General features: G+C 46.3%; 2 long non-coding RNA genes across 2 annotated transcripts; both read right to left on the reverse strand.

The window, feature by feature from the left end:
- Positions 1 to 12,290: 12,290 nt before the first annotated feature.
- Positions 12,291 to 16,377, reverse strand: LOC122234196. Its single transcript, XR_006211972.1, has 3 exons — positions 16,144 to 16,377; positions 14,178 to 15,213; positions 12,291 to 14,080 (listed from the first exon to the last, which is right to left on the reverse strand). It is a non-coding gene; the product is annotated as an uncharacterized LOC122234196 (long non-coding RNA).
- Positions 16,378 to 21,483: 5,106 nt separating this feature from the next.
- LOC122234123 lies at positions 21,484 to 75,718 on the reverse strand. The gene is made up of 5 exons (XR_006211869.1): positions 75,615 to 75,718; positions 40,146 to 40,390; positions 39,926 to 40,020; positions 22,299 to 22,373; positions 21,484 to 21,604 (listed from the first exon to the last, which is right to left on the reverse strand). It is a non-coding gene; the product is annotated as an uncharacterized LOC122234123 (long non-coding RNA).
- Positions 75,719 to 144,179: the final 68,461 nt, after the last annotated feature.

A 144,179-nucleotide genomic window follows, 5' to 3' on the forward strand; every position in this document is an offset into this window, starting at 1 on the left:
TAAATTAACCAACAATCGATACTTACGCCCTTTTATTTTATTTCTTCCTGTCCTACACTCACCATGTCTTCTCCAACTAGACTATAAACCCCTCAAATGCAGAGGCTAGACTCGTACTTTTGTTTTGTTTAATTTTTCACATTTATTTTTGAGAGACAGGGAGAGACAGAGTGGGAGTGGGGGAAGGGCCGAGGGAGAGGGCGACAGAATCCGAAACAGGCTCCCAGGCTCTGAGCTGTCAGCACAGAGCCCGATGCGGGGCTCAACGTCATGAAACGTGAGATCATGACCTGAGCCGAAGTCAGGTGCTCAACCAACTGAGCCACTCAGGTGCCCCCAGACTCGTCCTTCTTAATACTCCTATCTAAGAACACACAACTATGGGGCCCGTAATCGTCATTCAATCAACGCTCATCACCCTAATCAAAGGTTTGGAACCCTTAGCAAGCAGGGCTGATGTTTTTCTGAAACTTCTAGAGTACTCTCTTGTTAAGATTCTCTAGATGACAGGGAATCAAATTGTCAGAAATTATCGACTTCTCTCTGAAACTCACAGAGGAGAGACTTTTGGAGGTCATACATCCTTGCTGCCAAGTTCCCCATGCACCCAGGCTGTTTTCTCTATATTGCCCTTGAGGACTTCAGTGAGACCGATCAGCCCTGCAATCAGCTCACCAGACATGATCTGACGATGCAATTTTTGTTTCCTCCCGTGATGAAATTGATCCATAATACGGCGCTCACACACATGACAATTACCGGGATCTGGAATTAGATCTTAAGGTCAGTTTTCTTTTCCATGAGTATTTTATGGCGCGATCGGGTTTCAGAGGAGAAGTGCACAAAGGCTCGTGAGTAATTTTGTCTCATTAACAGCCCTGGGGAGTCCTAAACCTCTCTTCACTGACCTGCCTCGTTTGTTTAGTGGAGGGATTGTGGGTGGCCGGGTGGGGGTGGGGGACAGAAAAATTGGTAATGAGAATTACACTTGAGAGCATAAATCCTTTTTGAGAAGTTAGCGGACAGAGTGCTGATTTGCCACAAAAGTAGGTTCCTAGCCATCTTGGACTAGGAATCTAGTTTATGCTTTTGTTTTTGTTTTAAATTAGTCCGATATTTAACATTTAAGGACAGCATCATATATTGCTGTAGTTAAGGCCTGAGTAGAATCTCAATGAACCCTCCAACAGGAGTGATTTGTTAGCAGGCACTTGAGATCACCAGCGACAATTCATTTCTGTAGAGTAATGTAAACTAATTATCTACAACGCGGACGTGAGGACTGTGTCTGCATGGTAAATTGCCGAATATTGCATTAGAAGAAGAAATATTAATTCACATAACATAACATTAAAATTGATGACGAACTTTTTTCTTTTTTAATTGTTTAATTTTTTAATGGCTATTGTCTTACAGCAGCAGACGTCACGTACCTCAAGAGGCACACAAATGTATTTGCCTGAAAGCACGTTCTTGGCAAGAAAAAGAAACGGTTATTCAGAAAATGACTATTCGTTCTTTCGCTCGTTTCATGGAAATTTATTTTCTCTCCTGGGAAATAAATTTTAATATTGGGGGGGGGGGAGGATTTTTTCTGAATGTATGAGTATAGTTTCAGTCAGAGAAAGTCATAAACTTTTAATAAAATAAAGGAAGCAGGGCCATCGAGACAAACACAAAATCCTAAGAATTAACATTCTGACTGGAGGGTTGCACTTTATACTTTCTCTCAACCACAAATTGTTATTTGCCACCATTTTCGGTCCCTGAGTGCTTAAGATAAAACTGACAACTTGATGGAGAGATTCCTATCACTTAGTTCTCTCCATAGGTACAGCAGAAAAATGCCTAATTGAATTATTTATTTCTTTGCTGTTCCAAATGAAATTAACAGTGCGGGCCCTGAATGAGTGGATCTTGCCAAGAATGTCAATCAAGCAAGTGGCTCTCAGGTCATTACACTTAGATTGGATTGGGGTGGTGAGGAGGGGGAGGAGGAGACGGGCTTTTCCAGGGCACCATATTGTCAGCCTAGGGCTGGTTCTCCACTCATTCCTGGATTTCTCTACAGCTTACAGTTTCGTGGCGCCCTGGAATTTTTTGGGGTCTGGGCATGAAGACCCATGGGTGCACATGAGGTGGCATGGATTCTGTGACCTTGTTCCCCTCCCTCCCAGCCAGAGCTGACTGAACCAGAGGTTCTGACCCAAAGACGATACGTCTCTAGAGAGTTCTATGGCACACCAACTCTTGGCATTACCAAGAGTTCCGCCTAATTCGAGGTGAGGGGTGTCAGTCAGATTCTCCTCCTGGGCAGATGGGCAGAGGTGCTAAATTCGTTACGGTTATGCAGACAGGTTATGTGACGTTGTGGCTGGCGGCCATGTTGGGTCAGTGGAAGTCGAGGAGGAGGGGGAGAGACGGAAATAGATAGGGCAAGTAAAAGCAGAGATAGGAAATTACGCTCACGACAGAGAGAGATGAAGAGTATTGACTGGCCCTTGATAGTCAACAAATCCCCTGAAATCTGGCTGCATTGTCCTTGGATGGCAGGACACCTTGGTGCCCTTACAATAACCGCGTATTTTCTACTAGTTTGACTGGCTTTCTGTGCCGTGCTACCTAAATCGCACGGGTGGCTCATCTTTGGCAGATGTTTCTCGACTGTTTCTTGACAGTCATGCCCTCTGACCTCTGAATGTTTGCACACGCGACTGTCTGCCTGCAGCACCTTTCCCCTGTTTTTTTTGCCGAATCAACAACCATCCTTCTCTTATGTCTCAGTCAGGGACCCCCTTTTCCAGAAGCCCGTCCAACGCGCCATGAGTTAGGTGCCTTCTCTGTTCCATGGTCCCCCTGCCGTGGCCTTCACCACACCATTCAGCAATCAGCAACCTGCACGGCTGACCGTGAGCCCCGTGAAAGCAAGGCTGTAACACCCATCTCTTGATTTTAAGAGACGGGACGCTGAAAAGGCTCTACTCCTTCTCGTTGAAAGATTCAACGTCGAAAAAGCACCTCAGAATCTTGCATCGACATTCTTTGGCTTGGCCTTCAAAACGCTTTATAATCTGACCCCATCTGCAAACCCATCACATCCGCAAACCCACCTCTCCCCACCGAGCCCCACATTCTGGCCTGTTCGGTACACGAAGACGTCAAGAGCCTGCTTCGGTGTGCCAAATACGTGTTTGCCAAACTAGCTGTTTGCTGGCGTTGAATCTTAAGGCTTGAATCTGGGAAGTAGAGTTTGTTATTCATTATTATTATCAAAAGTTTGCTGATTATTTAGAAGCGAATCCTTTGTGCCTCATGTCCACCAGTTTCACAGCAGGTCAGAATCATCGGACCCGGCTCTTGCCTCTTGCTTCTCCACTTAAAGCACAATCTCCTCAAGAGCACACATAGCCCAATTAATGGAAGGGTTTTTAGCACGGCGTTGTTGGGCTTGTTTCTTTATTTTTGAGAGAGAGAGAGACAGAGCGAGAGCAGGGGAGGAGCAGAGAGAGAGAGAGAGAGGGAGGGAGAGAATCCAAAGCAGGCTCTACGCTGTCAGCTCAGAGCCCGACTCGAGGCTCGATCCCATGAACCATGAGATCATGACCTGAGTCGAAATCAAGAGTCGGATGCCAAACCAACTGAGCCACCCGGGCCCCTGCAACGACCTTCTTGATTTTGCCTCACCTGAGGACTACTTATAGGAGCATTTACCTAGTATTGTTCTTAAAATCGATTCGTTTATTTTATATTTATTTTCTTTTTAAAGCATATATTCAATCCCTATCCTCTAGATGAAAAAAACGTGTTCACTGCCTCTAAATCAAATATAAACATTTAAAAAAAAAAGCAGAACGAGCAGAAAATTTAGTATCATTAACTCTAGGCGGTCGCCATTGCCTGCGAAGTCCCTGAGCCTGAGTCCTTCCTGCTCTTTGGTAAAAATGATGACGGAGAAGTGTTTAAAAGGTGTTAAGGACGCCTTACTAGCAAACTGAGACCTCCAGGTTGCTACAACCAGAAGGATCTTGAGAGGACTGTTCAGGTAGTAACTTTCTCACCGTGCAAATCTGTGTCATTTAATACCCCACCCAAAAGGCAATTAGCATCCCAACCTTTGGAGAGAACACCGCTCCACAGCAACCAGTAGCAACTTGCTACTGACTCAGTTTACAGCCTCGAATTCTGTTCTTTGAGATGCAGCTAGAAGACACGAGAAGGTACGAGATGCTCCTCGAAGATCCTAGAAGACGACACGAGCTTGAGGAAGCATAATACCCGCCCACACAGTTGCATGAAATAATTAGCCTGCTCTCAACGCCAACAGCAGCATCCCTGACAGCCATAACAAAGACACCTGCTTTTCGCCTCCAAGAGACATTGGTCTTTCTCTGCTAATACCCTTCGCAACGCAACCTGGACAAACAGGAACAAGTGGGTAGGTCAAGTGTCCATGTCAACACGCACGTGTGCATAGGTGTGTGTTCCTGTGAAGTTAAACGTTACCAAAGCAAACAGTCCGAGGCATGCACACGGTTGCCACTCGTTATTGGCCGGCGTGAAGGACACAGAGACATCCGCGTGCTTCTCTTCAACAGTCTGATGGCCAGGAACTGTTCTTTCCACGGTCCCGCCGTCAGCCATACATACATTCCTAGGCGGGGTCCCAACTGGGTTGAACACACTGGTTTCAAGCATGTCCGAGGGCTTTCTTTTGTTACATTCACCCAACCCTGTTGCTCCTGCTGTGTTTTATTAGGCAAATATAAAATTAACAACACGGCAATAATTATTTCCTAAACTGGTTCCAACACAAATTTCCAATTTGAGGTCAGATGTATTGCCTAATAAAATTTTTACAGCTGCAGTCAAATTGTGGTAGTTAATTCCTGGAAAATACAATTCTTGATTCGCCAGAATTAGTTTTTAAGTCTTGATTCATCCTATAAAGACGAATGTGTGTTACTGCAATTTATACAAAACGTTCCAACAGTGATATCCAATATAATAGCTTGCATAATTTCAGCTAATTCTGTTAGAGGTATTTGACCTACTGATGATTTCACTGAACCATACATCACGGCTTTAAGATCACTGGGTCTGATCTTTCTAAGTTGCCCTTTCTCAAACTGTGTTAAGTATTGCTTAATGTTATGCAGCTAAACACGGAGTCGTGTCAAAAAGGAAAAGAATAATTAGAATACCCATGAAGGAGGATTCTATTTATACTCCTGCTGCTACAAGTGATTTGTTACTTTGAGACCTGTGCCTTCATCACCCACTTTGAGCCACTGTTCTGAACTGGAAAATTCACCCACGTGTACTTGCAGAATTCAAACCATTTCATTTGCTCAGGTTCCCCAGGACCTGGAAATTAAGGAGTTAATTAAAAATTTTCAGTAGGAAGTTCAGGAAGACTATCGATGGCAAACTCAGCACCTACTACGTGCCAGACCCTGTTCTAAGTGTCTTACTCAACTTTTTAATCCTAACAATCCCGAGAAACATGAGGCTTTATGATGCTACCCATTCTACAGATGAGAAAACAGAGGCACAGTGATAGTAATACGTCAGATGCAACCAAATTGCAAGACAAAAAGGAGACGTGGGATTCAAGCCCAGGAAATCTGGCTCTAGGGCCCCTGTTTTTGACCACTTGGCGATATTGCGTAAGATAAAGAATCATACCTTAAACAAGCAAATGATCAATATTCCCCACAGATGGTAAGTCCCTCTTCTCTTTTTAGCTACGTAATGACAGCAGCAGAAGAGGATAGTCACGCGTCTTCTTTTATGACGCGTCTCATCTACACGTTGTTTTCTAAGCGTCTAAGACCGGCCACGGCATCAACAAAAATCGGGAAAATTCTACAGACTTCTGGAAGTGGCCATCTTCTGCAAAACTAATGCAGACCGACTTCTGGCAAGAACCAAGCAAGTTCAGTCATGCTTTCTTTGGCCTCTAGAAATAATTTGTTCCTTGGCACCTGGCTGCAGAGTGGCGGAAAAAGAAAAACTTTTGTACCCTGACAGGCCTGAGTTAATTCCTGTTGGGCCACTCCCCGGCTATGTGGCCTGAAGCAAAGCACTTAATGGGTCTGTGCCTTCATTTTCTTCGTTTGTAAATGGCGTGTATCTGTCTCTTCCCGCCCCACCCAGATTTCTGGGTCTGTTAGGGTTCGTGAGTTGCAAGCAACAGCGACGAGCACCCCGGTGCTGGCTAACCTAAGCAGAAAAAATTTATTGGAGAGACAAAGAATGTAGAAGGCAAAGACTCAGCTGGGGAAGGAACGAGAAGGAGCTTCTCAGAATTACAGCCACAACTAAAGAGATAAAGCATGCCAAGTTCATGGTACGTTGAAAGCACTCAATGAAGTTGCATTCTTTCCCCTTCTGTCCCGGGCTTCTTTTCACCAAATTCTCCATCCGTTTCGACACATACGGTGCGTCTACGCTGCGCAAAGCACAGTGATCAGTGTAAAGAATGTGAAAAGGAGTAACTCAGCCCCTGCCAAAAAGTCAGCCATGCCCTCACCCAGAGTATTATTTTATGTTGTTGAGAAATACCCAAATGAATCATTCATCTCCGAAATAAATGGCTAATGTCAAAACATTTACTAATGCAGACAAAGCTGACTGAAATAAATGGTTGAATAACCCATTGTTTGGAAATCTACAAGAGTAATATATATTACAATCAGATAAATCAAAATTACAAAGGATTTTCTGCTGCTTTTCAAAATGCTTGCCAGAAGTTGGTCAAATGACAGCAAGAAGGATAATCAGTTTAACAAGTGGTTGCCAGTTACCTCCAGGGAATGAACAGGGAGGTGGGGGGGGGGAGGGTTTCTGAGGCACAGGAAGGAGTGGGGGACAGAGAGGAAGACCACTTTTCATCTATGATCTCCTGGAGAGTCTGACTTTTTCAGCGAAATGTGTTTATTTTAGAGCAATGAAATAACGAGTTTATAAAAAAGATACTTATCAGGCCACTTTGGGTTGATTAAACACACACACATAGACAGCGTGAGCTAGCCTAGGCAGAAAGGGGGGATTTAGTGGCTCAGGACTGTAGGTGAGGGAGGGAGGGAGAGTGGTACCAGAAGGTCTCTACCATAGCTTCTCGTCTCTGCATCTCTTCCTGTGGCCGTGGCCATGAAGTTCGTGCTTCCGTTAATGGTGGTTCCTGGCCTCCCGTCTTCACAGCTTTGTGTCTGGACATTAACAGGTTTCGTCTCTAGTTCCTGGTGGAAAATCCTGAGGGGAGCGCCCAGCTGGACTGGCTACAGGCTCCCAGCCACCCTTGGCCTGGAGTTGAAAGAGTGTAATTGGCTCAGCTTGGGTGAGGCGCTGACTCATTGACCAACCAGCGAGGCAGAGAGGAGGTCGTTTTCAACTGCTTTACGAAGAGGGAGGATGGAGTGAGGCCGGGTGATGTCAGTCTTGTCACCAGAGGTGTGTGGTCCTCTCGATGTGTCCGCCCCTGAAGTCTCTTAACCTCCCAGCTCAAAGAAGACCTTAGAAACCAGATCCCCAATTTTGGACGAGTCTTATGAAAAAGAACTTGAGGTGTCTGAGTCTTTCGTACTAAGTCACAAAGTAAACAGTGCGTTTTCCAATTCTTGCTTCCCTTCTAAGCTGAATCCCATCAGATGAAGAACAGGACTGTAAGCCCCTTGATTTCTTCTCATCTTTGGATCCTCGGGGCTACGCATTCACCCCACAAATATTTATTGAGCACCTACTATGGGCTGGGTACTATGGGCATACGGCCATAGGCAAAATGCACCTACTGGAACATGTGCTGTAGCGGAGGAGACAGGCAATGAACCCACACGCGCGCGCACACACACACACACACACACACACACACACTCTTACACACTCTTACACAGATCTTTGACAATTTCGGGTTATGATGGGGGCTAAGAAGAAGCTGAAAGCCAGGTAAGAGGGGAGAGTATCAGGTGTCGGGGTGGGGGGGTTGGCTTACAGAGTGTGGTCAAGGACAACGTCTTTCAGGAAATGATCATCGAATGGGAGGGGCAAGTGGATGAAGGAGAGTTTTCTGGGCAGATTGGGCAGCATTTGAGAAGGCCGAAGGTGAAAATGCAGTTGACCTGTTCTACGAGCAGCAGGGAAGGCATCCTGGTCGGGGTGGGGGGGGGGGGGGGTGGGGGCAGAAGGGGAAAGGGGGCGGTGGAGGGAAATGAAGAGGGAAAGGCCCTAGGCCCTGGTCCCAGGCAGCCTTGCCAACCGGGAGATGCTGAATGTTGTGATAAGCAGCTGTGGAGTGTTTTAAGTAGGGCAGTGACAGGATCTGATTCATGCGTTTACAGTGCCTGGCCAGTGGTAAGCTCTCGATAAATATTAGTTAACAATTACAAAAATACGCAGACGCCTCCAGAAATGTAATAGTCTCCTTGGCAGGAGGGAGACGGTGCTCCTGGCTACGAATGAAAACAGACTGACATTTATCCAGGGCTGTATGGTTTACAGAACTCTTTCGCCCCGATGATCTCATGTGACCTCTCATCTGGACACCGATCTACGACCACAGACACCAAGGCAAGGCCCGCGCTCTCGTGGCACAGACCGGCCTGCCGCATTTCACACAGGTGTCTCCAACAGCTGGCGGCCACCAGCAGGTCCTTAGAGCCCCATGCCCCCTCCCCCCAGCATGCTCTGCCACACCCAAGCAGGGAGATTCTCACACTCATCTTCCAGGAACCCTCCTGAAGGCTTAGCTTTGCAAACCAGGGGCCCAAGAGACCAGAGCAAGAGGAGATTATGTATGCTCTGGGAGATTTCTTGTTTTCCTTTTTTCTTTCTTTCTTTCTTTCTTTCTTTCTTTCTTTCTTTCTTTCTTTCTTTCCTTCTCCCCCTCCCTTCTACTCAAACATGAGGGTTTCTTTGGTGGCTAAAAAAAGAAAAATGATTTAGCTTGCCCCTCAGGCCTGGGATTAAGGCCATTAGAAACCACGGCGGTGGGGAGTCCCTAGAGAAGCCCCTGATTTAAAGAGCTGGTGTCACGGCCCTCAGTTACATCATGGGGCCACTCTTTGGAGCCAGGCTGGATAGTCGCCACCCCCAGACTCACGGCGCCTCATGCCAGGGCCTCGGAAATCACAATGTCCACTGGGCGTCTCGGCCTCCGTGAAAGGATCTTTCCTGTGCTGTTCCCCCTCAATCCGTACGGGAAAGGTGGACCCTTACCCTTTCTTCTGGGGAGTCCTGGAACGCAGGGAGGGAGGGCGAAGGGAGGGAGGGAGACATCTGGAGGGGATCGGTCCCCCAGGCGCCTCCCATAATCCCAGGTCGGTCAGGGTGCTGGCTCCAATCAGTGCCCTCACTCACAGTCTTTGTGACCTTGGGCAGCGGGCAGAATGGCTGCCCAGCCAGGTATTGGCAAATCTGAACCCGGAAGGGCTCCCGGTTCAAAGGCAGTGATAAAAGATGAAGGCGTGTCAAGCTCAAGCCCCTTAAGATGCGGCCCAGTGATGGGAGCCTCAGAGCCCCGGAGGTGGCTCTTTCCGGGGGCCCCCGGCGTGGGCGGCTGGCCTTTCCCATCGAAATGCCATTTCTGCCCTGGCACACACAGTGCTTAAAACGTCCTTAAGTCTCGGTGTATTTTTGAACGTGTCTTCGTGCCGCTTTCCAGCTACTCCTTCCGAGAGTCTCGGAAGATAGGGCCTTCAGGATTTGTGGAACGAACGCAATTGTTAACTGGCGGCCACAAGCAGCAGCAGCAAGAGGCATGCGCGCGTTCTGCGCTCAAAACTACAGTCGTAAGGAAAGAAAGCAAACCTACATGTTCTGTTGTCAATCACGTTTATTAAATTAAAAAAAAAAAAAAAAGTCCTCTCCCAGGCAGTAGGAAAAGTTGGGGCGGGGTAGGGGTGGGGGGAGAAGCGAATGCATTGTATGTTGGAGAGCTAAGCTAACAATGTCATTAACAGACGCAATTATGCATTCTGATGCAAAGTGCTTCAAGCTGCCAGTCTGGGGTGGGGGGGACTTACAGTGGGGCTCCCAGACCACAGGCTGCAAAATCTCTAACAACTTTATTCATCTCCCCTGGCCTGCAGTTCAATCCCGCTTCCTTTGAGTATCTCCTGCAAATAAAAGGCCCCATTCTTTGGCTTCCCCGGGCTTTATTCGGAGTGAAAACATCACTTTGTGCCCACGTTGTGTTAAAATAACAGATTTGTGTTCGTTCCTGTAGGTTTCGGGTGAGGGGACGAGGCCGGCGATCCTCACTGCGGATGGTGAGGCGCCTTTTTGGGGAGGAGGCTGGAGAGAAAGGGTCTCCAACAGGGAACCTTTGTTCTGAAATGCAAATGAGCCTCTGCGACCCGGCGCAGACAATGCCAGCCTGGTCCCAGCCACGAACCCCATCCGTCCGCGGCTATTTTGTTAACCTGATGTTTCGTACATTCTTTCTCTCACACCGAACACTTGATGTTGACAGCTGTGAATTTTAAACAACCATTCTGTGTATGCTTTTCGAATTTGTGTATTCAGATGGCTCCTCCATATTGGGGTGGGGGGGGGAGGTGCCCTTCGGAAGCCAAGTGTCTGAGGTTCCTTCCTTCGTCTAGAGATCTCATGCTTTTCCTAAAGTCGGGGCCACTCGGAGTGGGAAACGTGGCAGAAAATAGAGCTTGCTCATCGGCGGCATTGGAGATGACCAGGGAGTACAGAAGCACTTGTGATGACAAGCCACAGTGGCCCGGAGGCAGGACTCTGGAGTGACGAGCCACTCAGGCGTACTCTGGTGGCCCCTAGGAGCTGGGTCCTCCTTCACGTCTGCCCTTGCTTGTCTGTAAAATGGGCCACAGCCACCTTCACAAAGGGCCGAAAAAAAAGACCTCCTGTATCCAGGCCATCAAGCCGATTTTATTTCCTCTCTCCAATTATATGTCCAATTACATTGTCCTGGCAGCCAATTTTTCTTCCTAGAGTGCAAAGGCATGGGCGTTAAGTTTTTAAGCGGAAGGAAAACAGAAAGAGCTCTCAGACTGGGGGCTTGGATTTAGAAGACACTAGATTGGCTGCGTGAGTTTTTCATTTGGGTGTTTGTTTATTTCTTCCTCTGCCTCTTTGGTAGGACACGGTTCACAACGAAACACACACGTGCTGGCACCAACTCTGACCAAGAAAAAAGAAGGTTGCAAATGGGGCAATTATAAGGCCCATTGTATTTGCTATCGCTGAACTTCCAGATCTCAGACTCAGAGCCTCCCGGCAGCAAGAGTGAAAGGGGAATGATGGCCAACGACACCGCCTCACTTCCCTGGAACACGCAGTTCTCCAGAGGGGAGAAACATTTTCCAGATGCTTCATCTGAAAATAAGCTTTATGCTCAGGGCCCTTCGAAAGGGGGCAACGAGAACCGAGAAGTTCAAGGTTCACACGAGAGCAAGCACAGTTGCAAAATTCCCAGAGCCAGAGTAAAAAAGTGGGGCCGGCGGGTGCCTGCCTAGTGCCCGCTCGGGTAGTTCGGTGGCGAGTTTGCAGAACCTCGTCGTGAGAAGAATTCAAGGCCGCACGGAGGCTGGACAAAGAAGGCAGATGATTGACCGGGCATGCTATGTCGCTCCTTACCGTGGGCTAAATAAACACAGCACAAATGAGCCGCTTTCTGGTGTCTGCGTGGTCCAAAGACAGAGCTCTGGGGCTAGACAGGGTATGGCTAGCATTCTCCTTAGATGTCCCTGAATGACCTTGTTCGCCATTGGGTCTTCCAGAAGAACTGGAAGGCTGGGTGGCATTTCTATCGATGCTTGAAGTCAGAGGAAGCGGGTGGCAGGTTGAACTAAGAGGCCTACGCTGCAGAAGCCTGCCCAGTAATCACATCTTGATTCAGAGCCACACCACCCTCCACGTGGGCCTGAGCCACATGCTTTTTTTTTTTTTTTTAATGGTAAAATATTTATTTCTGCAAGACTTTTGAGGGGCTTCCACTTTCTTTTACTTTTCTGTATTGGTTAAACTTACTATATAGCACATATTACTTTGATGATCAAAATTTGGTAGCTAGATCATTTTTTTTTTTTAAGTTTATTTATTTTTGGGAGAGAGAGAGAGACAGAGCAGGTGAGCAGGGGAGGGGCAGAGAAAGAGAGAGGGAGACAGCGAATCCCTAGCAGGCTCCAACGGTCAGCACAGAGCCCGACGTGGGGATCGAACCTACGAAAGGCGAGATCATGGCCTGAGCTGAAACCACGAGTTAGATGCTTAACCGGCTGAGCCACCCAGGCGCCCTAGATCATTTTAAATTAGTCATTTTTCTTTCTTCCTTTCCTGGTTTTCTTTCTTTTTTTTTCTTTTGGCTTCGAGTCATATCAACGTTCTGTAAGGGCTAGTCTCCCAGTGCCCTAAGACACAGAACTGATGAAGAACCTTATCTAACTCAATTCCAAATATCTGGAACTGTTTCACTCAGGCCACCCTTGGAGAGGAACCGAAGATAAGAAACCAGTTTGGAGAATCTGTGATGTCTGCCGAAGACCCATGGTTCTGAGACAGTCACCTGCACACGTCCGTGGCCCAGGAACCCCACAGCCACAGGCCAATGGCCAATGTGGGGTCCTGGAGGCCATGATCAAGGAAAAAAAAAAAAACATTCACTAAATATCAAGGCAGGAAACACAAGGAGGAAACACCTAAAGAACAATTTTGAAAAACCGTTCAAAACTGGAAGGGGTTGCTGTGCAAGATGTCAATTCTGGAGAGCGCGGCCGGATCCGTCGACACCGCCTTCCACCGACTAAGGATGTGTGCACACCGATGCCCACTCCTCTCTTACTTCTGAGATTCTCCTTCTCCGAAAGCCTCTGGCCACGTTTGCAGAAGACTCTGCAGCAGGGGTGAATTTCCAAAGCAGTTTTTTTTTTCTGGTTAGCCTTCAATTAACCAGAAAATCAAATTAATTGTGCATGAAGTTCTATTTCCAGGACACAGGCTGACCCGTGGAATATGCAAATCTGGGTAAAAATAAGTCATGTTCAAGTGGGGGCTCTCTTGTGTTTGTTTTAGAGCAGGGAAGAATGGAAAAACAAGACAGTGAGGGCCCAGGGCCAAAGAAAATGCTATATTTAGACGTGAAGGGCTTTGTTTGGCCCCGATACCGGTGTAGACACAGCCAGTCAGGAACAAGGGGGCCATTCAATCAATCCACCTGACACGCTACTGTCGCCGGCCTGCGAGTTCCACGGGCACCGAGCTCAGAACCATCCTGAAAGGGGCTGTCGGCTGGGAGGCGGTAACAGCTGGTCCGTGGCAATTAACCGGCAGTTTCTGTTGCTGAAGGAGATTATTTTGGATGGCGTAAAGAGATTCAAATAAAAATGTCAACGTGCCCATTATGGATGAAAGTTAGAAAAACTTAAGTGGCCCCGAATTAATCACTATGTGACAGCGAGGCACGTAAATGAGTACCGAAAATCCTCCGCAGATCTATTTTCCTGCCTTTTTGGTAATCGTAAAGCAGCTTGCTGGGGGGTGTGGGGAGGGCATTTCTCGGCTACAACCTTAATTCATCTCGGAGTGAAGATTTAACGACAAAGTTACAAGCCCTTAAAGTAGCATTTATTGAGGGGCTAATGAGCGTCCCTAAGAACTCTGTGGAAAAAAGAAAAAAAATAGAGGCAGCCACCAAACATAAGAGGCCTTTGAAAATACCGAAGAGAGGGGAGTTCATTAGGCTTTTTTTTTTTTCTTCCCCTTTCTCAACAATGAAGATTTCTGCTGCCAAACCTTCAGGAGTAGGGTTGGTTTCCTTTCAAGTAATTGATGCGGATTTTGCTTCTGCACGGAGTCCAGACAAGCTCTCCAACGAGAAGCAGGAAATCACACCGTCAAAGGGAAACTGTGCATTCCTTCCTCCCTGGCTGGGTCGGCCCTCACAAACACTGGATTTATGCTGCCTTGCCAAACCGCCTCCGATTTCCATGCCCTCCCACGGCTAAGATAACGGATGCTGCCTTCGGCCTCTGCGAGCGGCACTTAGTTAAAACTCCAGCTACGCGGTAACAAAACCGGCTGCTGTCACCCCAAATCGAGCAAATGAGCTCCTGTCCTACAGCATAAAAGGTAAGAGAGTTATTGAATGTTCCCCGCGGGGAAGGCCCCATTCGTCCTTGCCCTCTCCTGGCACCCCGCCCCCCGCCCCGCACCTCCTGGAATCTTCTAGGCCCTCTCGCCTCCACTCCTCCTTCTGTCTCCGGGAGCACAGGAAGGAGTAGCTGGAGCCAGTCTGTTCTAAACAGATCAAGTTTTCTTAAGTCAGGGCTTTTCTTCTTTTTTTCAGTCAAAGTAGAAGTGGGAAGGAATGCTGTGAAGAAAATAGAAACTGGCAAAACGCTTTAACTTCAAATATCTTCTGGTCAGTGCTGATGCACAGAACTATTGCTGTTCCCGGCAAGTAAATACAACTGAACAGTTCTGGGAAGTCGGGAAGAAACGGGGTGGGGGGGTGGGGAAGGGAGAGACCGGCCGCAAACCCCCAAATGTGAAACAGGTATCGTGACTTCTGCTCGCTCAAGTCGAAGAGAATCATGTTTTTTTGGAGCTATTATCCCCAAGGAGTCTCGAAAATGATCTGCAACATGCAGTGAAACTGACACGCCGAAAACATGCGTATTTAGGAAGTATTCCCGGCGTGGTTTGTACGTAGCCAAAACATTCTGTTTCTCTCAAGGGTAGAAAAGAAAGTCTGCGCTCCAACTGCCTCCATTTGGAGAACACATTTATTAAAATGCCATTTTCCGTGGCTGTGTTAATGCGCGATCCGGGAGACGTTTCCTATTTGTACGCTACACCCCTGCTTGCGAAGGTCTACACCCTGTGGCACAACACCGGCGCTTGAGGAGGCCAGATGGCTAATTCTGAAAGAACTGTCTGCTTGATATCACCCAGGAAGGACTCAGACTAATTCACCCCTCATTGGGGCATATGTCTGTAGGTTGGAGAACATCTCTTTAAACACAGTCACATCCTGAAGGCTGCGCGTCGTCCTTGTTTCTTCCGAAGTTGACAAAATTCGATTGGCCTCGTTTAAATGGATTTTTTTTTTTCAGTAGCATATGAGCAGTCCTCAGTTTCAAAAGGGAAGCTCGACTGGGGACTGCCGGCTAAGGTCACAAGGGAGAAAACACTCTCGCCGTCTGTCTTCGGGGCAACCGCGGCTGAGGCGGACAGTGTCTGGGGTCCCTAGTAAGGAGAATATTCATAGTGATTATATACAATCCGTTAGGATCGTAGCAGCTTTCACTTGTGTGCCAAACTGTAGAGTAACATTTGGCATCCACTTTTTCAGTGAAACCAAACAACACGATTTCAAGACGGCTGATAGGCACTGATCTACACTGACGACACTCCAAGAGCTCAGAGAGGTGAATGAACGGGCCAAGTTCACACGACTGGTCTATGGAAGAGGCAGAACTCAAACCGGAAGGGACCTGCACGCAAAGCTTTGTTCTTAAAAACGGTGCTGGTCTGCGCCTTGCTCGGCTACCTGCATTCACACTTGGCTGACTTTGCGGTCACCCTTTCTTCTGTCCACTCGGGCCTGCCCAACACATAACCCTGTGCTCCAGAAGGGAGGCAGTGTACCCCTGGTCATTAAGAGTTGACGGGCTGGGGTTAGAATGCCTGGGTTTGAAACCTGGCTCTGTCATTTACCTACGGGGCGACCCTGGGTGTGCTTCCCGGCCTGTGAATGGGAATATGGGAGATTTCCACCTAATACGGTTGCTGTAAAAATAAAATGGGCGACAATATTTCAGTGTAGGATCGTTTTGGGTCCCTAGTGCCACCACGCAGTTAATGTGAGGGAGGGAAGGCAGGCAGGGAAAGAGGGAGTGGGAGGAAAAGAAGAAAAAAGAAACGAGAAGAGAGGAGGAAAGGACAGAGGAGAGGAGAGAGAAGGAAGAGAAAAGAAAAGAAAGGGAGGAAAAGGGAGACAGGTTGGAAGACAGAAAAGAAAGAACAGGGGAAAGAGAGCTAGGAAGGAAAGAGGAAAGAAAAAGAAAGCGAGGTGAGGCCGAAAGGAAAGAAAGAAGGAAAGAGAAAAAGGGAGGGAGAGAGAGAGAGAAAGGGAAAAGAAAAGAACGTCAAAGGAAGGGGACGTGTTTTACTCACTGGGTCACCACAGAAGGAGGGCCATTACCCACAGGCCATGGTGGAGCGAAGGAACGAGCATCTCAAGGCCTCAGACAAGCCTAGTGGGCAGCCTCTCCCACTGTTCACCGACTCAACACCCTTAGCGGTAACCCTCTTCCTGCACAGCCTCGTCCCCCGCAAGCTCCGGAGGCGGTGCCAACGGCTTCCCAGCCTCGCCGTCCTGCGGGGGTGAAACCGTCCTGGCCCAGCCTTCTCCGCGCGGGTCGGGTCACGTGACCACCCCCGAGCCAATCACCAAGACCCAAGGCACACCGCCTGCCGATCGGCTTTCTGGCCTCACGCGCTTCACCCTTGCTCAGGAACCGAGTCCCACGGACTGCAAGGTAGAAGAGGGAACGATTCCGTGGAGGGACTTGGGGTGCAGTTGCCCAGAGCAGAATGCACGTGGCAGCGGCAGGTTGCTGTCTACCGCGGGCGAAACTTGCCTGCTGAGAGCGCACCCCCGCCTCCACCCCCCCCCCCCCCCCCCCCCCCCCCCCCGCCCCATCCTTGACGATCCCTTGTTTCGGTGTCGTTGGTGTGGTTCCGGGACTTGAGCGCTTGGGTTTGACTCTTGGCTTCATCGCTGACTAGCTGTGCGACCCTGGACGGGCTAATCCATCTGTCTCTGCCTCAGTTTCCCTAGTGAATGGGGTCAGCAATCTATCTTTCTCACCGATGGGCAAGTACTACCGTGTTCGGCCTAATGTGAACGCGTACTCGGCACCCAACACATTTTCGCCGTTGGATATTCAAAGATGCTTTGGTGAGCACCTGGGAGGCACCAGACCGGCTTGGGTGGGTGGGACACACTGGCGAACAAGACGGAACGACGGCAGAACCTTCGACCTCCTAGACCTAACATTCTCGGGCGGAAAGAGGCCGTGCCGGAAAGAATGAGACAGTCCCACGGAAGTTAGGGAGAAGCGGTATGGAGAAAAGAAAGCAGGTCAGGGCGGAGGGGATTTCAAGAGCAGCGGTAGTGGGGGGCACGTAAGCCCAGATTTGGAGGGTGCGGTGAGTTAAGCCAATAGGATATGGTGGAGTGGGGGGTATTCCAAGAAGGGGGGGCAGGCAGCGCGGAGCCCCCAAGGTAGGAGCGTGCCTGGAGTTTCCGCAGCAAGGGGACCAAGGTGGCTGGACAAGAATGGCTGGCTGGACAAGGTGGCTGGACAAGAGAGGACAAGAATTGGGAGATGTGAGGGGCGAGGCAAGAGAGGAGATCAGGAAGGGCCCCGGGGGCACCCGGGGAAGACTCGGGATTTGCCTCTGAGGGAAGTGGGAGAGCGGATGTGACTTTCTTTGTGCAGGGCTTGTGGTGGCCGCTGTGTTGAATGCCCAGCAGCTCTGGCTGTTATTGACTGACGATGTCTACATTTCAGTTCCGCAGTTGAGAAAGCAAGGGCGTTGTAAACTCGTTGTAAGGATCGCGGGGGGATCCTCCCAGAGCCAACCCGCCAAGGGGGGGCTGCCCGGCTCTTATCTGAAAAATCGGATGCTCCTCCAATGCAGTATGGGTGCCTTTTCTCTGCCGAGCCTTCCAAAGAAACAGGACCGAGGGCCGGGCAGGTTCTGGATGTGTTAGCCTCATTCGATATTGTAAATGACTCCGCCTGATTTCGTTACCTCACTCTGTGCTGGGTCAGGTTTGGACTTTCTTTGCAGAGACGAGAAGAGAAGGTCCCCTAGTTAGAAGTGTAGGACAAAGGGACTGTAACACCCGTTAGCCTTGCAGACAGTCCGGCCCGCTGCACGTTTGGGACGGAAATCCGGTGGAGACGGCTCAGAGGAGAAAGATGCCCACTGAAATGCTTAGGCTCCTCGTCTCCCAGAAACCATTAAGGCGTCTCATTTGCAGTTTGTCTGCAATCTTTTGGGCTCCATTGAAGCTTCCAGGTAGTGTCATCTGTTAAGGCTAATATGTTTTCCTACCTTTTGGTCTTTTTGAAACTTTGTGTTGTAAAGTATGCTATTTATACAGAAACGTGCACAGATCATATCGTACGGTTAGGTGAATTTTCCCCGAAGTGAACAGCCCGATGTAACCAACACCTGCGGCCCATAGAACATTGCCGGGACCTCCGAGACCCTTCCAGTAGAAACCATTATTCTGACTTCTAATACGATAGAATAGGTTGGGCTTGTTTTTGTTTTTTTTTTTTAACTTTATTTAAATGAAACCCTATATGAATTTTTGGATAGCTGTATGAAATCCTCTATTCACTTTATACAAATGAAATTCTACAGAACATCTGTTGTATTAACTTCTTTTGCTTCTGTCGTTTGTGAGATTCGTCCGTATTGCGGGGGGTAACGATAATTCATTGATTTTTATCGCTATGTTCCATTTTATGACTATAGTACCATTTCTATAGCCAACTAACTGACAGAATTTGGAGTTGTTTCTAATTTCTTACTATCATAAATAAAGCTGCTCCCTGTATCTTTTGGTGAACATCATTCATGCATTTCTCTTGGGTACATAAGGCCTAGGATGGAAACGTCTGGGCCATAGGGGGTACATATGCTTGGGGTGAGTACATTGTGCTGAGCCGTTTTTTCTAAGTGGTTCCAGCAACTGGACCTCTCTCCACAGTGCGTGAGAGTCCCCACTTCTCCACATTCTGGACAACGCTGGCCTTTTCTGATTAGCCATTCTGATATAAAGGGGTAGCTCACCTTTCGAGTTTGCAAACGATTATCTTGTCTTTCAACTATCAGACACTTTTTGGACTCCTCCTCTGTGCCGGGTTACTTCGGCAGACATCCGCACACACATCACTTCGCACAGCGACCTTACCAGGCTCAAAGGCTTTATCGGACTTCCCAGGATCACGCACGTACGGTCTCGGTTCGGCCAGGACATGGGACTTTCAAACGCCAAACCCGGGAGAGCCCCCGAACACGAGGCTGGTTGACAATCCTACAGCTAAAAGACGCCAGAGCAAACATTCGGAGATTTCCTCACGTCAAGTTTTCTTCTCTACACATTACGCTCTCGCTGGTCCCTGGACCAGTGACATCAGCCTCGCTCGGGAGCCAGTAAGAAAGGCAGTAGCTGAGGCGCCGGCACAGACTGTCTGAATTCGAACTGGCCTTCCAGCAAGCTCCCCACGGGCTGTGTTTGTGCCCTCACAGTTTGCCAAGCACTGCTCTGTGCCAATAGCTCTCAAGCTTGGTTGCACTTAGGAGTCGCCTGGGGAGCTTTGCTGCTAACTGTGGCCCGGATCCCATCTCTGGAGGTTCTGATTTAGTTGGTCAGGGATGCGGCCCGGACAACGGGATTCTTCAAAGCCTCCTGGGCTGTCGCCAAGTTCGAGAACCGACACCGTCGTCTATGCTACGCAACCTTGGATGGTATCCCTTTGTTGTAGTCTTTTCCGGATGTTATAAGCAAGTTTGCCATCACTTTTAGCGGCACAGTGGAAAGAATTTAAAGACTTAGGTCATCGTCTCGTTAGACAACACCCTCCCAGGGTGAGGCGCCCAGCACGGGTCTTTGCTTTTTCCGCCCATCCTTCTGCCCTTGAATGAAAACCCTACAGCTCCCTTACAGTTCGGCGTGTAACTCACCCTGAGTGGATCTGATGGCCCGAGGAAGAAGAAAAAGGGCTCAGGCCTGTATAACAGGTCAGAACTCAGTCACACAGACACCCTCCAACACCCACGTGCTTGACAACACAGGCAAAACAGCCAGGTCACTGACCATTTCTTCTTTTCATCCCAGTGGCCTGAGCTCACGTAGCTGCGACCCACTTAAAGGCTGGTCCAGGCTCACAGCCCGCGGGCCACAGCGGCTCGGGGAAACGCTAGGCCCGAGATCCCGCCAGCCTTTGCTCGACAGACCCTGATGATTCCTTCATGGGGTAGTTTCCCGGACATGCCCTGGTTTTCGTGTAAGATGATAAGGCCTCTGTGGTCTTTCACGTGCGGACCAAAGACTTCTGGATACTCGGATGAAGAAATCCGGTCCCAGTGAGGGCAAAATATTTACATGTTGATTTAAGCTTGTCCGTGAAGTTGGGGGTAAGGAACCCTTCCATCGAGAGAAGGGAGAAACAAAGAGTTCGGCGCTGCAGTGGCCTTTCGATGGTACCTATTGAGGTAGAAGAGCCTCTTCCAGCACCTCCCCCCTTTCCCTTGGATGATTTTGGGGAATCCTCAAGTTCCTAGCACAAAAACAATTGATAGTGTGTTACCCTGTTGGGGTGTGTGTGTGTGTGTGTGTGTGTGTGTTTGGAGGGAGAGGGTCAGATACTACAACAGCTGTCTAAAAAGTAGAATCACATAGCTCATCTCAAAACACTTCCCTCTACCTACAAATGTTTCAGTCTGTTACGTTGTAACATTACACAAAGGGATTTCCAATTTGACTTGTTATTTGCTCATATCTGCAAAGGTTAGTGCGTTCTGTTTCCAAATATTGCTTTGGAACAAAAGCTGTACTGTGGTAAGTTTTGTAAGATGCAGTATTTTGAAAAGGCTTATAAATGCTGAGAAAAAATATTCACAGAAGCATCTTCTGGGCTCTGGTAGGAGACGTTCTGGTGAGGCATCATTGTAATAATTAATAGATAGTTTTGTACACGTATATACCCAGTGTGTATACTATGATCTTGGATAGTCCTAAGTGCTTTATACGTATTAGCATATTGATTTCCAAAGCCCGTTGGAACAAGTGTGTTGTTATTTGCCTTTCGCAAATTAAAAACGGGGTCCTGTAGTTGATAAGTGATGGAACCGGGATTCGACTCTAGGATGTCGTCTCGTGTCCCAGCGTGTGACTCCGTAGTTTTGGTCCTGGAAGTCCTGTGCCCTGGGCACCGCCTCAGTCCCAGGCATACCCGGACCATTCGTTTTCTCACCTGTAACACTAACCTCCTCCTGTATACAACTTCTTAGACTTGGGACGTATTCATCTTCTTGCAGTTCCAACACCACTGTCCGATCCAGTAAGCATCTTCAGCTATCCGCTGTGATCAAACAGCTCTTGGCCAGGTGCGGCGGAGACCCAGAAATAAATAAAGACATAAACCCTACTTTTTAAGTCACTCGTAAGTACCCTAAAGGGAAGGAAATGTACGTTATTTCATCAAGAAGTCATGCAGTATCTTCAGCATGGTACCTGTACAGACCCCAGATTTCGGTGTCAATGTGTGTGTAACACAGATATTGATTTGCAGGTGGCAGCACAATTAGTTACTATGACAGTACAACATCTTTGTGAGAACAGTGTGGGGCTGGGGTGCTTGGACCTGCTCATCCATGCAGAGACTTCTTGTCAAATATTTTAATGAGAAGAAAAGCATGGCAGTCGTGATGAAAATCCAAGGTGACCTTGGGCTGGGCAACACATCGCCGATCACCTAGTGGTTTTTCAAGGTCTTTTTTGGTGACGACGACGGCGGCGACGGCAATGGCTTGTTTGCAGAGTTACTCTCTAGAGGAGGGAGAGGAGGAGAAACGGAGAGACCCGCTTACAGAGAAGCATCTTTGCCTCAACATTAGACATTCGTTCTAGCGAACACTAGATACCAGCATCTAAAGCCTGTTTGTCCTTGGTTAGGTTAAAGACCTTCCGCTCCTTCAGTGGGGGGCCCACAGCCCCAAGCTTCTCAGTTGCATCTCCGGGCCGCCTTGGAGTCTGCTCACGGGTCCCCATCGCCCAGAAACCTAAGGGTCAACTCTCAGAACAGCAGGGGGCCACCAGGGACTCCCTTCTGACTGGACAGGGGTCTGTCCTGTGAGTTACCATTTTGAATATCAATTCTATGCACTCTGGTAAACTCCGAATACATTCCCCTTCCTACTTCAGCGGATAGTGTCCCCTTCTGTGTTTGCAGTCCAAAGCCCTGGCCCATACGTGCACTTGTATACATTTAATTTTACGCAGGCTGTGTTTAAGGAAAGATCGTTCCCTGTTTCCGTTGTATTTTGCTGCTTTTCCAGGTGGGGGTTTCACCATGTTGAAAAATACAGAAGTCCCCTGCCTGCCAATATCAGAAATCCTATTACTTCTCTTCTCTCTTTGGGTTAAGGTATAGACTCTAAAACATATTTTCAAGCTATGTTTAAGCCACATTAATCCACAGTACTTTATCAGAGATTACCTTTAAAAATTGGCTAGTGCTTACCTGGGAAAGCAGAGCATGGAGGGAATGGGAGCCTCCGAGGGGCCACAGGACCTTGGTACTTGCTATTTCCTCTGCCTGGAAAACAGAAATTGTTCATATGCTCTGATCATGGTCAATGTAATCTTGTTCTGATTTTTCTTTCTCCACCTCCCACATCAGTAACACTGGCTCCCTAAATTGGTAGAAGGTAATGGAATAAGGATGAGGAGGAATTGTCAGAGAGAGAGAGAGAGAGAGAGAGAGAGAGAGAGAATAGGCTGAAAAGTCTCCCCTAGTGATTTGGATATCAAACCCTTTCCTTCCTTTCCGACTGAGAAACTCTTGAGTCAACAGAACATTATTGCAAAATTTTTGATCAATGCCTAGGAGTTAGTTTCCTGGGATGGACCAAACTGTAGCATAATTATAGAAATTAACTTCATTTAATCAAGGTAGAGTGGGTGGGAGATTGGTGGGGGGAGCAAATCACCTACCTTGAAACAAACCGGACGGAGACCTTTAGAGTTTCCTAAACCTTGAAAATATTATGGTGCTCCCCTGACCTACCATAGAGAGTTCAAAAACTTATAAAATCGTAAAATACAAAACTTATATGCTGATCGACAAATGGCTCATTGGAAAAATTTTTTAATGCAAATTTCCGGCTAAGCTCATCAAAACTTAAATTTCTGTGGTGTCTCCGTTTTCCTGGTGCCGTAAGCCACATGCTTTGCTGGTTCTTTGAGCCATCTTGCACTCACCAGTAGTCAGAACCCTGTGTCCTAGACATTTATGAACAGTGTGGTTCTGAGTTAGCCTCAGCTTCCTCGGATACAGGATTCGTGGTGTCTACTTGTCTGCCACCGTGAGATATGACCACGAAAACACTTGATAAATCGTAAGGGGCTGTACAAGGTACGTCGTTGTTAATTCTGAGTGGATAGTGAGAAATAGATTGTGAAGGCATACTCCGTGCTCCCGAGAATCTGAAAAAGTTAGTGACTCCAAAAACATGCTTCTCCCTGTTATGCATATGGACATACCCTGGAGCAACAAGGTAGGGGAAACCACAAGAGATTTTTATGATGTTCTGGAAAGGGCTCGCTCGCAGCCTTAACATTTGATGGTGAGATTAGGAAAAAGGCATTTTCAGATTCAAGGAATAGGCATCTCATGAATCCATAGTCAGAAGTTACTAGATGACACCCCCAAAAGATAGGCACAGAGCTCCAGGAAACAGACATCCAACCTAACAAAAGAGTAAATGGATTCCTGGGATGATGTTGAAGAAAGATACCAAGAAGTCAATCTAGTGGACTCGGTCCAGACCGAGTAGGAGAATGGGGTGCTAGAGTCCAAAAGAAGAATCTAAGAATCCCTAGATTCTAGAAGAATCCCAGACTGGTCAAAGAGCAGACATATTTTTAAATGCTGAGAGAAGAGTCACAGTTGTGATAGAGAGGCTGCAGGTGAATTACTTGAAAGGTGGCTAGAAAACAAGGCTCTTAGCAACTCCAGGGAAAACAAAAAGCTCTGTAAGAGGGAGATGTAATTATAATCAATGGCTCAGCTGAGGGTAATACTGACATGATCATAACAAGGTAAAAGGCTGAATATTGAACTAAATCAAATTGTGACCTAACTCTATTGGGAGGAAGGTGACAGGAAGTGAGCCTGATGTTACCAGGCATATGTGTTGGAGGTGGGCAGCGGTGAGAAACGCATGAAGACCCCAGAACACCTCACATTCTACTGTAGGAAGTTAACAGACAATACCGAGATTTAAAACTAAAAACAAAAGCCTTCCAAACATCTTGTTTAGAAACAAGGAAATACGTTCCCAAACATATGTCGGAAAGGACTGAAGGTCACCTCTAGAGAGCAGGACTAGGGTGCGTGGATAGGAACCGGGGAGGCAAGGGGGAGCCTCACAGAATTCTTCTTAGAACGAGGAACATGCGTGACTTCAAGGGAAGGTTTTTAATTCGAAAAGAGAAGGGAGAATCTGGGCTAAGATGACAACAGACAGGACAGAGGTCGGCACTCTTTAGCCACAAACAAGGAGGCGTGAAAGCAGAAAGTGCAGCGGCCGGATTAAGAGCCGCCAGCTCTCTATCTTGACTCTGTCTTCGTCTGGGAATTAATAGGTTACAATGAACATCTCTACCTGGGAAAGGCCTGGCTGGCGCCCAGGGTCCGCACTCCACAAACACTGACAACAGCAATAATGAAGCTGCCAGTCCCAGGGGCACGCTGGGGACGCATCTGCCACAGGCTGGTCTCGCAAGCTGTCAGCTTTCTTAAATGCACATTGCCAGGCCAGGGGAAGATGTCACCTGCTCTCCCTGGCGCACCCTCACTGCTTATTGTCCTTGCTCATTCCCACAAATTCGGCCCCGTTATGTCTCAATACGGGTTTCTTCCGTGGTAAAGAAGGTGCTGTTCTGCGTTTCGCCAAAATTCTTGGAGAGCTCGCAAAATTTGCCTGAAAGTGGATTCCTAATGTGGGACCTATGGAGGGAGGTCTCGGCGGGTTCTTTGAACCCCCCTGAAAATCTATGGAAACCTGCATATGTTTGTGGACGTGCATTTATTTTGCGGAGGTTCGGCACTTAGCTGTGCAGAGGGCTGGGGTTCGTGACCCAAAGCACCAGACTGAAAGCATTGGATACCAGGCCAGGATAGAGTGATGTCGCCATGTTATGCCATCCACTTAATAGAGACTAAAGAAAGGGCAAGCATTGTTGGGGTCCAGGGGCTTCTAGATAATTCCCAGCACTGTTCTTTCAGCTTTCTGCATCCTGCGGGAGTAAACCCATGCAGCAGCCACCTGGAGAGGCGGGGACGTCTGCCTAAGACAGGAGAGAGGCAAGGCAGTCTGGAGAGCTCAGCGATGCTTTGCCCTGGGATTCACAACACCCTCCACCCTCCACCCCAAACCCACCCCCACGGCTGTGTTGCCTGGTGACCCTTGAACAGCCGGGAGAGGAGGCAGATTCTCAGAGCTCGTTTTAGGGGCTCTAGTTGGAGGTTGAGATTCATCAAACACGGGGAACTGTAAAGGGCACGATACAGGTGTTCGCAGCAAAGACCTCACTCCCAGGAACGCGCTGTCGTGCGTGCAAAGCACCGTTGTCATAATCCCCCAGACTTGGGTCGCCTTTGTGCCATATTAACAGATGGGCTGGGGGCAAGTGGTTTAACATCTGCAAACCTCAGCTTCCTCGTCTGTTAAATGGGAGTCATTTGACCCAATTCTCCAGGCTTTCCTGAGGACTGCATAACGATATCTATTCAAGCATTCGATGCCGGGGAAATGGCTAGCGTTCCATAGATGGTAGCTGGGATTATTACTTTTTAAAAAATAGGGGAATAAACATCATGGGATCTCATCTTTTAAGGAGCAAATGATTGGACCTTATGTGTGTTTTTCATGCCAACAATAATATTCCTACAGAACTCATGATCGCTTTTCGTTTCTGGAGTTCAGTTGTTCTCGGCTGGGAGGGAGGTTCGTCCCCCAGGGGACATTGTCACGTCTGGAGACAATTTTGGTAGCCACAACTGGGGGGATGCTTTTGCTACTGGCATCTAGTGGGTGGAGGCCAGAGATGCTGCTAAGTGTCTGTCACGCCCTGGAAAGCTCCCACAACAAAGGATTATTTTGCCCACGACGTCCGTGATGCCGAGGCTGAGAAAGCCTGTTCTAGCATTACATATGAAACCCAAGTGGGGAAAAAAATACACTCTAAGGGCCCTACTGAGGGCACTCCTCCGTTCTTGGAAGAGACAGTGGCTTGATTTTAAGAACAGCGTTTCCAGCTGCTTGGCTTGCCATCTCTATTCTGACAGTCAGCGAGAGCGAATGACAGCATGACCGCGGCCGCAGGGTGAGGCAGACCAGTGCTGGGGTGGGGGGTGGGGGGGGTGGGGTCCTGCACCCGAGGGGCAAAGAGAGCCTGCTGTTGTCTGGCGCTTTGGTAGAAACAACAAAGCTCTGTTGGTCTCCACTGTGTTATTAATTTAAACTTTCAGTAGGAGATTGATCGGCAGAGGTAAAGTGAGGCTTAAGATTTTTTTCAAAGCGCCAGAGTGCAAGGTGGCAAGTGTAACCTTTTGACGCACCCCCCCCCCCAAACCTCTCCCACGGCATTCTAAAACAAGGCTGGCTCCGACTGGGGTTGTGGAGCCCAGGATTAAACGATGATTTCCACGTCACGGTTTCTGAACTGTTGGCCATCCTTGCAAATTGCCATCTTGGAAGCCATTGCACACAGACAAAAATTTCAGCTGGAGGGAGGTGATTATTTATCCAGCAGCACCCTGTTGTTTCTGATGGGGTTTTCCAAGACGGAAAGGCTCAGAAGTATAGAAATAGCAACATCACCCACACTTCCCTTTCTCTTCTCTTGTAAATCCATACCCAGATGTGCTAACAGGAAGACCATGGTAGGGCGGGAAGGATACCCAAAGTGACGGGAGGACTCCCGTGGTTGCACGGTGGGTTTTTGTCCCAGCGCCCCGAAGCCAGCCATCCTCCCCACCTCTCATCCGTCTTTTGTGTGAAAGTCTTTGCTAAGAGTCAAGTCTCAACTGATAAGGCCTTGGAGACATAATCATTTTCCATTGACGCCACTTTGCAACCAATTCACAAACATTTTCATATTAATATTGAGCAATTTCCCTACATTCTAATCCGTCAAAGTAGGCTATTAATCCTTCCTGTACCATTCTCTATTCAAATGCTAACAATTTTCTTCTCGCGAGCTAAAACATTTGTCCGACAGCCCCTCGCACAAAGACCCTGCATTGTTAGTGATGATGGATCACAGTGTTAATATGAAGGATGCGATGTAAATTACATCATTGATATTGTACCTATGTAGAGGAAGAAAATCTTTTTCAGCGATCATTTGTATGCTAAAGATAATGAAAGTGATCCCATAGCACAGCAACCTTAATTTTCCTTTCTAAGAGAGAGAAAAAAAAAAAGGTTCTTTATGGTAGAGAATATGGAAATCCATCACGATTTATAATGGATGGCGCACAGGCCATCGTTTACTTTCTGAAAAAAAAAAAAAATTCACCGTTTCTTTTAAAGAACTTATTGAAATGACTTGAGAAACCGTGTTAAAATATCTCTTAAGAATTGCATACCCCGTGGTTACCAGGAGAACGATGTGGATCAGAGCTGAGTTTGGGTTGAAAAATAGAGAAATGCCCCCATTGGTGGTTGCGAGTGGTCAGGCAATTTGTATTAATGATCAAAAGCCATTGAATGGTATAGAGACTTGGAGGCGAATACGGTTAGGGCCCTCACCAAAGGGGGGGCATGCAGAATAGCGCGTGTTACAAAATAGGATGTGATTTGTAATTTGTTAACATGACAAATAATGTTTGTAATAATACCTGGGCTCTCTAGCATTGTAAACTCCTGGGACCAAGAACTGACCATCTAAGTGGAATATCGTCTTGTTCTCCCAGTCATTTCAAGAAGTCATTGAACGTCATTTCTTCTCAAGTCATTTCAATAAGTCCTTTAAAAGAAATACCTAGCAAGTCGGGGGTCGTAAGTAGCACTAAAGTAATCGCTGCGATGATTCATTCACTTCTGTTTATTTTCCGCCTCTGAGTTTGCTGGCCTCCAGGTTTTTCCTTCTGTGCAAAGGGCTGCATGAAGGCAGATATCCAGGATTCATCCTTCCTATCTTTCTCTCCCCTGTCAGCCCCGCACTTAAAGACTCGTCCATTCTCCCTGAAAAGACTTTCCCTCCCCATCAGTCTCTCCATTAGCCACTTCCGGTGCCTTCAACCGAGACTCCGCCATTTTTCATGTGGACTTCAGCCAATCTGGTCTCCCCGTGCGCTTGACCCCTTCTTCACAGCGGAACCCAAGAGATCTTGAAAAACAAATGTGATCATGTCGCTTCACTATTTTAAAAGAAAAGTAAATTAAGTATAAAACAACCTCTTTGTCCTTAGGGGTCATGTTCCAGTGCCTTCCTTTGGGCTGGCAAGATGTCGCTAATCTGGCTCCTGCTATGTGACCCCATCTCCCGCCACTTCAGCTAGAGAGTTCCTTCTTCTGGCCAACGTCTTTCCTTCCGAGTGTCCTTGCGTACGTTCTTGCTTGCCTGGCAAGCTTTTGCTCTTGCTCGTGTCCTGCATATGTTCCAAACATATCCTTCAGGCATCAGCCGGAAAACCATTTCTTAAGGAAGCCTCCTTTGTCGACTCGCCTTGTACCACCCTCTCCCGCCTCCGTGCACATCAGTATTCCGGGTACACCCTGCACTTTCCCTTCACCACATTTACCAAGAGTTATAATTCACGCATTCTTGGCAAATGAGCAACTCAATAAGCACTTAGAGGACACGGGGCACCCGGGTGGCTCAGTTGGTTAAGCACCCAACTTTGGCTCAGGTCATGATCTCACGGTTCGTGAGTTTGAACCCCGCGTTGGGCTCTCTGCTGTCCGCACAGAGCCCACTTGGGATCCTCTGTCTCCCTCTCTCTCTGCCCTCCCCTGCTCGCGTACGCACAAGCTCTCTCTCTCTCTCTCTTTCAAAATAAATCAGCATTAAAAAAAATCTTAAAAAAAAGAACAGTTGAGGACATAATGTGTGAATGAACTAAATCTGCACAGAGCATTTTACTAGGAGCTTGAGGAATAAATACAAGCATAAGACACAGTATCTGGAAATGACGGTGTGAAACTTGAACATCATTAAAAAAATAATAATAATAAGAGAAGATCCGAATCTCTGTGCTCGAAAACTCCTGGGAAATGTTCTCCCCCATCTTTGCATGCATTTGGTTTCTTTGGGGATTTCAATAGTTTTGCATCTGAAAAGACAATTGGTGCTTCTCTTCCGTTGAGCCCCATTAAACCTCATTATTGCTTTCTGAGGATTAAGACTTGCCCCTGAGGAATTAGTGATTGGGGGGGGCCCCTGTTTTTTTTTTTTTTTTTAAGTTTATTCATTTACTTTGAGAGAGACAGAGACAGCCTCGGGTGGGGTTGGGGCAGAGAGAGAGAGGGAGACAGAGAAGCCCGAGCAGGCTCCATACTGTCAGCAGGAACCCAGATGTGGGGTTCCGTCTCACCAATCATGAGATCATGACCTGAGCGGAAACCAAGAGTCCACGCTTCGCCACCCACTGAGCCACCCAGCTGCCCCGAGGGAACCCCTGTTCTCAAGCAGCTCTTGTGATGGGCAGAACCGAAGACTGAGTTTCTGGGTCTCCAGCCCAGGGGGTAACACCCATGGAGTTAAAACTGCTCCTGGCCGTGAAACAGTCAGGCCTAATACTCAGGCAAGAGAGAAAAGGGGGGTTGGAAGAGTAGAAGGGAGAACAGAAAGAGAAGACTAGAGAAGGAGTGACAGCGGAGAGGTTTGACTCATCTGTGGGCATGCTCAGATAAGGGGCTTATGCCCCAGATCATTGTTTTCCCTGCTGGCTTCCCGGAGCACTCTGTGACAGGTATGGGGGGGGGGGGCGGGGAGGAAAGGACCCTGATACAGAAAGAAAAGAGCCCTGGGATGTAGAGGGGGTATAAAGGGAGACTACAATGGGGACTACCACCTTCCAGGGCCCCAGCAATCCGTGTGAGCCCAAGTCCTCCATTGGGAGGACTGCCTAGTCCTCCACGAGCACAGCCCTGGGCACCCAGCACCCTGCAAACATCTGTATACCTGGTCTGCATTTCCTCAAACACCACATCCTGATACATGTCTGATGACCTAAGGACCTACTTGGCACAACTCAAGTCTCCATTTGCCTGAACAGAGCCCTCGGATCCGGCGATGGGAAGGCCCACTCTTCTTTTCGCTTGGGGAAAAGACCTGTTTACAATGCACTTGTCATCCCGGCTCCCTGCTGAAGATTTGCAGCAGACACAAAGCGATCATTTTACAAGATCGAGGAAGTCTGGGAAATCAGGTTTTCGGAGTATCACCTTCTGCTTTGGCTCATTGGCTTAATCCATTGTCCTTAAACCAAGGGACTCGCAAAGAGATGGTTACGGGGTCACAAGACAACATGTGGCTTTTATTTCCTCTTTCCTAGCCAGTATCTGAAAAGCCCCGAGTTGGAATCTAAAATAATTCAGGCAGTCATAATCCTCACCTGCTGAAATAGTATTACATATATATATATATATATATATATATATATATACGCACACACATACATATAATGAGTAACCTAGGAAGTTTCCTGCACCTGCTGGTTCGCTACACGGGCCGAACTTGGTGAAGAGTTGGAGAGGTTGGAGGCAAGATGTCCAACCTGGCATCGTTTATAATAACCAAACACTGAAAAGAGCCTGAATGCCCACAGCTAGGGGGATGGTTATGCACGTGACGGCATAGCCCTGTGGGGGAATATAATGCTATCATTAGCCAAAGCTTGGGGAAATGCCAATAATGGTCTGAAAATTGCTGAATACCAAATTTTCTACATAGGGTTGTCTCCATTATGTAGAAATGCACGGGAAAAAAAAAAAAAAAAAGACCCTCGAGATTTGCACTGGGAGGTAGGATCATGAACATTTCCCCCCTGACTTATTTTACATTTTTATAATTTCTGGCTTTTCTACAAAGGAGTCACATTGCTTTTATAAATAGATGAGCGTTTTCTATCTATTTCTATCTCTATCTATTTATCGATCGATCGATCTATGGTTTTCTTTAAGGTGAGAAAATTGGTTTCCAGAAGATACCATACATTGATCTGATACCAAATGATTGAACATCAGCCCCAGGCTTAGGCTGCCGCCTCTCACCACATCTCGCTATAGACTTGGGTCCAAAAGACAGGAGTTCAGATCATTCTACCTACGCTACTAAACAGGCCAAAGAACCCTCCGGAGAAAGCCAGCTTTTCTCCACCACCGGTGGCCATGATGACTGGTGGAATCCAGGCCAGTTCAAAAAAAAAATTTTTTTAATGTTTACTCATTTTTAAGAGAGAGAGAGAGACAGAGTGCAAGTGGGGGAGAGGCAGAGAAAGAGGGAGACACAGAATCTGAAACAGGCTCCAGGCTCTGAGCACGTGGCAGCATAGAGCCTGATGCGGGGCTCGAACCCATGAACTATGAGATCATGACCTGAGCCGAAATCGGACGCTCAACCGACTGAGCCACCCAGGTGCCCCAGAAATTCTTTTTTTTTAAATTTATTTTAATCTTTGTTCATTATTTTTGAGAGAGAGAGAGAGAGAGAGCAGGGGAGGGGCAGAGAGAGAGAGGAAGACACAGAATCCGAAGCAGGCTCCAGGATCCGAGCTGTCAGCGCAGAGCCCGATGCGGGGCTCAAACCCACAAACCCTGAGATCGTGACCTGAGCTGAAGTCCGACGCTTAACCCGCTGAGCCACCCAGGTGCCCCTACGCCTATTTATACTGAAAGTCCATTTAGCAGACTTTCAAAAGAGCCGGAGAGCCATTTTGAAAGTGGAAACGAGAGGCAAGAAAACTGACTTTTTGCTGGAGCGTTTAGCAGAGGCCTCACTCTACGCACAGCGTGGGAGCATTTCCTCCAACCAGCTCCTTGCTTCTTAACTGCACTTAGGTTCAGGGGTGTTGTCCACACGCAACCAGATGGCCGCCCAGAGCCTTTCTGCTCCTGGTGCTGAAAGCCAGTGGGTAGATAATTATTCAAGGTCAGATTTTTAGAGTTGGATGCCAGGAAAAAAAAAAAAAAAAAAAAAAAAGCAAACATTCAGGGTTAGCCAATACTTTGCAAACACTTGTTTAAGGATTTCCTAATTACTCTAAGTGGCTCATCTCGTTCTTGCACTTAAAAGGCTGCTGCTTCGCGTGATGTCATCTCCTGCCCATTAGCTCAGCGGTCAATTTGCAGTATTAGGAGAGGCAGCAAGAAAATATTTGCAAACATCAACATTCTCAAGTCTTAAAAGATAATCCCCCTTTCAACTCCCTATGAGCATATCAGCAGTACAGTTAGGTTTTCAGATTCCTCTAAATGGTAACACCACCAGCTGGATTGTACAGAAAACCTTTCTTCTGAAGAACTCAAAGAAATTTCTAAGTGGTATCACATCAATTGCCGAGCAAGTCCTCAGAGGACTGGCCAGGCAGGTAGTGAGAGGGTAATTAGAAATGCAAATTGATAAGCTCCTTTAAAATAGCGCCAGAGCCAGCTCCCACCTGAGTAAATCTGGTGTAAGATTTTAGTTTCAGGATTGCTTGCTTCCAAGAGATCCTGATCCGTTGACCATGGTATTGTTTCATCAGTTCTTCATAACAGCAATATTATCACGAGCACCTCCATACTGCAGACGGGGAGACTGAGGCAGCCAGCGGCGAAGCAACTTAACGCCAGGCCACGCAGCTTAAGTGACAGCCCCAGAGTTGGAACGTGACCAGATGTGTCTGACTTTTAAAGTTTGACCTGTAACTTACCACGTGGCTGACACGATCTCCTTTCTCTCCTGTGGAACGGGAGATGAGGGGATTTTTCACAAGCGCGGCGCAAAGAAGCGTTCCTCTACAGGTGGAAATCTCGCTAGAGGAGAATGTTTGCCAGACTGGTTTTCAATCTCTGTTCCTCCACTTATCCTTAGCTGGGTGACCCTGGCCAAATTACTTAGTTTCTCGGAGCTTCCGTTTCTTTGTTTGCATAATGGAAATGACAGTGGTTCTTACCTTGGAGGGTTGTTGTAGAGATTAAATGAGCGAATGCAAGTTAGATACTTACCATGGTGCCCGGGCATAGTAAGTGCTCAATAAAAGTTTGTGTATTATTATTAGGATGTATAACCTATATATCATTATAATACATATTTTTATTATTATATAATAATAATATATTATTATTATATAATGTCAGTTGAGTGTCTGACTCTTTTGTTTTTTTTTTTATTAAATTTTTTTTTTTTTAACGTTATTTATTTTTGAGACAGAAAGAGACAGAGCATGAACAGGGGAGGAGCAGAGAGAGAGGGAGACACAGAATCCGAAGCAGGCTCCAGGCTCCGAGCTGTCAGCACAGAGCCCGACACGGGGCTCGAACTCACGGACGGTGAGCTCATGACCTGAGCCAAAGTCGGACGCTTAACCGACCGAGCCACCCAGGCGCCCCGAGTGTCTGACTCTTGATTTCAGCTCAGGTCGTGATTCCATGACCTGATTCATGATTCCATGATTCCACACGGGGATCAAGCCTCGCATCAGGCTCTGTGCTGAGTTACCCCTCTGCCCCTCTCCCCTGCTCATGCTCTCTCTCTCTCCAAAATAAAAAAATAAAAATAAAAATAAACAGGATCATTACTATCACCATTATTATTAGTATATATATATCTTATGTATTAGTATAATACATATATTTATTATTATATGTTATTTACATGAGTATAATAAATGAATAGGATTATTATTACATATATTTATTATTACATCTTATTTACATATGAGTATAATAAACAGGATTATTACTATTACTATTGTTGTTAGTGTATATATCCTATACATTAGTATAACACATATGTTTATGATATATTATTTACATACAAGTACAGTAAACAGGATTATTATGACTATTCTTCTGATTACTGTTGTCATATTGTTCCTACACGCCCATCATGCTCTCAGAGGGCGCCATCCGATTAATCTCCAAACCCACAATTTGTGTAGAAGGCTTGGGGGGCAAACTCTGTCCTGGGGATCCACTCACCCGAGCCTCCGGCGCCTCGAAGATGGGAGAGAAAGGCTCCCACACCGCTCTTCCTTGAGCCTGGTTCCCCCTCTGCAGTTACCAGGCGAGTATTTACTAAGCAAAACCTCCATCGACTTCCAAAGCAAGGAAGCTGCGGTTAATTTCACATGCCAAGAGAGACCCATGGCGCAGCATCAGTGTCCTAATTTATGAAGAGTGAAATACACTCCAGACGTGGCCAGCTGGTTCAGGTGAGGGGATAACAGAATAATAGCAAGCAACATCATGCCAAGTAACTCAAATTGTATAAGATAAAATTCAGCAATATTTAAAAGTAATTCGGCTCATTGGAAGCTTCTAGACATTCCAAAACTCAGTAATAACTAAAGCACACAGTGCAATGAATAAAATGAAAACGTGACCCGGGATCTCCCCATTTATTTAGAACCGAGAAACTGAAAATTGCTCTCTCTAACCGATAGGCCAAAAGTTATTACTTCATTCACTTAAGCATTTTACATAAGGCAATTCTCTGATGATAAATCACACTGAAATTGATTTCAGTTTAAAAATGAAAAAAAAAATTCCGCATTAACATGTGGAAGCTTAAAGATCTGTGGATCTGAATTATTGGGGGGCTCGTGCTAAGACAAATTGAAAAATAAGCTTGTAGTCACTCTTAGAAAATAAATCTGCTCCTCAGAACCACCCATTATGCAAGGAAAAATAAACTGCCTCTCATTTCATTAGGAAAGCTCATTTGCATTAACATTTATACTTACATATGTAATAATGCATGGTCCCAGCCTGAATACAAGGTGGTAATTCAATCAAAAAGCTCCGTTGATATGCTATCATAAACAGCAAAAATGGAAACAGAGCCTTGGGAATAAATCACCCTCTTACTATTCAGCTGGGACCACACTGGGCTATTTTACACTACATGCATTGGTGCAATATTTCACAAATATAAAAACTGGTATTTTCCTTTTCTCTGCTGACATGTGGCCGTTGAACTGGTAGCTTGTGGAGCTCCAGCAGGTGGAGGGATGAATCCCAGTGGTGGAATCAGACGGCAGGCAATGACAATAAGGCAATTAAAATTTTTTTAATTAAAATAATTTTAATCAAAGTTTTGAAGAAAAAAAAACCCACTTGAAATCTTAATCCAAAGCATAAGGTTTCTACACACATCTCCATTTGGAGGGAAGGAGCCCTGGTGAAAATAAACATCGTTTTCGAAGCGGCGATATTTTCAGTTGCTAATTAGACATCTTGGCTGATCGCACAATTTAGAAAATGGATAAGTGGCATTTTACCAGGTTCTACAAGGTTGTTTCTCAGACAGTGTCGAGGAATCTTGGTGGCGTTGCACATCCCTCCGCCTGGAATACTCCTCCCCTGTCCCCTCCTGCGCCTGGCTCGTCGTCATTCATTTCTGCATGCATTTATTTTCTCAGGCTTCCCTGATCACCTCCCTGTCACTGATGCTGTCCGTCATTCTATTACCTCATCCTGGTTTTCACTTATTTCTTAAATTATTTTTATTTTTTGATTTTATTTTTTTAAAGTTTATTTATTTATTTTTGACAGTGCAGAGAGAGAGGGGGACAGGGGATCTCCGACAGCAGAGAGCCCGATGCGGGGCTCGAACCCATGCACTGGGAGATCATGACCTGAGCCGAAGTCGGACGCTTAACCGACTGAGCCACCCAGCAGCTCCTCCTGGTGTTGTTGGGGTTTTTTTTTTTGGTCTTTGTTTTCAATTTATTGTAGAAATTTTTAAGCATATTCAAAAATAAGGGGAATAACAGAACGAGACTCTGCTTCGACATCACTGATACTTGGCCACTGTTTTCTCCTCTTCTGCCCACTGCCTACCTCCTATTCATGCCAAGTGGAACATCGTGTCCTTCCATCTGAAAGTATTTTGGGGTCTTTCTCCAAAATAGAAGGACTTCTAAAAATATAATCACATCTCAAAAACTATCACACCTAAAACAATTAACAATATCTGAAAAATTAACAATAATTAGTATCAATATCATGACATCACCAGGCCAGTGTTCACATTTACCTGATTTGTTGGAATCAGGATCCAAAAGAGACTTGTAATTTCCTGTGTCATATCGGGCTCTCTTGACCTTTGGGGTTTTTCTTCTATCTCTTTCTCTTTTTTAACTTGCAGGTTTTTTTTTTTTTTTTTTGGAGGGGGAGGCTATGGTTGTGTTAAAGAAGCTAGGTCATTTGTTGTGTAGAACCTTCCACAATTTAGATTTGCTGATTGCATCCTGTGGGTAAGTTCCGCTGTCCCTTGTGGATCCTGTAAAGTGGTAGTTAGGTCTAGAAGCTTGATCAGATTCAAGTTCAGTATGTTTTTGCAAGGTCGTTTCGTTGATGGGGTTGTGTTCTTTCATTAAGAAGTATACGATGTCTGCCGTCTCTCTTTCCATGACGTTACTACTGACTGATGACCATTGCCGAGATCCATTGATTCATTAAGTCTTACAACATAGTGATGGTCCACTTCCAAACATTCCTTCTTCACCTATTAGCTAGAAAACTCTATAAGGAAAAGCTTTTCTTCATCAACTATATGGCTACCCTGAGATACAGGTCATATAGAAAAGGCAAGATAGATGCTTGATTTATCAGTTTTTGCAAATATTTACGTGGTTCCCTAGAATCTCCCAAAGGGACCGATGACTCAATGACTGATCTGTAACTATCTATCTATCATCCATCGATCTATCCACGACCAAAGTGTCCTTGTTTGTAGAGAAATTTATCTAGGTGAACATATGAGTTTAGTTAAAAAAAAAAAAAAAAAAGATGTATCCATTAAATTATAGGGGAAGTGGGACAAAGCTATGTCCCAGATTGGGAAAGTCTTAAGTAAGTGACAGAAGTTTAGAAAATGTTGCCTTAGAAAGCAGATCTCACCAGAGTTGGGTAAGGGGTAGGAAGAACTGGGTTTGATGCACATCATTCAGTATTATAAGCACCTCTAACACGGAACGGATCCATCAAAGGAGGGAGGTCAGCTTGGAACTTGGGAAGCACTGATAGGAGGAGGCAGAATGGGCTGGGTCTAGAGAAGATGATGGGCCTGTCCCACCAACTACAGACTTCTGATATCCTTGCAGGTGCAGCTTGCAAAGGGGACGTGGGCACTGGGCTGTCTTCACATTTTCTCTATCCATTCATCTGGCAATGGGCACGTATGTTGTTTTTCTCTCTTGGCTATTGTGAATAACGCTGCAATGAGCATGGGGTGCGGCTATATCTTCGAGAGAGTGGTTTCATTTCCTTAGATAAATACCCTGGAGTAGAATGGTTGGCTCATAAGGTAGCTTTATTTTTAATTTTGTGGGGGAGAACATCCATACTGTTTTCCATATTGGTCGCACCAATTACATTCCTACCAAGAGTCCCCCAGGTTTCCCTATTCTCCACATCCTCCCCAACACTTGTTACCTCTTGTCCTTTTGACAATGGCCATTCTAACGGATGTGGAGTGGTATCTCATTGTGGTTTTGATTTGGACGTCGCTGATGGTTAATGGAGTTGGGCACTTTTTCATGTACCTGTTGGCCACGTGTATGTCTTTTTGGGGGAAAAAAAGGTCTCTACAGTTCCTTGGTCCGTTTTTCTAATCAGATCTTTTTTTTTTTTCTGCTGTTCAGTTGTATGAGTTCCTTATATGTTTTAGTTATTAACCTCTTATCAGATAGATGGCTTGCAAAGGCCTTCTGCCATCCTGTGCGTTGCCTTTTCGTTTTGTTGATGGTTTTCTTTGCCGCACGGCAGCTTTTTAGTTTAACGCAGTCCCACTTGTCTCTTTTTCGCCTTTGGTGCTTGTGCTTCTGAGGCCCTATCCAAAAAAAAAAAAATCATTGCCAAGACCAACGTCAAGGAGCTTTTCCCGTCTCTTTTCTTCCCTCACCCTCTTTGAGGTTGGGCGTGGCCATGTGATTTGCACTGGCCAATAAAACGTGAGCCAAAGTGACCCCAGTGAGCAATTTGCCGTGTTCTCTCCCTCTGCCACTGCAGTCTGCAACATTCCAAGGGTGCCTGTGCCCTTGGCTCAGGTCCCAGAGCGAGGGTGATACAGACTGGAGTGGGGCCTTAGTATGGAATGAGCATCGTGGGGTTAAGCCACTACGATATGGGAGTGTGTGTTACGCACTATAACCTAGTCTATCCTGACTGATACAAGTAGGCACAGGTGAGTGGATGGCTGGTGGAAACTATTCTGTGGAAAAGTAGAAAACAGCCCAGAGTGTCTCAACCGTGGCATTATTGATATTTGGCCGCCATACTTCTCTCATGCAGGTTTAGCCGCACCCCTGGCCTCTACCCATCAGGGGTCAGTGCCACTCCCTCCCTGAGGTGTGACAACCCAAAATGTTTCTAGACATTATTAAATGTTCCTGGGTTGGGGGGGGGTGCTCATTCAGCCCCATTTGAGAAGCACTGCTCCAGACAGAACACGGAAATTTGGGTCCGGGTGGGGCTGGGAGAGCAGGGAACGACGGAGAATGTGGCAGGAAAGGACAAGGGAACAACTCATGACAAGCAATTTAGGCCGGGGACAGACGTCATCAAATCTGTGCTTTGGAAAGATCGTCCTGGCTGTTCTGGATCACCCTAAAGTTTCCAGGCCTCTTGCCAGTGACCCTGATCCTCGTGAAGTGACATGTTGGGATGATGCCTGATGCACGTGTCCTCGTCAGTGTGAATTAGGGTGTTGGTTAGCGTAAGCCTGGCCCGAAGAGTTGTCACCGCTGGGTTCAAGGTGAGTTTCTGGAAGCTTAGCTACACCGTGGTGACAGCACCCATTTAATAGATGAGGAAATACAAGCTCAGATAACAGAAGTCACTTTGCAAGGCAGCACGGCTAGGAAATCCACCGAGAGGACAACAGGCACAAGACTGAGGACTTGCCAAATGCAGGACCCTTGCTTGACTCCACAGAGGAGGAAGAATGGATTTTACATCAAAGAGAGAACTTTCTGACACCGTGTCGCCATAAAAGTGAAATTTCCTCCTTCGAGTCTTGCACGGGGCGTGTACATGTCAGGGACACTTCGAGAAGCTTTCCTGGGGCGCCTGGGTGGCTCAGTCGGTTAAGCGTCCCACTTTTGATTTTGGCTCAGGTCATGATCTCGCGGGTTCGGGAGATCGAGTCCCGCATCGGGCTCTGGGCTGACGGCGCAGGGCCCGCTTGGATCCTCTCCCCGTGTCTCCGACCACCCTCCGCTCGTGTGCTCTCTCTTTCCCTCTCTCAAAATAAGTAAAAGAAACATTTTTGAAAGAAGCTTTGTCGACATTCCCTCACTTAATCCTCATAAAACCCTGGCAGGCAGGCACCACTGTTATCCCTGTTTTATGGATGGAGAAAACGAGGCAGAGGGAGTTTACATAGTTCACCCAGCCGGCAGAGCTGGGATTCAGATATGATTTGTCCATCCTCCGAACCCCTCTGCTGTGCTGCCTCTTTGTAGAAACCTTAGGATGTAGTGGGCTTCCGGCCCCCAGAAATTTAAACCAAGGCTGCTCATTTTACTGAGATAGGACACATGAAAACACAACGTATAGCACCTGCTACATACAAAACGCCCCGTCCATAGAAACCAACCTTTCGGGCGGGGGGGGGGGGTCCAGCAAGGATGCTGAGAGCACTGGGAGTCTCTCGAGGCCCTTCCCAACTGGTGCTGTCATCAGCATCCCCCAAAGAGGCGCGACAGCCCCGCGCCGCGCCGTGCGGACAAAGCAAACGGCTTGGACAAGCGTCACCGCACAGGAACGGGAGGGGCTTACGTGGTGTGGCACCTGCCCATATGCCAGGCCCCGTCCTAAGCACACGGTGGACATTAACTCCCCCAAACCCCACTCAGGTACTGTTGTCACTTAAGGCTTCCAGGTGGGGAAACAGAAGCTAGAGAAGATGAAGCGACTTGCCCACCTGATTCTACTGGAAGAAGTGCGATGGATGAGCCTCGGGGTTTTATACGACGATGCTGACGTTACAGGCTCAAATCCCGGTCCTGAAGCCGCCGCCTGGTTTAAAATTTCAACGAAACAGGCCCAGGCATTATAGGTGCAAAAAATAAAAAAATAAAAAAATAAATAAATAGCCGCTCCTGGTGGAGAAGGTCAGAGATACTCGAGAAAGGGGTGTTCACCTGTCGGGGATGCGGGGAGGGGCCACCCTGGGCCAGGGTCGTGAGGGCTGTAAGCAGCAAAGCAGCTTATTTTTAAGGAGCTCGGAATCCAGACAGGGGGAGAGAAGGCACGGCAAAGGCTCTCAGGACGAAGAGAGGAGCGGTCGGTGCCACGACAGGAGGCGACGGGGCTTCTCTCCTAGGGCGCTGCCTCTCAGCCTTCCAGTCATTTGCGGTGCGCCCGATCTGGGTTCCTCCTTTTAATTCTGTAAGCAGCAAGAGACAAAGCCAACGTTAGACGCGGAGTCCCAAAAGGCCTCCACCCTCCACAGAGGCCCCGGAGAACCGGGAACGCGCCATTTACTATCTCTCGGGGCTCCTGGGTGGCTCAGTCGGTTAAGTGTCCGACTTCGGCTCAGGTCATGATCTCGGGGTTCACAAGATCGAGCCCCGCGTCGGGCTCTGTGCTGACAGCTCGGAGCCTGGAGCCTGCTCCCCATTCTGTGTCTCCCTCTCTCTGACCCTCCCCCCATTCATGCTCTGTCTCTCTCTGTGTCAAAAATAAATAAACGTTAAAAAAAATTAAAAACATTTAACTATCTCTTCTGCAAACACGTGCCCACGCACGCGCGTGCATCCACAGGGCACACACATGCACATGGGGGAAAGGAATCGGTAAGCCCCCCTTGGCTTCCAGAACTCGGGATCCCGATGGTCAGGTGGGAGGAGCAGAGGCCTGAATCTGGACACTTCCCGTTGGAGCACCTGCCCGTGTGCCATGCGCTGGGATTCGTTTTAAAGCCGGAGGTTTAAACTAGGGGGGTGTGTGAGGTGTTGCGGGAGCCCAGGGCGAGGGGAAGTGACTGAGTGCATCTCCGAGTTGCATGGTCCCCGGAGGCAGGACTCTTGTCCTCTTTGCCCTTCGGATCCCCAGGGACTAGCAAAGTCTTGCCACACAGAGTCGGCCAGCCACACATGTCTCTTGAACAGACGAATGGAGAAGTCTGTGACCTTGGCCAAGGTCAGCTTCTTCCCTGCCGGCATGAGGGATCCTACAACCACACAGGGACGCCCTGCGGAAGGATCTAGTGACCGAATGTATGGGAGCGGCTTCCAGGAGGCAGGTGGCCCATTTCCTAAGCGAAGAATCTACTCTCTGACAGGCTACGCATTCACCGGATCTCCTGTGGCAATAAGAAAATACACTTCATGGTACAGTTCTCCATTTTTTTTTTTTTAACGTTTATTTATTTCTGAGAGACAGACAGAGACAGAACGCCAGTGGGGGAGGGGCAGAGAGAGAGGGAGACACAGAATCCGCGCTGTCCGCGCAGAGCCCCACGCGGGGCTTGACCTCACGGACCGCGAGATCGTGACCTGAGCCGAAGTCGGGTGCTTCACCGATTGAGCCCCCCGGGCGCCCCATAGGGTTCTCCATTTGTATTTGTACTTTTCTGGCTTGCAAGAAGATAAGCAAGGCAAAGCTTCCTCCTCCTCTGACACCCTCCGAGAAGTCCCACAGAGCATTGCAGTCTGTCCCCCTCAGCACAGCTCGGCCGGTGGGCAGCCCGGGTTCCCTTCCGTCGTTGGCCTCTTCAGCAGATGAAGAATAAAAACCTTTCACTGGTTGACAACGAAAAGGCAGGGCTGCCTCCACTGCTAGGTAATTCAGGAAGCCTCTTTCTCATTTTAATTGGTTTCCTAATTGGACTGTTTATGGGATGTGCAATAGCCCGGGATGAAAAGGCTAGGGCGAGCAATTATGTGCCTGGCATTCCTATCTGGCAGGAGTTAATAGTTTAATCACAAGAAGGAGAAACCCCCGAAGTTCACCGGCATGCCGTGCTTTCGTTCTCCAGAAATCCCTCGATTCCAAACAATCCCCCAAGTCAGAAATGTGTCAAGCTGTGCTTACCGACTAGCAAGTTGGTGCTCCTTGAGGCTTTGGGTTCCCTTTTGATTTAGTGGAACGTGCAGAACGGGGGCTCCCTGGGGCCTGTCAGGTTTATAACTGCGAGCTCCCTCCTTGGCTGCAGATAAGGGGGTGAGCAGGGCCCTTGATGGGCCTGATTGATTCTCTGGAACGAAGGTTTGTCTTCCCCGGCAGAATGGATGACTTCATTCTGGTAGATGAGGTCACCCGAGTCAAGGCAATAAAGCGTCTGATATTCACATGAAAGCCAGTTTTCAAAGCAGCCTCTGAAGGAAAGTCTCACCATGCCCCCATTTGCCTACACTCCATCAGCAAGCTGTGTCTGCCCTAAGACCCTTCTTTCCTCGGTACAATTTATTCCAGCATGAAACTCTCCTCCCTACTGCCAAGAAAACTCCTGAAGCCAAATTGGATGGTTCTAATTTATAAAAATTTGAGGGGGGGGGGGGCGGTGTTGTGCAGAAAAATTATCCGTGACGACTGGGACATTTGGCTGAAAGAGGCTGAGTGACGTCTTCCCAAAGGAAAGCATATTCTAATTGTTGCCACATCATTTCAACTGGGTCCTTGGCTGGTTTAAACAAGCTCACTGGTCTTTTTCAGTCCCTGGTAACAATTTTCTGGTAGAGAAACGGCAGACCGGGAACGTAGCTTTGGGCCTAATCCTGTAGATTACAAGTAACGTTTTCAGGAACGCTACCACACCGACATGGCGTTATCTGATGCGGCAACACTGGGGGGAAAGTTTGGATTTGGGAGAGGACAGAAAAGAGATTTTTTTTTTTTTTTTCCAAGAAAGGAATAAGAAAAGATGATCTCTGCCTGGGACCGCAAATTTGAAATCCTAGCCCAGAGGGCAAAGTCTGTTTATGATTTGGGTTTCGAACTGATCTCATCTGGCCTCGTTTTATGTGCTTTCTGCACACCGGTCCGGCGCTTGGTGCTTGGTGGTGGGTCTGAGGAATTAGCCAACGTCCCCACGGATTGGTCTGTTAAGTGTTAAACCGTCCCCACCCCAATGCTAAATAAGGAAATCCTGTGTTTCCTAGACGCTGAGATGCCCTCAGTTCCAAGAACAACATCGCCTTATGTCTCTCCGAGAAAGGAAGACACTGGTGTTTAAACCGTATCCCAAAACGCTCTTGTCATTTGGAAATTTTGTTGAAGAAGTGGTTGGGAGTTTTATTTAAAAAAAATTTTTTTTAATGCTTATTTATTTTTGAGAGAGAGAGAGAGAGGGACAGAATCCAAAGCAGGCTCCAGGCTCTGAGCTGTCGGCACAGAGCCCGACGTGGGGCCTGAACCCACGAACTCCAAGATCATGAGCCGAAGTTGGACGCTTAACGACTGAGCCACCCACGCGCCCCAGGGGTTTTACTTAGACACAGATTTTCACCATATATCACCCTTGGCATTCATGAAAAATGAATGTGGGATATATCGGTTAAGGCAAGGACAACCAGGTCGTGACCCCTGCTTGGCTGGAAGCAATCGTAAGAAGCCATCAATTAAAAGGCGCACGATGACTTCAGAGATGTTCAGACGGGACATGGTGTATGTATGTGACAATGGAGGACGCACAGGAGTTGGCACATAGTAAATGCTCAATAAAATACAATCATGATAATATTAAGTATTATTCTTGAGAGGGCGTGTGAGGTGTGTAATTGCAAATGTTCTTCTTCTCCACTTTTTATCACAGAGGAGGTTTCAGCAAGTCTAAGGGCTGAGTTTACTTGGACAATGATGTTGCTTGCCACCTCCCCTGCACTGTCCCCGGGTCTGACCAGCCTGGCTGTCTTCCAGTAATTCCAACCGGGGACCCTCATTGGCCCCGCTCAGGTCACACGTCCACTCCAAAGCAGGGGAATGGGAGGTTCTGAATGGCCAGATTTGGGTCGTGTGCCCACCTCTGCAGCCGGGGGCAGAGTTGGTCCTCTCTCAGCATCCCTGAGAGTGGGAAGGGGTGGTTTCCCGGAGGAAGATGGAGATGAGGCATTACCAGAAAGAGAGGAGATGGCTGTGGGCAGTTAAAGCCACCTCACTGGATTCAGCTGGGGACTCAGTCATCCACCTTGATGAGTCACCAGGAGCCCAGTCCTCCCCAGGAATCCAGGCAGCCCCCGACACCCTCAGTCCCCCGTGAGGATCTGGGAGACTCACAAGCGCCCTGGCCCGCAGTAAATAAGGCACTATATTTCTGTCCACAGTATCCGCAGCTCCCCACGAAAGACAGACGCGAAGCATTGATCGCATCTCTCCCCAAACACATATCTAAGGATGTTACAAGCCAGGGTTGGGCATTTGCAAAAAGGGCACCCAACCATGCTCGGCAAGATCACTGTTCGCTGTGCTTGTGTTTCCTCTTATGCAATGCTGGCTATTGAAAAAATGTGGTCAAACCCATCTGAAATACCAACAAACTGAGGGATGATGGGGAGCGGTGGTGAGGGGAAAGTAGGTGATGGGCATGGAGGAAGGCCTGTTGGGATGAGCACTGGGTGTTGTATGGAAGCCGATTCGACAACAAAGTATATTAAAAAAAGAGAGAGATTTCCAAAAGCAAAAAAAATAAAAAATAAAATAAAATTCCTAAAAGGACAGAAGCCATCAGTTAAAGAGATGGAATGAGAAAGATGTGTCAGCTGCTCGTTCATTGGCCGGGAATTCCAACTTCATCCCTTGAACAACCCCCTCAAGAATTATGCTTGCTTGAAGTTTTTCTAGCTTCAAAGCATCATGTAACTTGCAGAGACTAATTTCCAATATTATCAAATCTACTGCCATCATTTCCCAAAATGTGGGTGTGAATTAGTAAGTGTGATCTGAAAAAAATGACAGTACTCTCAAATAAGTTTGGGAAATATTGGGATCGTTTGATGCAGGACTTCTCAGAGCCTTTGGTGACAATATTACTCAATAGTTCCTGGATTCCTAATACATTCAGGTGCCTTTCATGAATTATTTTAGTTAATTTTCTCAGCAACAATATCTTCAGGTGGTAGGGAATAATTCGATCATTCCCATTTTGTAGTCAAAGGAAACGAGGCACATGTGTTTAGGCACAAAGATGTGGCCAGAATTCAAATCCAGGCTGACCCCAGGGCTCACATTTTTTTTAAGCTCTTCAACCACACTCAACACCATTTGAGTGTTGATATGCTTTATGAATTTCCAAGGGGCAAATGAGGGAGAGTTGAGTTTTTTCAAATTCATTTGGCACAAATGATCGTTTTATAGGATCCTTTTATAGGATCTCTTGAAGTGAAGCTTGTGCACATCCCATTCTAGAAAACTCTAGCCCAGAACAATTGCTTGCTTTTCTAACTTCTTCTCAGCCCACATTTATGGACCCTACCCACCTCGCACATTCCAGGTGCTATGTTTGTGACTGGGGATAGAGCAAGATTCCCACCCTAGGGGAACCCACCATCTAGAAGATAAGAGGATGGACATTTTGGTGCCGTGGTGGACATAAGAATCATAGGCTGTGGGTAAACAGGGAGCCAAGGGAATCAACTCTACCTGGGGGCACCCTGGAATATTTTCCCAAAGGAGATGGGCTTTAAAGGGTGGATAGAGCCTGCCAAGCACACACAAAAAAAGGGACAGGGTCACTGCAAGTGAGAAGGTGGCCCAGCTACCTCTACTTCTCCCCTGGAGTAATGTTCCAGAAAGAATGACATGGCATTTGGAATGCTGGAGAAGACTTCAGACTTGCTTGTGAACTTCTCTCTCGAAGTCCCTATAACCAAGAAAAAGTGGTGGTTTTAACATAGGTCTGCGCCTTCAAAAGGTGGAGGCTTATTTCCTGCCCTTTGAATGTGGGTCAGATTCGGTGACTTGATCCTAATGAATAAAAACAATGCGACAAAATAAATTCTGTGTGGCTTCTGGGGTCAGAAAAAGGACACAGCTTCTGCTTCGTTCTCTCTGTCTCTATCTCTGTTTCTGTCTCTCCCTGTCCCTCTCTATCTCCCTCTCTATGTGTCTCCGTGTGTGTGTGTGTGTGTGTGTGTGTGTGTGTGTGTGTCTGTTTCTTGCTGTCTCTCTCCCTTGCTCTGGACGAGCACGTTTGGAAGGCAGCCGCCATGTTATAAGGAAGCCCAGACCACCTGGAGAAGCCACATGGAGGGTTTCGCAGCTGGACCCAGCTCGGTTCTCAGCCAATACAGTCACATGTGGAATTACATTATCAGGGCGCTTAAGCTGCCCATATTTGGCTACAGAGCCTGGTGGTTGTGATGGTCAGAGATGGGGAGTAGGGTATGCCAGAAAATTCACGTATCTTTTAAAAAAAATGTCTACTTGTGTGTTTCTCTTCTTCACTAGGCCCTGTGGGAAGAGAAGCACAGGAAAAATGCAGAGAAGGGCACACATTTTTGGGGGGGCTTTGGGACCGAAGAGGGCTCAGATCCAGAAAGTTCTAAGATATCCCCTTACACAGAGGTTTTAAAACCTTTCGAGCAGGTACCACGCAAAATCTACCAGTGCTCCAAACACAGCAGTGATTAAAAGTATCTCAAAAGGAGTCGGAGAGCTCCAGGGGTCTACCAGGCACTCATGGGCTTAGCTGGTCTGCTCCGCTGAATCTCGTCAACTGGCAGGAAGTTTCTCTGGACTCAAGAGCAGCCACTCCCCTAGAGGATCAGTGACAAAGCAGCACCAGTGTGAGCTGGGGAAATCCTGACCGTGGCCTCTCATAGTTTCCCAACCTGCTCCACACCTGGGCAGGTGCTGGGTGAGGTGTGGGCGGAGGAAGGAGGAGGCCATGGCGTTGGCCTTCATGGGTTTCCCACCCGAGCTCTCCTTCCACCACGGGTTCGGTAAACGCTACCGGAGGCCACCGTCTAGCAGAGGCACTCAATTTTCAGTTACGCGTTGGAGGGATCTTTCCTGGTCTTGCTCCTTGGAGGAAGGTAATTGGGTGTACCCTTTCTTAAACGCTTTAAGCTCCAGGATGGAAATTAAAAGGGTTTGCTTTTTAACGGTTAAAGAGAGAGCTGAATTACCCAGAGAAGACGACGGTCTAAAGCATTCTGGGAAATGGGGGGTTCTTGTCTTCGTTATCGGAGGGTCTCCTGCTTGCCAGGCTAGCGGCTGGCATGTGGATTGTTGGTGGAGACAGCCGGCGAATAAGTAAAGGCTGAAATGGTTAATTACTGTGGCCATAAGCGTCACAGGGAAATGCACTCTGAGGGCGGGTGATGGGGATCAGACCCCCCCTGGGGGGCCAGGATTCCGTGTTCCCTTCCATGGCTCTTTCGACCTTGTCTGAGCTGGTGCACAAAGTCCCTCCCTGAGCTTTGTGGCAGCCTTGTGAGACAGCTCGGAGGAAGGAAGGTGGCAGCCAGCTCCCCCCTTTCTTTATAGCCAGCATCCGTATCCTTCCCCACCGGGTGCCTTCAGCAGGTGCACGAATCCATTTTCCCACCCCCACTGCCGTCCACACAAATAAAATCCTAAGAATGGCCAATATATTCTGAGCCAAGTCACAATAGCCCGCGAGAAGAAATGCATAAACTCATAACTTCAAACCTAGGCTATTTAGCATCCCATTAAAAATATTCAAAATATAAATCAAAATTCATAGGAATAAGTAATATTCAATTTAGAATTTATGGCATTTTAAAATAGGATGATTTCCTCAAATGTGCAATAAATTTGGTTTTGTGGAATTGCACTTGCCACGTTATCATGACAGTTGCTTTATCTACACAGCCCGCCAAAGCAGAGTCACTTTATAGAATCTAAATTCACAAATCAACTGTCGTCTTCACTTCACTGATTCATTGCTGATGGGCCTTTCACAAGGTAAAAAAAAAAAAAAATCCCTTCTGAGTTGACAAGAGTAATAAATGGGGAGGTGAGCACTGCCCATCCATCCGCTGGCCCGCTGACCCGCCTATAGTGATACATGGCAGAATAAACTCATAAACCAGCCGCATCTTTTGACCTTTCAGAGTAAATGGAAACAGAAGAGCATTTATGATGATCACGCTGAGAATCGGCGTCTGACCGGAGGATTCACAAACTCAAGGAGCACCTTGGAAACGAGAACCCAGGCCAGCCCACTGAGAGTCAAAAATTTTGAAATTTTGGACAGGTTTCCCTTTCATCAGTACCTATCGTCCCCACGGTTCCGTTGTTTAATCAGGTGACAGAGTGCTGGGGCGGGACACATAACATAACTTGTAGAATCTGCAAAGAAAACACAGCCCGAAACACTAGGAAGAGGGAAGGAAGGAAACTGACCAGATCAAAAGACACGTTTATGTTGCCGATGTCCCCAGAGCTCGCTCTGTGTAGTTTCTCCAAACACCAAGTTCTCGCCCCAACTAAGGTAAGGAAAAACCTTATTTTGTTACGCAAGAAATTACTATGAGTAACAAATACACCGTTGTTAAGGTCTTTAGGAAGAAACGCAGATTTGTCTTTGATTTGGCAAAAGTCAGAGCTTTACAAAAGTCTTCAGTTAATTTAAATGTGGCCCGAGCTTTCTCACCTGGTTTAAAACACACACACACACACACACACACACACACACACACACACGCACAATTTGCAGAATGGAAAAGCCTTTTTCAGTTCCCAATCTACAATATTGAAAGCCAAGCTCTTAATTACGTTTGACAGAAAAGTAAGAAACAAGTCTGGTGGCATCTCAGTCGTGACATTAGCATATGGATTTCAGTTTTCTGAACTCAGCTCCGGGCCAGAAGTGCATGTATGGGATTCAAATGACTAACGGGATGTCGAATATCAGCTGGTATCCAGAAATGGATTTCTGCTTGTAAGAGGTACTCAACAGTAGGGACATATATAAGCAAGTGCTAATTCTGACCTCGGATTTCGCATCTGTACCCAGATGCTCTATTGGCAAAGTAAATGTGTTTTAAGGAACTATTTTAAATAGTAAAAAATAACGCCACATCATTATAGAAGGGTTGGAAGAGGAGAAAGGTCATGGGCAATGAAATCACCCTACTATAACTACGGTGTTATTAGTTTGTTTATTCATGTTACTTTCACATATGTTCATGGGATAGCATATACATTATTTTATTTTATTTTATTTTATTTTATTTTATTTTATTTTATTGTCTTTTTAAATATTTTATTTATTTTTAAGAGACAGGGCATGACAGGAGCGGAGCAGAGAGAGAGGGAGACACAGAATCCGAAGCAGGCCCCAGGTTCTGAGCTGTCAGCACAGAGCCCGACGCGGGCTCGAACCCATGAACTGCGAGATCACGACCTGAGCTGAAGTCAGACGCTTAACCGACTGAGCCACCCAGGTGCCCCGCATATACGTGATTTTATACTTTTTGCTTTAATACCTTTTTTTTTTTTTTACTGTTTGCTTCATGCTTTTTTTTTTTTTTTTTTTTGAGAGACAGAGAATGCGTGCACACGTGAGTGGGGAGGGGCAGGGGGAGAGGGAGAATCTTAAGCGGGCTCCATGCCCAGTGCAAAGCCCAATGTGGGGCCTGAATTAGCACCGTGAGCTCATGACCTGAGCCAAAACCAAGAGCCAGATGCTTAACCGACTGAACCACCCAGAGGCCCCTCATGCTTTTTGTTATTGTAATTTTAATGGCCGCATAGTTGTCTATCAAATAGATGCACTATGATTCATGATTCAGTTTATCATCCCTTAGTTTATAATGGTTGGATTTTCAGGCAGCTTCTAAAATTTCAAATTAAAAATGAGGCTCCGATTACCAACTTCATATTTGTGAAAAAGGTACTCATTGACGTTTAAATTTCGAAGGGCTAGTTAAACGGCAAATTAAATATAGCAGTGGAGAGGATTGGGGAACCACAAGATAGATCTGAGAAACTTACTCAGAATGCAGAATGGAGGCGTAAAAAGGCGAATCAGATGAAAGAGAGATTAGGGGACACACAGCATATGGAATCAGAAGATCCAAACACATCTCAAAGGAGTTCTGGAGATAAGTGTAGGGAGGATGGGAGGGAAATTATGTGTAAATTGTAGATGAAGGCTGACAGTTTCCTAGAATTGAATTGTCACAAGACCTCAAAAGAAGCATATTAAATACTGAGGAGAATAAATTAAAGAAATCCATACTCCTACATATAGTAACGCAAGTCCAGAATACCAAAGACAAGGAGAAAATCCTTAAAAGCAAATCAAGGGAAAAGGACTGGAGTTGGAATGACAATGGGCTGATTAAAAAACAATCAAGGCTGGGGGCGCCTGGGTGGCTAAGTTGGTTAAGCGACTGCGGCTGGGGTCATGATCTCAAGGTTTGTGACTTGGAGCCCCATGCCAGGCTTTGTGCGGACAGCTCAGAGCCTGGAGCCTGCTTCGGATTCTGTATCTCCCTTCCCACTTTCTCGCTCTCTCTCTCTCGAAAAATAAAATTAAAAATGGCCAAAAAAATTTGAAAAAAAAACAATCAAGGCTAGTAACCAATAGGGTAATATCTTCATGTTGTTGAAGGACAATACTTTCCCAAGGACAGATATTAATTATTTAAAAGTGAAAATCAGAGAAAAGTTTTCAGATAAAGACTGATGGCGTTTACTACTCAAAGGTCCTTGCTACTAGGAGATGATGTAGAGAAGGAAGGAACCGAATCTGGAAGCATAAGGAGTAAAACTGGTAAACTTTCTACAGACCACATTCTACGACCATAATACGATTACGTTATAAAGAAAGAACCAATCTTAGCCTGTATTTGGAAATTAGGCAACGACAACGAAAACAACCAAAATCTTCTACGTAGAGATAGGTCACAAAAGAAACTGTAATGAAAATAATAAAGCAGTTAGGACTGAATGCTGATAGAATGGTTATCAAAACTCATGCTGCAAAGACAAAACAATACAAAGTGAAATAATTGTAGCCCCGAAGTCACACCTTATGAAAGACTTAATGAGAGAAATATCCTAAGGATAATAGGAAAAAGAAGTAACAAAGAACCAAAACGAGTAATGTGGAAAATAAAATAGTTTGATGAGCAAAATTAAAAGCTACTTCTTTGAACAGATGAATGGACAAAACTCTGGCAAGACTAATCAAGGAAATAAAGGGACATGACCGTAAATACAGTAGGACTTTTCAAAATCATGAGCATACCGTGAACAGCCTTATGTGAATAAATTTTAAAACTCAGAGGGCGTAGGAAACTTCTAGAAAGATATAGAAATAAAAATTGACTGGTGAAGAAATAGAAAAGCTAAGTAGTACGTTAAGTCCATGTCATCAATGGTCCCCAAACCCCTTTCCACAAACATCAGGCTCAGACGGCTTTTTGGGTGAGTTTTGTCCAATCATCTAAGAATCGATGACCTCGGTTTCATACAATCTCTACCACAGAACAAAAAAAAGGTAGAAAATTTTCCATTTTATGAAACTAAAAGTTAATCTTGACATCAAAACAAGGACACTACTGAAAATAAAATTATTGGCTTACTTAGGAATATAGATGTGAAAATCCTTTAAAAAATCTAGCAAGGAAAACATTCATAAGCAGGTAGGATTGATCCCCTCAAGGGCAGTTTAAGATTAGAAAAACGCATTAGTGCAATTCTCTGTATTAAAAGATTCAAGAAAGAGCATGATCATAACAATAAATGCAGAAAGAAAATTCCAATTCAGCTCAACTCTTATTCATGATAAAAGTCGTGGCAAGCCAGAAATTGCAGGGAATGCCTTTACCTTGATAACCAGCATCTACCAAAAACTCAGCAAACACTCTCTATGGTGGTCAAAGTTGAGAAGCATTACATTTGAAGTCAGTAATGAGGCAAAAATGATCTCTATTACCATTTTTATTCAACATAATTCTGGAGGTCCTATTAAGTGTAATAAAATAAGAAAAACAAAGAAGTAAAAGAGTGTCGAAAGTAGAAATTTAAAAAAAAATTCCATTATCCCTAGTATTGAACAAACAGGACCTTGCTATTTTCTTGGGAATCCAGAAAACTTTCCACCATTTTTCTGTTCGTAAGACTTCGTACTTCACGTGTCTTCCTGGAAATGCCATCCTTAGAAGGATGAAGGCTGGGTTCTTCCACTCAGTGCTTCAGCCTATAATTTTAATCTACATTCATTCACATAGCAAATATTTATTGATCACTTACTATGTGCCAGGCAGAGTTCTAAATGCTAGGGATGCATCTGTGAATAAAACAGTCACAAGTGCCTGGCCTTCAGGGTGCTAATATTAGGTGGTGGTCGATGCTTAGAAGAAAAATAAAGCAGGAGACGGGACAGGGAATGTTTATGAGTATATGGGCGTTGCTTAGGGCAGAGGGGCATGTCTGGAAGAGAAGGATCAGGGCGCCTCGCGGAGAAGGTGTAAAGACTTGAGTAAGAGACCTGTAGGAGATGAGGGAGTCAGCGACAGTGTTATGAAAAGAAGGAACAGGAAGTACAAAGTGTCTGAGTGTCCTGGCTCATTCAGGAGACATCAAGAAGGCCATTAGGACTAGAATGAAGTGAGCACAGGACAGAGTAACAGACGAAGCTGGAGAAGTAATAAGGAGGATCCCAGTTGATGTTGGGCCTCGTACACCCTTGGAAGGAACTGGCTTTTACTTGGAGAGGTATGCGGAGCTATGGAAGGGTTTTGAGCTGAGGAGTGACACGACCTGACACACGTTGTTAAAGTTCTCTGGTCGCTGTACCAGGTGCACACCATAGGGCGCTTGGGTGGAAGCCGGAAGCCCAGTTAAGAGGCTACTGAAGTCCATCGGCTGATAGATGGTGGTGCTCAGGCAGGTGAGGCGGCCAAGGAGAGCAACCCCAAGCTTCCACAGCATCATCTTCCCCCAAAGCCCAGGGATGGCAGGAATTCAAGCCTCTCAAATGCCGCCTGTTGCCCCTGAGAACACTCTGGTGAGAAATCACATTATTTCAGGGTAGGCTTTAGCACAAGCATGTGGAGATGAGGTATATTCACACGAGGTAGCCACATCAAGGGGGGCGAGGGGGGTGTGGAATGGATTCTGTTTTGCTCAACCTTGGCTAAAGACACAATCTTCTAGAAGATGCCTCCCCAGGGCAAAGACCAGAAGGCCAGGCCACGAATCCCCTGCAGAATCCATTGGAAAGAAGAACTTTCTGATGTGGTTGACACCTCCTCTAGACGTTCCCAGTTCCCACCAACACTCTGGAACAACAGCAGCTTATTGATAACAAATACACGAATGCAGATAGATATAGACAAAAAAGATACACAATGATAAATTCCTGTTATTTTCATTACTATTTATTGATCTTCTACTATGTGCCAGGCATTGCATTAAGACTTCAACATAATTTATCTTATTTAATCGCCTAAAACAACCCAGCAAGGGAGGTATAAATAGCCCAGCTTTACAGATGGAAAATCAGGACTCAGAGAAAAGACACAAGTTAATATTAGACCCGGAGTGGCCTCGAAGCCTTATGCTCTGTCCACCATCCCACCCTGCCTTGAATTGGTTGACAGATATGATTTCTTTTTCCTTGTTTTTTTTTTTAATTAAAATATAGTTGACATACGATATTCCACGGGTTTTAGGTGTACTGCATCGTGATTAGATATCTATCTACGTTATGAAATACTCACCGTAAGTGGAGTTACCATCTGTCACCATAAAATGTTATTACGATATTATCGGCCCTACACTCCACGCTGTAGAGCCCACAGTTATTTTATAACTGGAAGTTTGGATCTCTTGGTCCCTTTTGCCTATTTTGCCCACTACCGGACCTCCCTCGTCTCTGGCAACCACTAATGGGTCCCCTGTATTTCGGAGTCTGTTTCTATTTTGTGGTCCCTTTTGCCTATTTTGCCCACTACCGGACCTCCCTCGTCTCTGGCAACCACTAATGGGTCCCCTGTATTTCGGAGTCTGTTTCTATTTTGTTCGCTCATTTGTTTGGTTTCGTTTTAGGCTCCACGTGTAAGTGAAATCATATAATATTTGTGTTTCCCTGTCTGACTTACTTTTCTTAGCATAATCCCTTTAGGTTCGTCCATGTTGACCCAAATGGCAAGAGCTCACTCTTTTTTATGGCTCAGTAATATTCTGCTGTATACACACACCCCTCCTTCTTCTTCCATTCATCTGTCGACGGACGCTTAGGGTGTTTCCACATCTCGCCTTTTGTAAATAATCTGCAATGAACATAGGGGCACATACATCTTTTTGAATTCGTGTTTTTGTTTTCTTTTTAAATTTATTTATTTATTTGGAGAGAGAGAGATGGAGAGAGAGAGAGGACAAACAGGGGAGGGGTAGAGATAGGAGAGAGAGAATCCCAAGCAGGGTCCACACTGTCAGCACAGAGCCTGATGCAGGGCTTGAGCTCATGAACTATGAGATCATGACCTGCGCTGAAATCAAGAGTCAGACCCTTGACCGTGTTTTTGTTTTCTTCAGCTAAAGACCCAGAAGTGGGATTGCTGGATTATATAGTGATTCTATTTTTCACTTTTTTGAGGGACTTCCTATTCTTTTCCAGAGTGGCTGCACCTGTTTACATTCCCACCAGGGTTCCCTTTTATCTACATCCTCCCCCATACTTGTTACTTCTTGTCCTTGTGATACTTTCTGGACACATTTGAGGTGATATCTCATTATGGTTTTGATTTGCATTTCCCCGATGATGAGTGACGTTGAGCATCTTTGCATGTGTCTGTTGGCCATCTGGATGTCTTCTTTGGAAAAACGTCTATTCAGATCCTCTGCTCATTTTTTCATCGGATCGTTTGGGTTTTGTTTTGGTGTTGAGTTGTATGAGCTTTTTTTAAATATATTTTGGACAGTAACCCCTTCTTGGATATATTGTTTGTAAATACCTTCTCCCATTCACGAAGTTGACTTTTTGTTTTGTCGTGCAAAAGCTTTTTTAGTTTGAGGTGGTCTCACTTCCGACACCGTTATTTCCGATGGTGGATTCTGGTGGACCTTGATGGAAAGTTTTGTGGACGTGAACTTCATCTGAGCTGGCACTTGGACTCTTCTTTATTCCTAAGCCAGTGGTGCAGAACAGAGGTTAGCAACCTTTTTCTTAAAGGGTCAGACAGAACTTTAGGCTTTAAAGCTATCTGGTCTCTGTTACAACTGCTCATTCCTGTGATTGTAGCACGGACACAGCCACAGGCAACATGCAAATGAGTATGTGGGCTGGGATTGTGTTCCAATAAATCTTTCTTTATAAAAACAGGTGAACTCGGCCCCCGGGCCATAGTCCGTAGGCCCCGACTGTGGACTGAGAGAATGGTGCCCGGATCTCGGCTGACTGGTTCAAGCCGGGGTCTCGACCTACTGGATTCTCAAGCTTCAGGAAATCATTTTTTCTCATTACATGAAATTGAGAGGGGCACCCGGGTGGCTCAGTCGGTTGAGCCTCTGACTTGGGCTCAGGTCATGATCTCAAGGTTCGTGGGTTCGAGCCCCGCTTCAGGCTCTGTGCCGACAGCTCGGAGCCTGGAGCCTGCTTCGGATTCTGTGTCTCTCTCTCTCTCTGTCTCTCCTCCCCCAATCATGCTCTGTCTCTCTCTGATTCTCAAAAACAAATCAACATTAAAGATTTAAAAAAAAAGAAACTGAGATAAGGATGTGGTGAGAATCAAATAACTGAGTATGTAAGTGACTTAGAATTTCTCAAAACGGAAAGTATTATCGTGCCCCGCCCTTCAAGGCTTTTAAATTAGAACCCACATTGATTTTAGCACAACAAACTCAAGTCTAGGCAAGCCTGCAGACTTTGAGATCTCAAAGGAAAGAGCTCAGTGTCTTGGATGAGATCCTATTGATTTTCTGAACACAGTATATTCACTGAGTACCAATTATGCGTCAGACGTGGGGCGACGACGGAAGGCGCTGATGCCGTGCCGTGCTCTGTGATAATGTTTGAGTTTGAGGGAGTACCTATTGGGGTTATCGGTGAAAAAAAAAAAAACCTTTCAGACAGAACAATTATTTTAATTTAGTGCTTTTGTGTTTCAAAACCAATCCACTAAGATGTGACTCTGAGGTCCTTAAGTACAATTCACATCTGAACTTGACTCCAGTTGGATTTGGTCAGTATAGTGTAACCACCAGGGTATTAATTGAAGCACGAGGAAATACCTCTGGTCAGTTTCATTACCTAATGGCACTTTGGTTTTCTAATGCATCTTACTAAAGAGCTGTTGCATATGCATAGACTAGTCCAGATTTTACAAGGAAGAGTTTATGCTGATTAAAAAACAAAAGCAAAACTGGCCCTATTCTCCTTAGGCTTCAAGAACTTATTTTTCCTATTAGGTTTCCCACATATGACTGTACTTTAAAATAATGGCTGGATTTCATTGAACACTATTAGTATTTTTTGTTGTTTGCCTATAAAATTTAAAATCCTCTGCTGGTTCGATGTATATGTCTGAGTTGAGTTCCCGAATATTACTGACTATAAAAGACACATTCCCTTGTTAAATAATTGTTTATAAATGTTAAATAATTTCTTTAAAATTTGGTGGTTTTGGGGTGCCCGGATGGCTCAGTGGGTTGAGCGTCCGACTTCAGCTCAGGTCATGATGTCACCATTCATGGGTTCGAGCCCTGCGTCGGGCTCTGTGCTGATGGCTCAGAGCCTGGAGCCTGCTTCAGATTCTGTGTCTCCCTCTCACTGCCCCTCCCCTGCCTGTGCTCTGTCTCTATCTCTCAAAAATAAATATTAGCAAAAATTTTTTAAAAATAAAAAATGGTGACTTTATGCTAGGCATAACATTTTGTTTTCCTTACCCTGACTTCCTTTAAGAATTAAGTGTACCCTTTGCTAATTCAATTACTCAGTATCGACTCTAAACTTTCTGTTTAAAACCTGATTTGATGAAAAGCCATTTGAAATGTTAGTTCGTATTGTTCTCTCAGAGTGTGGGAGCACTGATATTCCATGCCTGATACATGATCCGGTTCCACAGGGTTTTATTTTTGTTTTAAAACATATTGAAAGCACAGTCTAAAATAAGAATACTTTAAACTGTAATCATATCAATTTATTAAGTACTGACTGAGTTCCATTCAAATTTATGAGGGGGGAAAAAAAAGGAAATAAGAAATAACCAAGTCCTAACCCAATAGAAAGAAATTGTGAAAAGACCTTTTTTTTTTTTTTTCAAAGTTGGCCCTTGTTCAAGCTACATATGGTCACATAATCTTTTAAAAAGCACAACTCAAGTCTCAATTTAATTATGTAATAGCATAAATGGAATTACACTGCTGATGAAGTTCAGTGCTTAAGCATCGGCACAGCAGGCTGGCTGAGCGACCCTGACTCCGCGCGCTCGGCCATTGAGGCAGCCCGGGGCACCTCCACGTCTTGCCTCCCCTGAGCTACATCACGGTCACTGGGCTGGATGGATCCCTCACACGAATGGCCTTCCAGTTACCTTGTAAACACGATCGTGATGCAAAGTCAACGACCGCTTAGCAGGACGACCTTCTGTACGCGTTCTCCTTTTTGTATTTTTTGGGGTCCCAGGGATGAGCTGACGGAAGAGCCTTGGCTTTCATAGAAGACTTCTAGCTTGAACTCTGGGTAGACGGAGCAAACATTCTACTGAGCGAGTCTGCTTGGGCTCTGTACTGCTCTCGCTGTCCGCTGTGCTGGCCAGCCTCCCTGTTGCTAATGATCTGCAGGGAACGCGAAAGGCTTTCAGTTCAGCCTTTCTCCTTTTACAGAGGAAGCAGCGAAAATATGAGTGAATACCTTTGGCTGTGGGTCATACCCTTGGTAGCTTGAGCTGGGGCCTGGCTCTTCTGATGTCAGCCACGGCCTTTAGATCAACACCATCCTTTGGTGGGCACATCCACTAGGCTAGACCCCCTCCTCTCGTGGCGCTGTCCACATAGGCGTCCATCAGGGAGCACCTCACAGCGTCTTTGTGTTTCCCAGTAGCGCTGGAACTCTTCAAGGGATTGCATTTTATTCTCTGTATGCTCAGCACCTAGAACAGGGTCTATTGCATATTTATAAAGGGCACTGTAACCAGAGAATTGTCTCTGCACAATGACAGATCTTGATTCTTTATATTTACTGGCTCACAGAGATTTGTTTTGTCAACGTCTTTATTTATTTTTGAGAAAGAGAGAGAGAGGAGACGTGGGGGAGGAGCAGAGAGAGAGGGAGACACAGAATCCAAAGCAGGCTCCGGGCTCTGAGCTGTCAGCCCAGAGCCCGACACAAGGCTCGAACTCATGAACTGCAAGATCATGGCCTGAGCTGAAGTCTGACGCTTGATGGACTGAGCCCCCCCCCCCTCCCCCCAGGTGCCCCTGGAGATTTCTTTTTTCAGATAAGAAAACAGACCCAACAAAGTTGGATAATCTACCGAGGTTCTCATTACCGCTAAGTGGCAAGACGGGATTTGGACCTAAATCTGTCTCCCAGACCCAAGCTCTTTGGATCCTACCCCGAAATAATGGAACGTAAGGTAAAAAAAAAAAAAAAAAAAAAAAATGACAGGTTCCCACAGAAACCGTATTTGAAGTGTCGTGAGACTTGGGGAAGGAATCACCATCGGCCTGAAAAATTCCTTGGCCCGTCTGCCCTCCAGGACTCTCAGATAACATCCGAGTCCCAAAGCGTGCTCCCCTGCTCATTTTCCAGTGGGAGTCGGTCCATGGCAGTGTGCTGCACCTCTGTGCCGTCAGACCCGAGAGCCATAGGAGATTAGCCTGGAGAATTTCAGTGGAGGAGGAGGGCACCGCGGCCCGGTTAATCAGAAAGCATGCCAAGGTACTTCCAGTAAGCCCCAAATAGCTGTGCTAATGCAAGGCAGGCAATAACCCACGAGCCACTTAGCCACAGAGCTGTAGCCTCTTAGTGGTGGCTAAATCCAACCATGGCTCATGCAGCGAGCCACCTGCCAGAAAGCCACTTGTTGGTCACAGCGCCATCCCCTGTCTGCCACCATGTGTCACTCTGTCTCATCAGAACCACTCAGCTGCTCCTTAAAACTTGTGAAGCTACTATGGGATCGCTCAAACCATTCTGCCAAGGGCGTGCTTACGGGTCATTAGCTACCACGCCAACTTGCATTGTCTATGAAAAACTAGATTTGGGGTGATATTTCTGGCCTTTGAAACCGGCATGTGATGGAGGGTGATGACGGAGATGTTTTCTCACAACTTGCTAACTTGCTCCTGTTAGAAAGAAGCCTTCTGGGGGTGCCTGGGTGACTCAGTTGGTTAAGTGTCCAACTCTTGATTTCGGCTCGGGTCGTGATCTCGCAGTTCGTATGTTCGAGCCCCGTGTCGGGCTCTGCTCTGACAGTGCAGAGCCTGCTTGGGATTCTCTGTGTCCCTCTTCTACTCGTGCTCTCTCTCTCTCTTTCAAAGCAAATAAATAATTTTTTTTAACGTTTATTTATTTTTGAGCCAGAGAGAGACAGAGCATGAACGGGGGAGGGGCAGAGAGAGAGGGAGACACAGAATCTGAAGCAGGCTCCAGGCTCTGAGCTGTCGGCACAGAGCCCGACGCGGGGCTCGAACTCACGGACCTCGAGATCATGACCTGAGCCGAAGTCGGCCGCTCAACCGACTGAGCCACCCAGGCGCCCCTCAAAACAAATAAATAAACTTTAAAAAAAAAAAAAGCAACCTTCTGGTTCAAATAACATGGTAACTTACAGAGTCACCATTTTTTTGTGTTTCCTGTTCTATTCCCTTGCCTTGAAAAAAAAAATCTGTGGGGGCGCCTGGGTGGCTTAGTCGGTTGAGTGGCCGACTTCAGCTCAGGTCATGATCTCGCGGTCCGTGAGTTCGAGCCCCGCGTCGGGCTCTGTGCCGACAGCTCAGAGCCTGGAGCCTGCTTCAGATTCTGTGTCTCCCTCTCTCTCTTTGACCCTCCCCCGTTCATGCTCTGTCTCTCTCTGTCTCAAAAATAAATAAACGTTAAAAGAAAAAAAAAATCTGTGCTTCTTACTTTTGCAAAAAAAATCCTTTTAGAAATCGAAAGTTATCCTTTTTTTTCATTTTAAATAGGATAGTAAGAAGTAATAACTCATCATGCTTCCCTTTTTGCTTTGATTGCCAGGAAGCTCTAAACCAAAATCTGTTTTTCCTTGCGCACGTTTTCCCCTAGTTAGATTGAATCACCATAATCATTACCCATCACCCCATTATTACCCAGCATTGTTCTTTTTCTGTTCTTTTACCGTTTCTGTCCTTTTTTGGGGGAAAGATACCTAATTTCTTTTTGAAAAGCAGAGGAGTATAAATAATTGAATCATTCTTAACCCCAATACACACTGCAGATAAATGTAGCCTTTCAAAAATGATTCTTCCCTTCACCCTGCCATTCTGAAATTCCCGATGGCACATCCTTCATATGAGCAGAGAACCACTGATGCTGTACCTTGCATTTGGCCTCCAGCCTAGACCTCAGACACAGAAGCTGAGTTAGGGCCTCTCTTCGGGTACTCGGGAGGATCAATGTTATTGCCACTGGCAGCTCCCCAGCCCCTCCCACAGCCTCCTTCCAACAGGTTACAGGATCAAGATACTCTGATGCTTGTTATCACTTATTATGGTTGACATACAACCATCCGAGAATAACATCTATTTTAATGTCTGAATTATTTTTTTCTAAAATTAATGGGCAAGATCCTAAAACTCTCCTTATTACAAAAGACAATGTGATTAATCACAAATAAAACCCCTCTGAGCATAAACGAATAAGGTTTGAGCCACTTCGAGTTATTTTTCCTGTCTGATAAAACCATTATCACATTTACAGCTTTTACAATGCCGAACCACATTCCTTTGATCATCTTATAAAATTAATTGATCTTGCTTATCTATTGTTCTATTTTAAATCATTTAATTGAGGATATTAAGAGAAGTAATGGTAACAACTGAGGCGTTTATTAGGCACTGATGTTCAAACCTGCAGTGTGATGTTCATAATCTGAATTTCTCTATCACCAAATTCTATTCTTGTGGGAATTTACATATAGAACACCTCCAGCCACAAATAATTTGCTGTTGCCTAACGTTCTGAAGGACAGACGTACGCTGTGGCAAATCACTGCGGCTATACTTAATTTTAATTATTCTTTTTAAATCAGATAGATACCCTGCAGTGAAATTCTTATAATTAAATAGAAATTAAAAGTTTCTAAAAGCCTTAATTTCAACTTCAAATCTAAATGCAAATGAATGCAGGAAAGAGTCTCCCTCCCCCACCCTCCCTCGCCAAAATTATGAAGGAATTCTCTGAAAGCTTAGGTTGATCGTGAAACCTATATTGTGGCTCCAAAGAGGCCCTTCAGCCCCCAAGGTCATTCCATTCTACACTGCCTGGCCGGGGTCACCTGCCGGAGAGTCTGGAAGCCCCAGTTTCCCCAAATGGGCGCGCCCATGTCGTCCTGGCGACTCAGGACCCAGCTTCCTGGCTCCCCTGAAGCTCCTCCAGAATCGGGACCACTCCCACCTCAAGCCATCACCGAATTCCTGCACCGCCTTCCATCTGATCTCTGCGATCGGACAGTAAACCCCACAGTGTCGTCTCCGGTCACTGACCCAGGGGGGTACAGTCCCAAGGGCAGGAAAAAGCATTTGGCAGCCAAAACCACAACCTGCCGGACCAAATTCTCATCCAAAAAGAAGCAAAGTGCCATGAAACATTTTTTTAACATTGATTTAGTTTTGAGAGACAGAGTGTCAGCAGGGGAGGGACAGAGAGAGAGGGAGACACAGAATCCGAAGCAGGCTCCAGGCTCCCAGCTGTCAGCCCAGAGCCCGACGCGGGGCTCGAACTCACGAATCGCGAGGTCGTGACCTGAGCTGAAGTCGGACAGTTAACCAACTGAGCCACCCGGGTGCCCCTAAACGTATTTTAAGAATACATTAAAGTCAAAGTTTCAGAAGGCATTGGTTTCTGGGGGTGGGGTGGGGAAGAGCTTCTTTGCCTTTAAAAACTGCTCTGGAAGATGATGACAATGGCTGTGACCTCAAGGTGCCCCAAGAAAGATTTGCCCTCAACTCTTACGCCATAGATTCCTATTGAAGTTTTCAAACTTGCTCGTGTTGATTTGAAATTTTAAAGTCCTCTGTACCTAATATCATGTTGCTGTTTTCCTAATCCCTCCAAAAAGGCTTGCCTCTTTACAAACGATCATGGTTCTTAAGGATACATTTTCCTGGACCGTCTCCCCCTCAAAGTTCATACAAAATTCTCTCTGTAGGACACCGTAGGTCTCCGTGATGTGCACTCAAAAGTCTTCAGGGGCAGATAGGTTATGAGAGCAAGTGAGGTGACCCAGGTAAGGTCGAGGACAAATTGGAGGTCACAGCACGGTGGTGCCTTCCATTGTTGAGGGACACCCAGAAACGCATCGTGTGAAAATCTCCCAGATGCTCAATATTGCCAACTGATTTCATTACATTTTCATGGTAATGCAGGCTCAATCCATACACGCATGTGAGCTGCGGGGACCAAGCCCAGGGGCCACCAGAACACAGAATGTGGCTCGCAGGCCGTTGCGGTCGTGTTCTTTCGGCCGGTGAACACGTCACAGATCAACCGGGACAAGAGTTTCAAGTCTTGAAATCTACACGTGAAACCAACGCTGTGGCCGCAAAGGGTTCCTACACTTTTTTTTGCGAGGTTCTGGTTTCCCTTCCCCAAACCGTAGGCACGTAAATCACACTTGTGCCCGTCAACTGAGTGACTCTTTCATCCACCGGAGATGGATGGGCACCTGCCGTGTGCCAGGCACTGCTCTAGACACGGGGGAAACAACGGTAAACAGTCAGACCAAACTTCTCTGCCTTCGTGGCACTTCCTTGACCGGGACGATGATACCCACCACACGTGGGTGACTAGGAACCGGGGCAGGTGATGGACTAAACACATCGAAAGGACTGATGTCCCCTGGTGCTGAGCTCGGTGTAGTCGGGCTCTGCCTGCTGCCCAGCCCGCCTTCCCCTTCCTCTTGGAAACCGGGAGCCTCACCGTCATTTCTGGAGCCTCACATTTGCCTTCAAGTAGCCGTAACCCAAGCCAGATTGAACACAAGCCCCAACACCTTCCCGGCTTCGTCTCTGCCCGCCCCGTGGAGCCGCACGCGGCAGCTGTGATTGTTTCACTGAAAACCATTTAGCAGACGAAATATCTCCCCGCAAAGAGCGCTCGTCCCTTGACCTGTCCTTTCAGGCTGAAGTCAGCGGGAGATGCGCACGGGGCGCGTGTGTTATTTGACAAGCGTTACATCTCCTACAACAGCAGAGACACAACCTTAAAGCTCATTGCCTGGTGCCATTTTGAACCCGGGTGCCGGCGAGATGGCATTAGGGGGTAATAAGAAAGCTGATAGCTCAGAGCAGAGACGCGGGGGGCGGGGAGTGCACAGACAGCAAAACAGCAGAGCAGTTCTTTGCTGTGATTTTGATCATCACCCGAAGAGGGGACTCAGACACTCATTTTGCTCCAGACGTGCACGGACGGCACACGAGTTCCGGGCTGCGCTGTGGCTGTTAAGAGCCAGGGCATCTCGGTGACACGCAGCAAACCAGAGGGAGTCCCTCTGCCCAGCCCCCTTCCCATCCTTGCAGAACTAACACAAACTCACGGACACGCGCAGCAGAAGCGGTCAAGGGGTAGTGTTCTTGCCGGAAGGAATTCGATGAAGTGGGGGCGGAGGCAGGCCTGTTTTTCTTACGGAAAACGCTGGAAGGGGCCATAGTACTGGAGGAGGGTCAGGATATGAGAGTGCAAGTTTTAGCTCCGCCCAAGCCGCACAAGTGGAAGGCACTCTGGCTTGGTTGGTGATGCGGGGTGGGGGTGGGGGGGTGGGGGGGGTGGGGGGGGTGTCTCCTCCAGCTGCCATAGGCTGCCCAGGCGTCACCCCTGCTGTCGAATACAGAGCCTTAGTAAACAGCTCCATTGGAGGCCCATTTTACAGACCAGGAGGCAGAGGCCCAAGGAAGTGAATTGCTTCCCCTAAAGTCACACATCAAGCATCTCCTCGGTGCCAAGCAGTGCCCTACGTGCTGAATCCGGAGAGGACGAGGCCCTGGACCTAGTGAGGAAGCATACGGCATCACTGCTACATGGACTAGAGACCCAGCAGGGTGAGGGGAAGCCCACGGGTGCGTGAGATGAGCTTCACGATGCCGAGAGCAGATCCAGAGCCCTCCGAGTATATACGTTCCTGGGGTTTAGGACATCCCAGTTAGAAGTTTTTTCAGCTGTGAGTGACAGGGAATACAACTCAAACTGCTTAACAAGTTAATAATGTTTAAGCGTGTTGTCATAGTTAAAACATGAAGAGTTCCACCTTCAGGCCTGGCTTGATCCAGTGGCTCAAACAATGTCATGAAGATTCAGCGTCTCATCACCTCTTAATTAACATTTCCGTCCACGTTGGCTTCACTTGAGGTAGATTTTCTCCATGTGACGGGTCCCCAGCCACCCCAGATTCATTCTTCATAGCTCTAACTTTGACAGAAAGAGAAAGCTTCCTTTCCCCAAGCAGCTTAAACAAAATCCCCAGGCCTGACTCTCATTGGCCCAAATGCGGTAACATGCCTATCTCTGAACCAATCACCTTGGCCAGAGACATGAGGTTATCTGATTGGCCAAATCAAAACACAGTCTGGGAGTGGAGTCCACACTACCCAAACCACATTGGCTGAGACTATGGGAAGGGCAGTTACCCAGGAAGACGATCCAGACGGTTGTCCTGGGGCTGACCCGTAAAGAAACAAAGATATCCCTCAGAGCGGGCTGGCCTTTGAAGAGAAAGCTAAGACCATCAAGAATCCTGGACAGGTAGGGCTGGGAAAAGGTAGGGTGGAGGTGTCCCTGAGTGGCTTATATTTCGTTCAGGGGGGAAACATGTGGGTAATGTTAATCCCCAGGAAGTAACCAGATTTAGCAGCCTCCTGTATTGATATTCTGAAAACAAACAAACACAAAACAACAACGAAAACAGGGGGCACCTGGGTGGCTCAGTTGGTTAAGGCTCTGACTTCGGCTCAGGTCATGATCTCACGGTCCGTGAGTTTGAGCCCGGCGTCGGGCTCTGTGCTGACAGCTCGGAGCCTGGAGCCTGCTTGGGATTCTGTGTCTCCCTCTCTCTCTCTCTCTCTCTCTCTCTCTGTTCCTCCCCCACGCACAGTGTGTCTCTTTCTCACTCAAAAATAATGAAACGTTAAAAAGCATTAACACAAAACAAAACAAAAAAACCCCAGAAAACAACAGCAACACCACCGCCGGTCAAACCCCAAGCACCTCTGCGTTCGACTCCTATCGCTGGCCTACGGACAGATGGCCCACACGCATGCAGCAGGCGTTGTTCAGTACCTCACACGTTTCTGCTGACTTCGCGGGAGCAACAACAGGTCCTGCGGCAGAGACACCCCCGCGTGTTTACCGGAGGGGTGCGCCGCACGGCGGCCTGCTGCGTGTCGTCGCGGGGACCCTCCACCTCTATTTCCAGGCTTTGCAAGAATCGAGTTGCATAAAATCATAATCGCCCCGGACGCCTCGGCCGCGTACCATTTCCGGCCCCTGGAGGCGGCTCTTCCCCCGTCTCTGGATCATAGTTGGCATCGCTTGCCTTTCTCCCCCTTGCAGACGCCGGACGGCAGGAGGCGGATTAAGGGGTCAAGAACAAGCCCCGGGTGGGGCCCCGGCCCAGGCGGGTGAGGCCGTCACGTGCTGCCTGGGGCGCCGGGTTTGCTGGCGGAATCGCAAGCCCTTCAACTACAGCTCCTGTCGGGTATTCAGTGAGAACGGCTCCGGGACGGCTCCTGTCCTCAGTTTCTCCTGGTTGGAGAGAAAGGAGCAGGCGGGGCGGCCGCGGGAGAAACGCCGTGTCGGTTCACACTGGAGAGTGTCCAGTTTCCCACCAAGTTCGAGATAAACAGCGCTTGGGCACGAGGCTGCATCAGCTCCAGAGGTGGGTCTTCTGATGGATTCATCCTGCTCAGCACAAAGACGCGCACTGTTCTTGGGTTCTGCAGATGACGGGCTGTTCTCAGGCACGAGTCTGCACACGCACCCCCCGGGGGCTTGGAAAATCTGCTTCCCCCGGGGACGGCGGCTCCCTCATGACCGGCCTCATGGGTCTGTGAGAAGTCTGGCCGGGCCTGGACGACGGGGAATTTGAGCGTGAGGGTGACTAACTGGCTTCTGGAGGGCTGGGGCCGGCAGAGGGATCGGGGGTCTGGGGTCTCTCAGGGGTCCCAGGGCGCAGGCCTGGACGGCGGGGAGCGGGAGACAGAGGCCAGGGGTGACAAGCAGAAGAGAGGCGTATTGGCCCCTTAGCCCCCAAGGGAGGACGGTGTGCAGTGTTCCCTAGGCAGTTCAGACCACACACACACACACACACACACAAATAAAAAATAACAAAAGGTGAGCTATCTAGATGGGCTTCTTGGCCACTCCATGTACAAACTTCCCCATGGTACCGTAACAACCAAAAATATTTGCCTCTGGGGGTGTCTACCTCTGGGAGCATCTCTGCTCTTCTGCGAGCTGCCGACTCCTAATTTTACCAGCAGATTGCAGGGGGGAGGGGTCCTGAGTCCAGGGATGAATGCTGCTTGACTCTTTACCTCCCTCCTACTCCTGGAGCTTAAACTGGGAGTCGGTTTTACCCACGCTCCTGCAATCCGCAGGGTCTCTTGGCCCTGGTTTTCAGCAAGAGGGATGAGTAGATATTGGCTCAGCCAGTTTTGGGGGAAGGGCACCCTCTGTGCTGGGAGCTGGGAGGTGTTCAGAGTCACAGGTCCCCAAAGAGCTCTTGTCGAATGGCTATGAGAACCACCGGCCTCCTACTCGTGCCATTGTGCGGACAGTGGGGGTGGTGGTGGTGGGGGTGGCGGTTTCCGGGGAGGGGGCCCGAGTCGGGAGGGAGGAAGCAGTGGCAGAAAGGACTTGAACTGGGCCTTGAGCCCCTTGACACAGGATGATGATACATGCTCCCACAGCGTTCACTCCCCGCCCGGAATCGGTCCAAGTGTTTGCATCCATGAAATCACTTCATCTTGCGGAGTCTATGACACAAGCATAGCTGTTATCCCAGATAAGGGAAACTGAGGCCCCGAGACAAGGCCAGGACAAGGGGGAGGCCCTGGGGTATCTCCCTACATTCTACACCCTAGCAACTTCCCTCACTCTGGTCCTCGTCTGGCACTGAGAGGTCAAGTGACTGGCTGAAGGTCACACGGCTGACAAGTGGCAGACCCAGGATTTGGAGCCAGGCGGTCTGACGGCAGAGTCTGAGCACAATGCCGAGCCATCCTGGCCCTCCACGCGTGTTTACTGAGCACCTGCTAGGAGCCAGGCGCTGCCGGAAGCACTGGGCAAGGAGGCAGGAAAACGGATGCTGTCCCTGCCTACGGCCTAGTTAAGTGTCGAGGATTCTCGAATAAGCCAACAGAAAACGACAGCTTTGATATCCACGGCGAACGAGAGGTCCATGGGGCCACGAGGACAAGAACGGAAGGATCGAAATCAGTCCAGATGAGGGCCAGGATTGGGAGAGAAGAGACAGCTCCCCAGACTGAAAACAGGGTCAAGATCAGAAGCCTGAGCAGGAGTTCATTGGATAAAGGAGTAGCACACGCAAAGTCCCTGGGGCAGGAGGCAGCAAAGCCCTTCCTGCAGCTGAAGAGAGTGAGTGGCCAACTTAAAATACGTGGAGAGGCAGGCTGTACAGGGCCGTGGGGAATACAATTAGGGGCGTGGGGTTTATCCGGGGGGCGATGTGGATGGGCTGGGAGGAGCTCGAGGAAAAACAGACAAACAAGTAAGGAGTAAGGAAGCCGTTGCAACAGTGGAAGGAAGAACTGGAGGAAAGACTTCTGTCTTTGCAATTTTTTTAGAGTTTATTTTGAGAGAGAGAGAGAGAACGTAGGTGAGCGGGAAGGGGCAGAGAGAGGGAAGGAGAAAGAGAATCCTAAGCAGGCTCACGGCGCGGGGCTCAAACTCATGATCCATGAGATCACGACCTGAGCCGAAGTCAAGGGTTGGACGCCTAACTGAGCCACACAGGTGCCCCTCTGACACTTAAGTTGAGCCATTCTGCTGAGTGTTAGTGGTATCCCATTGTGGTTTTACTTTGTATTTCCCTGATGAATAATAACATTGAGCACCTTGTCATATTCGTGTTGGCCGTTCATACATTTTCTCTTCCCAGGTTCCAGCTCCAGTCTTTCGGCCCTTTTTGTCTCTTCGTTTTGTTTTGTTTTGCCCATTTTAAAATTGGTTCATAGTGTTGTTATTGATTCATAGGAGTTCTTTATATATTGTGGAGACGAACCCATACTTTGCGAATATCTCCTCCCAGTCTGTGGTTAGTTTTTAATTTTCACCAACAGTTTTTTTTTTTTTTCCCAATGGGAAGAGTTTCTAATTCTGATGCAAGTTTGATTTACCCAAGTTTGATTTACCACTTGCCTTCTACCTCCCGCTCTGGTAACCCACGGCGCCCCTCCAGTGCTGACTGCCAGAGGGAAGAAACAGCCGACCTGCTCCCCAGGGACAAAAACGCGCATGCCTTCTTGGTTTCTGTTTAATCCTTGTGGGCATGAGGTGTGGTGCTGGTGAAGTCTTACTTGTTCCATCTTTATAAAATATTTCGTCCTTTATAATTATACGAACTGTCGAGATCCGGGTGCCTGCTTTAGCCATTTCCCACTAGGCGCTCAACACCGTCTCCCCGTGGCCTCTTCTGAGCATCTATCACGTGTTTGCCATCGCGCCCAACCCATGAATCATATTTAAAGGCTTTCCGTATCCCATAATTCTCCTTTTACTGATCTATTCAGTTAATTACACCTGCTCCTTATTCATCTGAGACACACAGTTTGGGGCTGGGATTTGGAGGCAGACAGAGAGAGAGAGAGAGAGAGAGAGAGAGAGAAATAATGAGAAGAAACTTCACAATGAAAATTCCTTCATATTGGTGATGTTTAATCCAGGTTTGTGTTTCAGCTTGCACTTTGAATTCTTTCTCTAACTGCTCCTAACTAACTCCATCTGCCTCTGGGTTGGTTGCCAGCCTTAGACTCATTGGTGGAAATCCCTTTGTACAAGGATTGCCTTCATATTTAATGTATTTCATCAGCGTTTCACCCGTTCATGTCAACCGCATCAGGCGGTATCGCCCCACGTCTCCAAAAAACCGAGGACGTAAAAATGTGCACAGCACAGCCAGCTGGTGGGTAGCAGTGCTACTTTTCTAAAACAGGAAAAATGAAAATGTGTGTAAACGTGTGTGGGGGGGGTGTGTGTGTGCACGTGTGCGCGTGTGTGGGTATAATGAATACTTCCCCGATGCTGGCAATCAGCCACAAACCTGATATTTCGTTAAACAAATAGTGAAATAAAATAACGCTGAGCCTTTATCGGTTTGTAGAGATTCCAACGAGGGAGACGAGGTGAAAAAAAGGAAGTTGGCATCCTGCCCATGGCCTCCAAGGTCTGCATGACCGCTCCCGCGTCTCACTCTGACTCCTCTCCTCTCGTGTCCCCTGCAGCCTGCTTTAAGCATATCGGCCTCCTTTCTGTTCCTCAGACGTACCAAAACCCTCCTACCACAGGACCTTTGCACTTACAACTCCTTCTCCCTGGAGCTAGCTCCCTTATTTCTTTATGTCTGTATTCCCCAAAGCACCTTCTCAACACGGTCTTCTTTGGTCCTTTCATCTAAAATTTCAACAACCGCCACTCCAACAGGTCATTCATGTGCCACTGCCCTGCTTGCTTTGTTTTGCCTTGGCACTTGTGACCGTTAGGCACACTATTTATTTTGGTCATTTTTTTTTTCTTCTCTATCGTCCTTTCCCTTACTAAAATGAAGCTCCGGGAGAGTGGGACTTTCTGTTTTATTTTGTTCAGTGCCATAGCTCCGGGTGCTGGCACAGAGAAGGTCCTCAATAAAAACATTAGTTAGATGAATAAACAAAGTCACCGAAAGGGACAATTCTCAAGGTAAGGAACAGACTAGTGTATAACTGCGGGAGAATCGTTAATATAAATGTGGAAACTGAGGAACGTCAAAGAAAGCAAATTTGGTAAGACCATCTGCTAGTTACCAGCTCATTATCCCATCTCTTCTTCCTTCCCATAGGAAATCTGAGCCAAAAGCCAACATGGGAGCCAATCAAACACTTTATTTCCCAGTCTCCCTTGCAGGGAACGAAATTGTAGAAACAAGAAGTAAGTGGACAGTTTTGGGCAGGGTTTCTGAGAAACTTCTTAAAAACTTGCTGCCTCATCTGTTGGGGGCCATTTTGCCTCCCTCCCTCCCCCATTCTCCTTCTTTCCTAAAATGTTGTGATAGCTGGCGCAGTAGGTGCCATCTTGTGATGTTGAGGCAACCTTGAAGATGGGATGCAGTATGCTAGGGATGGCCAAAGGGATGGGTTGAGGAACCTGGGAATGGAGCACCATGGCTGCGTCAGCATTGGGCTGCTCTCCTCAGGATTGTTGAAAATAGCAACATCCGTGGGGCGCCTGGGTGGCTCAGTTGGTTAAGTGTCTGACTTTGGCTCAGGTCATGATCTTGCTGCTCATGGGTCCGAGCCCCACGTTGGGCTTTTGTGTGTGTGTGTGTGTGTGTGTGTGTGTGTGTAGACACAAATAGACACTCTTGTCGGAAATCAATTTGCCAAAGATTTAATTGGGACGCTTCCATGACCCGGCTTTGGTGACATAACACTCACTCGGGCCTCTCTCTATCCACTTTGCAGGCCCAACACATTCTACCCAGACATTAAGGCTCAGTTCTGTGCATATTTTTCTGGTCACTCCATGCTTGTGCTTTAGACAATACCTCGCTTAATTACCACTCATTTGCAGATAACTCGTAAATGGGGATTTCTTGCTAACCACTTTCCTCAGAGCTTCAAATATACACATTCAACTGCTAACTTACGTGGGTTTACTTGGATATCACAAAGTCATCTCAAAGCTCACATGTCCAAAACCAAAGTATGGATCTTTCCTCCCCAAATCTGGTTCTCTTCTGATGTTCCTTATCTTAGTGAATGGCATCATCAGTTCTCCTGTTTCCCAAGCCCAGAATCTAGGAGTCGGTCTTTCTCTCTAATTTCCCATGCCTGATCTCTCAGCAAAGCCTGTGTATATATATCTTATCAGTCTCTCAAATCCACTCATTTCTCTCATTCTCTACCAGCACCATAAAACGTTTGAGGCCTATGTAAAAAAAAAAAATCCATAAACTTATTGAGGAATATAGCATTTTTTAAAAAACAAATGAAAAGGCATACCATGTCCATGGATGGGAAAGTTAATGCTGCACAGTTGTCAATACTCTCAATTACACATTTAGTTCAATTATAATCAAAGTAATTATTCATTTGCACAATAAAAAAAATCATTATTGGTTTAAGTACTAAATGTTTGTTGGTAAATATTAAATGACAAGGAAATTTAAAAATTCTTCTGCTAATTAAATGGGCAAGACTACTGAAGATGTGAAAAAGAATAATAAATAATAAACTGACGAATAGAAAAACATAACATAAAACTGTAATTAGTAAGCCAATATGTTACTGACCCAGGAATACACAAAGAAATCAATGGAACAGGTCAGTTTTCTGGAATTTCAAATTCTTGAGAAAACGATTGCAATCAGCAGTTTTTTTTTTTTTTTTAATTTTTTTTTTTAACGTTTATTTATTTTTGAGACAGAGAGGCAGAGCATGAACAGGGGAGGGGCAGAGAGAGAGGGAGACACAGAATCTGAAACAGGCTCCAGGCTCTGAGCTGTCAGCACAGAGCCCGACGCGGGGCTTGAACTCACGGACCGTGAGATCATGACCTGAGCCGAAGTCGGACGCTTAACCGACCGAGCAACCCAGGCGCCCCGCAATCAGCAGTTTTAGAAAAACCAGTTAGCTCTTTAGAAAAATAAAATTTGATTCATATCTTATACTAGAGAAAAATAACTTCTAAATCAATACCAAATTGTATAAAAACTGAAAGGCTAAGTATCTGAGTAGAATATTAAGTAGTTATGTGTTTTTAGGGGGGAAAAGACCTTTCTAAGCTTAAGTGCAAATGTAAATACCATGATGGACAAGACTGGTAGGTTCGAATGCACAACGATGGAAGAAACATCATGATATCTTACAAATATCAAAAAGGCAGAAAAACATCAAAAGGTAGACATCAGATTAAGCAGAATATCTTACGTACAGAAGGTTAATACCCTTAAACTCTAAAAAGTGTTTACAAATCAGTAAGCAAAGTGAAAACCTTGGTAAGCAAATACTTAGAATCCAAACAGCTGATTCACAAGAGAAGAAACCAACAAGTGGCAAAGTAATGATGGGTTTGACATCACTAGTAATTTTAAAAATACAAATTAAGACAATTAATTACTATTTCTCTCGTCATTCAAAGAGTCAGCAAAACAGAAAAATTGTAATAGACACTTTGAAATACTGCTGGTGGTATTATAAATGGATGCACTCTTCTTAGAGTTTTAATCTGGCAAAAGAGTCTTGAATATGTTCTCTATTTTGAACTAGTAACTGCCCTGCTAGGAATTTTCTCCAGCCTAAGAAAATGACCTGAGGTGTCCGCTGCGATATATGTGTGTGTGTGTGTGTGTGTGTGTATACATATATGATATACACACCAATATATAAATGTATATACGTATATAATACATATACATATATATGTACTTATGTATATATGTATATGTACTTATGTCCATGTACATATATATATACTTATATATATATACATATATATATATATACACATATATATATGGCTGTTTATTACAGCATTTCAGTTAATACAGCCACAACTGAAAACAATAAGCAGGTTTTAAAATGTTTGAATGCAGGGGCGCCTGGGTGGCTCAGTCGGTTAAGCGTCTGACTTCAGCTCAGGCCATGATCTCACACTCCATGAGTTCGAGCCCCGCGTCGGGCTCTGTGCTGACAGCTCAGAGCCTGGAGCCTGTTTCAGATTCTGTGTCTCCCTCTCTCTCTGCCGCTCCCCTGCTCATGCTCTGTCTCTCTGTGTCTCAAAAATAAAAACATTAAAAAAAAAATTTTAAATGTTTGAATGCATTAGGTGTACATAATCTGATGGAATACCTCACAGGTATTGAATACACTGTTTTAATTTTTTAATGTTTATTTATTTTTAAATTTTTAAATTTTTTTGGTTTATTCTGTTTTAACGTTTATTTATTTTTAAGAGAGAGCCAGAGCACAAGCGGGGGAGGGGCAGAGAGAGAGGGAGACACAGAATCCGAAGCAGGCTCCAGGCTCCAGGCTCCCAGCTGTCAGCACAGAGCCCAACGTGGGGCTCGAACCCACGAACCGTGAGATCACGACCTGAGCCGAAGTTGGATGCTTAACTGACTGAGCCACCCAGGTGTCCCTGAGGTTTACTTATTTTTGTGAGAGAGAGACAGGGTGCAAGCAGGGGAGGGACAGAGAGAGAGGGAGACACAGAATCGGAAGCAGGCTCCAGGCTCCGAGCCGTCAGCCCAGAGCCCGACGCGGGGCTCGAACTCACGGACCGTGAGATCGTGACCTGAGCTGAAGTCGGACGCTCAACCGACTGAGCCACCCAGGCGCCCCATTTTTGTTACTTTTTTAAACGATGTTAACATGAACGCATTATTACTGTAAAGCTTTCGAGTCATGGGTTAAAATCTGGTGTCCCTCTTTACCTCTTGTCCCTACTTGCCTCTCCAAGAGGAACTACTGTTAAATTTAATATATGTCCTTGCAGACATCCCTCTATGTGTTTATAACGTATGAACGAACACGGTAACTACTTTCACAACGACCAAGGTTAGTTACTACAAAACGAGACAGAATTCGGGGAGCATAAAAAGGGCTGGCTAGGCATTTTCGCCAATGAGCCACAGCCTGAAACTTAGGGAAGGACAACTTCGCCTTGATTTCAGAGGGACGTCAGTCGCCTCAATTTTGGAATGAGCGGAAAGGGCACTGGATGGGAAAAATGGGAAGGTTGTGGCGGTGGGCGGGGTACATTCGCGGATAGCCCAACTACCCTATAAGCAGACGACACCGTGTCCTTTCCCCTGTTTGTGTCAGATAATGTTAAACACACCCCTCCCCCCCACGATGCTCCTTCCATTGACATTTTTTCACACGCCTGTCTGCGAGTCAAAATCATATCTGAAATACAAACAAATCCCCGGGAAAAGATCGGCCGCACAATGAGAAGACAGAACAATCCACGCTGACCGTCCCTGTCCCCCCGCCCAGGCCCTGTCCGCTCCCGGGGTGCCGGTGTGGGCAGCAAGGTGAGGCCGAGGATATTACGCGGCTCTAATCCCATTCTACTTTATGACTAGCTCGAGAAATGACCTCTAGCGAGCTCTGGTCCTTGTTCTAGCCAGCAACTAGATTTTTCTTACAGAAAATAAATTAAAAAGGTGTGACCTTGCTGAAGGCTTGCCGAGAAAATGAGGTACATCTTGTCACAGGCAGAAGAGCCTATTTGTTCAATTTGAAAGGCTGCCGCTTTGCTCCGATTAGAAGTTAAGATAAAGGCCGGGGATGAAAAGAGGAGAAACATTTCTAAGCGAGGAAATTAAAGGGCTACATTGGAGACCCTTTCAGCACTACAGTGGGCTTTTTGTGTGGGGTTTATCGGGCCCCATCAGCCACACCTTGTCCCTGTGCTTGGGGCTCCCTTTCCTCCGAGCACACAAAAGCCAGCCCTGTAGGGAGCGGGCAGAGGCCCCCTGCTGATAGCCATCAGGGGCACCCAACCCCCTCCCCCCGCAGCTCTGGAAAGTCACCCACCCAAATTTTATTCACTGGGCACAAGACTCAAAGCCGTGTCACCCCTTTCACCAAAGGGACTCGGTCAACAGGGTTCCTAGCTTCCCGGCCAACAAATGTATTATCACATCGTGGAGAATTCCTCCCAAAGTCACTCGACTAAATGGACATCGAAACGCCTTCGTGGCCATAAAAGATTCAAGCCAACCCAAATTTCCGCCCCAAAGCCCCTGAAGCAAAGAAACCTTTCAACTTGTCTCTTCATTTTATAGACGTGTTAACGTTCCGGAATGTCTTTCCACTTCTAAAGTAATAGCTCGTATGGGAAAAGTGGAGGCAAGGAAAAAAGGAAAACATGCTGGGCTTTTCCACATGCTTTAAGTTTATATCCAACATCCCGTTCCCTGGTTCTCTTTGCCAACCGATGTTCCCAAGAATGGCCCGAGAGACCGCACTTCTCAGTTCCACATCCTTGATCACGGGAGACGAACTCACCTTTCCAGTTTTCTCGCTCCTTCTTCCTTCCCACATTCCAGCCTTGCATGTTATTTTTCCCTTCTCTTCCTCCAGGTCCTTGCTCGAGCTGCTCGTGCTCCTTTCCTCACCCTGTTTACACTGCCTGGTGCCTTTATTTGCCGAGAGTCGACTTACTTGGCCAGGGTGCTTGTGAGGGCCGCCATAACAGTGGTAGCATAGACTGAGTGGCTTAACCAATGGGAGTTTATTTTCCGGAGATGGATTTGCTGTTGCCCCACGGGGGCAGGGGCCATCCCTACCTGGTCTCCGTCATCTCTGTAGAGCCTGTAGGGGTTCAATGCTCACGGCTTCATCCATCACCGTGTCCTCCCACAGAGCCCAGAGTGGCCTCTCATTCTCAGTAGGCCCGCCAAGAAGGGTTGTTGCCACTGGAGTTTACGGTGAGGTTCCGGAAGCAGAGCAAGATTCTAGGGTGCCTTCGGTTTATTGAGGATAACTTAGCTTTCTTCACTCGGGTTTTTAGTGCCGAGTGAGTACACATGGAGTTATGTGAGAATCGGTGATAGCTACGTGCCTGAGGCTACATCTGTGGAAATATGTGTGGCGATAACGGGGCTCAGAAATAAGGCCATGTACCATCAACCGGCCGTATATTGGGGTCCCGGCTCTGGTGTTTATCTGCACAAATGGTTTCACTTCCCTGGGCCCTGTTTACCTAGTTGAAATATACCTCAAAGAATGATATGCCACACTCCATCCCCAAGACTGGGAGGAGAGACAGGACCTCATCTGAGCCCAAGCAGTAATTTCCAAGTGGTCTAGTCCAATGTTATTTGCCTCTGCATGAAAATAATGAGGGAATTGAAGGGGGGTTGATTCCTAAGCAAGGACGGGGAGAGTCACCAAGCCTTATGGCAAATACCATTAGGCCCAGGAATATTTACCGTTCCATTTTAAGACGACCTCTCTTTCATGATCTAAGCACCATCCCTCTCTTCTCTCAAACCTTAGCCAAGTCTGCGGGGTACATGAAGGGCTTATGTGGGTGTTTTGTTTTGTTTTTTTAATTTTTTCGATGTTTATTTATTTTTGAGAGAGAGAGAGAGAGAGACGGAACACAAGGAGGGGAGGGATAGAGAGAGAGGGAGACACAGAATCCAAAGCAGGTTCCAGGGTTTGAGCTGTTAGCACACAGCCCGATGCGGGGCTCGAACCCACGAACCGTGAGATCATGACCCGAGTCGTAGACAGACGCTTACCCAACTGAGCCATCCAGGCGCCCCTGTGTGGGTGAGTTTTAATGCAGAAATCAAGATGCCTAAGTCTCATAGCTGAGCTGGAGGATTTGGGATTGGGAGCAGCATGGAAGTATGGCAAAGGATCCCACAGAATGACACAACAAAACAAAAACCAGAATCGTATGGGATGGAAACAATGCCCTCCCCCCACCCCTGCCCACCCACCAAGTCAAGGAGTTAGCCACTCCCTACCTTCCAAAATCTCCTGAGAGGTTAGGAAGGTCACGGGGCCCTACCGGTGCTTGAAATGGGACCAGGCCAATTTCTTTTGGTTCTTAAGGGACAGGATACTTCAGCCAACATCTGAATTGGGCTGATGTCAATCCTTGTGGCCTCTTCCAATATTAACCTTCCAATCCAACTGTTTTCCACAAACGGTTCAACAATAATTGGCTGCCATGTTTAGTTTCGAGACGAGACGATCATTTTAAGAAAAGCACTGAGCTTCTTAGCATATTTCCCCGCTGAAATAGCTCTCTTGAGATGAACGTGTTGCATTATGGCTTGTCCAGCAAAGCAATTTGTCTGTTGAAGGAAGCCCCAAATTCTTAATATCAGCAAGGCGGTCCCTGGGCTTAACCTTATTATGTAGGTATTATTTAGCATTCTAGGAGCGTTGGATGCTTGGTCGCTTGCGAGAACACGGAGGAAACGCTACCAACTACCGGGAAACCCAACGATCGGAAATGCCTGCTCCTTACAGCGGCTGGTTCCAAGGAGGAGAATTATGGCACCCTCAGAATATCCACCCTCAGAGTATCGCTAAACATTGTCAAGAACAAATTACAGTGTCCGACCTTAAACGACTCTTGGCTGAGGCTGCAGGCTGAGGCTGCCTTGTGAGTATTTCCCCTGACATAGTTCTTTAGAGCCTGTCAAGTTCACCTTCCATTAAAGGGGGATCCCAGGAGTGTTCGTAAGACACTTGGTATGCCGTGCCACTTAATAACCTCGTTCAGGGGTCACTGGGTCCCCATTTGTTTACTCTATCTGCGTCTATATTTTACGTGAGACTAAAGAATGAGCTCTATTACCTTTTTAAAAATTAAAAAAAAATTTTTTTGGTGGGGGGCAGAGAGAGAGAGAATGTGTGCGTGAGGCGGGGGGAGCGGGGTAGAGGGAGAGAAAGAGAGAACCTTAAGCGGGCACCACGGTTAGCGTGGAGCCTCACGCGGAGCTTGATCCCGTGACCCTGGGATCGGGACCTGAACTGAAATCAAGAGTCGGAGGCTCAACCGACTGAGCCACCCAGGCGCCCTGAGCTCTATTGCCTTTTGCTTCTGCCTACAGACGATAATAATAACCGTAACAGTAGCTACCATTTTTGAGTCCTTATTAAGTGTTCGATCATATTCTGAGCATTTTATATGCTTTGTGTTTCAGGCCTTATCTGTAATGGTCTTAGGCACTCAGCGCTGTTATTTCCCCAGCCTTACACGTGAGGACAGTGAAGCCTAGAGAGATTGTCTCCCCAGGGTCCAGGTCCCATAGCAAGGAAAAGAGACAGGATTCAGATCCAGAGCCCGGGCTTCTCGCCATAGACCACGTTTTTAGCGATTATTCAGCACATTCCCAACATTGCTAAAGCTACAGGTATTAAGGAAAAGAGTGTTTCGGGATATATGTGTAGCATGTATGCTCCCAGTTTGACTGTCATAATGGGTGATGAATATTTTCAATTTGAGGGCATGAAAAGTCACTGGTTACAGACCCAGGATAGCTGATCCGAAGGAGCAATTGTGAACGGGCTAAATGCCAGATGATTACCTTGATCAAAACAAGTGCCAGGGATGATGTAAAAATCCAAGAGTGGGGGGGGGGGGCAACACAGGAGCCTACGGCATGAGCGGGCAGAACACACGAAAAGGCATCGAGAAGGGAGTTCAGCACATCAAGAAGAAGCGAGAGGCTCGTTCCCTAGTGAAAAGGGGCACAGCAACTCTCCCCTGCTCAATCCTTATGACAACTATGTGTCAGCTATGGTCCGTTGGGAGCCCGCCTGCATGTTAAGCTGGCCTTGAACTCCAGCTCATTGGCCTGTGGCACAGGCACCGTGAAGTCCGTGGGTTCCCTTGGCTCACTTCGTTTCTCTGCCTCCATGTTCCGGGGGGGTGGCACGCGTTGCTTCCTCACATCAGCAGGAACAGAAGGCTCAGCCAGAACCTTCACCAGGACGGTGGGAACTTAAGGGTTTTAGGGGTTCAGCGGCAGGGCTAGGCGGGGGGCAGGCACATTATCAAGTGGGGGTGGGGTGCGCATGCCCTCATAAGGCCTCATGACTCTGTGAATCAGTTACCGTACTTGGATTTGTCCTTCACGCTGTTTCCTTAGGTCCCACCTCGCAGAAGTGCGATTTCGCTTTTTTCACTCGAGTTGGACCTTCTCATACTTAGGCGTCTGGAGCCCACCACCCAAAACGAGAGATTCAGAGAGTGCTTCCGACAGACCATCGCTTGTCCCCTGACCTCCAAACCCCTCACCTATGACCCGCTTCTCCGTGCAGGGTCCCATCTCTAAGGTCACAGTGGAGCCCACGGAGACACCCCCAGAGCAGACACTCATTCAATACATGGCCGGAGCTTAAATAGAATATAGAAATCCATTCGGCGTTAACCACATTCATTCCTCCAGACATGGAGTCAACACTCTAACGCTGCACGAGCTACACTCACATGGGGAGCTTGTCTGAGCAAAGGAGGGGGAGGTCTTCCCTCCAATCTAAACACTGGTTCAAAAGCAGCTGAGTTCTGGTTTCCGTCTTCAGGATTACTTGTCAAAATCGTGTTATAAGTGACCAGAAAGCTTGTTGAAGGAAACAGGAGGAAGGAAAAGAGGGGAAAAGCAAGGAAGACAAAAGGCGGGAAGCTCCTTTCTTGTGAGGACTTTCTACGTACCAGACAGTAAGATCACTAATCCCTAGAATGACAGAAACCCCTAGAAAATGTGTTGCTCGCCTTTTTCCATTTCAGTTTTCAATTCAGTGGTTTTCTAGTTGTGTAACTCTGGTCTGCTCTAAAAGGGCTTTTGCAACACTTTCCGCCACTGCTTCTTTCTTAAGCTTTTCAGACCCAAGTTTGTATATTCTAATTGCAAACTCGAGTTCAAGTTCCTAAAACCCTCTCTCACAATTATCACCAAACAAACGCGGTGATTCCACAAAAGCTCCAACATGCGTCCCATTAATTCTCACACCGAAAAGACTTTCATTTTTCTTGGACTCTAAGCAAAATGGACCATAAGCAAAGTGTGTGATAAAATGACAGGTGGAATCCCATCCAATTAAGACATAAATATTTTTCCAGAGGCTAAGCTCACTGCAAAATAATAATCTTCACTCAACACATCTTTACATGTCTTTGGCAAAACACCTGTCTAAAACTGTTAACACTAAATATTTTGGGAGCTCTGTACTTCAAAGGCATCCCTGAAAACGTCAAGCATTGTTAAAATGTTGAAGTAATTTTGGTTAAATGCTTCTGTGACAACTGTCGGACTTGATTTGTTTTAGCTGAACACATTCTGAATATTGCCTGGAATCTGTGAATTGGTCACTTGCCAAAAGATGAGAACTGGGCTGAAGTCAAAAGACTTACATGCATCAAAGAAGCGGAAAAATATGGCAGGGGGGGGGGGATCTTTGAGTATTTTAAAAATGCAACTTATCTTCTAAGTTGGAAGCTTCAAAAGAACATTCTTCCCAATTGATGGCGTTCGCAGTAAAATCGTAAAGTATGTAGTAGATGTCGTTTGGATTCTTGGCCAAATTCATAGTGAGTCACACCTAGGGTTCTTCACGCAAAGAAAAAAAAGTATATTTTAAAGTACCTTGACAAATTCGTGATTCAGCAATACAAACTTGACATGTTTGCCTAGGAACTTCTGGTTGGTTGGTGGCTAAGTGCTTAGAGTTCTTGGCATCACGGAAGAAATATTAGAACGAGTTAAAATATTAGTGAACTTGTAGTCGGACAACCCTGATTCGCCCCCCACCCCGCTCCATTTTCAGATAGGTAAACTGAGGCCCCAAGTCCTAGAGCAAGTCATAGGTAACAGAAGTGCCTGCTGCAAAGAGCTTCAAACTTTGGGCTGAAGCGTGGGTGGTGGTGGTGGGGGGCATTGATGGAACCTCTCAACATCTGATAAAAGCAGAACATAAATGTCAAGGAGGTATAGTGAGGTACAGGACCCAAGGTCAATTGCTAATTACTATGGGCCACACGTTGCACTGAGCACTTTATATACATTATCTAATTTAATTCTTGCAGTCATCTATACACAAGGCTGCCATTATTATCCTCTTATATGGATAAAATCTCTACACAAGTTTTCCAGATCAGGCAGATAGCAATTGACAGAGTTAAGACTTGGGAATCAGTTCTGTGTGATTTCAAAATCTTTGTTCTTAACCGTACGGTGAACTTCTTCCCGAAGTTCATGATCCCAGAGCTTGTTTTGTGTTTTTGTTTTTTTCCATGAATTCAAGCGGGTGCCATTATGACTTCAGAAATCGACGGTGATTGATAATTGTGAGGGTCTGGACCAGCTCTACAGGTCACACATAAGCTATACTCAGTCTGGGGAGAGTGTGTTGTCAGGGCTAAAAGTACAATGACCATGGTCTGGAATTTTCCATGAGACCCCAAGGCAAACGTTCTGTCTCATTGTCCCCTTAAGGACTCATTCTTGAGAGAGCGCATGTTCAGAAAGACGTCACAGAATGTTCCAGGCATCGACTTGGTCTGCGAGTCTTGGAGTCACCCCAAGAGTTATCCACGTCCCTGAGGCTTCCAGACCATTTACTTAACCTATTTTTATTGATTACCACTAGGTCTGAGGCCTGACCCACACCAAATACCCAGTGTTTAGTCTAAACCAGACCAATGTTGACCATGGAAGAAATCAGTTCTTTTCATTTTCTATCCATAATTGGGTTCTTTCTGTGGAAGACGTCAGAAACCTGAGTCAAACTGGGAGAAACAGAGAAGGGGCTATCCCAGCCGAGGCAGGTCTGTCTACAAATAGGTCCTCACCCAGGGACTCCAGGAGGGTCAACAACACTCACGGCTGACACTCCATTTCTCAGCTATGTCTGTCTCTCTCTTAAGCAGAACCCTTCCCCATGGAGGGAAGGGACCCCACCTCCTCCCCGGCAGTTCCAGGCTTATGTCATTCTGGTCCCCAGAAGCCCAGCAACGAAAGAAACCGCAGAAGCCCCAGCTCGGGTATCATAGGATTGGCTCAGTCACGTGTCCACCAGTGACGTGATCATCGGGGCTAGAGGGATAGATCGCGCTGCTTGGTTAGGCCTTGGTCACGTGACCACTTCTAGAAGCATGGAGACGGTGGTTCCCGTCTGGTCGCATGAATTAAGAGCAGGGGACTGGCGGTTCCTCCAGAGGAGAACCTGAGACCTGTTACCAGACGCGGGTGGGAGTGGGGGGAATCAACGCCAAACAGGCAAAGTCAACAAAGGTAATGCCACTTCCCCTCCCTGAGACACTGCCATCCGGGAGACGAAGCAGGGACCAGAGAGAGTATCTAGAGTGTTTACCTAGGAGCTGAAACCGGGGTGGGTCGGGAAGCTGGATGTATGGCCCTCAAACTTCAGTTATGGTCGAATAGCAAGGGGGGGGGGGCTTGTTAGAAACGCACATTCCTCTTCTCCACTCCCAGAAATTCTAATTCACCGGGACTGGGCCATGAGAATTCACATTTTTAACAGCTCTCCTAAATGTGATGTGCGTGGAGGCCTGCAAACGAATTCAAGAGACTTCGGTTTAGATGCTGGGGAGGGAGACCAGCTGTTGAGTAGTAAATGACTTGCGCTAAATCCCAGGTAATAGCCAGGGGGAGTTTCTAAAAACAACCCTTGACAGTTCTTTGTGTGAATTTCTCCCTCAGTATTGCACCTCTGGCCACCTCTCGGGCAGTGCTTGGTGCTTAATAAATGCTCAGGAGAGGAGGATCCATATCAAGGCAACTTGCTGAGGGCTGGTTAGTTGATCAGGAACGTGGAGACATACGGGATTTACAAACAGCTTTGAGTGCGGGATCAGAAACACCACAGTTTATTATTAAATGCGTAAGCCCGATAATGGGAATATAGTGGTTTAGTAAAAGCAGTGGAATTCTAAAAAAAATTTTTTTAAGAGACAGAAAAGGAATTCTAAAAACACTGGTTTTAAAAGAGAAAAGGAAAGAGACAGAAAAGGACAAATTTTTTTTAGAGACAGAATTACTTCCTAATTAGACAATTAATTATATGCAAAGAGTAGAAACAATGTATTGTAATTTGAATTTTTCTGTTGTCTCTTGGCTGCACCCCCCTCTCTTTTTTCTTTTCTTTCCTTCTTTTCTCTTCCCTTTCTTTTCTTTTCCTTCCCTTCCTTTTCTTTTCTTTTTTTCCTTTCCTTTCCTTTCCTTTTCTTTCCTTTCCTTTCCTTTCCTTTTCTTTTTTCTTTTCTTTTCCTTAAATACACCATTGGCAAGCACAGAGCAACAGTGGAAGCCACACATCCTTTTAAAGTGCTCCCCACAAAGCTAATAGCACAGGAATCTCAGGGCAGCTCCCTCCTCCCAGGTCCTAGGAGAGCCTACTCCTTGAAACTTGAAACTTTACGAGTGCTATCACTTCAAGGCACACAGACCTAAGAGGATTAAGGTAAGTATCCCTCCTAAAAGCCTGAAGAAACAAAGATTAGTTTTTAGCATCACAAAGAAACATATATTTATATAAGTTCTGAAGGAGGAGAACTATGTGAAAACTTTCAGAGAGGGGGGTGGAGGGAAGGAGAGAGACGCTGGGGCAGAAAAGGCAAATCATCCCTCAGCAAGGGCGAGAACATTCCTACAAGATTATCCACTGTTTACAAGGAAACAGATCGGAGTTAAAATTTACGCAAAAGTAACAAAGAGGACCCGTGTGCCAAAACCTTCTCAAGCTTAATTGGTTAAGTGAGAGCGTTTGTGATTGGACCAAATGGCAGACTTTTTCTTTTTTCCGTTATATACTGAGGGTGCCGAGGCTTATGAGGATAATTAATAGTTAAATCAACGCCGCAAGAAGAACTTGTTCATCCTCAAGAAAAAAAAAATGCACTTTTAAAAAATAACTTCAAAAATACCTTTCTGTATATTCATGGTGGAATAAATTACTTAAACTCCTTCAAGTTTTCATTTCGAAAGAAAATCAGGAACAAAAATTTTTTTTGACGTTCCGGAGGCCCTGATCCCATTAAAAAGTCTAAAAGAATCTATGAACTTCGGGAAAATGCACATCCATGCGAAAGTGTGCATATAACTCATTTATTGCACTGGAAATATATTCCTTTCATGTAGCCATCAATCAAATCGGTCGTCATGCAATTTTGTCTTTCACGCTTCTTTTTTTCCCCAGACAGAAATAAATGGCTACTTTCTCCTCCCCCAAGAGGCAATAGATACAGATTTCCCAAAGAAAACAAAAAGTAAACATTCATTCTGCTCCGAAGTGAATTTACACCCAAAGCGTCTTTTGTTTGCATTGACCACGGAGGTAAACCTGTGGATTCAACATGGTCATCGACGACGTGCGACTCCTTTCTTTTCTTGTTCATTCTGAGAGTCAAGCGCTGAAAAGGCCGATGCACACACACGCATAGTGGCAAATGGTGTCAGAATCCCCGTTGCCCCCCCGGGGCCGGGTGGACCCGAGGCTAGTCAGAGGAATGCCAGAATTCGCCAAGACTTCAAGTGGGATGGGTTTGACATCAGTTCTTTTGTCAAGTCCGAGAGATCGTCTGTGTCGTGGGTCAGCATCTGTCTCGTCGACACCATCGCTGGCAGCAGAAGGCTGTGCGTTTCAATGTTAAGGTTCTCCCAGCGTCAGAAAGCGTCAAAAACCCACTGTAGTCTCCCCAGGTGGCCACCACCTTCTAGCTGCCCCCCAAACGGACAGGGTTTTGCCACCATGAGGGGTATCTGCGAAGTCGTTCCACCAGCGCTGATCAGGTTCCGTCCCATAATGCTTCATTCTCAGGGGCACGTGTTAAGATTTCTGGCAAAGGTTTCGTCCTCTTGCAGCCGATGCGCACATAGGGTGTCGGCCGTGTCCCCTCCTTCGCTCAAACTGTTATTAAAGTAACAACATGTCTCGGGGCACCTGGGTGGCTCAGTCCGTTAAGCCTCTGACTCCTGGTATCAGCTCAGGTCGTGATCTCGAAGTCGTGTGATTGATCCCCGCATCAGGCTCCGCGCTGACAGCATGGAGCCCTCTTGGGATCCTCCCTCTTCCTCTCTCTCTCTCTCTCTCTCTCTGCCCCTCGCCCTCTCGTGCGCGTGCTCTCTCTCTCACAATAAATAAACCTTAAAAAAAAAAAAAGGGATGACATGTTTCACCGCAGATTGCAGTTTAAAACCCAGGAAATGTGTAAACTCTCCACCACTTGTCCTGTCCTCTAGAATAGAAGTATGAATCCTAAAGGGCTCAGAGCTTATTTGCAACAGCTTTTGTATCCGGGATGGCAGAAAATCGCATGGAGAGATTTATACTGCTTATCGGGCTTTTAAAAAATCTGCCAGAGATGCCACAACGTAAAGAGAATCTTCCTAATTGTTTTGAGAACGGGCGCTTATCTCCTGTCCAAAAAGTCGATCAAGCGCGTTAAGACTTGTTCTGGGAAACGGGGCAACTTCAGGATGCTGGAGCAACGCTTCACAGTCTGTTTCCACTTTCTGACAAGCCCCCTGGAAAGACGGCGAATGAGGACCTGCCTCTGATCTCATGGAGACTCTTCCCTGCGGTTGACCAGATGCCTGTCAGCATTGTTGGTGGACAGTTTTGACACCAGTGGAATCTTCCGGAAAAAAGCAGCGAGTTAGGATAATGCACAGAGCTTTGTGCTCACCAAGTAGCAAAGCCAGATGAAATGTCAAGCTTTGCAGGTGTACGGTGTCTGAGGCCGGGTTCCCCCCAGACGGTCCCTGACACGGGGATTTGAGTGCCAATAGTTGATTTTGGATGTGATCCCGGGAAGCACCTGTAGGGGTGTGGGGAAGTGAGTCAGGGGATGGAAAGAAGGCAATAAAGAGTGTATTATCGAACAGGTTATTGCTGTGGGCCACTCGGGCTCAGTCCTGCTGGCAAATCCTGGGAGAGAGGGGAGAATGTGATTCAGGACTGTCCCAAGCAAGGGGTCGGGAAGCTCGGGGTGCATCAGTGTCCATCCATCACCGGTTGAGGGATGCTCCCCTGGAGATGCTCACTTTTCCAGCGCTTGGGGCCTTCCGGCATTTTCCAGCCAAGCCTCCTCCAGCAGCCAGAAAATATTCTCAGGCAGAGAGTGGCAGGTGTTTACAGCAAGACGTTATCATAATGCAAGAATGCTGAGGGCTGAGTGCTTCATAGATACCGTGAATTTTCTTCCAGGCAGCATCTCGCCATTTCCAGGGATGTTGCAATTTCCAGAAACAGGTTCACATGCAACGAGTTTTCTTTGTTGACTTCGTGTAAGGGACAAAAACAGAGCTGTGCAAAAACCGTCTCTAATCTTCTCCAGTGACTTGATGACGGGGCACGGACTGGCTCAGAATTCCTCCGTGATCTGCTTCCAAATAGTGGGAAACAGATCAGGGATTCTGAACTGGGTGATGCCCCTGGACCGAGGAGAGCCTACAGTTTTATTCCTCCCTCCAAACCATACCCTCCCTCCACTATTTCCAAGGTGCATGGCTTCAACAAGGTTGCCACAACTATGCGGGCGACTTCATTGGTGTTGGGACAAACAATCTCATAGAATGCTTTGAAACAAGACAAGTTTTGCAAGGATGATGATGTAAGTTTAGGTAAAGTTCTGGCGTTTTCCAAACAAGTCTGCTTTTCACGTCACACCGTTGGGTCCAGAGGATTTTCGAGATGACGGATGGAAAAGATTCCTTTAACGCTGTGGGCCTCATGTTTCATTGTCCCAGACCTCGCTGCACGAGAGGTGTGGCGTTTTACTATGCCTTGTTACATCCAGGGCTGCAAGTAAAAATGGGGTCATCATATTTCCTTTTCTTTAACATTTTCCGATTAAATATGGCCTGGTGCGATCAAAGATGGGAGTACATAAAAATATTGGAGGGTCTTAATTCCTGTCAATGGGGGGAAATAATATCAACCGTGATGGTCAACACGTGTTACTCTGATAATCTGAGTGATGGTTGAGCATACGTTTTCTCCCTTCCTCTTGCATTCCGGGCAGGGCACACTTCCCGACCCCACTGATCTTGGGCTGGGTCCTGTGACTTGCTTTGGCCAATGGAAGTTTAGTGGGCATGATGCTAGCAGAGACTTATGTCCTTGAGCATATTCTGGTTTGGCTCTTGTGCTCCCGCTTCTCTGTGAGAAGAACATGTCATGGGCGGCCATTGGGCCAAAGAGAATATATGAAGCACACCCAAGCCCCACCTACAGCTGGATCCTGGAGTCCAGCCTGGACCAGTCAAGTTGTGGCCAATCCTCAGAGCTATGGGTGACAAATACTTGTTATTTTAAGGCACCGAGTTTCAGGATGTTTTGTTACACAGCATTATTGCAGCAAAAGCTGACTAACACATTAGGGTATTGTATAAAGTAGCGTCCTTTAGCCCCTCACACTAGCTTCGGAGTGAAAATAGCTTGGTACAGTCGGATTTAAAACCCTTTTTCCCCTCAAAAAGCCAAATTTTCAAAAATGAAAGGAAGGGCATTGAAAAAAATAATACATTCTTTTTAGCGTTTTCCTTTCACTTCTCCCCCAAACCATATGATCTGTGAGAACTGGCCTGTCATTCTACGCTTCACTTTCGTGGCCGGCTCTAATTAACAGTCCGTAACAATGGCATTCTCCCAGTCGATGCCTTTTGATGTGAACTTTTTCAAGTTCCCTCTCATTGGAGTTATAACCTTACAACTTCCCACTCTGCCACAGTTTAATTTGTAATCAATATTATGAACTAATGAAATAACACTAGGCTTGTTTTAATAGGGCGGTTTGCTTGTTTGTTTTCAAAATTATACCAATTTGCCACTTGGCGATATTCACACCTCTTTTTTTTTTCATGAAAGCTACGTCTTCACTATCACAATTTGAAATGAGATGCCTCCTAGACTTGTTGCATACAATTAAACCACAACAAAAGGAAGCCGAAGTCATTTCACTTTTCATAAGGCCGTAATTATTCTTTAACTATTGGAATACGACATCCCTGAGGAGCTAATTATCGAGAAGCTCTCATCACACATACGAAACACACAAACAAATCCTTCAAGCACAAAGTAAATGTTCAACATTAAAGAGCCCCGTCCAGGAAGTCATACCAATCAGTTGGTCCAGCTAATTACTAATCTGATTTTTGGAGTAGTTGCATTAGATAATTATGACGCCTATTCATAACATGAAAAGCCCAGCCTTTCATTGACTTTAATAAAGATCTCGCTGCAAGAAAAAAATGTTCTAAGACCCACAATACAAAATTTGCATTGCAGCAGAACCTGGGAGAAGCGTGGTAGACATTTTTTTAATGGAAAACATTTCCTTTATCGCATGATAGATACATTTAATATACTTTTTTATGGATGTCACGGTGAAAGGCAAGGGAGCTATTATATTCGTATGATTTAATATGAGTCGTGCAGTACTGTGTAAGGCCCAATTCAAATTTTTAAATGTCTTATGAAATGCTTCTTTGAGTCAACTAAGATTCACATTAGATATATGTAGCGTATTAAAGATTACACTATGGATCATATTCTAAAGGAATCAAAGTCAAAGTCATGCCCGTAATGTGGCGACTGCTTTACTCAGTTTTAAAATATATTTCTATGGACGCATATTCAAATCCTTCTTAATTTTTAAAGGGCTTTAAAACTAATACGCACTCGCATAGACTGTTGATGGGAATGCGCATTAGCACAGCTTTTTCAGAGGGCAAGTAGTCAATAACTATGAAAATTAAAAATATATATACCCTTTCACCTAGCCATTTACCTTTCAAAACCTTTATCTTGTGGATAAGATTGTATTAGTGCCTTAGTGTGTGTGTGTGTATATATATATATATATATATATATATATATGTATGTATATATGGGTATTCATGACAGCATTGAAAGAGTAAAATAAGGGGGAGGGGATAATAAATAAATAAATAAATAATCAAATAGCCAATTAATGGAGAATTGCTTTATGATAGATCCATACAATAACTACTATTAAAGACAGACTATATGCACTGTCATGCAAAACTGTTTAAGACATTAAATGCAGGGGTCCTGGGTGGCTCAGTCGGTTGAGCGTCAGACTCTTGATTTCAGGCTCAGGTCATTATTCCTTGGTCGTGGGATTGAGTCCTGCACTGGGCTCCACACTGAGTGTGGAACCTGCTTAAGATTCTCTCTCTCTCTCTCTCTCTCTCTCTCTCTCTCTCTCTCCCTCTCTGTCTCTGTCTCTCCCTCTGTCCCTCTCCCTCACTTGTGCTCTCTCTCTCTAAAAAAATTAAGAAGTCTAATTAAAAAGATATATTAAATGCAAAAAAGCTAAGTTATACAACAATATGCATAGTGTGAGCCTTTTAGGTAACCTAAAAAGGTATGCATATGTATCCCAGATAAATGTACGCACAAATATTTTTCATTCGTGTGTATGTTCATGCATGTATTTGTAGAATCGTGAGTAGACAGATATATGAATGACAGATGACAGATAGATGCAGATAAACCTTCTAGAAGGACACACAAGAAACAATTCTCAACTCTTTCTTCGGGGGAGTGGTGCCCTAAAAGTACAAAAACAGCCGTAGACGGAATGAGAAACAGTGAGCATGGCTGTGTTCCAACACAACTTTAATGGAACAAGATGGCCGTCCCATGACCTAGAGTTTGTGGCCCCCTGCCCTAACAATCGAATCCAGTCCCCATGGCTTTACATACCATTTATCATTTACATGCTAATGACTCCCAACTCCAACTCCAATCTCGCCCCTGACTGTGATGCCTGCATTCTACCAGGCACTCCGTACTTTCACTTGGATGTAACAACAGAGATAAGTAACCATCCACCACTCAAGTGTCTCCTTCCAAGGCATCGTTGCAGCTAGGAAGCAGCTACTTGGCCAAGGCCTACCTTCCCCCGTGTTTCACCCTCCTTGCGTCCAGGGGGACCGTGTTACTAGTTCTTTCCCAGGGTGCTCTCCTCCTTTCTCTTTGCCATCTGCCAACGGAATGCAGCCCTAGGGGAGGGTAGAGCCACCGATGGAAGGTGCGAGCTCCTTCAGTCACTATGTGGAAGGTGTCTCATCAAATAAGAATATCTGCATTGGTCTAGTGAGTGAAAAATGAATTTATTTTAAGCCACAGAAATATGGGGATTTATGTTACAGTAGGTAATATCAACCATATATATATATACATATATATATATATATATGGGTATATATACACCCATATGGGTATATATGGGTGTATATATATATGGGTATATATATGGGTGTATATATGTATATATATATATGGGTATACGGGTATATATGGGTATATATATATATATGGGTATATATATGGGTGTATATATATACATATATATATGTATATATATATATGTATATATATATGGGTATATATACACCCATATGGGTATATATGGGTATATATATATCCATATGGGTATATAAGGGTATATATATATATAGGTATATACATGGGTGTGTGTATATATATATATATGTATATACGTATATATGTATATATATATACATATATACGTATATACATATATATATATATGGGTATATATGGGTATATATATATGGGTGTATATATATGGGTATATATACACCCATATATATATGGTGTATATATATATGTATACACACACACACACACACACACACACGTGTGTGTGTGTGTATGTATATATAATAGCCATCTAAAATTTAACATGTCCAAAATGGAATTTAGTTTTTGTCTTCTATGTTCCTTTCCCAATATCCCAATCTCAAAATGGCACCTGCATTTATCTATTTTTCAAGCCAAATACTCAAATACTTTGGTGTTATCTTGACTCTTACTCTTCCTCACATACCTGACATCTAACCCATCAGCAAACACCTGAAAAATATTTCTAACATCTGGTCATTTTGTAATGGTTCATATCGGACACCTGTACCAAAGTCAGCATCACAGGTCACCTGGGCTCTCGCGGTGGCTTTCTTAATCAGCCTCCCTACGTCCACCGGACCTTTCCCTCTCCACGTCTAATTTTCCACATCAACTCCCGTGTGATCTTTTCAATACGTAAGTCAGGTCATATTTACGCCCCTAGACAAAAGCCACACAATGGCTTCCCATTTTGCTCTGAAATGAAGTTCAGACTGTGAAATCCCCGTGTCGTGGCCCCACTTGATCTACTCCACGACCGTCTCGCCAAATTCACCTCCTATATCTCTTTCCCTCCAACTCTGCTAAACTGTAATGACCTCATTAACTCTTCTTCAAGCATGGTGAGCAAGCTTCTCTCTCATGGTCTTCCACGACTTTGGTCTGCACTATTGTTTATTCTCTAGTGTTCCCTTCTCCAAGAAGTCCTCTAAGGCCACCCTACCTAAAATACCACCCCCTGTTGTTCGTTATCACCTTGCCCCACTTTCTTTATATTCGTAGCGTTACCTACCCTATATTATACCATATATCTGTGTATTTGCTTATTTCATTGTTACATTTCAACTTACTGTTAAAATGTAAGCCTTGTGATGGCAGGAACCTCATCTGCCTTGATCATTATTGTAAACCCAGTACCTTGAAGTGTGCCTGGTCCATAAAAGGTGTTCAGTAAATATTAGTTAAATGTCTGTTTCTTTTCCTCGATTTTTTAGAGCTCTTACTTATTGGGGTCTGTCCTCCTGAAAACTTCATGTATGAGAAACAATTTGGATTTATGTGTGTGTGTGTGTGTGTGTGTGTGTGTGTGTGTGCAATACTATTTGAGAACTTTTCCTTGCAAATTCCATAGATATTGTTCTGTTGTCTTCTGACATTCAGGTTTGTCCAGAAGAATTTAGAGGTGACCTGATTTTCATTCTATTTTAGATAATCTGAGTTTTCTGTATGGATGTTGATAATTTTTTGGAATCAGCATGTGGGCTGATTTGAATCCTTCTCTCTGTAGTTTTGCTTAACATGTAATCAACTTTTCAGATCTACAAACTCAAACCTTTTTCGGTGCGTGGAATTTATCCCCAGTTATTTTCTGATCGCTGCTTGTACTCCAAGTTTGCTTACTTCCTCCTCAGAAGCGTATAAAGCCATCAAGCTGTACCTGCATGGTTACACTATCTCATTGCTTTACGCTCCTGCTCGGGCTCGATTGAGCGACTCAAGTTTATTCTTCACGACCCTCAGTTGTCTTGCCTCCGACGAAGACTTTCATTCTGTTTTGGCATTTTTAACTTGCTCGCAACTCTTTGCTCTCTCACTGTATGAGATTCTGTTGTCAATTTATATCTGCCTTCTGGCTTTCATCTGCTTTTTCCAAAAATAATGGTCTCCTCGAGTATTCTATGGGGAATGCTAAATAGCTTTCTAATTTCCTCTTCTGTTTCCTGCAGTAAATCATTTTCAGAGGCTTCCTCATTCTCTGTGTCTTCCGTATGAATGCTCTATGGTAGTTTTTCACATATTATGCTTTCCCCGTGTTTACTCATCCCTGAGTGAGGAGAGCTCTGTCAATGCCCAGCATTTGTCGTCAGACATACTGCCTCAAAGAGCAGTGGTCACTCAGTAAAAGGACAGGTACACACGTTTCTAAGTGATAGGGAGCTTGAATTTGAGCACAGTGGGTGAAGGTGGGAAAGGAATAAATGAGCCCCTGATGGCATTATTATTTTGCGGGGGGGAGGGGGTAACATAATATGGGCAGGATTATGTTTCTCAATCCAGTCCCACCAACTAAGAAAGAAGCAGCCAATCTCTCAGGTTCCCACTCTAGTTTATGAAGAACTTAACTTTTGGCTTCCACCACACCCTCCGTCAAATATTTCTTCTGCACTTTTCCATTACCCAAAATATATTTCTCAGCTGAGTCTGGCCTTTATTTCAGTGACCGATGGCTGACATATATTTATTTACTCTCTATGGTACTGTTGATGACAGGCCTTACCGAAGAGTCTCATCACTGTTAATTACCAAATTGTCAACATTACTGTAAATGAGAAGCCCCAGGGAAATGGATATCAACTTCAATAAACAGCCTTTTTCACCTGCTTCTGAAGGCTTAAAATGTGTGTTGAGTACAGGGAGTCAGGCAGGAATGGCAGCCGGGGACTCTCCCAAAGAGAGCCTGTGGTCTGACAGGAGCTAAAAACACGTGCCTGGGGCATTTGACGGTACCGGGCCCAAGCAAAAAAATAAATAAATAAAATAAAATAATTGTGGCATTACAAAAAATGACCAGGTAACATAGGTCTAGGCTTCAGGGAGGTGATGTTTGGGTGTGGTTTAGGCCCCCAAATGAGAAAAGGCTCCCAGCATGAGAAAAGGCTCCGATCAGAGTTTCCCCCGAGGTAGGAAAACTTTCCTGCCTATGGGTAATAACAAGGATGTGCATGTGGCTTGAGAACAGGGATACGTTGGTTTCCTGCTGCTGTGTGAAAAACGACCGGAAACTTAGCAGCTTGAAATAACAATCATGTGTCATCTCACAGCTTCTGTGGGTCAGGAGTCTGGGCTCAGCCTCGCTGGATTCTGCACACAGGGCTGGAATCGAAGTCTTCCTCTCTGGAGCTTCTCTTCGAAGTTCACGTGGCTGTTGGCACAACCCAGTTCCTCGCCATCGTACGATCGAGGTTTCCATTTTCTTGTTAGCTCCCAGGCAAGGTCGACTCTTGGCTCCTAGAGGCCACTCTCGGGTTCTTGTCCCCATCATCTCCTTCTTTGTAGACCCTCTCACAACGCGGTGGCTACTTTTTCTTTCTTTAAGTTTATTTATTTATTTTGAGAGAGAGAGAGAGAGTGAGGGGTGGAGAGACAGAACCCCAAGCAGGCTCCACACTGTCAGCGCAGAGCCCGGCGTGGGGCTCAAACTCACAAACGGCGAGATCAAGACCTGAGCCGAAATCAAGAATCAGATGCCTAGGGGCGCCTGGGTGGCTCAGTCGGTTAAGAGGCCGACTTCGGCTCAGGTCATGATCTCACGGTCCGTGAGTTCGAGCCCCGCGTCGGGCTCTGGGCTGACCGCTCAGAGCCTGGAGCCTGTTTCGGATTCTGTGTCTCCCTCTCTCTCTGCCCCTCCCCTGTTCATGCTCTTTCTCTCTCTGTCTCAAAAATAAATAAACGTTAAAAAAAAAAAAGAAAAAAAGAGTCAGATGCCTAACGGACTGAGCCACCCAGGCGCCCTGGTAGTTTACTTTTTCAAGGCTAGCTGGAGAATCTCTCTGGCTTCTGGGAGATCCCAGTCCCTGTTTTTAAAAGCTCACCTAATTAGGTCAGGCCCACCCAGGGTAACTCTTCCGATTAACTCCAAGTCAACTGATCAGCAACGTGAACATATTCACAGGTTTCTCCCCCACTCCAGGGGAGGGGATTACGCAGGGTATATACACCGTTGGAAGGAATCTTGGGAGCCTGATTAGAGTTTTGCCTGCTACAAAGGGCGACAAAGGGATTAGAAGGACCTAGGTTCTGGCAAGAGGAATTGTCAAACACTGGACGACCTTGATTGCCAGCTAAGGAAGCTTGGAGACTGACGAGTTTTGAGTTGAACGGCAGCACCTTAAGAATTAGGACAGGAGATGACAGCATCTTTATCAGAATTCCATAAAGATTTGGATCAAGTTATGTCACGGGCATGTTACAAATTAAGAAGTTTTAGAGCAAGGATAGCGATTAGGTTGGATTAACTCTCCTCAAAAAGCTGCCTGGAGGGCTGTGTTGGAAGGGTCTGGGTCATTTCTGGGCCTAGCGGGTGGCAGTGCTGGGAATTCTTCGCACCGGCTGCCGGGGTGAGGGTTTTTCTCTAAACGCGAGAAAAAAAGGTCTGGTGCCAGACGAAGGATTCAAATGCACTTGCTTCCGGACTTTGATGATGCCTTCCAGGGTTGCGTGGAACCATGGGTAAGAAGACAGAGGAGGGAGGTCAACGTCTTATGAGGGGTCTGAGTCGCAGAAGGAAGCCCAAAGGTGGGGTCATGTGCATGTGCGAGGGAGATGCCATCGGGCACAGCACGTGGTCACCTGCACCCACTGCTCAGGCTCTCCCACCGCCTCTCACCCATCAGAGCCTTATGTCTTCTGACTCCAGGCCAAAAAAAAAACCCCAATAGCCTACATAAGCATCGTTTCCTATGACCAAAAGATCTTCTCGGCTACTTGTTACTACTTAAGACAGTGCTCATGAGAATATGGCCTCAGTGCTTGGAAACCCTGGGTAGTTTCTGGCTCTACCTTCTGGTGGAACGGGAGACTCGGCTCACACAGCTGGCACATAGTTTCTCTGCACCCCGTTTCCCTCACACCCTCGGAAGGACTACCCTTCCCTCCCCCATTGACGTTGAGGGTCAGAAGGACTACGCTTCCCTCCCCCATTGACGTTGAGGGTCGGAAGGACTACGCTTCCCTCCTCCATTGACGTTGAGGGTGGCCATTGCCCCATGGTAGGCGAGGCGGACTTCCTACCCCACCGCGGGTGGGCTTGGCCACGTGACTTGCGTTGGCCAATGGGATGTTAGTGGTTCTGATAAGCTCAGCGCTTTCCCTTCTTGTGCCCTGGCCAGCACTACGAGCGAAAACGCGCTCAGACAAATCCCTGGGCCAAAGAGGAGAGACATCTGGAGCAGACCTAAACCCAACCGCAGCTTGGACTCAAGCCCACCACCGCCCAGAGAGACAAGGCATGTAGGTGGCTACTCACAGGGACCGGTGCGGAATCGGCAGTTAATAAACAGTCCTCATCATTGTTAACGGCATGGTCTTTTCATCCGTTTATTTTTTAGTTCTGGCACAGGTTAGTGGGGGAAGGGGAGGAGAGCCAGGTGTGAGAGTGATTTCGAAACCAAGGCTATGTCTACACGAGCAAAGGAGCCTAGATCTGGCCCTCCTCCTTCAGTTAAGTATTCCTGCTCCCACATACCACAAAGGTGCTGCCATGTGCAGGGTCCTGGGATAATGCTCAGGACATAGACTTACGTGGTCACAAATCTTAGAAGGGTTGCAAGACAGGGGAGGGTCAGGGGTGAGGCTTTGGGGGCTGGAAAGAAGAGCCTGCCTAGGGGCTGTATGTTGGGGGCTCACTCAGCAGCCAGTTCCGGGGCGAGGCTGCAAGATGAAAGTTGCGCCCCCAGAGGCTGTGGTGTGAGAGAGTTGCGGATCACTAAAGTTGGAAAGAAACTTCTGGAAGTTTCACCCCAAACCCAGCACCAATGCAATGGCCCAGGGCAGGGCTGTGGCTTAGAGCTCAGAGCTGAGAATGCAGAGTTGGAAGGAGAAAGGGTCCCCCGGAAGATATCCAGGAACAAGCCAGACGATTAGTCTGGGCTGAGCGCTTTGAACACCCGCGACGTGGGGAGTCATAATTACAAGCACCGTGAAATAAGTAAGAGCTTGGACTCTGTCACACTGCCTGAGGTTTGAACCCTGGCTTGGGCATCTACTAGCTGTGCGACCTTGGACAAGTTACATAACATCTCTGAACCCTACTCTCTTAAGGGATGTTAGTTGACAAAACACTCTTGTCAGGTCCTCGCAAGGATTAAAATCATTATATATCTAAAGCGCTCAAAATGGACTAGAGTAGTGTCTATTACTATTCATGTCATTACAGGCTCACAATCCCATATCTGAATCTGTTGAGCCGGAGATATGCGCTTTATAGTTTAGAATCGTTCAGATTTTAGCAAAGAAACACGGTGCTCCCGTGAACATTCCAGAAAAGAAACATGGAGCACATACAAAATTGCGGCAGGGTCTGGGGCTGCATTCTGTAACCAAATTACACGAATATTTATGCAGTGAAATGTATGAATATTTAGATCAAATAAAAACGATAAGTAGCTTCAAGTCAGTTTGGGTCAGGTTTTGCTACTATGTAAGATTTTTTAAAAAGCAAAGTAAACAAATCAAAACAAACACAAAACCCTTTGAGTTTCCCGAGCGTTGGGGGTTTGGGAAGGGCACAGAGGGATTGTGGCTTTTATTGCTGGAAGTGATCGGAGGCGCAGAAGTATTTCGAGCCTGGAGCAAAGGGCAGAGAACGGTCTCCACCTGAGCCCGTGGGGAAAGACCGTAAAAAGCGGGTTTGGAGCCTCAGTGGACCCTCAATGACTGGAAGGGCCTTGAAGGCAAGACTCAGAAAGCAATATAGGTACCAACGTGGCAGGAATAAGAGCCCCAGACGGATTGCTAAGAACTTGTCAAGAGGTAAACTAAAGGCTGGATTATGAAGAGCCTTGAATTCAGGGATCGGCGTGCACGTACGTCATTTATATGATGAGCAGGAAGCTGGTTTTGCTAGGATGACACTGAACGCTCTTTGCTTCTGTTACGGAGCCTGGCAGATCCTTTAGGAAAGCTGGTCTGGAGCCATGCCCTCATGCGGGGGTGGTGCCTTGTTCTAGAATGCGCTTTCCGTCACCTTCCAAGTCTTGCTCAGCCATGCGGTAGCTGTCCCTTTGGGACGTTGCCTTTCACCACAGTGGTAGACACCATCAGCTTCCTACCCTCATGACCTTGGCACTCACCTGTAGACACGGAAGGATGCTCACTGAGAACATCAGCACGTTTCTGCCATGGACCCCGGGCTCATGCACAGAGGAAACGAGACATTGCAAAGCGTGAATGCCTCAGGAACAGCCCTCGACAAGTGATGGTCAGGATGCTAGGGATAACCCCGTTCCCTCACCCATTGGGTGAACACTGAGGCATGTTCTCCACTGCCTCCTAGAGTTCCCCTGGGAGAATGAGCCCCAGATGCCCTTGGCAGTAGCCTTCAGTGCATCCTGTGTTGGCTTCTTGTCTCTTTTGGGTCTCCGTTCCTCGTCTTCTTGCCAGGTTTGGGGACCACCTTCAGAATAAACCGGTTGCACTTAAGTCTTTGTCTCGGGGTCTGCTTACGGGGGGAACACACACTGAGTCACCACAGTCATAGGACTGGCCCTGACATTGCACTGACCTATTCGTGCCTTGGTTTACGGTTTCTGCCAGGAGAGGCCAAGCTCCTTGAGGACAGGAACTTTGAATTCCCCGCTGAATCCCCATGGCACCTGCAGAGGGTAAGTAAACATCAAAGAACGTGGATTGACTTGGAAAACTGGGTAAGTTGCACAAGAATATTTCCTGCCTCTCCGTGTTAGTCATAGCTTCACGCCCACCCTGTTCCCAGATATCCCCTGTCTTCACTCCTTGCCTGTCCGTAACCCAGCCTCTGAGCCCTGGTCTCGAGCTTCTCTTCCCCGCTTACTGAAATGGGTCCCAGGCCACATGCGTAGGATTTGCTGCATTCCGTCTCCTAAACAGAAAATGCCCATCTTTGAACGAAGACTCCGTGGCGATTTTTCCGTCTTTCGTCGCTAGCCCCCACACGGACACAGGCAAACGCACGTCCAAACACTTAGACTTGCCCTTCACGTCATGCCTTCTCGGCAACATTTTCCTCTCTTTCTGCAGTTGCCACGTGGACCCCCACCGAACCGGCATAGCATTTCTATCACCTCGAGTTGAAAAAGAGTCCTAAGCTTGGACCATAAGAATGAGATCCTCTCGCTCTGGGTCATCAAACTTTTCCCACGGTGTTATGGCACGTGCTGCTTAGGGCCTAGAACACCTGGAATAAGACAAGGAAGGGTCATACCCATGAAGCTTACCCACGAAGATCATAAACATGGAGCAGGTACCACCCGAATGATGTTCGGTGGTCAAGCGACACGTAGCATCCAAGGCGGGGGGGAGGGGGGGGGGCGCGTGTGTATGAGCGTGTGTGTGCATATGGAGATGTGTGCTCAGGCAGGCATAGATCTTACCTGTCTTGCCTTTCTAGTTCTCCTTCGAGCCAAAGTGGAGACGGAAGACATTTTGACAGAGTAGTAAGAGAGTTCTGGTTCCTAGTCCTAGAAAGAACAGAGAGTGGGCTAACACTGAACATATTAGTCGCCTCTCGGGGCCTCAGTTTCTCTGCCTGCAGGAAGAAGTGAGGGTAAATGTTTTCCAAGGATCCATTTAGAACGGTATTGGGTTTACAGAGCTAAATGAGAGAAAAATCTGAATGCAGAAGGAAGGCACCATGTGGTTTCACGTTGTTTCTTTTTAAAACACCGACTGAAAACTGATGTGTTTAAAAAAAAAAAAAAAGTCTGTGCTGTTACACCCACCATGCCTCTTTTATGAACTGGGGGAAAGAGGAGAGATTTATTTGAAAGTCAATAGACTACAGTATTCACAGGTCTACTGTATGTGCTAGTTTAAATTCAACATTTTGAATGGGGTAGAAACAAACACATCGGAATTTGACCAAGGATACATTCGTATGTCAGTTTAATGCTCCAGCTGTTTAATCAAAATATGAATAAAAGGTCTCAAGCCCAACAAGCAAAAATATCATAGTTGTGGGATTCAGCGATTGCTTCCCCATTGTCATCCAATTACTGTGTAATTTTTCCCTGTGACTGAATAACTAACTGTTAGCAAATAATGAAAAGGCAATTACAGCTACGCTTTGTTCGTATTACTCCCTTCGTTTTATTCCGGCTATAATTATTGTCAGTGCTGGAGGTTTACTGTACCATGCAAGCGGCACCAGGAGAGAAAATGGAATGGGCTGGTGCATGGAAAATTGCCAATGTCACAGCTACCTTCATCGGCACTGTTGGACTTCTGAGATTAAAAAATCAGAGGAAAATGCTCTCCATGTGGGTTTTACAAATTCCCTACCTCAAGCTGTTGTGGCACCTGGGGGAGTGGGGACAGGGGTGGGGGCGGGGGGCACGCAGGGAACCAGGCACCATGTTTGTCCTGTGTTCCTGTGTCATTCCCAAAGGACCGTGCCTTTCACCGCACTCTGCCTGAAAGCAACTCTCGGAACTCTTCTCTTAGCCTTTGCTTCTCGTTAATGGTCTCCATGCTGCTTCATAATGGGGAGTGGCATATAAATGATGCATTTTATGGGGTTTGATCTTTCTTCAGAGAGGAAATGTGCCACATATGGACAGATGTCGGAAAAGAAAATGATGATTATGCCCTCTTCGTGTACTTGCTGGGACCTATTTTTAGAAGATTTCACTGACCGTATGTAGTATACCTTCCCTTTTGACTTTCGTTCTGTTAAACAAAATCTGGGGGAAAAAATTAAGAATCGAAAAACAAACGATCAAAGGGATAGAGGTGTGTTTCTGAGATTTTTATCACTTATTTGCTTAATAAACATATCCTGAGTACCTACGACGTACGAGGCATAGACAAAGTGCCGAGGAATCAAAGCTGAGTATGACACGATCCCTGACCACAAAGGCTCCGTCTTCACACTCAAATGTCTCTCTGCGTGAAAAGCAACTTAGCGTAGTCAAAAGCTGAAAGAACACTGTGTTTGAAGACCAGGATTCTAATACCAGCTCTACAACTTACTCACTGGTTTATCTCGATGTATCAGTTAGCTACTGCTGTGTAACAAACCATCTGCCAAACTCTGGCTGAAACCGACAATCGTATACGATGAAAGCTTATCAGCGTGCAGGTCAATGGGAGGCTCCATTCCAGGTTGGGCTTGTCTGGTGCATCTTAGCTGGGGGAGCTTCGTTCCACACGCCTCTCATCTCTCTCCTTGGAATAACTGGCCATCCTGGACCGTTCTTCTCATGGCGATGTCTGAAGAGCAAGAAAGCAAGCGGAGAAACGCAAGCACACGCACCAAGCAATTTCACGTCTCTGCTCTAGTTATGCCTGTTCACCTCCTATTGACCAAAGCAAATTACATGGTCAAACACAGAATCAAGGGTCAGGGAAATGAACTCTACCTCTCAATGGGAAGAACTTCAAAGACAGATGACAAAGGGAATGAATACAGGGAGGGATCAGGAGCTGGAGGAATGAATGCAATCCGCTTTCCTTGGGTACAATTTCATGCCCGTAGCTTCTTTGTCTGTGAAAACAGAGGTTTGCTTTACCTGCTTTAAAATACCTCTGGAAGTATCAAAAGAGATGAAAAGCATCACTGTGCTTTGACAACTCTAAAGAACGATCGCTAGGTAAACAATTATTGCCCTCTGCTTACTTTTAATACTACGAAAATGGTATGCTTTCTTTTTTCTGGAACAAACCGGGGCTTCTCGATACCCTTCAAATTTCTTTAAGTTCAACCACCCTGAATTCTTTCATTCGTCAGAGGAGTAAAACGGAAAATGGACATTTCTTACTGCTAGATCTACTCTTTCTTGCTGTTGTTTGTAAAATAGGTCACTTCTCCAAGACCCCGATCTGGTTTGAGGGCGGACGGAATCTCAAAAGCTTTTGTCTTGGTTCCTGTGGCAGCCAGCCCTGAGAGTCTCCTGGGTTTAATGTGGAAGAAGAAAACATTTATAGGCTAACGCAGGCTGCTTTGGTAACTCCTGCCCTTGGGTTATTTCCATAGCAAAAGGAAAGCAGGGTACAAGGGGTTGATTGGTCATAAATAAATAAGCAAGGATATACATTCGCAAGGGCAGGAGAAAGGCAGATAAGTAATACCAGAGATAAAGGAATAATTAAAAAAAAAAAAAAAGCCCAGAAAAAAAAACCTCAGAGAATCAGACAGATTTGGGTTTGAGTCCTTGCCCTCCTACTTAATAACTGATTTATTTATCTCCTTTGAGCTTCTGTTTCCTTAGTTGTGAATTAGGGATGCAACACTTAACCCATGGTGCTCTTGTGAGGACTAAATGAGATAATACATAAAAATCCATAGCATTGCGTCGTACAGACACAAGAAATCAGTTCCCTTTTTCCATCCGGATGTTTTGAAGTTTATTTTCCCGAGAGTATGGCGGGTCACAGCCATTCAGTTTTATGGCCAAGACCGTGAAACACTTTACTTTCCCCACTTACCGTATCTCAGGCTAGTCGGATCACAATAATAGCAGAGTCTCCGAGAATAATTTTGGTAGAACAAGCCGACTAACTAAATTGCATTTTGCCTGAGAACCTCTCAACCACCATAGAAGTCAGAGAACCCGAAGAATTGTCCTCCTCCTGTTCCTTGTACCACATCCAACACTGTTTGCATTTGGCAAAATCCCATTCATATATAGATGAACCGTCTTCTTCCTCCACACCAGGACATCTCTGTCTCTGTCTGTCTCTCTCTCCCTCTCCCCCTGCCTCTCTCTCTCTCTCTCTCTCTCTCTCACACACACACACACACATACACACACACAACTTGTCTTAAATATGGTCAGTGCCCCTTGGAGGCCAGGATTGTAGTGATTTGAAAGCAAATTCGAAAGCAAAACTTGCTCATCAGGCACAGAGAGAACCATGTAGGTACAGTATAAAAAAGAACGAAGAAAACAGTCGTTGCCGTGAGAATATAGGTGTGAATGACCTAAGAAACATAGCCAGCTAAATTCAACAGATATATTTAAAAAAAAAAACACACACACACAAATGAACACACAGGATGTATAATATTTAATATCAGAAAAAATTCAAAATAATTAACCACATTAAGGAAGTTAAGGACAATAATTACATGACAGTCTCAGTAGAAAGTAGAAAAGAAATTTTAGAGCAGTGGCATCTAAAATTTCTTTTTAAGTATTTTTTTAAATATAAGACTAGTAGAGAACTGTCATCACTTGATAAAGACACAAAAGATATACTCAGTGGAGAATACTTTTTTTTTAATCTTTCTTTATTTTGGAGAGAGAGAAAGCAGGGCAGCAACAGAGAGAGAAGGGGACACAGGATCAAAGCAGGCTCCGGGCTCTGAGCTGTCAGCACAGAGCCTGATGTGGGGCTCGAACTCACGATCAGCGAGTTCATGACCTGAGCCAAAGTCAGATGCTCAGCCGACTGAGCCACCCAGGCACCCCAAAGTGGAGAAAGCTTTTCAGATAGTATAAGTCAATAAGTTAGTGCCTTTACACTAACAATGGCAACAAAAGATAAGATACCACTTATAATAACAAGTAAAATTCAAAAGCATCAAATATTCAAAAGTTCTCTGAGAAGAAAAGTAAATCAATGAAAACGTTTCTAAAGGGCGTAAAGGAAGACCTGAATTAAGAAACAGACGTAACATGCTCATGGCCAGAATGGCTTAGAAATAGAAAAATGTTAAATCTCATGGGGCATCTGGGTGGCTCAGTCAGGTGAGCATCCGACTCTTGGTTTTGGCTCAGGTCACAATCTCACGGTTGGTGAGTTCGAGCCCTGCATCTGGCTCCACGCTGAGAGCGCTGGCAGTGTGGAGCCTGCCTGGGATCTCTCTCTCCCTCTTTCTCTGCCCCTCCCCCCTGGCTCTCTCTCTGTCTCTCTCAAAATAAACAAGTAAATTTTAAAAACAAACAAAAAAGATGTTAAATCTCCCCCCAATAAATACATATAAAGAATTCCGATCAACGTCCTAACAGGATTTTCACCAGTGAATGAGAAAGTACAGAATATTTATTTAGTAAAAGGAGAAATTGACTCAACAGCATGGAGGAAAAGTTGGATCACAACCTCACACCGTATACAAAACCGTAAGCACGAGATGACTTAGATGAATGAAAGGCTGAGATATGAAGAGTAAAACTTAAGAAATAGAGGGAACAAACATGATAAATATATTTGTGACCTTGGAGTAGATGATGATTATTTTGTCAAAACCCAAAAGGACAGAGGGCATAGCGGGGGGAACAAAGGGCAGGGGGTACCAATAAGACCTGAATATGTGTTTTCCAGAGAGGGAAACAAAATAGTTATCATGCATACAAAGCTCATGTGTTGCTGGAAAGGGAGTTGAAGGGCTGCACGTATTTTGGACAGGCATCTGGCAGTAATTAGTGAAATTAAGTACCCGGATCCTGGGACTCCCTCTTCTGGGCATCTCCCCTGGGGACTTTGTCCCAAAGGCTCACAGCAAGACAAAGATGAGGTCTGCTTTTGAAACATCGTTTGAAGGGGCGGAGCCGGGGACGCGGAAGTGTCTATCTAAGAGGCAGAACAGAGAAGTAAAATGTGACTCTGGTACACGGTCCCTTACCTGCAATTCCGAAAAATAAAAACCTCTGAATATACGAAGCTTGTGGGGGTTTTTTGTTTGTTCTGTTTTGTTTTTCATACATTTGGGACAAACCTATTTGGTGGCAAAACTTGACCCGAACCGACATGAAGCGAGTTAGATTCTCTTTATTTCATTTAGGGTGATGATTCACACAGTTTGATGCAGAAATATATCAATGGGCTACATGAGAGGACGCTGCCCAGGACTTTCGGGATGCGATTTGTAGTCCCCTGTCACCTAATTATAGCACACGAATCTACACAAAATGTGTTCAAGGAGATGCACATATCGATGCACCTAGAAGTGTTCGGAGAGGCAATTCAAAGAGTCTCAATTAAATTCACTACAAGGATGCATGTAGGGGGAGTCAGAGATTTGGATTTAAGATGGGACATTTGGAATGAAGGGAAAAACATTTCCCCCCCCAATGGGCTACAGAAAATAAAAAATGAAATGGAATACACTTAAAATGAAATAAAAGAAAATATAACAAAATAAGATCAAGTACAATATAACAAATAAAATAATAATAAAATAAAATTTAAATTAAATTGAAATAAAATAAATAAAATTTAAAATAAAATAAAATTTAAATTAAAATGAAATAAATGAAAATAAATGAAAATAAATAAAATTTAAAATAAAATAAAATAAAATAAAATTTAAATTAAAATGAAATAAATGAAAATAAATGAAAATAAATAAAATTTAAAATAAAATAAAATAAAATAAAATTTAAATTAAAATGAAATAAATGAAAATAAATGAAAATAAATAAAATTTAAAATAAAATAAAATAAAATAAAATTTAAATTAAAATGAAATAAATGAAAATAAATGAAAATAAATAAAATTTAAAATAAAATAAAAATAAAATAAAATAAAAATATAATAAAATTTAAATTAAAATAAATTAAAATACAATAAAATTTAAATTAAAATAAAATAAAATAAAATTAAGAAAAAGAAAAAGAAAAAAAAATTAAGAAAAGAAAAGAAGAGAAAAGAAAAGAATTACCTAGCATGAACTGGAAGAAGAAAATAAAACCAGGCCAACAGATCATCATTGACCAGTAGCTCATCTGTGAAAGAGAACTTCCATAGCGGTTTCTACGTACATGTTGTTTCATTTTTGCAGAAGTCTCATTCTGCGATGCAATAACTTAAGAATTTTTTCAGGCCCTGTCTTCCCCATGGGTTGGGCGCTCAGAATTTGGGGCTTGAAAAATGTGGGCTGGCCGCAAGCCTGTTGTGGCCAAACCTGGTCATCTAGGGAGAATCGTGACACAAGGGCTGTGTTTGTGCACTGAGATCAGCCCCGGTGGACTATCATTCGGCCAAAAGAGCGCTGGGTTTATGAGCAGACCTGGAGTCAAACTCCGGGCTCTGTCCGCTGTGTGGCTTTGGGCAAGTCACTTTGCCTTTCTGAGCTCCTGACTTCTACTCTGCCGCCTAGTCCTTCTCTCTTCCACCTGCCTCTGAGGGAGACTTCACTTGAGACATTTTCCAAATATTCTTTGGATGATTTGAATGCATGACTCTTTCACACAGAGACATAAACACCTAGCGGACAGGGGCTGTATCTCATTTGTCTTTATCACCCCGAGGCCCAGCACGGCACCTAGCACGCGGTGGGTGCTCACAAACCGTCGGTCTTCACGTGCGGCTTTACCATTTTCTATCCGTGCAACTACAGACCGTCGCCTGACTTCCCAGACCTTGTTTCCTCCGATGTAAAATGGGCCAAATGATACTGCATAGGGTTTGGTGTGAGGGTGAAATAAAAACACGAAAACTCGGGGCGCCTGGGTGGCTCGGTCGGTTAAGCGTCCGACTTCGGCTCAGGTCATGATCTCGCGGTCCGTGGGTTCGAGCCCCGCGTCGGGCTCTGTGCTGACAGCTCAGAGCCCGGGGCCCGTTTCAGATTCTGTGTCTCCCTCTCTCTCTGACCCTCCCCTGTTCATGCTCTGTCTCTCTCTGTCTCAAAAATAAATAAACGTTAAAAAATTTTTTTTTAATTAAAAAAAAAAAAAACACGAAAACTCTCAGGGTGGGAAGGAATCCCAAGGGTCATTTGGCCAACCACCCAACTGAACCAGCCATTTCACGGGGGGTACCCAATACCTCCCAAGGTAGCCCAATGCCATTTTTGGGCAGCTCCCGCTTTTGGAAATGAGTTGAAATCTACTATCCTGCGAGGGCCTCTGGGGATGCAGGAACACACTGGGAGGGCGGAGCTAGCCTTCATTCTCACCCTCTGTCATACTGCAAGGGGGCAGCCCAGACGTTGACGACAATATTTCATCCATCTAGCACTTGGGGGAATCAGCTGATCTATGAACTATTCAGGCGCTCTCTCGCTTGATTTGCAGTTTGTTATTCAGTTTGGGTGATTCTCCTCAAAAATATTTCAAAGCACGAGTGGCTCAGTCAGTCGAGTGTCCAACTCTTGACTTTGGCTCAGGGTTTTAACCAGGGCCATGGGATTGAGCCCCGAGTGGGATCTGTGCTCAGCAGTGAGCCTGCTTAAGATTCTCTCTCCCTCTCTCTGTCGCTCTCCCTCTACCCTTCTCCCCCACTTGCACTCTGTCTTTCTCTCTCTAAAACAACCAAACAAAACATTCAAAGTATGTAATATACTTCCCTGCCTATCTACACAGGGGTATGGATCAACCCTTAACCAAACTATAGATAATGGATGACTACATTGGTCTCTAAGACGGGGGTGTTCTCAGGACGGTTGGAAGAATCTGGGGGAGTGGCCCCTGGACTAAATGATCCTAGGCTGCTCTGCCTTCCATGTGTTTTGTGTTTTTTGTTACTTTTTATTTCTCTTTCAACACAAGGCTGGAAGCATCCCTCGTCGCTTCTCTAATTCTATAATTATAATCTCATAAGCCCTTCCTGTCCCGCCCTGAGCGAGCCCCTCCCTACGCACCCCCCCCCCCTCCCCAAGCCAACGCTTAGGAAGTACCAGCTCCAAGGCAGTAATGTTTGTAAAGTAAGAGTAAATAGGATCCCTCTCGCTGAGGCCCTCTACGAACAAAAGGGGCTTTGGGCGATCTGTTTGGTTTCAGTTCCTTCTTTGCTTCTTCCAGTGTGCTGGGCAGAGGGTTTACCTGCTATTTCATGGTGCCGATGGGGCCCCCTCCAGCTCGATCTTTGTTTTTCTTCACCTTGTTCCTATCTTTTAAAAAAAAAAATTTTTTTTAACGTTTATTCAGTTTTGAGAGACAGAGCGTGAGCCGGGGGAGGGGCAGAGAGAGAGGGAGACACAGAATCCGAAGCAGGCTCCGAGCTGTCAGCACAGAGCCCGACGCAGGGCTCGAACTCACGGCGTGAGATCACGACCTGAGCCGAAGTCGGAGGCCCAACCGACTGAGCCGCCCGGGAGCCCCTCCTTGTTTGTATCTCTGAAGGCCGACACCTCAGGTCACCCAGCTCCCCCTGCCAGCAGGATTTCAGTTGAGTTTGGTCAGTGGGAGTTTCCCCGGGGGGAGACTGGAGGACGGGAGGAGAGAGAAGTTAAAGTCATAATCTCCATTCCTTCCCCGTGCTCCCTGGCGGGGCCCGCCACTCTCCATGACTACTGTTCCTGGCAGGTGGCCTCTCCCCCAAGGCTCTGCGTCTCACTGGCTCTGGTGACACCACGCTGTCATTCCAACCTTCGGGGTGGTGACACCTTCTCACTGTTGCTGGTTCCTGGGTGATTCCTCATCCCTTGTTTATTCCCCTAATGCTAACCACACCTCTTAAGTTGTCCCTTCATTCAAGACTCCTCAGGGGCGCCCGGGTGGCTCAGGTGGTTGAGCACCCGACTCTTGACTTGGGCTCAGGTCATGATCTCCTGGGATCTTCCTGGGATCGAGCCCTGAGTTGGGCCCCGTGCCGACAGAGCGGACCCTGCTTGGGATTCTCTCCCACCCTCTCTCTCTGCCCCTCCCCTGCTTGTGCACGCGCGCTCTCTCTCTCTCTCTCTCAAAATAAATAAACTCCTGCAAGCCTCAACGGAACCACTCACTCATTCGACAAGTATTTATTGAGCACCGACTATGTGCTCAATACTGGGGATACATATACATATACATATACAGATACAGATACATATACATATACAATACTGGGGACCCAATACTGCCTGGTGAACAAGGCAGACATGTTCTCTCCTTTGGGCAGCCCAAGTCTAGCAGGGGAAGACTGATCCTGAGCAGGTAGTTGTGCACGTGATGAGCATTTCAAAAGGGGAGTGTAGGGTGCTTTGGGGGTCCAAAGCGGTCCACTTTGGCACTTTATGGCAAAGTGGTCCCCAGGTAGGAAAATGCAGCTATCTACCTACACAGCTAAAGCAAAACCATAAACAACAGTTGCCGTCTTCCGGGTCAGAAACTGACACCAGGAAATGATCATCCCAACTTTTTGAGCTCCCGAGATCTAGAAGTAAGAGAGAGGGAGGGGAGCAGGCCACACACGCCCTGAGAGGAGGAAGGGAGCCCGAAGTTGCGTTCAAACTAGAAACACCCTGAACTTGCCCTACTCCGGATCAAGAGCCATGAAGTTCCCCCCCTCCCCCCGACGCTTCCTCTAATACCTTCCTGCTTCCAGGGTGCCACACCGCGTCACGTAAAATAACGACACTAAATCTGAAGGTAAAAGGAAAGACGTCATTACCAGATTAATACATCGTGAAAAAAATTCACGCCTCTGATAGATACTTAACCGTGCGTTGGTGATTAAACTAATTGCACGTGGCAAACAGAAAGATAGCTCTTTAATGCATGTTAAATATTAACAATTGGAGATAATAGGAGTCTACATGTCTCCCCTTTACAGCTTCCTTTGGCGAGGAAATGTACTTTCGTCGGAAGAAAGAGATGGTTTGGAATGTGAGAGTCTTACCCAACGCAGGCCAGCAGCGCGCCCCCCAACACCAGGGCCACAGGCAATCAGCTTAATCACAAATGACCGGAACCAAATGGATTCAGGCAGCCGGGCTGACTACTGAGTTTCAAAGTTTTATGTATCAAGGGTCTGAATGCCAACTAAATCAAAACCTTTCAAGGCAAATCAAAGGGCCAGCAGACGTCTCCCGACTTCTGCCAAGAGCTTTGTTTCACTATTTCCTCCCGGGGCCAGCAGGAGGCAGCGGCCGTGGCCATAAAGTTCAGCCTCATCGAGGGGGCATCCGTACCTGCTCCGTTATCCCCACGAAGTCAGCCGTTACCTTTACACTGAGAGCATCGGAGGGTGGGTTGGGGGGCAGGTGGGGGGAGCGAAAAGAAGCAAAACAAACTGATTGATTGCAAGCCCAGCTATGATGTCAGCATGAATTCGTGTTTCCCACAGGCATGCTAATCAGCTCCATGACATAATGGCGGCTTCTATGACACCGGTGGGACATCAAAGTTATTCCAAAGATAACATAACACAACACTCGAAGCCCCAGGAAACTTCCACGATGCTTTCAGATGTTTTATAAGGTTGCCAATCTTTTCATTGCCGGGGACACAGAAAAAGCGGAAAGGAAACAGAATATGGGATTTGGGAGGAATCAGGGCTGGAAAGTGATTTCGTTACAAATTCCAAATGTTCAAAGAGATAGTGGCAATTAAAAAGCTGTCAGGGGTCGCCGTTTAAAAGCAGCTCCACGCAGACTCTTTTTCAGGCGGGCAGACAGGCACAGTTCCCAGTTTGGGAGAAGAAAAAAAAAAATCTAAGTCCGTATGAAAGGTATTTGTTCAAGTGAGACCACAAGGAGGGTGTCACATAGGAAAGGACGGAGTTCAAGGTGTGCTTCTCTCTTCTGACCCCTTCCAGATACTTGCCTTAGGGCCAACGATCTAACACCTCGGAGACTCGATTCCTCCTCTAGAAAATGGAAATCGTGATACCCAGCTCTCAGCAGGGCTGAAGGGCTAAACCAGGGAACACGATTCACAGCACTGCATCAAAGCAACCCTCTAAATGCTCATTAGCAGTGCCCTGGATAAACATTTAACATTAATCAACACCGAGACTGTTACTGCTGGTAGTAACCCGTATATACAGCAGGTGGATATGTTGTGCCAGGAGGGATCCACACGCACCGGCCTTTTAAGCGCTCACGGTCCTACGAGTTGGGTACCCTTAGCCTAATTTACAGACGATGAAATTGGGGCACAGAGAGGGTTACGTCACCTGTCTGAGATCCAGACATGACATGACAGCCGGACTTCGTGCCATCTGGTCCCAGTCTGTATTCTTCACCACTGCTTTCTCTATACTTTGCCCACAAGAGGACACACACACACACACACACACACACACACACACAGTCTACTGGCAGCCTCAGGAATATCTGGGATGGAAGCTTCTAGAAGGGGATGCACCGGGGACAGCTCTTTATGCCACAGGATGCCCTCAGCGTCTGAGAGTTACAGAGGAGGAGGGAGGAGAGTAGGGAGGGGGCCATTCCACTTCCCTACAGACATCGCTTCCTCTCTCAGACCCTCTGCAGGCAGATCCCTGCCCACTGGATGAGGAAGCCTCAACGTTCATCTACTTGCCCGGCCTCCTCTCTGCCCCCGGGGCTGTCGGACCTGTGTTCGTTTGTAGAGGAACAGTGGACACCTGGCTTCTTTCCTTGAGCAAATGAGCAGTTCAAAGCGAAGGCAGCACCGCCACTTTTCTGGTATTTCTGCCACCACGTGAGTCCGGCGGGGGGACCGTGATGCTGTGAGGTAGGTGGCGTGGGGGGTGTCCCCAGTCCTCGAGGGAGCCGCTGTCAAAGCCACTTTCTGGGCCCCGAGAGCTAGACCTGAGGGAGGGCAAGAGGGGTTAAGAAATAAAGGACGGGAGCAGAGGCCGGGGAGAGAGCCCAAAGGACAAGGGAAGAGACGGCCAAGAGGGACGTGGAAAACAAGATCTGCCCCTGGAAGGAAATGCCACAGTGTCTCTACCCGTGGCCTTAGTTGGACCCATTTAACTTAGTTTATTTGAGGCTAATGAATTATGAATGAATGAATGAATGAATGAATGAATGAAACCAAGTATCAGCTACAATTTTGCCTCAGAATTTGCTGGTTCCTTCCAGTGAAGCCCCCTGACTAGCCTGGTTTTCTTTTTGCTTCTGGCGATTTTTTATTGCGCATGGGAGGTATTTCCTTTGATTTATTTACTTTCTTCCAACTTTGTAGAATGGACAGAACTGGGGAGGAAAATGTCTAAATTAAAGAAGCCAGCCAACTCTTGTGACTCTCCTCAGCTTAGTGGCATTCCGCGTTGCGGAAGCTGAAGCTGAAGTAAATTTGGTGCCCGATGCCGTCATTCTACAGAATATTCTCAAACGCTGTGTCTACCTGGGGACCCAGGGGCCACGCATCCCCTGTCCTTGGGTTGCTTACGGGCGAGAGGAGGAGAGAAATACAATACAGAGTGGCCGGTGCATGCCAGACACATCTGGTGACCAGCTCACATCTGCTTGGCCTTCCCTCTGATTTCAGCCGGTGCTGGGTGGACAGTGACAGGCAGGGTGCATCCCACTCGAGCTAACAACCCGACTGTCATACTGCTTCATTTTCTGGATGCCCTTGACATCCTAGAAGAATGGAGGACCTTGCTCAGCCCGTGCTCCTACACAGCTAGTTAGAAAGTGCAAGGAAATTAGCAACTCCCTTGGCGGCATTTGGCCGATGGGGACTGAACCAGTGGATGGGTGACCCCGCTTCCCATCTTTAGGTGGACATGCTGGCACCATTCCACATACTCGCCAGCGGGACCCAGTGGAGCCGAGTTCCCCCGGCCACTGGCAGCAATCTCAGGAACGGACCTTAACACTGCTTTTCTTCCTTACGGGTTTCACTCTCCCTGCACCCTGAGGTCACTTCCCCAGTGAACTTCCTCCACCCAAGTCCTTGTCTCAAGGGTTGTTTTCAGGGCGACCCAAATCGAACAAGGCGATCTTGTACATTCTAGAGACATCAAACAAGGCGATCTGGTACGTTCTAGAGACATCAAACAAGGCGATCTGGTACGTTCCAGAGACATCAAACAAGGCGATCTGGTACGTTCCAGAGACATCAAACAAGGCGATCTGGTACGTTCCAGAGACATCAAACTGGGCGATCTCATACGTTCCAGAGACATCAAACAGGGCGATCTCGTACGTTCTAGAGACATCAAACTTAGAGGCATGGAAGCAGGCATCCTGGTAATGTGTAAATTGCCCACTAAATGTTGAGAAGGTGGTTGGCAAATTGAGATGCATGATGAGGGAGAGGTGGATAAGTGGCCCATGCAGAAAACACGAGCAGGAGCTAGGAAAACCTGGCACGTTTGCAGGACTGTAATTGGATAGAAAGGCCACTCACGTTGGAAAAATATGTTTATGGGACCGGACGGGAGAATTCTTCCCTGTCTTTGATGGCAAAGCCGAGAGCCACCTCTTTGGCATCGGAAATAATCACAGGGGCTATGGCAAATAATTGTTTTCTTTTTTAACAAACGTCTTTGCGTTCTGTAAAAGACCTACAGGAAAGGTGCCTTTCGTGTGGCAGGTGGAGGCCTTTGGATGGCTGGGCCAGAGAAAGCAGGCAAAGAGCATAGCATACCGGGTAGAACCTGTAGGAGCCTCAGTTTCTTCACCTGTAAAATGGGCCCGTACGTCTCAGGCAGAAGTGAGTCACTGGTACCCGTTGTGTCTCGATACAGATAGTCAGTGCAACCAATCCAGTCTGGAAAAATAAATCTTTTGGCCAGACGTTTCTTGACCAAAATGACCGACCACGTCCATCGTGCCATCTCTTGGAAAACCATTTGTAAATAGCTTCCAACAAGTGAGAGATTCCAATTTACCACGGCAGGACCAGGGAAGGGCATGGGGGTAAAAGGCAGAGGGGGCTGGAAGCGTAATTGTACATTTTGACATTAAATGAATTACATGGAAATTATATGCAAATCATTATGTAAATGCGGCATATGTTGTTTTCGAGTTAACAGCTTGGACACTTTTATTAATAATTGCAGGCATTTTTCAGGGTGAATTAAGAGCCCCAATAAACTATATTTAGGATCCACTTCAGATGAACAGGATTTAATGGCCTTTGTTTTTCATTTTAAGTGGCTCAGGTTAAGACAGAAACTTGAAATTCTCTCCCTTAGCCCTCTGAAGGCCATTATATATTATACAGGATTCTTTTGATGACAGTGACAATCTATGACAATTAATAAAGCACATTAATGCCAAAAGCCTTTGAAAAATATGAACTTCTCAAGAGAGCACTGCTTTATCTCATTTTATCCTTTTATACCTCGTGAGCAGATGTAAAAGATTAAAATGAAATATCCTTCCCTCTATTGTATTATTCCTCCGTAATTTAAGAAAAAGGAACCGTGACATCACATAATGAGATGCACTGCCTTCGATGCCATTGTTCCTTCAGACAGTGCAGTTGCCTAGAACACCTCTGATTTCTTCATCTCCGGAGGAGATACTGCGTTTTCTGCTCTCCCTTCCTCGCTCTTGCAAAACATCCTCAAAACGTTTATTTTCGGAGAAACCTCGGTCGTTGCCCAAGCACGGTAGGTAGAGCGAGTGAAGCAGGGGCTTTCCGTTTCCTTTGCAGACCTTCATTTCTGGGAATATTTTAGCCCAGATAACCTGGGGACTCTGAGAATCTCAGACTGCAAAAGCTCCAGAACTCCCGGGGGACACGCAAGGAACATCCCTTTCGAAGGCCGGAAAGCCGAGCTTGAAAAAAAAAAGAAAAGGAATCAGGGAAGTCCCCGAAGGCTTACGACAGAGACGCATTGGAAGTCCTCTGCAGAGTTGACACGTGAAGGGATACTGTGGCTGGCCCCCACCCCTGCCCGGGGTGGGTTCCTGGTACTCAGTCTGGGCAAAATGGCGGCCTGGATTTTTACCACCACGTGGGGATAGGAAGGAAGGCTTTATGTAGACATAAAGTTAGGACACTCAAGAACTACATCCTCTGTGGTCCAGGCAATCTTCTCTCCAGCAAAGAGAGATACAGAAGTTTGACTTGTCTAGGCGTGGGGAGAAAAGAAAAAAACCCACATCAATATCTCCCGCGAGGATCCACAAGGACAAGCCTGGCTTGGGGTTCTTCTGGAGCCCACAAGTGTGTGCCCTCTGGGAATATCCCCACGGGCAGCCAGCAGATGGAAACAAGCACGCGGGGAGGACCTAACAGGTTTCCGTCCCATCAAGCCCCACTAACAATGAGGTCACAATGCAAAATTACAAAACACAGGAAAGGAAAACGAGCTTCGTGTGTACCCAAACGGCGGGGCCTCAAGGTTTCTCTCCCAGCTTCCAGAAACAAATAGCCTGATGGTCTGAAAAATAAAAGAGTTTTCCCGCGGGGTGCCTGGGTGGCCCAGTTGGTTAAACATCGGACTTCGGCTCAGGTCGTGATCTCGCGGTCCGTGGGTTCGAGCCCCGCGTGGGGCTCTGTGCTGACAGCTCGGAGCCTGGAGCCTGCTTCCGATTCTGTGTCTCCCTCTCTCTCTCCACCCCTCCCCCACTTGTGCTCTATCCCCCTCTGTCTCTCAAAAGTAAATAAACGTTGGAAGAAAAAGAGAGACTCATCTCTGCACCTTCTATCTGACTCTACAAACCCCGCTAAGGGTTCTTCTTCCCCATGAATGTGGTTTCTGGCAAAGGGCCCTCCACGATCTTCACATGAAGAGTCAGGCAAACATAGAGAAAAGGGGGAGGGGGACGCTCATGTTTGTGTAGATGGAAAGATGGCCATGAACTTCAAATCCCCAAACCCTCCAATCCTGACTGAGAGCCCACATGGAAGCCTGACTGACCCCAGTGTGGCTTTCAAGAACGGAAAATGCTGCCTCTCCTGGTGTGTTCAACCTGACACATCGGGTCCTGAGGGATAGATTTATATTGATGGTTTTTGTTTAATGTTTATTTCTTTTTGACAGAGAGAGAGAGAGAGAGAGAGAGAGAGAGAGCACAAGCAGGGGAGGGGCAGACAGAGAGGGAGACACAGAATCCAAAGCAGGCTCCAGGCTCCGAGCTGTCGGCACAGAGCCCGACGCGGGGCTCGAACTCCCGGACCGCGAGATCGTGACCTGAGCCCAAGTCCAATGCCTGACCCTCTGAGCCGCCCAGGCGCCCCTGTTGATGGAGTTTTAAGCAGCATGCCAGGCATTTGGGATAAGGCTTCCAGGCAAGACAATGAGGCCTCAGAAGCAGCTCACCTAATATACAAGGAGAAGGCACATTTGAGGAAATGCAGGTTCCTGGGGTCACTGAGTCCTATGAGTGACTGACCCTAATAATGTCTACTTCCTGCTGGAGGGCCTTCAGCGGATCCCTGTCCTCAGTGCAAGGGATGCTTGCTACAGAATAAGTGAGACCCAGGTTTGAACCCCCACTTTGTTCACCGCGTGGATGAACGATCTCGGAAAGTCACTGAGCCCCTCATTATGTCTCTGAGCCCCGGTTGCCCATCAGCAAAATAAAGATAATGGAGCTGCTTTTAGAGGGGCACCCGGGGCTTGGACGTAATGTTGACAAAAGGGCCAGGGAAACACTTGGCACATGGTAGGGTGCCACGTGGAACAAACATAGGCTGTGAGCGCTCTGTATATACAAGCCAGAGAGGCACGGACCTCTCCCTCTCTCTCCCCCCCCACCTCTCTTTCTGTATCAATACCACTCGTGTTCTCATCTTCAGAGGGAACGACCTGAAGCAGCCAGGCAAAAGGAAGACTTGGAAGCTGTGTGATGCTCCAGGTAAGTAAAGAAGTCCAAGTACGTGGCCAACGTGACCCCTAAATAATGCATTGGGTTTTCCACGTGTGATCCGACGTGCTTTCTCAGATACTTACCATTCGCAAAGAGAGGACTCAGGAAGGAGGCTCGTAGCTTCGTAGTTTTTCATTGCTAGAACAGGAAAAAACCACGGGCGCCTGGGTGGCTCAGCCGGGCAAGCGTCCAACTCTTCACCTCTGTTCAGGTCACGACCTCACAGGTTTGTGAGTTCAAGCCCTGTGTCGGGGCTGAGCTGGTCTGAGCTCTGCTGACCGTGTGGAACCTGCTTGGGATTCTCTCCCCCACCTGTCTCTCTCTCAAAATAAATAAATAAACTTAAAAAAAAACAAAAACAGGAAAAAAACCATAGAGAAAAAAATGGAGCAGGGTAGGGATGGGGGACCTGATTATACTGTCTATACAAGCTAATATACAGCTAATATAAATATTTTCTTCCTCAGGCGTCGAAACTGACCAGGTGTTTGGGTATCGGACAAGCCACGGCACAAAGTATTTTGAAAATAACCTGTGCTCTCATGCCCGAGTCTTGAAATGTTAGTGACGAAGTGAGGGGAGTCTCGTCTCCTTACCTTTCAGACTGTCGTCCTACTTCCTTTGTGCCCTTATTCAAGCTAACGTTAAGAGCCAGGAGAGCTGAATTTAAATCTCTGCAGCACTAATTCCAACTGAATGTCCTTAGGTCGGTCTTTTTAAACTCCCTGGGTCACAATAGCCCTCATCTACAATACGGGTGAACAAAATAAAAGTTCGCTTTGAGGGAGCGCTTTTTTTTTTAAATTTATTTTGAGAGCGCAAGTGGGGAAAGGGCAGACACACACACACACACACACACACACACACACACACTCCCAATCCCAAGTAGACTCTGAGCTGTCAGCACAGAGCCTGACACGGGGCTCGAACTCACGAACTGTGAGATCACGGCCTGAGCCTCAATCAAGAGTTGTACGCTTAAGCGACCGAGCCGCCAGGCGCACTTGAGTGCTCGATATCACACTTGGAGCTTTAAACCGGTTTGTTATTTACAGATGTTTCCCTATTTATAGAGGTTATTTCCGTTAGCCTTACAACTCTGCAAATAAGGACCGCCCTTATTCGCAGAGGAAAACTCAGGGTCAACAAGAGGGGTGTCCTTGTGCAGATTAGTAGTGGATATGGGCAACAGTGAAACCCAGCTCCATGTGTGTCCTTCCAGTGTTCATGTACCCATTGATTCACTCACTCATTCACTCACTCATTCATTCATTCATTCATCAAAGGTCTTCTGTGTTCGGAAATAAGCATCATTTAAAAACTTACCCTACAGAAATGTTGTGAGTATCCCTAAGGGAACAGGTGAAGGCACTGTTGAAGGAGTTACGTGAATGAATGAATGAATGAATGAAGTGCTGTATGTCTTTTAGTTCACAGTGGTAGCTAACATCTGGTGAGAACTTTCTAGATGCCAGGCGCTGCAGATTTCCCCAGCCCGTGGCAGAGCCAGTGACCCAGCTGCTCAAGGCCCCTGAAACGACCACTTCGAGGCCTCTCTGCGATGTCAGTGTCCTGGGGCCCCACTGCATCATGAGGCAGCCTTCACCTTCTTCCACTCCTGAGTCAGTCTGGGGAAGAGGCAGAAACATAGAAACACCTCCCACTTGGAACCAGCGTTCTCCAGGAGCAATCCCAAAGCATCCTGGAAACAGCGACTCTCTTATCTAAATAGATGATAGCAAATTCTTCTTCCTCCCCGGCAGCGATCTCTGTCTCTGCTATCCCAGAGAGCATCCTGGGAGAGACGCTGGGGCCCCGTCACCGATGATCCTGGTAACCCCTGGAAGAAATGTTCCATCCCATCTGAGCGGGGGACTCCCTCACCTCAAGGTCTGTTTGCTCACTTGACACAAACACACTGTAAAGCACATGGCCCCAGAGGGGAAAGGGATGCCCGAAAGAGTGTTCGTAGGCTCGCTGTCGAGTTTTCTCCATAGTACTTGGGACTCCTGAAGACAACTTGGCATCCAAAAGTTCTGAGGTCAGAAGGCAACCTCTTGACTATTCCTTAAGGAAACATCCATTCTTTTGGACTAGAAATGCACCAAATATTCGGTTTAAGCAAAAGCCTTAAAACGCACAGTAACTCTATAGCAAGCGCTTAGTGGGTGAAAAGAAACTTACTCCGTGATTTCCAATCCTTATGAAATTTTGATGATCTCAGGGCACTTGATTCTTTTGCCAGAAATAAGACAGAAGGACGCAGACTGGCAAATGTAATGGTGGGTAATAGTGGTGTGTGTGTGTGTGTGTGTGTGTGTGTGTGTGTGTGTTTTAAAGTGGAGAGGAGAAGTCAAAGGGATTTATTGTTTTTATCATTCTAATTAGTTGTACCAAACAAACAAATAAATAATGGAACAAAGGATTTGTGAGGAAGAGAAGAAGCGCTGTTACACGGTAACTAAAGACAGAAAAACACTATTACACAGGGACAAAACAAAACGATAATTGACGTTGGGTGAGGCTGTCATTCTCTGTGATGTCGAGATGATCCACTTTGACACAAGTCTATTTGGCTTTTGTTGTCAGCTTCGGTCAATTCCCTTTGAAAAGAAAAATCAAACTTTCATAGACCCACAAAATCTCAAGGGCCTCAGGTCCAGTTTGAGAAATGCTGGGTGGGGACCATCAGAAGTTTTACATTAAAATGGGTTTGCTGTTCCTGGTGAAATGGATAGTCAGAGGTCTCTTCTTGAACACTGTCTTAAAGCACAGAATTCTACGTGCTGCGCGTGGAAAAAAAATCACGGGACTGGAACATCCAGACCCTTGTGCCTGACCTTGACGCTGGCCGTTGCTTCCTTTGTGACCTTGAACGAATCCTTTCCCATACTGGAGCTTGTATTTCATCACCTGTCCAAAGAGATTGGACTTCTTCAGGAAGGAATCCCTTATTTTTCCTTTTTAGCTCCAAAATTATGGGAAATTTCTTCTTGTATTTGTTTGTTCCGCAGCTCGTGACACGTTGAGATGTTTGGACTCGGTTGTATTTGTCATAAAACCCGGAGGTGTGTAACACTGATGTGCTTAGGTGGTCCGGTGGTCCTGGCTTCAGGGCAAGCATGGTTAAAGACTCACTCTCAGGGAACCAAAGCAGAAGGTGAGGGAGTGATGAGCCACATTATCTAGTTGGGCTTGACTCTGGGTTTCTTTCCCTTGGGTCAAATATCTGATAATGTTTTACTTTAACTTATCTCTGCCCGGAACGAAGGGAAGAGTGTTCACACATGTCCAGCACCTAGGAAGGGGCGACCCTGCGATGCCAGTGAGGTGGTGGTCACCTGGTCAGCAGACAGCACCAAGGACAGGTGACTCTAAGTGTCAGAATGGACGACCCAAACAGATCACCCTTCTGTGCCATTGGCAGCCAGCTCTATAGAGCAGGATTCCATAAGCAGAGCTTATTTAAAGCTGATCAGTTGCTCTATATAAGCTCTCCTCCGTAGAATGGTGGTACTTTACATGTTTATATTTGTAACGGTGTTCATGGCTTACATGCGGAGCACCTATGGTTGGCGAAATCTTATGCTTATTGACCAAGTGAAGCAGAGAGTGAAATGCTAACGTGCTCACCAACATCTGTCCACTAAATAACGATCAAGTACTCAACTCGTGACCCGTGAAGAGGAGTAAATTTTCAACACCACCCACAGGACCTCGTGGCATTCTGCACATGGAGTACAGAAAAGTTAAACTCAGGTTCCAGTACATCAGCCCTAGGACCATGTGCGGCCCCTGGCGGATGCACAGGATGCTAGCAAGAGGACAAATGGTAGAGCAAGAGGTTCCCAGGACTCAGAATGCAAAGTCCTAGAACATTCTTTTTTTTTTTTTTTAACATTTATTTATTTTCGAGAGAGACAGAGAGAGATAGAGCACAAGCAGGGGAGGAGCAGAGAGAGAGAGGGAGACACAGAATCCAAAGCAGGCCCCGGGCTCCGAGCTGTCAGCACGGAGCCCAACGTGGGGCTCGAACTCATGGACCGCAAGATAATGACCTGAGCCGAAGTCGGCCACTCAACCAGCTGAGCCACCCAGGCGCCCCAGTCCTAGAACATTCTTACAAAACTCTCAGAATACCATCTTTGTGCAAGAGAATATTTTGGCAAATAACAGCATTCCGTCTGCGATTCAATTATTTATCCCCACTGAGAGAATTTAAGGAATAGTGAAATGTGTGCGCTTCATATTTCTGTGTATTTCAATTACGTTTTGTCATAATTTCACATTGACGGCCCAACCAATCTTGACAACAATCCAGGCACTATCTAGAAATGCGGCAACCATTTTGTAATCAAGAGGACAAAAGCTACGTACTAAGAATGGGGGTGGGGGAGGGAAAAGAGATGTGATGGTCCTGTGCTGGGTTGAGCATCCTTGGGTTCTCCAAGTCCGTGAAGAGCAGTCTGGGATTAGATTTGAAAGGACCGTGTAGTCACCCTCTTTGGAGATGCAGAAGTCAACATTCTTACTTTACCAGCTGTTTGGATTTTCTTCAAGTCCTTGAAAATCATGCAAGACAAATGACTCTCCAGAAAAAGTGGACAGTTAGCATAATTTTTCTGGCAATTCTCTCTTTCCCTTCTGTTGCTAGTGCTTCCCCCAAAAGTTTCCAAAAAGACCTCCAGATTCCCTAACTTCAGAACACCCATTTTCTATAGGGATATTTCTAAGCAAAATACAACTAGAAGGGTTCTAGAATCTTTCAGAGTCTGTATTACAATAATGTTCATTCCGTTAATATCCAAAGATGAAAATGAGCATAGTCCTGAGTCAGGAAAATGGAGACATTCTGAAAAGCAGGAGGGTATAACGTTGGTCAGTTTCTTAATCTCCCTAATTCCCAATATAAAAATAGAGCAACCAGAAGGAAAAAAGTAAAATAAAACCCACAATGTTTATAATTAAACTATGGGTCAAGTGTTCTCAGGAACCGTCCCTCCCCCCAAAAAACCCTGAATAGGTGGGGATTAACCACTAAAATGCTGACACCAATTCCAGTGTGTTGTGTTTTCCACACCACCAAGCAATCTGTCTGACGTCAGAGGGGTGCCCTACAATTCAATGCAATCCTGACACCATATAGCATCGATCGCGTCTGATCCCACGGGTTAGAGCTCAGTCCTTTGAGATGGCAGAGTTTTCTGTCCAGGGCAGGAGTGTAAAAGATGGGCCTGAAATATCTTGTCACATCAGGTATCCAGAGAACTTTCAAAAATTTGGGTCATGTGGAAAGGACCCAAGAGCCAACTTTGCTTTTTTTATTTTTTATTTTTTTAATGCTTATTTATTTTTGAGAGAGAGAGACACAGCTAGAGTGCGAGAACAGGGTAGGGGCAGCGAGAGAGAGAGAGGGAGACACAGAATCCGAAGTAGGCTCCAGGCTCTGAGCTGTCAGCACAGAGCCCGATGCGGGGCTCGAACCCACGCACCGTGAGATCGTGACCCGAGCGGAAGTTGGACGCTTAACCGACTGAACCACCCAGGGGCCCCAAGGGCCAACGTTGAACAGGTCAAAAGTAGGACCACTGACATTTTGTAAATAAACATTTTATTTTAGGATAGTTTTTAGTTTGCAGAACACTTTGGAGAGAGTCCAGAGAGTTCCATGCCCACTTTCCCCTACGGTTTATATCTCATTTAATATCAGTAGGATATGTTTCTTACAATGAATGAACTGATACTGATACATCATTCTTAACTGAAGACCATTAACCTGAAACATCTCTCATTTATTTAGATCTGCTCTGCTTTTCTTCACTGGTGTTTTGTAAGTTTTCACAAAAATATCCTGCACATGTTTTGTGAGATTTATACCAAAGTAGTTCTTTTCTTCTGTCCTTTCTTTTCTTTCTTTCCCCCTTCCTTTGTTTCCCCCGTCCCTTCCTTCCTTCCCTTCCTTCCCATCCTCCCTTCTTTCCTTCATTATTTCTTTCTAGTGTTCAATTGATTTCTTTTTCTCTCTTTTGATGACCATTCATGATGATATATATATTTTTAAGTTTATTTATTTATTTTGAGAGAGAGAGAGAGAGTGTTAGCGCAAGCAGGGGAGGGGCAGAGAGAGAGGGAGAGAGAGAATCCCAAGCAGGCTCCGCACCATCAACATGGAGTCCGACCTGGGCTCAAACCCACAAAACCGTGAGATCGTGGCCTGAGACAAAATCAAGAGTAGGATGCTTAACTGACTGAGCCATTCAGGTGCCCCCATGATGATATTTTTAAAGATACTGCTTGGTCACCTTTGGGATGATAGGGAGCCCATCCAATATTTTGAAAATTAAATGTAGGGGAAGAATTAACCCTTAACTGGCACGATCCGGACCGGGAGAAACTCTAAGCTGAAACGTCCCAAGTTCTTCAACAGAAGCAGTGTAAGGAGAAGAGACGAATGGATAGAAAATGGGTAGATTAAGAGAGACTTCAGGAGCATAAACTGTCTTTAAAAATGGGCAAGCGTTCAGTGGTGCCCACGTAACTACAAAGAAAGGATCGATCGTGGGGAGAAAAAATGGCATCGCTGGAATGGGGCACACGAAAGGTCCTCTGGGGTGACTGGCAAAGTCAGATTTCTTGATTTGAGAAATCAAGTGATTGCAGGGATATTTGTCGTATAATAACTCTTCAAGCCACACGTTTGGGGTGTGGGTTTTTTTTTTCTGTCTTATTTTACTTTAAAACGTTAACCAAAAATATAGTAAGAAGAAAGAAAATGGAGTATTCTCGTCTTCAAGAAAGGTCAAGTCAGTGATAAGCAAGTTACATACACTTACGAGTCGTGAGTAAGAAGTTAAACATTTTCGCTTTACATAGGAGCCAACGCGATTGGATTAGGTTTGCGCAGCGCTGGGCAAAATACACACGTGCCATTGCTGTTCTGAAATCCTGAATGGATCCTTTGTTACACTTCATTGTAACGATTATCCAAAGAAATTAGCAAGTGGAGGGGAAAAAAAGAGAGAGAGAAAGAAATGAATGCCAAAAAAGACCCGAAGTCCCACAGCCTTTCCTTCTGGTTTTTTTTTTTTTGCAAAGATCACTCTGAGAGATTTTTCAAGAATCCAAGGAAATTGAAAACGTCCCCAGTGCAGATGATCAAAGCCCTTCCTATGGGATACTACCTGATAATTGAATCATGCAAACTGCTGAGAAGTTTATACCCAACCTACATTTTCTGTGATGTTCACCTATTATTCCTGGCCCCCTTGTGTACTTGTATTATTCTCAAAGATATCGGTAAATAGTCCCTTACCCTTCTATCTTACCAGTCAAACAAACACGTCCAGGAGAAGTTGAATGCATAAATACCCTCTGCTCATATATTTGCAGTTCAAAAGATTGGCCCACAAAGGGAAAAGCTAGAGTTGAAATTTTCGCTTTAGAAGTGTTTAGATATTCACAGGAGCAGAGACAAAAACATTCGTTGCAGAGGGAAGACACAGCGGCTTTATACGTGCCATGGGAGGTGATCACACTGCTGTTTTTCACGACCGGTCATAATTTTGCTACCTCTTACAGACGCACGACAATGGGGATCTTCCCGAAGGTGGGAGAATCCATATTTTAAATGTAGGTGCATGAGAATCTTCTCTTAAAATGGGTTAACCTTTCGGGTTCGGATTTCACCCAGACCTTGGCCGGTGCTGTCCATTTTGCAGATGGGGAAAACTGAAGCCCAGAGACATGAACGCACTCTCCCAAAGTCAAACAGCAAGGTAGTCAGAATCAGGATGCACGACAATGGGGATTTTCCCAAAGGTGGGAGAATCCATATTTTAAACGTAGGTGCATGAGAATCTTCTCTTAAAATGGGTTAACCTTTCGGGCTCGGATTTCACCCAGACCTTGGCCGGTGCTTTCCATTTTGCAGATGGGGAAAACTGAGGCCCAGAGACGTGAATGCACTCTCCCAAAGTCCAGAGACATGAATGCACTCTCTCAAAGTCAAACAGCAAGATAGTCAGAATCGGGATTAGAGTGCAGAATTCTTGAATTGGCCGCTATGTATAGCCTCTAAGCAAAGGTGAACTAAGAGATATTTGTCAGGTAGCCCGGAATTGGGGTAGGGGTGGGGGAGCAGGTGAGAAGTTTGCTCTGCTTCTAAGGGCTGCTTTTAGGCCATGTTACCCCCTGGGGATCGGGGAACGCAGAGAGGCCACCTCGCTGGGCTCTCAGACGAATGAGTAAGCTTGGAAATCACATGTTCGGAAAGGGTCAAGGGTCTACCTTTGAGTCTCTTGGATGTCAGGGACCAGGGCCCCACTGCGGGGCACAGACTTGGGGCAACCACGAAAAGAAGCAGGACGAAGACAAAAGAAAGAGACAAAGTACAGTGTTGGTGAAGGAATGATGATATCATAGCCAATTCTACCCCAGGACCAACCTGGGGAGAATTCCGAATCCCCAAAGATCTTGGGTGGATGTGGACAGAGCTCGGGGTCCTCCTGCTCCCAGTTGGAATTCTCTGGATGACTAGAAGAGAATATTGCACCCATGTCCTCTTTTTGCTGGACTCATTTTTGGAAATATGTACCACCTAATTATGACAGATTTTCTGAGACCACGAACTGAAACAATAATTTCAGCTCTGTCAATACAATATAATCTTCCTTCCACTCAGGGTGTCCAGAAAGTAAAATGTTATCAGTGGGAAAATTGCACGTATTAAAATCTTTCCAACTTTAATGTTGTTCCAAAGGAAACGACATCATTTATTTCCCTTTACTTTGGAAGCAGCCAAAATCCCTCTAGGTCAGAACCAAAAAGCTGCAATTAGCCAACTAATTTAGACAAATGAAGGAGGGTCTGTTTGCCCAAATTACCCAAATAATTGGAACTTTGTAGACTTGCCCCCCCCCCCCAAATCACATCAGCCTGAGTCTGAATCTTTGCGGTTATCTCACGAAAGCGAACGTATATGACACTACGTGATCTGGGGAGTTGGGTCTTTTTTCTAAGGTTTTGACATTAGATCTATTGGAAACCGTGGCAGGAGAATCCCATATGGATAAGAGAGAAAAAGATCCAATTAAGTAGGAAATGCTAACAAGCTGCTTGAGTGAGCTCTGAGGCATGCCGGGATATTACATGTCCACAAAGAAAATATTAATTTTAAGCTCAAAGAAAAAATAAGAAAAGGGAATTTAAGGGAGGGGGAAGCAGAAGAAAAAAGTGTCAGGATATTTATATAAACTGTCATTCCTGTGTTTTCATGAAGGCTCATGCCCTCTAAACAGTCAATCAACACTCTCTCTGATCACAGACTTCGCTCTGATTGAGTGGGGAGATGTCAGCCAAGGAGAAAAACATGTGGAAAATCTGTTAACCATATGTGTCATTCCTGATGTCAACATGTAAGGAAATACGGGAGCGGCCTCACATTGGTGCATTTCCCCTCCAGCTCCCAGAATGGAAAAGGGCATCGCTGGCTTTTGAAAATATGTATTTATGATTACCGTTGTTGTTGTTGCGGTAAATGACGATGATGAAAATACACAGGACTCAGTGTCTGACCCACATAAATACAACAACAAGGCCACCTGCCCCCGCCCGCCGGGCCCCCCCCCCCCCCCCCCCCCCCCCCCGCCCCGGGACTAATGTAACCCCAGTGAGGTGTGTGTAAATAACAGTTTGGGAGTTTGACTTTGCATTTCTTGCCAGTGGAGGGCTGCCTGGATAGGCTCTTTTTTACAAACACTGGGATTTTTTTTTTTTTTCCTTTCCTGGTCTTGCCTTGACACCTCTTTCCCCACAGGGGGTAGAATTTAAGTCAGCTTAGGGGCTCCCCGGGTGGACAAAGGGAGCTCCTGGGGGGCACCAGGGAGAACAGTGGGGGGTGCTCAAAGCTAAGTTCTAGCATGGCAGTATTAGCCCTTAACCTGGTGACATTGGAAAAGTCAAGGAACCTTCTGAGGCTTGGTTTCCCGCAGAGTGAGAAATTTGGCCCAGGACAGCACAGCAGGAATACAGATCACCTGGGGATCTTGTCAAAATGCAGATTCTGGTTTTGGAGGTCTGGAAAGGGCCCTGGTAACTCTACATCCCCCCCCCCACCCCTTTTTTTAAAGCTTATTTATTTACTTAGAGAGAGACAGAGAGAAAGAGAGAGAGAGAGAGAGAGAGCAAGGGAGGGGCAGAGAGAGAGAGGGAGAGAGAATCCCAAGCAGGCTCCCTGCTGTGAGCAAAAAGCCCGATGTGGGGCTCAAACCCGCGAGCCGTGAGATTGTGAGTGACCCCAGCAAAGACCAAGAGTCAGGTGGTTACCCGACTGAGCCGCTGACGCACCCTTGATTCTGCCTTTCTACCAGGCTCCGGGCATTCAGGGGGGGTGAATGCTATCCTAACACTCCCCGCCCCCTCGCCGCTCCAGGAATGGGTCCATGTCCTGGGCCTAGCCAATCAGGGTACTCCATCACTGTGATTGACTGGTACATGGGCAAATGACCCATGGCAGGTTAACACAACGCAGGGCTTGGGCTAGCCCCACGACGGTGAAAGCGATGTTCTCTTAGCTGGGGTTATAAACTCTAGCTAGGATATTAGTCAGTGGCTTGGAGAAGGCATTTTATCACATCTTGGTAAACGTTGCCTGAAAATAAAGTTAAAAGAGAAGGAAAAAAAAAAAAAAACCTGAGCGACCCAGTGACATCATTTGGACTCCTAGATCCAGCCATGCCTGAAGGTGAACCTCTCTGACTTCTTTAGTTACCCACTACTCAAAAATGTAATGGTTACAGGCGTGAAACACTTCAAAATTGCATTTGCATTACTGACATTTTCTCTACCATTGATCTCTACCAGAGATCAGCAACTTTTCTGTAACAAACACAGATAACAAATATGTTGAGCTTACAGGGGTGCCTGGACGGCTCCGTTGGGTCAGCGTCTGACTCTTGAGGACATAATCTCAGGGTTGTGGGATCAAGCCCCAAGTTGGGCTCTGAGCCGAGCATAGAGCTTGCTTAACATTCTCTCTCTTTCCCTCTGCCCCTCTCCCCCGTTCACATTCTATCTCTTAAAACACACACACACACACACACACACACACACACACACGGGCACCTGGGTGGCTCAGTCGGTTAAGCGTCCAACTTCGGCTCAGGTCATGATCCCGTGGTTTGTGGGTTCGAGCCCCGCGTCGGGCTCTGTGCTGACAGCTCGGAGCCTGGATGGAGCCTGCTTCGGACTCTGTGTCTCCCTCTCTCTCTGCCCTTCTCCTGTTCATGCTCTGTCTCTCTCTTTCTCTCTCAAAGATAGATAAACATTTAAAAAAATAAAAGATAATATATATATTTATATCTATTTGTTATATCTATGTATTTTGTATGTCTATATAAATGTATATATTCTATATATAGATATCTATATATTTAATATGTATATGTATGTTAGGCTTGCAGAGCACACGGTCTCTGTAGGAATTCTGTGATAGCACACAAGCAGCCATGTGATAAGATGCAAACAAGTAGGTGTGGCTGTGTTCTAATAAACTTTATTTACTAAAATAAGCATCTAGCCCTCAGGCTATAGTTTGCCAACCCTGGTCTAGGCAATCAACAAAGCCTTGATTTGTAGTCTTTGCCAATTTCAATCGCTTCTCGGCCTTTTGGCTAAGATCAAGTGTAGTCTTTGCCAATTTCTTTTTAGATCATAGTAAAATGAGGTAAAATTATGAGGAAGTGCTGAGTTTGAAGCATTTATCAACTTTGTCTTGATATCATTTCTTTAACTGCAAGTTTATGAAGTTTACTTTTTTACAATAGCTGTATCTAGCCCAGAAGTTCAAAAGTAAAGCAGAGAAAGCAGGATCCAAAGATATCACAACAGTAGATCAAAGTTTGGAAAGGGATTAATGGCATCTTCAGGAATTATAGCTTAAAATTCCAATGTATTAGACAAGTCCTTTTTGAAATGGTAATGCCTTGTACCTGAGTAGAAAAGACAATTAAGATAATGTGTTAATTTTCCCCTTGAATCTGACAGTAATATTTTGATCCTGTTAATTATCCAGAGAACAGAAAATGTATATAATGCGATCGCTCTGTGCACAGCTGACATGCTTGCCTGGTTAAGTAGGCACACTTATCCTATAATTAGCTGCTTGGAATGCAATTTCCATTCCTTCCTAAATACACCCGCTAAAAAATAAACCAATGTGGCGTTTCCGAGCGGTTCCAATCCGGTTTTACCCCCTGGGAAAGGGGCCGGTGATTATTTACTAAAAGTTATCCTCCTTTCAAAACTATCAGAAAATAGCAATCGTTTGCTAATGATTTCTGGCAGGTGAGGGTTAATCAATGCCTTAAGAACACCGAAAGACCATGTCATTAGAGCCCCAGCGTGCTTGCCTTCTCTGAGGGATAAACTTATCGATGCCACTAACTGAGCATTTTAATGAGAGTTCATGACAAAAGGGCAACCTTTTAAATGGGCAAGTCAGGCCAGAAGGGGGAGAAAGGTGGACCCCAAAGCATTTTCAAAAGCTGGCAAGTAGAGCTTTCTAGATAATTTGGGGAGCTTTTGGACGATACTCTCTTCTGAATGCAAATGGTGGCCCGTGTAGCTGTGCATTTTGAAACACATTTTATATTTGCTCTTCTAAAGCAACCCACACCAACCCCTCTCTGGGAAAGCTAGTGAAGGAGGTGCGTCCTTCCATCGGGACGGTGGCATTTGGTCCGTCACATCGTGGCGATCTGCATCTGCCCGTGGCACTTGGTATGTTCCGGGAAAGCACCTATCGTTCCTACCCTGTTTGATTCGTCACATGTCTGCGTGTCTGATCTCTTCCGGTATTTTTTTTTAATTTTTTTTTTAATGTTTTTATTTATTTTTGAGACAGGGAGAGACAGAGCATGAATGGGGGAGGGTCAGAGAGAGAGGGAGACACAGAATCGGAAACAGGCTCCAGGCTCTGAGCGGTCAGCACAGAGCCCGACGCGGGGCTCGAACTCACGGACAGTGAGATCGTGACCTGAGCCGAAGTCGGACGCTTAACCGACTGAGCCACCCAGGGGCCCCACTTCCGGTATTTTAAACAAGCATGTTCGCGCGCAAATAACTCTAGGCCTGGGGTTAGAACACCCAGGTTCAGGTTCTAAATCCTTTCTGTTCCTGATCACAGGACCCTGAAAAGGACCCCTTAAGTTTTCTGGCTCTCGGGTGTCCACATCTATGAATAGAACCATCAGACCATCCAGGAAATATACCTTGTGAAACACTCCAAGGGTCAGGAATTGGCTATCATTGCTTTTGGGTCCTCACACGGAGGGCCTTGTTCGTGACAGAGGCCTGCAGACTGCAGAATGAATGCATGCGTGCATCCCTTCGTTCAATAATCTTCTGTGTAGCCTATAGAGTTTGAGATAGTGAACTGGGGGAGCCTGGCGGGATGGGTTCAAATATCAGCTCTGCCGCTTCCTCAGTGGCTGTGGGATCTTGGGGGCAAATGCCTGAATCTCTCAGTGCCTCAGTTTCTCACCTGTAAAGTGGGGCGGGTGATAACAGTTCTCCACTGGCTTGTTAGGAAGGTAAAATGAGGTGATAGAAGTAAGTTTCTCAGTACAGAGGAGGCGCGACACAAATAGTAATTGCGACGGCTTTCCTGACGATGACAGAGAATTTGCCAAACAATGTGCCACGTTCCGTGTCGCCCGCTCGGCACTGATCACTCCACAGACCCGTTTCTGCCGGGAATTACATTAATAGGAAAATGGATTTTTCCTTTGCGTCTCGCCCGGGTATACACGCCTTGATTCAGATACATCGCCAACCTCTTGGTGGTCACTTGCTCTCCTTCCTCCTCTCTCTGTGGCTTGTTTACGCTCATGGGATCCGCCGGGGAGCCTGGGGCTTGGCTAAGACCAAGGGGGCTAGGGCCATGTTGTCTTGATTAGTGATGACAGCAGTGAAGGATTGAGCGAAGCAAGCCCCATTCAGACCGAGGACAACAGGAACACTGTTTTCGGAGACCAGACAGGTGTTTTTATTTCTGTTTTGTTTTGGTTTGGTTTTTTTTTTTTCAATGCCCGGATGCGGCACGTTGCCCCATGTCCCCGACACGGCGAGGCACTCATTCATTCAGCCTTCATTCATTCTCCCTTCATCGCCAGCATTCTCCCATTCCAACGCCTCTTCGTTCCAGCGTTTACTTTTTCCCTCCATCACCCGTTCCCTCAAACGCCTGTTGAACACCTGCTGTGTACCTGACGCCGTTCGGGGCCACGGGAGTAAACTAGAAAGCGACTTCTGTCCACGCGGAGTTGGTAGCTAACAAGCCCCCAGGTCATGCCAAGGCTGCTGGACCGCAGACCTCCGTTCAGGCAGTAAGGCAGTGGACCGCAGGAGAGAGGACGTCAAAGGATGCTTTTTCTGCAGCCGTATCTCCTGTAAAATTGAAGACCTTCTCTCGCGATAGAGGAGTGAGAGGAGGGTCTAGTTTTAGCACAGACGGACCTCACAGGTAGTCCTGACATCACACCATTGCGACATCTCTTTTTGCGGCCTGGCTTCCTGCCCTGAATATTGAATTTGTGCCTGTGCTGTGCCAGGCATTGGGCAATCCACTAGGAATTTAGTGGTGAGGAAGGCAGGTAAGATCTCTGCTCTCATGGAGCTGGGAATCCCGTGGACCTGGGGAGGCCTGACCTGGCCTGGGGGCTCGGGAAAGCCTTCCTCACCAAAACAACGCCCGTGCTGAGATCCGAATGCTCCCGAGAAGGACTGAACCCGGGCAAGGGCAGAGTCTACACAGGGAGCGGTGCATTCGCAGGCCCAGGGGTAGGAGGAAACATAGCGTGTTTGAGAACCTGAATGGCAAGAAATGGAGGTGGGGGATGGGGCTGGAAAGGCTGCAAAGCAGACAGGTCTTCTTGGGTCCTGCGCAGGACTGGGGGCTTCATCGAAAGAGAAGTAAGCTTTGCAACGATGTGAGGAGGCCCGAGGAACGTGATCAGGTCACTCGGGCTGCGGTGATTTCAAAGGCCAGGACGGGCCCAGAGTAGCTCTAGTGGGCCGGTCGGGGTCTTCTGCAGTGGTTCAGGCAAGGGCTGATGAGTCCAGAGACTACGGCTGGAATCAGGAGCTGGTGTTCTGGCTCTCGGGCCGCCTCTGGGCTGTACCTCCCCTGCGCCCCCTCCCTGTCCCGTCAGATATGCGCCTTCCAGCCTTCGCCCCTTGCGGGCAGGGGCCACCCTGGAGCCCAGCCCTGTCTGGCTTGGCCTTAAGGAGCTCCCATCCAGGTAATGAGACAAAATGGAAAGGAAACCTTTGAAAGAACTGCAAAGCAATGAATGGAAACGGCTAGGTTAGGAGAAATGGAATGTGTGAGTGCTGAAAATCCATGGAGTAATGACATGATTAAGAGGGGCTGAATTATTAACTGGAAACATCCCCAGGAAGTGAACTGGTGGTAATCCATTAGCCAAACAGGACCCACAGGCCGCTTTGATGAGGCCCGCACTGTGCTCAGTGATGCAGCATTAAATCTCTCTCTCTCTAATAATAATATATATATTTATATATAATTTATTTATAGAAATAAATAATATATTTATATATTTTATTGTATATTATGTATTTATATATTTTATTATATATATTTTATTTATATAAATAATAAATAATATTAATAATTAATACATTAATATATAAATTAATATATTACTATAATAAATATATAAATAAAATTATAGATTTATATATTATATATATTTAATATATTATTATATAGAGAGACAGATTTAATTTATATAGTTTTTAAAATATAATTTATATAATTACTTGATTTTATAATTAATATATTAATTAAATATATATTAATATATTATATTACATATATTTATTATATATATATTTAAATTATATGTCAGTGTTTAAATAAAACTTTGGGAGGTTTTGTGTTAAAAATCTGAATCTCCAGGGGCGCCTGGGTGGCTCAGTCGGTTAAGCATCTGACTTTGGATTTCATCTCAAGTCATGATCTCGTGGTGGTGAGTTCGAGCCCTGTGTTGGGCTCTGTGCTGACGGCCTGCTTGGGATCCTCTCTCTCCCCCTCTCTCTGCCTCTCCCAGGCTCTGTCTCTCTCTCACACTCAAGATAAATAAAATAAATATTTAAAATTTTTTTTTTCTTAATCTGCATCTCCAAATCCTGTTGGGGGTGGGGACAGCCAAGAGGCACCAAGCCCAGGCCGTCCAGCAGTGTCTTCCCTTAGCCGGGGTGCGCGCCCTGCTTTCCAGTCAGCCACAGTCCCCGCCGCTCTCTCTTGTCTCCCAACACAGAGGCTGGTGCCATTTGCTCTGCGTCGTCACACCTGTGATGTCCTTCTGTGGGCAAAGAGGAACCTAATCTACTTCGCATCCGCTCGTCTCTATCCTTAGGGGGAAAATGCAAGCCGGACAGAGAGCACACAATGTCTCGGCCAACACTAAAAGCAGGCAGGTTTCTATGGGGAAAGTAAAGAACATGTCTAAGTATTATTTGTGTTCGTTACTTTGGCAGCAATGAGATCCAGCTATCGTGATACGAAACAAAGAGAACCCGCCCCAAAGCAGTGTTTACCAAAGTAGACCAGGATAAATCAATGGGGGTGATGAGAAATTTCGACGTAACCCAAGTCTAACAGGCATGGCAGGAGAAGCCCACACCCTCTGCCTTTTGCATCTGTAGGGGTCAGCAGGGTTCACCCTCGGCCTTGGGTTGAAGGGGACAGAACATCTACCAGAATGCTGGGGCCTGAATTAAGATTTCTCTTCCTTGTGTCTTGGTCAAGCGGACTTCCGAAGGTGGGCTCAAGAAATCTAAACACCAGTATTCCTTTTTAAGCAGCAAAACGGTTGGAACAGACTCCAATATTCGGCAGAACGCGACTTCCTTCTCCACCGGACTGATTTTTCAATCAAGAGATGATTGTTGAGGATTCGCCCCATGCAAATAGATGAGTGTTTCTGTTGCTCAGAATTGAGTTACTACATTTAAAACTTCAGTTTGACAGAAGACTAAAACACCTAAGCTAAGGGGGCACGAAGAGAAGGACCAACACGTTGAAATCAGGATCTTAAAGGGATGCCTGCAATCCCCGTGGTCACCGTAGCAGTAGTCACAATAGCCAAGGTGTGGAAGCAACCTAGCTGTCCACCGATGGACAAATGGATAAGGAAAATGTGGTATATCCATACGACGGGCTACTGTTCAGTCTTTGGAGAGAAGAAAATCCTGCTACCGGCAAGAAGCCGGATAGATCTGGAGGACATCACGCTAAGGGAAATAAATCAGACGCGGAAGGACAAATACTATTGCATGATCAAACTTGCATGAGGAATCCAAGGGAGTGAGACTTCCAGAAGCAGAGAATTGGAAGGGCGGTTGCCAGGGGCTGGGGCCAGAGGGGAAGATGGGGAAGCATTAGTCAAAGGGTAGAAAGTTTCAGTAATATAAGATGAGTAAGTTCTTGAGATCTATCATACGGTGTGCTGCCTAGAGTTAACAACACTTGACTATAGCCTTCAAAATCGGTTACCTGTTAAGTGTTTCTATCAATAATAATAATAACCATGAAGAGCGCAGGAGGAAGCCTTTGGAGGTAATAGATATGTTTGTGGCATAGACTGCGCTGATGGGGTCATGGGGGGGTACCTCTTCCATGCTCGTGAACTTGCATTACATTAAATATGCACAGCACTTTGTCTGTCCATCACACCTCGATAAAATGGTTTAACAGAGTATTTCTGTTGGTACTGTAATAAGGGTTTTTCAGAAATCAAGAAGACCGAGTGTTGTTGAGAGAAGTAGGGAACGGGAAGCCCTTCTTGTGCAGGTGTACGTCACTTTGGAGAGCGACTTGGCGGTCCTGGGAAAAGTTCATGATGCCTAGAGTTTAGATGTCGGTGCCCGTCCCGAAGTCACCCTTTGCCTGTGTGCACAAAGCGACGTTGCCCCCGTGATGTCCGCTGCGGCCCTGTTTCTAACAGTGAAAAAGGAGAAACTACCTAAATGTCTCTGAGTGGGGACGTGGTGGTCTCCCGGCTGCCAAGGAGTCCCAGAGGATCCAATTCAGTGGTCCCCCCGGGGTTGCAGCAGAGAACGGCAATAGTACAGGCCAAGTGACGTGCCTTGTCCCTTTAGGGAATATCAGCTGGGAACAGTCATGCCTCTTCTAGAGACGGTGAGCCAGACTGCCCAGAGTTCATCAATTCCTAGCTTGTGTTCATATTCCCACCAGCCAGTCGCACTATCCAAATGCGATCAAGCATCCGTACTCAAACTATGGCGTTTATATACAAAGATATAAAAATATTTTTATATACAAATACAAATATATAAAAATAAAAATATATTGTATATTATATATTAGTACATCTCTTAAGATACACTAATATATAAATACGTGTCTTAATGTATATTTATATATTAAGATCTTAGAGTGTCAAGTAATTAAGGGACAATATTACGAAGTCACGTGTGTTACGGAGTCCCAGATCCCAAAAGAAGGCTTTGCCAGGAATTCTCACTAGGGCACATAGTATATGAGTAACAGTTGCAATCATGGGCTGGGGTTATCAAAAAATTGTTAAAACAGCAAAAAAAAAAAAAAGCATGGATGTGAAACCACCAAAAACTGTTGGCAAAAACCACTTCAGCTCTTAAAATTCTACGGTTTAGTTTCTTGAGATTTTACTTATGTAAAACATCTTACTCCCATTCATACCAGATTAAGGACGCCTCTATGCATTTTCTCAAATGAATAAAGCATTGTTTCCTTGTTTCTCAAAGCGTTTTTCAGAGGGTGGTGACAGAGGAAATGTCTGAATTCGAAAGGAAGTCTTAAGGAGTTGTGAAGTCTCAGAAAGGTTCTTAAATGACTGAACCAGATGTTTTGAAGTCCCATACACCCTTAACCCAAACTGAAATTCATAACAAAGTCAAAAGCAATAGAGTCAAATTGATTCCAAAATGCCTTTTCTAACAAATCTGACTGTTTATGCCAATTGACTTGAACGGGACCTAATTCCTACCTGGGAGAGATTCTATGGCCACGGAAACAATGGGATGTGGGAAATCAAGTTTGAAGATGAAATAAAACTTACAACTCAGGTAAGTCCTTAGGGCCAGCTCGATTAAGAATGCACGTTTCCGAGGCGACGCGGAACCTGGTTAAGGACCCGAGCCCTACTGCAGACTGTTTGGATCGGAATCCCAGCTCTGCCACTTGCTTGTGGTGATGCTGGAAAAGTTGCTCACCCCTTCCCTCCTTCAGCTTCCTTATCTATAAAATGGGGATAAGACTGGTACCCACCTCCTTGGGATGTTGGATGGATTAAATGGGACAGTGGCAGGAAAGGGCCTAGAACCACAGAAAATGATCGATAAATCTCACGTATTGGAATTATTTAATTTTTTTTTTAACGTTTACTCATCTTTGAGAGGCAGAGAGAGACCGAGCATGAGCGGGGAAGGGGCAGAGGGAGGGAGACACAGAATCCGAAGCAGGCTCCAGGCTCGGAGCTGTCAGCACAGAGCTCGAACTCACGAACTGCGAGATCACCGCCGGAGCCGAAGTCGGACGCTCAACCGACTTGAGCCACCCAGGCGCCCCTAATTTTATTTTTTAAATATTAGTTATATTATCAAGACAGAGAAGTTATGGACAAGCTCTTTTTATTCTTCTTATATTTAAGTGCAATCAATTTACTATTTTTACAGTATTATTGAAGGAAAAAAGAGGTTCTCTAGATCTCATCGCGCAAGACACAAAAGTCCTAGGGAGACTTGAGTTCTTTTCAGTGGTTTGTTTACTGTGTGGATGGGGACGTATTTTAATCTGAAAGGGGTTGGTTTGGTATATTTGGTAAAAAGCATTGGAGACCTTAACCAAAATGTAGAGACAGGGTCAAAACAAAATGGCGCTGAGTTGCCCTGGATGAAAAGAGCCGTTGAGGAATCAAAAGAACACGAGACCGGGCTCTGGAGACCTGACTGCAAGGTGGCCTTCCTGCTGACCTGACAGGTGACCCTGAGCAAGCAAGTCACTTCCGCCCTCTGGACTTCAACTTGCTCACCCACAAAAAGAGTGGGCGGAACTAAATGGCCAATTAGGTTTCTTTGGACTGTAACTCCTGGCATAAAGCTGTGGTATCTGACTGTTCCCTGGGAGACTGACACTGGCCTTGACCCTCTAGCAGCCCCGTGCTCCAGTCCAAAGCCAGCCAGGCACCACTCCACACTGACTACCTTCTCACTTCCTGCTGTGGGGCTCAAGGGCCCTGGGCACGAGGATGGCCGTGGGTCAGCCCAAATCCCCAACCACCCTGGGCTACACAACGCTGCTGACTCCAGTTCAAGCCGCGTTCCCCGTCTCACACAAAGCCCTGTTTATCCCACTGGAGAGGCGGGTGGAAGCCACTTTACTTAAAGCAGAGCTGAAGAAATAAATATTCGGGAAGCAATAGCTCATTATTTTTGAGGACTCTTGGAATGAAAGTCCAAGGTAGAAAAACAACCCAACAACAGCTAACATTTCCATTCTGAATAGACAATATATGCCAGAAGCTTTGAAATAAAGATAGTGCGATTTGTTTATTATTCCTTCTCTTTAAAACCTGCATTAATTCTGATTTCTATTTAAATAAGAATGATTAAATTTTATCAGCTGAGATGGAAATATTGTGATAAACACTGGCTCGTGGCCAAACTAATCTCCCAAGCCCACAGCTTACGGCCATTGTCTTGTATAGATATTTGAATGGCGGTGGGCTTTTATCAGTATTTCTAAAGGCACTCATTTAATTATGTGGTTGTAAGGATTTTCAAAACCCAAAAGAATACCATCAATACATATTCATTTCTTGGATTAATTCGACATTAACATCAGAAAATATTGTTATTTAAAGGATGCACATACTTGTTTTGGCTCTCGCAGAAAATAAGCTATCCCATTCTGGTCGCGACGGTGTCTTTTAAACATTCTGTTTAACTGAAACGAGGAAAAATGCAATGCACGGGGAGGTAAGGCTGGAATTAGAATTACCAGTTACAAGGAGGACTCAGAAACTTCCCAAGTCTTTAATAAAGAGGTATACGTCACGGAGGCTGAACCATACCAAGGAAACAGAATCTCTGAACTAGGAATTTTGTCCACATGTGTGGATCTCGTCAATCAAATATAATATATTTGAAAGCCTCAGGAAAAAAGGTTCGAGGGCAGGGGCAGGCTACCTGCACAAAGGGTTCATACTTGGAAACCCGAGCGATCTAGATTTCATTACTACAGGGGATACCACATTTCTTCGAGAGCTGATTAAAGATACAAAAATACATCCGACACCTTTAGCATTAACGACATTTCCTCCAAATCAGATCTTTATATTTCAATTATGATGAAGCTGCCTGTGAAACAGACTCACCATCTACCTTAAGCTTGGGATTTCTTCTTGCATCAGGTTGGCTGACTGGGACAAATCCATTCACTGGAATAGAAAATCCATGTGTCCGTGGAATCTGCTTCTGCAAAGTCAACTTCCTTCCTTCCTTCTTTCCTCCCTCTTTCTTTCTTTCTTTCTTTCTTTCTTTCTTTCTTTCTTTTTCTTTCTTTCTTTTTCAGCTTTGCTTTCAATCTGACCAAGCTACCAGGCAATTCTTCCTGTGTTGATCATTTGAGGGAAGGAGTAGGGATGGGAACTGGCGAGGTAGACAGAGAGAAAGGAAAAGAAATAGAAGGTGAGGGGTCTCCCAATCTTGTTAAGCCTGATGTGTTTTTACAGTCACCAGCCATCCTGATTTGCACAGGACGGAGGGGTTTCCTGGGATGAGGAGTTTTCGGTACCAAAACCAGGAAAGTCCTGGGCCAAAGCAGGACGGCTGGCCATTCTATCTAGGTCTCTGCGTCAACACTTCTAAAGGCTCAAAAAAGCTCAGAAGAGCAACATTAAGAACTGGTAGATTACCGAGAGGTACAGTTTGTCGTAACACAAAATGCTAAGGAAAGGGCATGGAGGAAGTTTATTTTATAGGACGAGAGAGTGAAGGGGACTCTAGAAACGATCTCCTGCAGGGCACATTCCGTGGAACCCTCATTTCGTGGGATGATACTCAATTTGATGTGAAAAATGGTTCAGAGATCACAAAAATGTATGCTATTTAAAAAGGTCCCTTTATTGCAGGACTTCTCTGAGCCTTTAATACGTTAGTATGCATTGTGAAGTAATAGGAATGTGTGAAACATGTTTAGCCACAGAATCCTTTCTGCCAGGGAGCATCTTTCGATATTAGGGCCCGGGAGATCCAACTGTAGAAAGCAACTGCTCTAGGCCACATTCTTCACTTTTTAAAGCTTTTCTTTTATCTTTTAAAAAATGTGTATTTATTTTGAAAGGGAGAGAAAGCACGCATAAGCAGGAAAGGGGCAGAGAGAGGGGGAGAGGAGAATCACAAGCAGAGTCTGCGCTGCCATCACAGGGCCCGACGAGAGTCTTGATCTCACGAACCGCGAGATCACGACCTGAGCCAAAATCGAGGGGCGGCTGCTGAACCTACTGAGTCACCCAGGCGCCCCTCAAGCTTTTATTTTTTTAAGCAATCTCTACACCCAATCAGTGCAGGGCTCGAGCTCACAACCCCAAGGTCAAGAGTCACACGCTCTACTGACTAAGTCCGCCAGCCGGGCAGCCCAAATTCCTCATTTTAAATATAAGAAATACTCAGATGAGTGTGGCTAGTTCCAAGGAAGGCTGGCATTACGTCAGTTTCTCAGACTGAATACGCGTAAGAACCGTCTGGGCCTCCTGTTCACGTGCACATCCTGACTCCAGAGGTCTGGCGGGAGGCCTGAGAGCCTGCACTTCTAACAAATCCCCAGGCGATATTGATGTTGTTGGTCCACAGACCACACTTTGAATAAAGAAGCAAGAAAGCAGGATGCCCGTCTCCTGACTTGACGCGGGTCTCAGTGCCTTGTAGCCTCTTTGTAAGCGGGACTAACTTGTGCTTCTGTTAGAGCGGTGTCCCTTGCCTTACCCTGGTTTCATTTTCTGAGTTGGCATCTCCAGTTCGTCAAAGCTACTCGCAATAGTGATAGCAACACCGCAAGATCAAGGGAGCGTTTCCGGGCCCCCAAAATAAATTTTCTCTTTGCTGTGTTATAAATTGGAAACAGATAAAGCTTGTGACCAGAGGCCCTGTATAGGAATTCAAATAAAAAATCACTCAGAGTAATCGTTTAAATGAGTCCGACCAACAACAACAACAAAAAGCTTTCTCTGGCCAATTTCGCGTTATTTTTCAATTCTGCTGGAAAAACACGGCCTGCATCTAACCAAAATTGGCTCCATGATGGTGCAACGCTCTGGCTATTGCCAAAATATGAATACAGTGTAATTACCAGATGTTCGCTCAGCATGGAGGTTCTACACTACGAGAAAAACATGTTCATCCCGACGCTTCAAGGGCTTTTGGTACCCGAAAGTAGGAGCACCCCTGCGGTCTTTTATCTGTGGATGTTGCTGGGAAAAAAAAAATCGGTTTACTGCAACTCCTTCAACATAATCACCATAGAGCTTGTCAGTTTAGGGGTAGGGGAGGGATGCTTAAGGAGAAATGATCCAGGGCGCCTGGGTGGCTCAGTCAGTGGAGCGTCTGACTTCAGCTCAGGTCACGATCTTGTGGTTGACGACTTCGAGCCCCGCATCGGGCTCTGGGCGGACAGCTCAGAGCCCGGAGCCTGCTTTGGATTCTGTGTCTCCCTCCCTCACTCATGCTCTGTCTCTCTCTGTCCCAAAAATGAATATAAACATTAAAAAAAAAAAAAAAACTTTAAAAAAAAAAGGAGAAATGATCCAAAGTGAAGAACGCTAACTTACTGATTAAACTTTTTACTCTCCGACAGATGGTTGTGGCGTAATTCAAGGGGTAGACTCTGTCCATATCTCCATGACGTTGAACCACAGATAGGCAGAGTGGCACCCTGACAAGCTGGGTCGCAGATGGTTCAAAAATTATTCTTGCTGACGGCCAGGCTCTCCCCTGCCTCAAAAGGCTGAACTCAGACATTTCAGCCAACCTGGCCACGTTAGGTATGTGGCAATCCTCTGTAGATCTCAGCAGAAAGGGGGGTGGGGGGAGGTTCCCAGAATGTAAATGGCTGATGGGAGAAAGGAGAGCTGATCCTGATGCCTGGAGATCCCACCCCTGAACACTAGAAGCAGAATCTAACTCCAGACTGAAGGCCCAAGGAGCCTTCACCTGACTTCGGGTTCTCACACGGAGCAGGACTGCAAAGTCCCAACATTCAAGGCCTGTGTCATTTTTGGTCTGCTCACTGCAAAATGGGAAACAGTTCCAATGGTCTCATAGGCTGAGGAGGGTTAAATGAGAAAAATTTGCATATGTTACGTGCATATATTAAACGAGAAAATTGGGTATATTACTTTGCATATATTACAAGGCAGATGTCGACAGGGCTGAGCTATAGTTTGGGTTTGTATTTTTTAATTATTGTAAGACCACTTGGGACCGCCCCTCGTAAGGTTTTAAACGCACAATACAGTGTTGTTAACTGACTTAGTTACGGTTTCACAACCAGACTCGCATCCTGTTTCGCTGGCTTCATACACTCTCGTCGTACATTTGTTTGAACATTAAGGGAGTTCCTTCTAAACACCAGCGTCGTGAAACACTAGGAAGTCAACAGTAAGACGCCAGCCCTGCCCTCAAGGGTCCCTCGTGGGCTCCTCGGAGGTTGACACTGAATGCAGCAATTACAAGACAGTGTGTAAGTGCCACACGAGAGGAAGGAGGGGCAGCTCGCCCAGCCTCTGGTGAAGAATGGGAAGAAGGGGTGGGGGAAGCGTGAGGGAGGCTCTGGGGGGTAGGGGGACCTTTCAGATCCCCTCCTCAGTCTCCTTGGCTGACTCTTCTCCCCACCTGAAGTGACACACGGATCCCATCCCTGATCCTTCTCTTTTCAACCTCGTGCTCGGGGATGCTCACATCTCCTGTTCCACATCTATACTGCCGACCTTCACATCTGCACTCCCGGCTTGACCCTTCTCCCAAGCACCAGAACTGATGGTCAGCTGGGTCCTCCAGACAGCAGAGGCTAAAGCTGAGTCCAGAGTTAGGCTTTTATGAGGAGTCATGTCTGTGAAAGGTAAAAGAGGGTGTATCATTCAGCCATTGCCGTGTAACAAATTACCCCATTGTTTCTATGGGTCAAGAATAAAGGCACAGGTCAACTGGGTACCTCTGACTCAACATCTCTCAGAAGGCTGCAAAGTGTCAGCTGAAGGTCTGGTCTTATCCAAAGGTTCAACCGGGGAAGGATCTTCTGCCAGGTTCACGTGTATAGTAATTGACAGGATTCAGTTGCTTGTAGGCTAGTGCACTGAGGGTCACAGATGGTCAGAGGCTGGAGTCCAGCTTAAATTTCTTCTGTCTCCATAGGGCTGCTCACAATATAGCAGCCTGCCTCATGGGAGTGAGAAAATGGGAAAGAAAGCAAGAGAGTGCCAGTAACACCCAAGTCACAGTCTTTGGTAACCTGATCTCCAAAGCAACTGCCCATCGCTTTTGTTGATTTCTGTTTGTTAAAAGCAAGTCACTAGGTCCAGCCAATATTCAAGGAGAGGAGATCGCACAAGGGCGTGAGGAGACCGAGATCATTGGGCGCCATCTTAGAAGGCAGCCTGGGACAAGGAAGGAAGCCAGACGGATGAGGGAGAGCCGTGGGGCAGTGCGGAACCACTAGCGATGAAAGGAAGAGTGGGGAGGAAGCAGGAGAAGGAAGACAGAACCTGAGAACGCGAGGCTCATCTGATAAAGGCAACTCAACAGGGTGTCAAACCTGGTCATTGGTAAAGCTCTGCACTGGGCAAAAATGGCCAAGAGCTGGGGGCTGCCAAGAAAGAGCATGGTCTTGGCTGAAATATGAGTGGGTTCTGAAGGCCAACAGTTGGAGGCTGCTAGATAACCACCTGGACTGCAAGTAACTTGCCTTCTTCCTTGAAGGGGGACGAGAGTGGCACACTTTCATGGCCACCACCTCCACAGTCTGCAGATCGGTGTTTTGTACAGTCTAGGCGCTCATCAAATGCCTCCACCAAGTGCTTATCAAATGCATAAATTGTTAATGATGTTTATAAAAATATGAGTTATGTATTATTTATGCGAGATGAATATTCATCATCATGTTGAGACAGTAGCCAGACACACAGTCAACCCACGGGGCTGTCTGACCGCTCAATATATCCCGAAAGTTGAGCTCTTTCCCACTTCCTCTAAATGATCTCGGCTTTGGGCGCATGACCTTAGAAAAGGGGCCGGAGTGGACCAAAGTGGATCTTGAGCGGATGGGTCTTCTGGTTGTTGGCCTTCTAAGCTCTCTAGTGAGAAGAGAGACCCCCCCCTCTGAAGGGCTGGAAGTTGGAGTGTGATCACGCATCCTGCTCGTGGGAAGCGTGCCCTTCAACGTCACGAAGAACATGTCCCATCCAACTTCCACGTGCTTCAATGGGACCTCCCCCGTCAGCTCTTTCACACGACAGTTTTGCTAAGTAAAGGCATCATTTAGCCAAACCAATCTTCACCTGCCATACCCTGCCGACCACTCCTTTGTGAAGGATACACCTGTGTTTTAGTGGTTTGTGATGATCTCTTAAAGGTCAGTTGTGCCTCTATATTATGACCTCCATGACCTCTCCATGGATCCCATGACTCCAGGATGGATCCCCATCACCGAGTACCGGACTGGCAGAAACGCAGAGGTGCAATGACTGAATGAGGAGGGAGCTGCACCCCTCTTTGATCTGTTTGGGGAATCTCCATTTCCACGCGTCAGACGTGCTCTGGGAAGAAGGTGGCTGCGTATTCCCAGATCCCTCATGAGGACAGACGGAAAAAAATGTGTCTCACTCAAGGGCTCTGAAATAACGTGCCCAATTTAGTAGGCTTGATAGCCACGTTATATTTTGTTGCAACGTTGCGTATTTCTAAGATATGTTAATCCAGCTATCGTGTCAACCTATATTCGTTAAGCACCTAGTGTGCGCCGGTCTAAAACAAGATTAATGGGTCATTGATTGACTCTCTTTCACCCTACTTATCCATTTGTTCTCCTCATTTTTTTATTTACTCCTCGATCTAGGCACATATTTATTCATTCATTTATGCACACCATACCTTATTGGATGGATTAAGGTGGTTTATACAGATTCATAAACTACACCACTATAATATAAATAATGAGTAGGTGAACAATGAAAAGGGAAAAACATAAACCAGTATGTATGGGCTGAGTCACTAATAATTCAGACGCTTCCCCGGCAAAAGAATGATGGACTGGACTCTAATGATCGCGGCAGACGATCACGCACAAGATACTGGAGCAGATCTACTATAACCATTTAACCATTGGAATAATTCTTTCTTTCTTGTGTGTGTGTATGTCTTAGGGGGCTTTGAAGATTTCAAGTAGCTCATTCTTTCTATCTTTTTTGTTGCTTTCGTTCTTGTATTTACTGAGCACTTGCTGTGCGCTAGGTACTGTGCTCAGTATCATGGCGCTGAGGAAAAGGGTACTGAGTACATGTTTTTTATTATTAAAGAAGCTTCAGGTCTAAGAATTAGTAGACCCGAGTCCTGCTCTTGGCCGTGAGGTTGCAGTACTGTGTGGCTTTGGCCAGGTTCATCCCGGTCTCTGGGCCTCAAAGTCCTCATGTAAAAATGATGGGCTACGTGGGGGCGCCTGGGTGGCTCAGTCGGTTGAGTGTCCGACTTCGGCTCAGGTCATGATCTCGCAGTTCGTGAGTTCGAGCCCCACGTCAGGCTCTGTGCTGACAGCTCAGAGCCTGGAGCCAGCTTCGGATTCTGTGTCTCCCTCTCTCTGCCCCTTCCCCGCTCATGCTCTGTCTCTCTCTGTCTCTCAAAGATGAATAAATGTTAAAAAAGAAAAAAAATAAAAAAAAAAAATGATGGGCTACGCGATCTTGGACATCCTTAACTGGATGTAAAGTTGTGTTCTATAGGACAAACTGGGCAGAAGTAAATCAATTCAGCCGCTCTGTCGGTCTCATCCAACAGATCAGATTAGTAGAGCTTGGGGAAAACAATCCGCGTCCCTGGGAGGGTACATTTCTGGTGTTTCCTCCTCAGCCAGTATACACACCACATGGACATGTTCTGCTAACAAAACCCCAAAGTGCCATTACCTAACGGACCCTCTGAAAAAGATTTTGATGAAAAGGATAGGTACTTCTATAATAAAAGCTATCTCGGAATTCACGAGGACTTAAATGCAAACATCCCGTCTAAAAAATAATATTTTTAACATTTCTTTTCAGTTGCCTTATTTTGGGAGAGAGCCCACGCAAGCGGGGGAGGAGCAGAGAGAGAAGGCGAAAGACAATCACAAGCAGGCTCCGCGCTGTCAGCACAGAACCCAGCGTGGGGCTCGAACTCACAAACCGTGAGATCATAACCTGAGCCAAAACCAAGGGTCAGAAGCTGAACTGCCCGAGCCACCCGGGCGCCCCTAAC

The sequence above is a fragment of the Panthera tigris genome, chromosome E2 (assembly GCF_018350195.1).
Source record: "Panthera tigris isolate Pti1 chromosome E2, P.tigris_Pti1_mat1.1, whole genome shotgun sequence".
Taxonomy (NCBI): domain Eukaryota; kingdom Metazoa; phylum Chordata; class Mammalia; order Carnivora; family Felidae; genus Panthera; species Panthera tigris.